Source organism: Salvia miltiorrhiza, chromosome 7 (assembly GCF_028751815.1).
Source record: "Salvia miltiorrhiza cultivar Shanhuang (shh) chromosome 7, IMPLAD_Smil_shh, whole genome shotgun sequence".
Classification (NCBI taxonomy): domain Eukaryota; kingdom Viridiplantae; phylum Streptophyta; class Magnoliopsida; order Lamiales; family Lamiaceae; genus Salvia; species Salvia miltiorrhiza.
The window spans coordinates 5,412,436-5,534,331 of record NC_080393.1 but is presented as its reverse complement, the minus strand read 5'-3'; the positions used below and the strand labels follow the sequence as shown (position 1 = coordinate 5,534,331).

Below are 121,896 nucleotides of genomic sequence, written 5' to 3'. Positions count from 1 at the left end.
AAAATCGAGAGAAGAAAATCAAACAGTTGAGTAATCACTGATAGATTCTTTCAACGTTAGAAATGATGTTTGTGTGAGTTTTTCCCTATCCCGGGGAGCATGTCATTTTCGAGTTAACGAAGAACTCAAACCGAGATATATATAGGACCTTATGATATGTATTAGAGTAAATAGGCCATGTGGCCTATAAACTAGCGTTGCCTCTGAGCTTCGCGAACGTCCATGACGTTTTCCATGTTTCTCAATTGAGAAAGTTCGTGTTTGATCCAAATAGTACTACTCGACATCTCATGTGCACTAGATAGATTACAAAACCAAATTAAAAGGAATGATAGGAGAGCATTTTAAACTGTAACACCCCGTACTTTTCCTATGTTGTGAGATAGTGTCTTAACACTATTGAGAGTACTGAGATGTCGAATTACGAGACTACTTTTTTTTTATGACCAAATAAGACTGATTGTCTTTTAAATAGAAATACGAGTGAATAAACCGACGATGGAATTAGAGTGATGAGATTTGAGAAATGAGTTGAGATAGAGATGCTGATTGAATTGAGCTGAGATTTTATTTTATTTCCAACTACCGGGAATAGAGATATCGGATACTGAGATATCAGAGATTGACTGTCCTATTAAGAAAATAGGAATAATGAGTTGGAAATAGAGTCGAGAAAGAAAGAGTGAGAACCTTGATGAAAATAGTCGGTTAGAGAGAGACGTTTAGTCTGTTTGTGTTTGCCGACTGCTTTGATGTGATGTTATGTGAAATTACATGACTGATTGATTATGTGATTTCTGTTACGTGTGTCATTATGACCAAATTATTGTGATTTTTATTTGAGACTTTAGCACTTGGAATTTTGATTAAGTTTCCAAAGCAAGTGCGGTTTATTTTTACCGAGAAATCGAATGATGCCGGTTTATGGAAATTTTTCCAAGCATAATATTTTTAAATTATTTTTCCTATGATGAGGAATATTATAATTGAGTGAGTGCACTAATATTAGTGCTATAATTATTTTATTTTGGTCACATGAATAATTATACTATGGTACTTTATTAATGAGTAATATTTCCATAGTTTTTGTGATTATTATTTAATCACCCTTCTCACATGATTTATTTTTAATTTCCCAAGTATGAGACTAATTACTAAAATTTACTAAGTGTAGAGATTGAGAGAGTAGAGATTTAGAGAGTAGAGATTAGAGAGAGTGTAGAGATTAGAGAGAGAGAGATCAAGGCATTAATTGCCAAATATTCTCAAGATCATCAAATCCTCTTTAAAGATCACAAATCTATCCTAAGATTTCCAAGATCAATTCATATCTTGCTAGAGAAATTCTCTCTCTCCTTCACTCCAAACTTTCGACCACCACCTCTCTCTCCTCTCTCTCACATTTCCACCATTGACAACCATTAACGAGACCTTGGGAGCTTCACAACATCACACCAAAATCACAAATCACCCTCTAAATCTTACACTAAACACTTCCACCTCCTTGAATTCAAGAAGATCTTTGGAGATTGACTTCAAGAATAGAGAGAGAAAGTTTGATATTTGGTGTAAACTTGGGTAAGTGATCTCCATATTCATAGACTAGACTTGTATGAGATTGTATGTGAGTATTCTTGAGAGTTTGAAGCAAGAAAATCACCCCCTTCATTTTTCTCTAAATTTTCGAAAATATGGGTCTCATACCCTTCAAAAAATTTTCTTTTTCTTTCCTTGAATTGGGGTGAGAAAAATGATCTATGATATGTTTGGTGATGATTGATGTGTGTTTTGAAAAGCTATGCTTTGAGATTCAAATTTTGAATGAGTTTAGTTTATCCAAAATTGGGAGATTTTGAGTCAATGAGATAATAGATAAATTGATGATGTAAATGAGTCTATGATGATGATTGATGGAGTAATTTGAGTATATGATGTCCATTGGAGTTTTGGTGTGAGTTAGTTTACTAAAATTAGGGATATGTGTATATATGCCCTTATATGTAAATTGATGGTTTTTATGTGAGATTAATTGGTTAAAAATGAAAGATATATGAATAGATTAAAGATTCATATGTGTTTATAAATTTCAAGGAGTTAGTTTAGTAAAAATTAGGACTTTTTGATCTATGTGTTATTTAAGTGATTTTGCTTAAAATATATGTTTTTAAGCATGATAGTAGTGTCTTTGCATGTTTGATTAAGTCTATTGTAGGCTAAATAAAATTTTGGATTAGTTTAGTTTGTATGAGTTTTGAGTTTTGTATGATGTGAGTTTGATGCTTGATAAAATGAGGTCAATTTGCTCTATGATCCTTATGAGAATTTTATCCATGTTTTGCTAAGAGTTTTAGGTTGATACATGGATTTTTATTAAAATATAGTTTTTATGATAAAAAGAGAATGAATATGTGAATAAGGAGTTATATGATGTAAATGATCATATTTGAGTAATTTTGAGCATGAGATTGAGAAGAGGATTAAATTGATGCGTTTGTAGAAACGTTTTCCTTGATATTTGAGTTTATGATGAAAAAGGAGATTTGAGATTGAGTATGATGAGTATTTTAATGTTTTTGAATGTTTTTGAGTGTTATATGTGTTTAAAATGAGCTTTGATTGGTTTTCTTTGAAGGAATGTTGAATTGAGCATTTAAGAGTTTGAGATGAGTTTTTGGTGATTTTTCGTAGGCTACTGACCTACTGTGATCGACGGGTTGTCGATGTCTAATGGCTTTGAAAATTTTACAGCATGTCCCTACATGAGTCTTGAGCATATCGGTAAAATTTCAAGTCATTTGGACTTGATTTACTATTTTTATAAAATTCAAAACCAAATCTGCACATTTCTACCGGAAATTTCAGAGAACAGGGGACAAAGTCATTCATTTCAGTAGCTTCCTGTGTGATCTAGCTTTCCAAATTTTTATGGTATCAACCGTACTGTATGGGCTAGATATCCACCAAATTTGAGCTCAGTTTGACAACGTTTACTAGTTTTCAAAAATCAATGTTTTCGATTGCTCAAAACTGCCGAATATGGTAGACCGTGGTAAAAACGCCATATCTCCCAAACCACTTGGAGTTTCTGACTCTACTTTTTTTTAAATGAAACTAGACTCAAATACCTTTATTTTGGTATGAGTCTGGAGTCCAGGAGATGTCGGAGTCAGAACGTGTTAAATTTTGAAGTTGAGTCAGTGGGAAAACAGAACATGATTTGTTGATGTTTGATTGTATTTTCTTATGTGCCTTATGTGTTTATGTTGCCTAAGTGTTTTAATGAGATTAGACGAGTCTTATATGAGAGATAAATCGAGACTTAGAACCATGATTTTCTTGAAACCTATCCTTGGACTTAAGGATTTGAAATGAGTGAAGAGTTTATGTAGAGTTGGTTAAGGAGATAGAATATAATATAGAGCATGAGTTGAGGCATGAGTTTTTGTCGTTGAGTTTCTAATCGGAATTCATTTTATGACATGAACCTTCGATGATGACGATGATCCCTGAAGACACGAGCAGAGCAAGGAAGTAAGTAACTCCACTTTGACGGGAGTTTTTGAGTAAGGTCTTCAGGTGGGCAATATTTTGAGTATACATATATTATCCGAGCTTTCTAAAATGATTTGATGATTAATGATGATGTTATGAGCTTATCAAATAATTTGAGATAAATGATGTTTGAGAACTGTTTGACTTGCCAAGTTTTGATGTTGAGCTTGTATGTTACCCTCTACTGATGAGATGAGACGAATTCGGGTCCTGGGCAGTTGATAGCTATCCTGCCAGGGCTAGTGTACACTGAGGTGACTGTGAGCCGTTGAGCGAATCGGCCGGTCACGGTACTTGAGAGGGAGGCCTACTTCTCAGTACCTTTGATGATGATGAGTTGTAGATGTGGTACATGCATGATGAGTACTTTGATAGCGCTATCGTTTATTTATGATGTTGATTATTAAAACTGCATGCACAGATTCATTTAATACTAACTTATTTATGTGTATTGCTGAGATGTGGCAAGCTTCAAACTTATAGCTCTAAGAGCGCCTTTCTTGTTTTTCGGCGTTTGCCCACTGAGTATTATGTACTCACGCCCTGCATGTATTTCTAAATGTGCAGACTAAACGAGGAGTGAGATTGGTCTGGTGCTGGCGGGGAAATGTTGGAGGATGTATTTACTTTATCGTATTTCCATTTTGACGATAAAGTCTTGATGATTGATATACTTAAATTTTCTTTTGAAGTTAAGCAATGTACTCACGGTTATATGTCTTCATACATATAATCGGTTCGCCTTTTGCTGCGATACTCTGCATATTATGATTCCTTATGAAAAATGAGCGATACCCGTTTTGTTTTTGTTCGTGAAATTCCTGATAATTAAAAAGTTATAACGACATTGACGATTTTACCCTTGGGTTCATTTATAAGGATTTCTTTAACACCTTTTGATGCGAGCTTCCGCTTGATGTTCGACCTATTCTTCTTATCTTTTATTCTTTTAAAAATAGTCGTATCGATACTCGTACCTCACTATCACTAGTGTCGGGTTTTCGGGCTGCGACATAAACATAAACCAATTTTAATAAAATATAAAAGCATGATCCACATCTCTAAAAATGGAGCTTCCTTGGTCCGATCCCTAGGCCCCTAGCATAGCTAAAACCAATCATTTGCAATAATCAAACAAATTCAAGCATAACTTTTTTTGAAAAATTACACTATGCACACGACACTATTTATTAAGTTAATGACATTAATTGGTATTTATCAAATGTTGAAATAATTTCTTATTTATATAAATGTGTATTAATAGTAATTTTTTGAACCATTGTGTACTAATAAACAGGCAAAGCTAATTATACATATTACCACAAAGTATGTACATAATTGGATATTTTTGTCAACTGCCATATTTCCAAAACTTAAGAAAATCCCTTTTAATTGAAATTATATTTTACATAATTATTCTGCACGGTAACTAATGAAGGAATAATAGCATTTCCAATTCAAATTTCAAGAATTCGTATGCATAATCCTTCCTTAATAATAAAATATTTTATTTTCATAAATTAAAATAACTCATTCCACTAATATTGACTCCACTAGCTAATAGAAGAAATACTGATATTCTACTCCATCGCCATTTTATTTTTAATCTATGTGGTTTATTTGGTTTTGTTTTTTTTTTTTCTGTGGTTTGTGTGGTATATATATAATTAATTGTTGTTTATGTGGTTCATTTTTTTCGTCTTTAATTTATTTAATTTCATTTTCGTTGTCATTAAAATCCCAACAATAACTAAATGTAATATTAATTTAATTTAGTTTTCAATATATTTGAATTTATTTATTAAGTTACATTAAATCTCAAATATTATAGTATTAAATTATACGCATAGCAAAATTACGTGAATTCAATGTTTAAACCAGAAACGAATACATCTTGAAATTGATAATAGATGTAATTAGAAAAGGATTAGGTCTCAGATAATTGAGAAAAATATAAAATTGTGCTCGAACATAGTTTGTGTTATGATTGCTTCAAAGCAGATAGATTCGAATTTTATAATGATTTCGTATTGAAGAAAAAGATAAAAATTAATTAAATCAAAGAGTTATATATATTAAGATGTGGAAAATGCAATGATTTCTTGCAAGTGTCTTAGTTTTGGAGGATTGAGAAAATTATTTAGCTCTGCTTAAACAGAGTTTGTATTTAGTTGATCAAAATTTGATTAAGCTCATAAGAATATTTGTTTTTTTGTTAAGAAAAAATGAAAGTAAGTTAGGCATGGTTACTTCTAATGCCAATTGTTTGATGCATGTCTATTGTTAATGTTGGCGACTATATGAGAATCAAAACAATTATTTATTTTCTAAACTAATTTTGTGGAAAATGAAAAAAGGAACACAAAATACTTCAAACTCAAATCTCAACTTCCAATTTGTAGAAGGGTAAATTAGTCATAAAAATTGAGAGTTGATAGTTGATAATTGATAATTGAATCGGTTCATAAAAAATTGAATTCGATTTAAATATTTATATAGATTAATTGCTAACGATATTAAAATAGAAAATGACTTGTGCTGTAGAATTCAATTTGATTACATTCATTATGTTTGTCAGGCCAAAAGTTAGATCATAAGCTGCGCATTAAACAAAGAAACCTAATTAATAATGTATAGATTTAATGCATATAAGTATTAATTGAGCTCTGCTTTAAAAGGACATAAATTTGAAATGTTAGGGCGCTTCATGCTTCCACTAAATTCAATGATATTGGACGTGCCCTATTTTCATTTTCTCTTTATTCCCATATTTAGTTTTTAAATTCGGTTAATTTAATTTCGATATTTGATGGCGCATACATAAAGAATCTTTTTACGATGAGAGGAACTCCCAATCGCACCACGCAAACTCCGCTAAACCGGAATAGATTTATATTTTTTTTCAATTGTTTGGAGATAATACGATAAAAACTCAAATCCCTTTCAATTAATGTATAACATTCTCAAAATTAAATCGATTTCTTAGTAACAATAAACATACTACAAATCGAAATGTAAGAATACTTTTTAAAATAATTGTATAATTTTTTAAAAATAAAATAAAAACAAAAATTACAAAAAATAGCTACAGTGTTTACAATACAGAAATCTTTTTTTATAAAAATAAATTTCATTTAACTAGTGTGTGGGCACAGTAGCGACATGGATTTATTTTTTCAAAAACCAGATATTTTTACGAATCACAACAGCGAAACACAAAAACTTTTATTTTCTACTATAAAAAAAATAACAATCGACAGAAAAGAAAATAAATGATTATTTGGTCCTGACTCCAACATAGCCAATGCCTCTTGTCTCCCTACTTTTTCCTTTCTTTAAATACTATTACTACTATTTTCTTTTTCTTCAAAAAACACCAAATAAATTTATCACTTCTCCTATCTTATTTAATTCCTTCCCCCAAAATTTCTAATTTCCTCACCAAATTACTTGAACAAAACACACAGCAAAATTTATATATGCTGTGCATAAATCCCCTCACAATAATGATATTATCACCTATCCTAACCACCACACAGAACACACATAACACACACATATAAAGCCAAAACCTCAATCAAGAACACACATAACACACACACATATAAAGCCAAAACCTCAATCAAGAACACACAATCTTCAGAAGAATTTTTGCTCTTTATCAGTAAAAATGCCACTAATTAAAGAAAAAAAAATCCATTAAAAAAAAAACTGTGTAGTATCATCAAACACAAGTAGCAAACTACAAATGAATTTTAGTGGGGGGGAAAAAATAAACTCAAAAGATTTCATTTCTTTACACTATCATTCAACCACTGCGCTGCGTTGCAATGTTGGTGGAGAAGAAGGCAATGGCAATACCTGCGTTGCTTGATTATGAATCTGCTCTCTCACTTTAAGAAACTTGACGAAAGACCCACAATTCCCATCTTCCAAAATCGAATCTTGCTGAAGATTCTGCCGAATAATTCTGGTCTGGGCCTCCTCGTGCAGCAGCCTCCGCAGCAGCTTATCCTCGGCATCCCTCAAGAACTTGAACTTGGGCGGCGGCGAGGAGCGCAGGCGGCCGAGCTCCGCCTCCGGGAGCGAGTCGAAGAGCGGGTTGATCCCGTGGTGGCTATAGCAATCCAAAGAGGCCGGAGATGGAGATGGAGACGACAATGGTGTGAGGAAAGGGGTGGCGCCGCCGACGACGTCGCTCAAGCTTCTTGTTCTGGACCCCTTTCTCGATCTCCCATCTTCCCACAATTCCAAATCTTCCTTGCTCTCCTCTTTGATTGTGAAGAGGAATCGCGGTGGGCCACAGAGGTTGTGCACCCTCATCAATTCTGCTTCGATCCCTTCCTCGCATTTCAGCCCTACCTCCTTCCCGCTTTCCAAATCTTCTATTTCTTGGTGGTTTCTTGCTGGGTTTGTCAGTTCTTGGCTGCTGCTGCTGCTGTTGCTGTTGCATGATTTGGGCTTTCTCCAACAGAAGAGGAGATTGAATTCTTGAATTTCTCTGCTGCTGCTACCGCTGCTGCTTGTGCTGTTGCTTTTTGCAAGCTTCTTCTTCCACCATAGGAGATAGTATAGCTCTGCTACAAGCCCCATTAAAATGCACCCAAACACGAAGCTCAAACCAATCCCTAAACCGCTAAAAGATCCCATTTTTAATTTGGTCGGAAAATTCTCAGTTTCCGGTTTCTGTCATTGGGATTTTCTGCTTCAATTTGACCAAAAACGCCACAAATTGAGAAGCCCAAATGGAAAAATTTCCAAACTTTCGTCCTAAAAATCTAGAAAATATACCTATGGCTATGGAGTTGGGAAATAACCATAATAAGAAGACGGCTGTGTTTGTGTGCAGGTGTAGCCCCCTTTTTCTTTAAATTGATTTATTATAGTTTGGTCTGAAAAAAAGAAGAGAGAAAGTAAAGAGTGAAATTACATTTGTACCCCCAGAGCTTGCATCTTCATCCACAGTTGCATGACATATAAAGGTAGCATTTGTAGAGATGTATTTGCCTGAGCGACACGCTACAGCGCAAAAGGGAATAGGAAAAAATACCTTTTAAACAATTCTACATATGATGAACTTAGAAAAGCAAGTGCCTAAAAAGCAAGGAAAATGGGAGCCTTTGATGCAAGAAAAAAGTGTCAAGTCATCATCGTCGTAGGAGAAACAAGTTCTTCAACCAAAAGAGCTAGCTAGGGACTAAGGGTTTGAGAGAGAAAAGAGAGAGAAGAGAGAGAGAGATGGATTAGGATGTGTGTGTGTGTGTGTGTGTGTGTGTGTGTGTGTGTGTAGTATAATGGTTGGAGGGGTCACAATCTTCTTGACTGGATACCTCACATGGGGTGGCAAAAGCCAAAAGCATGGATTAATGTATAGAGATACAAAACAAAAGCCTTCCAATGGGAGGAGAGAGAGAGAGAGAGAGTTGAGAGAGCTTCACTATCCCCACACCCATATAGAATAAATACAAATTTAAAAATATAGTATAATATATTTAAAATTGGAAGGCAGGTCTATACATACATGTATGCACGCTTTCACAAAATAGTAGCAAAGCTAGCTCACTTTGGAGATGGTCTCCCAGTGGAATAAGTATTTATGAGTTCAAATGTTTTATACTATTCAAATAGTATCACCAATTTCGTTGTTGGTACGTATATGTCACCTTTAATCTTCGGATTTATCCTTCTTATTTGATTTTCAGATAATTGCACATGATCGGCGATAGTTTGTTACTTACCTTTTCTGTATAGTTCACAAATATTACACATGATTAAGGTGTTTATTCTAGAACGGGGGGTAAGAGTTTACTCAAATTGCACAATGAGCTGTAAAATATTAAAAAAAAAGAATTACATAATTTTACTTTACATAATTGGACAGAGGGAGTATTTATAATTATAAATTTGTAACATTTGAATATTTAACAAATTATTTTTCGAATGTATGTTAAATTTTGTACACGACTAGTATAATTTTGGAGCTATCAGATGTTTGATTGCAATTTTTCTCATATAGTAGTAATGTTTTTTTAGAAACAAATATGGAGTAGTAATGTTTTAAAATAAATATATAGAATAAAGTATAAAAATTATATATTATAGTAAAATTGATAATAGTCAAATAAATCTGTTCATAACCATGACTTTACGTGCGAGTCATTAGCCAAATACTTTAATTTTAAATCCAACCGTACAAGAAAGATTAAAAATTTACAAATTTGGTCCAAGTTAAATAAATCTGAATTCAATAAACAAAGCAAAAGTCATCTTTAATCTATCAAAAGCTTGTACGATCTTTGCCTCAAAAAAAAAAAAAAAAAAGCTTGTGCAATCTGATGAAATGAAAGATAAATAAAAAAATTGAAAATATACAATGAAATGAATGACATATACAATTTGGTTCATCTGTATTTATACCAAGTCACATGCGTTTAGCGTTTACATGCGTGTGGAAGAAATATTATGTGTTGATTCTTTGCAAACTTTTATACGCTGATAAAGTGCACTGTGATGCAGTGTACAGAATTGGACTTTTATTGTTTATTATTATTCATAATATAAACTTGTATTTCACACAGATACACTCACATATGGTGTAGAATGTAGACTTACACGTGTATAGTATCAAATGGGATCCTCTGTCCCAAAATATAGTGTGTACCACATGTACCACTCTTCATTTCTTTATATTTTTAAATTATTTTTTATTCAATTTTAATTTATTATGTTTTTATATAATATATAGATAATTAACAAGGGTTCATTCATCCATTTAGGATTTATAATTATTTTTTTATATTTATTTGAATTAATAATAGATTATTTGGGTTCATTAATTCAAAGTTAGGGTATATAATTTTTTAAATTTTAATTTTTCAATGATAAATACTAATTATAGTTTATAATATAATAATAATTTTTATTTTTATAAAAAACAATTTATAAAACAAAGAAATGAAGAGTGGTACACGTGGTACACACAATATTCTGGGACAGAGGATCCCATCTGGTATAGTATAGAATATAAGCTAAATGAATCTATTCCGGTAGGGGGAGTTTTTATTGTTTGTTTGAGAGATACATGATACATTTGATTTGATGATATATAGGGGGTTTTGCATAAAAATTTGCACATTTTTTTTTTGATAATTTATGGATTTTATAAAATAGAATCTTTTTGCTTGGTAGGGGCTTACCCCCCCCCCCCCAGTCAATTTAAATTATTCCTGCTAGCAGATTGTAAAATAAAAAGTAGATATCATGCCTCTATAGAAACAGACTATTATACTTTTAACGTTTTTTTGTTTTTTGGTACGAATGATTAGAGTATATAATTTACCTATGACACCTTAATATCTTGTTTGGTATAAAATAATACTCCCTCCGTCCGCCAAGATTATGTAAAAATTACTATATTTGGCGTCCGCCAAGATTATGTCACTTTCCTTTTATGGCAATGGTCCCACCATCCTCTTTAATATTTTATCCTTACTAACATTCTTTATTTACAAAAAACCCAGTCAAAATTCAATCTCAACCACACATCTCATAAAGTGGTGGGACCCTTTCTCCACTACATCAAAATCATCACCAATTTTATTAAATCCCGTGCCCAAGCAATTTTACATAATTTTGGCGGACGGAGGTAGTACAAAACACATAGTTCTTTATACATTAAAAAGCTAAAAATATTATACTAATTTCACGAATTATGTATATCACCTGCGAAGGCGGTATACGTAATATAAATCTTAATTATAACTATTATTGAATTTATGTAATCTTAATATATTATACCAAAAAACATATTATATTTTAGAGATATTTTAATGCATTATACAAAAACATAATATTAAAATGACATATAGTTAAGTCATCACATTACAAGGAGGCCTGCATTGTTGTTTTGTTAATGTGTATGCGCCCATGGGAACCACCGAAAAGGAATCTTTGTGGGATACATTACAGCTCATTGCTCTTCAAAACAAAGACTCGTGCCTGTGTTTTCTTGGCGACTTCAACGCAGTGCGTGATTCGGGAGAAAGGGTAGGGAAAGGTGCTGTCTTTAATCAAGCAGATGCAAGGTCTTTTGACGCTTTTATTAGGCAAAGTAATCTGCTGGAAATCAGAACACAGGGAAGAAAGTTTACGTGGTATCAACCTGGTGGAGGATGCAAGAGCAAACTAGACAGATTTATGGTCAACGAGAAATGGATGCAGGAATGGCCAGACACAGTCGGAAGGGGGCTTCAGAGATCAGTGTCGGACCATTGTCCGATCTTCCTGACTACAAAAACCAAGAACTGGGGACCAAAACCTTTTAGGTTCCTTAATTCTTGGCTCTCCCACCCAGATTTTTGCGCGTTGGTAAGGAAATCTTGGGATGAAGCTAAGATTGAAGGATGGAGTTGCTTTGTGTTCAAAGAGAAATTGAAATTGGTGAAGAGTGCGTTGAAAGAGTGGAATATGAGGATTTATGGCAACATTGAGCACGGCTTGACAGATCTTAAGGATGAACTTCAGGAGCTGGACATTTTTGATGACACCTTTGGTCTTGAGGAGAGTGACACAATCAGGAGAAATGAATTACGAGCAAAGATTTTCCTTAAATCCAAAGAAAAATGTAGTCTTCTCCAACAAAAGGCGAAAATCAAATGGGTCAAGGAGGGCGATCTGAATACTAGTTTTTATCACAAAGCAATTGTTGGGAGAAGAAAGAAGAATGAAATTGCAGGGCTTGATGTTGGGGGTTGCTGGATCGAGGATCCAAAGATCATTAAGGAGAACGTCAAAACGTTCTTCGAGAATCACTTCAAGAAGACGCCGCGCGTCCTACCTATGATACCGGGAGATTTCACTGCTCGGAAAATTTCTGCAGCAAATAATGCGGAGCTGATCAAACCTTTTTCAGAATCAGAAATTAAAGAGGCGATTTGGAGCTGTGACGGTGACAAGAGCCCGGGACCGGATGGCTTTAACCTCAAGTTTTGGAAAGCGTCATGGGAGATTATCAAGAAAGATTTTTTAAAGGTGATGACTGAATTTCACTCCAATGGCAAAATCCCTCGGGGATGTAACTCTTCATTCATCGTTCTCATTCCTAAAAAAGAAGGAGCTTGCTCACTTGAGGAGTTTAGGCCTATTTCACTTATTTGTAGCCTCTACAAAGTCATTGCGAAGGTTTTGGCGAATAGGATGAAACAGGTCATGGATTCAGTTATTTCGGATAATCAGAGTGCCTTCATTGGCGGCCGATACATCCTAGATGGAGTGGTGGTTCTAAATGAAGCAATCGCGGAGGCTTCTAAGAAGAGAAAGGGGAGGATTATCTTCAAGGTGGATTTCGCGAAAGCCTATGACTCCGTTGAGTGGGATTTCTTGGATTTAATGCTTGAAAGAATGGATTTTGAGCCATTATGGAGGAAATGGATCCGAGGTTGTATCTCCTCGGCGACGACGAATATTTTGGTAAATGGATCTCCATCTGGTGAGGTGTGTTTAGAAAGAGGATTACGGCAGGGGGATCCGCTTTCCCCGTTTCTCTTTCTTGTTGCAGCGGAGGGGCTCCACTCTTTGATTACGAGAGCTGTTGAGAAGGAGCTGATTAAGCCGGTAAAGGTAGGAAATGATGACATTTCAATTCCGCACCTCCAATACGCTGATGACACGGTCTTCTTGATGGAGGATGATGAAAGAAATGCAGTGGCAGTTAAAATGATTCTCAGAGTGTTCCAGCTACTATCAGGGCTTGCCGTCAATTTCAAAAAATGTTGTCTCTTCGGAGTTGGGGTCGAGGAGGATACGATCGAGAGGATGGCGGCTGTTTTGGGCTGTGAGGTGGGCTCCTTACCTTTCAATTACCTCGGTATTAAAGTGGGCAGCAAGGGTAAAAAGGTTGCTGATTGGAAATACTTGGTTGAGAAGGTGAGAAAGAAAATCGATTCATGGAAAAATGGGAAGTTCTCTCTAGCGGGCCGTGTGACCTTGGTGAAGGCTGTGCTTCAATCCATACCGATTTATCAGCTCTCTTTTACCTGTTTACCAAAATCAATTGTGAGTTCTCTAAATGCTTTACTTGGTAATTTTCTGTGGGGAGGGGGTGCTAGTAAAAGTGCGATTGCTTGGGTGAAGTGGAAGGTGCTTTGTGCTTCAAAAGATGAAGGAGGCTTGGGGCTTAAAAATATTGAGTGGTTTAATCAGGCACTAGTCGTTAAATGGTTGTGGCGGTACCTTACTGGAAGGGACATGCTTTGGGCAAAAATTGTTAGGTCCATTTATGGTGAGGTTGAGTGGGGAGAGACAGGTATGGAAAACGCGGGGAAAGGTAGATTTAGAGATGGGTGGTGGCCGAAGATCGTTTCTGCGGCGGGAGGGGCGAGCAATTTTTGGTTTGTTCAAAATTTGAAGCCAAAGGTGGGGGATGGGAAGACCTTTAAATTCTCGACTCAGTGGTGGGTTGGTCAAAAGCCGTTGAAGTTTACTTTTCCTAGACTTTTTCAGTTGAGTGCGAATAAAGAAGCTGCAATCTGTGAAGTTGGGGAATGGACTGATACTGGATGGTGTTGGGATTTAAGGTGGAGAAGAGAGCTGTTTGAGAGAGAGAGGGAAGGAGTTTCGGAGCTGCTTAGCCTTGTTTCTGGTACTAATCTGTGTGCAGGTAACAAGGACGGATGGACATGGAATGGCGACACTGGGAGAGGCTTTACAACCAAGTCTGCTTATGAAGCTATTAAAGATCAAGCAAACGAGACTACGGAGGCGGTGGAGGAAACTGATACGAGTACGAAGGTGTGGAAGATCCCTATTCCAAACAAAGTCAAGCTTACCGCATGGAGAATTTTGAAGAACAGAATTCCGACGTGTGACAACCTCTTGAGAAGAAATGTGATGTTGTGTGAAGTCGAGGTGGGATGTAACGCCTGTTTCCATCGGCAGGAATCCACGAACCACGTGTTGATCCACTGTCCAAAGACCTCAAAGGTATGGGAAGCAATCTTTCAATGGCTCGGTGTTAGCATGGCGCAGCCATATGACGTGCCCTCGCACTTCCAGTTCTTTACTAGTTTGAGTGGCCGGAAAAGAAATAAGAAGCTCTTGATGGCTCTTTGGTGTTGTACTACTTGGCTTATTTGGAAAATGCGGAATGAGAGTAGATTTGAGAACAAAAGATGGGAGAGTGCAAACTTGTTTGGAGAAATCAAAGCTAGAGTGTGGAGTTGGGGTAGAATTTTTGGTTTTGTTAATGATGGAGTTGGGTTTCATAGGTGGATGTCGAATGATGAATCCCCGATGATTTTGTAATCTTCTTGGTACTACTGGTGCCTTATCGTTCTATAATATTTACTTTCCTTATCAAAAAAAAAAAAGTTAAGTCATCACATTCAAACATATCAAACCTTATCACATAATGCGTACCAAACAAGACCTTATAGTATTGTTTCGAATAAATATAGGGGCGGATCTTAGCCTTGCGCGGGATGGACAATCGCCCAAGCCCTGGAAAAATAAGATGTTTCAAAATATATAGATCCATTTAAATGTTATATTTATATAATTTTTGAAATCTTTTTAATTATATTTTATATTTTATGTTTTTTTTTCATTAATTATCGTTAATAGTTTTAATTGATGAAATTTTAATTTTGTATTTAAGTTATATGTGTTAATTGTTGACATACTAAGTTTCTCATATTTATATAAAATTACCGCTGCGATATTTCCTCTTTAAATTCTAGTATTATTATTTGGTTATTTTTATTTTTTTATATATTTATTAAGTAATTTGATAAAATAATATATAATCTAATCGTATATTTTTAATTTATTTCTATTTTTTTTTCTATTTTCTTCTCAACTTACAAATAAAAGGCCCCGAATAAATATAAAGGCTGTAGAGATCAAAGACGGCAACAATATAATTTTCATAAACGGAGCTAATCAGACAATTTTTTTCCGAAATAAGAATTGGATGCGAATTGAATAGCTGGGCCCCTTAATTAGTTACAATGGCCCAATCATGTTAAGAGAAGTCAGCCCAATTAGTTCAGTTCAATGGGCCTATCGGCTCTGCTCACATCGACCTATCAAATGTGAAAATTCAAATTTGTGTTTAGAGAAATATTATCTGCAAGAAAAAAAGCTTTATTTTGTTTTAAGTGTAAAATCTTAATGGCGATCAAGAAAAAAATGATAGTTTTTATCAAATATAAAGGAAATTAAAAAAATAAAATCTAATTTTCAACCTAAGTTACAATTCTTTTTAATACGTTCTCAAATCCTTTATATATAAAGAGTGAATTAACGCAGATAAATTGAACATGATGCATGTTATTGTAATGTAGAATCGAAGACCATGATTTTTATATAAAACATTAAATTAAAAATCATTACCAAGAAAACAAAATAATAGCACAAAAGTTCATCAAGAACTTAAGTTAATTAAGGGTGGTGGCACTAAGGCAACCAAGTAAGAACTTAAGTTTTTTGACCTGGGGGAGGGAGAGCGATGGGATTTGAACCCTAGACCGGACAGAAGTTCGCACCGATTGGTAAATCAAGTATATGGAGTATTTCGTCCCCTTTGGGATGGCCTAGTGGTTGGGGTGGTTGCCTGTTGTCCAAGAGGTCACAGGTTCGAATACTTTCGGCCACAATAATCACTAGGTGGGGTGTGTGTGGTTTGTATTATTTATAATGTAATTTCATCAAAAAAAAGTATATGGAGTATTTCTTATCACTTAAGGCAGCTAAATTAAGTTAAAGCTCACTTAGATGACTTTACTCTTAATTGTTGGTTAGTAAATCACAACATCCATATGATTAGCTTAGCACTAACTAATAATATGATATTTAAATAAAGTATTGTTAAAGAAGGTAATGGTTTTTTTTTTAAGAATTATAAGAAGTATCAATAATATCAATAATATGATATTTAAATACAAAGTAATAATATAACGCGGCAAATTTAATATTTTCGAGAGCGCACATTTTGATTTGTTTTTTAATTTGGATGGATATTCCCACCAAAATATGGATTAGATCCAAAAACAATTTAATAATTACAAGTAATGGTCAGAAATAAACATGAGATTATCTCACCCAATATTTCGTGAATAAAATTAACAGAGTCAAACGAAGTAAATTAAGCTCTAATTTCTCAAAAAAAAGTAAAATTGAAGGACTAATTTCTCAAAATTTGATTTGTCTTCTACTCGTCAAAATTCAAACTCCAAACACTGGAAAGGAATAAGCATAAAGTAGAAGGGTGTGATTGTAAATATGTTAAAGTAGAAAGACTTAAGTTGGACCCAAAAACTTACCAGCATATAAAAGGATTCGAAAAGAAAGTTGAAATTCCTCTTGCTTGGTCACTTTCTCTCTCTACATTTGGAATCTCTCTCTCTCTCCACAGCCCACCCTTTTTAGCTCTCCTCAACTCCTCCCGCTTCCGAACCCTAATTTTACCTGCAGCTTCTTCAGATCTTCTTCGCTCCAATCGTTTGTGCGAGCCATAAGCAAGCGAAGATGTCAGGCGCTGCGCTCGACATGACTCTCGACGATCTAATCAAGAACAACAAGAAGTCTGGCGCCGCCCGAGGCAGAGGCCGTGCCGCCGGTCCTGGCCCCGCGCGCCGCCCGACCAACCGTTTCGCGAATCGCGTGACTCCCTATTCCGCTCCCCAGGTCAGATCGCCTTCCCGATTTTAGTTTTCTCTTGAGTTAATTGTTCAATTTGTTGTTTTATTTTTCTTCGCCGACCTAATTATGATGTCTGTGGTTGGCGGCTGTTGCAAGTGGCTGACTTGATAGGATTTAATTATTGGATAGTTTTTTGGGCATGAGTAGCTTGTTATTTTGGGCATTCTTTTCTTATGTTTATACTTAAGAGTGGTGCTATAATAATTGACTGATAAAATCATGGATGTGGTGTAGGCTCCGGAGACGGCTTGGGGCCATGACATGTTCCCAGCTGGCGGTCGATCTTCCAGTATAGAGACGGGGACGAAGTTGTATATTTCCAATTTAGACTATGGGGTGTCGAATGAGGATATTAAGGTGTTTCTCTCATGGCCCGTTCTTTTTAAATGCCTTCTCTGCATATGTATCTTGATCAACTTTAAATATAAGATATTTTCTCATTTGATCTTTCCATGGTGGCGGGGTGGAATATTTATTGAAGATCTCTTAGCTTTAACCAACTCCTTTGGCTTGTTTCTTGCATCTTGCGGTAGTTTATAGATAGTTGGCAATGATAATGACAAAATGCACAAAATTGGTTCGAGTCATTATCTAATATATTTTATTTTGTTTTATGTGTAGAGAGAGGTGATCTGGTGTGTAATTAGTGATAGCAAACTGCATGATGATGGTAATAGAATTGTTAGTCATGAGGTTACTCAGTTAGGCATTTTAGATGAACACGTCAACACGGTGGAACTTGACATGATTGAGATACTGATGAAGGCATCCACAATTGTTTCTGAGTTGTATGTACTGTCGAAAGTTTCTTTACATTTGAACTCACAAGGAAATTTATTCAATGGTAGGAGTTGTTTTCGGAGGTTGGCGACCTGAAAAGATACGTCGTACACTACGATAGGAGTGGGCGATCGAAGGTAGCTAAGTTTTACCACTTCTTGCTTGTTCTGTAGTTTGTGTCTTTTTGTGGTTTAGGAATAATGCTTTTATACAGGGTACTGCTGAAGTAGTCTTCTCAAGACGACAAGATGCTATGGCTGCTATCAAGAGGTATAACAATGTTCAGCTTGATGGGAAACCAATGAAGCTAGAACTTGTTGGAACAAACATTACAACACCTGGTGCTGGTGCTGGAGGTTTTCCTTCTGCTGGTGCTTTTGTCGATTCAAATGTAGCTCCTCGAAGGTGTGTATCCTATTTCTGACTAGATACATGTTTTAGTAATTTTTTTCGTTTTCAGGTTACTTTCTTTAGTAAGGGTCTTATTTGCTCCTTTGAGCTTCTTGTGCAATAATCGATGCATCGTTTTGATTCTGTGGCATTTACATGAAGTAAATGAGGAACTCTGTTACAGCTGTTGCTAGTGAAATGCATTGTGTTTATTTGTTTTCCCATAAGTTGATATATTTTTTAAGGCTATATGTAAATTTTCCTCTTTGTAAGCTCTCTGAATTGCCATTTTGTAAGTCAGCATTTTGAGATCAAATATAAATTTCAGAATCAATAGGGTGTTTTTTCACTGTTTTAGTTGTTTCCAGTCTTTGTAGCTCTTGGAAATTGGATGAAGAAACCCATTCTGTAACTTGGACTAGCGTCAATCTTTTCTTGAGAATCAGTGTTATTTCTTTTGTTGCAATTGCTAGAATGAACTGAAAAGGAACGAGTTGAGACAACATTTGATGTGTTCAGTTATGTTTGAAAAATGACTTTATTAAGTTGCTGTTTTCTTTTAATAGGGTTTTAGGTATTCAGTTATCTTATGTAAGGTCTTGCTGCCTGCACCAGCATACTAAGAACTAATAGTAAGTGACGCTTCTGAAAATAAGGAAATAAAGCTTAGTCACGGATGTAGATAAGTTTCAGGAACTTTTGAAAATGTTGAATGAGCAAACTAGTCTGTTTGAAACTGGATATAGTTCCAGTACCTTTCTCTTATTCTGCATCAGCTTAGAAAGTAACCTTTGGAAATGAAAGATTGTAATTAATGAATAATACTCCATTATAAACTTAGTTGATTCTTTATCTAAAATTCTTGATATTTCCATATACAGCGGGCAAGGGAGAGGTGGTTTTGGTAGGCCACGAGGTGGAAGGGGTCGTGGATTTGGCAGAGGTCGTGGGCAGGGAAGTGGACAGGGAAGGGGCCGTGGTGAGAAGGTATCTGCCGAAGATCTTGATGCTGATCTAGAGAAGTACCATGCAGATGCAATGCAGACAAACTAATTGATCTTTTGGCATAATTGCTGGATTTACTTGCACCTGCCTGTTTGATACCCAAAGTTCAATGAAGTCTGTATGTCAACCTACATTAGCACTTTTAAAGAAGGCAGAGATCTCTAGTAGGGGCTGTGAGGGAACTTGTTTTATTTTACTGACTGTATCTTTTACCTGGATAAAGAGATACGTGTGTAATTCGCTTTTATATATCTCCTCGTAACTTAAAAGGAAAACAGCATGGACACCTTGCTGTTGTTCTCTACTGCTGCTCGTAGCATTGACCAGGACTTGTGGTGGAGGCTCAACCACATGCCTAGTAGTTGTACCATGAAGGAATCAGAGGTCATGGTGGAGCAGTTATCTTTACATTCCTCCTCTTGTGTTCAGGCTCCGGTGCTTCCATTGTCACTGTGTTTAGAGGTGTATGAGTTTGTGGGTTAAGATATCTGTGGTGCGCTTTCTGTTGGTTAATATGAATTTAGCATGGGTTTCATTTCAAGGAAATATGAATTTGTTGGTAATGATGTTTGTTAGAGAGGCGGTATCTGAAGTCTTTGTTGCTGCTCTCTTCTGGTAGAAGCAGGTGGATCCTGTTAAGGGTATGCAACTATTGCACAATATTGCTGCTGTCTTACCTTTTTATGGCGAATGCCAACAGGGAGCATAATCTCTATATATGAAGAACTGATGCTGCAAAATGAGATTTTGTTAACCCGACGTCCTGGCATTGCTTGTTGAAATTATTGATTGAAGTCTATAGGTTTCTTGATGCGCCATTAAAGAGGGTTTTGTTTATAGGCCAGTGTGATGCCGCAGGATGTTATTGTTTTTTTTTTTTTTTTTTTTTTTTTTTTTAGAGGGGGAATTAGCTGGTTCTTTTTGGGGGTGATTAAATATCCAATTTACAGGTATTGACTCCATTTTGAGTGAATCGTACCGATACATTCAACTATTTGTAGTTACGCCAGTTATAAAACGTCCAACGCGCTAACATCCATGAACTTAGAAATATAAATATTTAAAGTCGATGTTTCACGAAATCAACAGACGTCGTTTGCCTTCCGTTAGGGTAAGTTTGTTAATTTTGATGATGTCATTGCCCCACAGTTTAAATATTAGGATTAAGTATCAAATAATGCATGAGCTTTGATGCACTTCACAGTTCTAATCCAGATATTTAAGAAACTTTTCAACAATATCTATATCTTGCAAATATACTTTGCAAAATCATGTTAAAATTATAAGTTACACCAATAAGTACTCATGTTCTGAACAAAACGGCAACGGGAAAGTTGAAGCCTCAATACTATAATTGTAACTGCACAATCAATGCAAAACTCGCTGGAAAGATATTATTTATTTCTGGCACAAATCAAATCAAAGAGTCGATTAATCTATAATAATTACGCGTCAACTTGGTAGAGTTTGAATAAGATGCTCAACTGTTACACTACATATTGCACAACATACAATGCTATTTATACTCCTACCTTCTCCATATTCCCCATGTAAATTTCACGACTTGGCCACTAGGTATCTTGATCTATGATGGTTTCGATTTTGTCAGTCTTTCCCAGGTAGAGAACAACAATAGCAACACAGAATATAGGATAGCTCTTACACAAGAACGTACGAAGTTCCAACAAGAAGAGGGCCAGTACCATGGATAAAGTAGTCGAAAGAAGAAACTGATTATGTGCCGAGGATACCTCCCAATCTGCAAACAGCCGCACAAAATATTTAGAGATAGTGCAGACTTGACCTTCCCAGTCATGAAATCATGCAAACTACTACCAATTTTGTACAGCTAATAACATGGGTTAATTGTTTGTTCTCCTTTTAATTCAACATGGGTATTGTAGCTATCATATTGAACATGTCAAATATAGTGCCTTACAGGGAAAAGAAAGTCTAATGCATCCCACGCTGCATGACGAACATCTCTTGTCGGGTACATGGGACCACCAGGAGATGTGAAGCTATATAGGCATGTTTTTAATCTTGTACTTGTTGCTACTCTTATTTCTAGGCCTGTAAAAATTTTATAAAGATGTCTGAAAATCAAAGTGTATGAGAGAGAGAGAGAGAGAGAGAGAGAGAGAGAGGATTGGACAGTACCTTGAAGAACTTTTATATGAGATAAGTAATGAAGAAGGACCGGCTCTACCTTCAACTCCTGAAGCTGGCAACAGAATGAACAATAACAAATGAGATGATGATGATGTTAACAACACAAGATTGGAAATGGGAAATTTTGGGGATGATAATGAAGACAACCCATAAGAGTGAAACAATCAGACCCCTAGTATCTTGTGATTTTATAATGTACCTGATCAGCTAGTTCACTAACAAATATGTCTGGTGGACCACCGATTAAAAAAGCATTTGGAAAATCTGGAAAATGCTTCAATAATATTGCAAGTCGGTCATCTGCAAAGTCTCCAGTATTTCTTAGAAGTACAATCAAGTTGGAAGACTGGTATCTAATTTCAAAAAGAAAATCAATAAATAGATGGATTTACCTGTGTCGTAGAAAAATAGGAATCTTGAGAGAAGAAGAAATATGTCCCTCTGAGCCTGTCAAGAAAGTTTAACAGCAGAAGTTATTTACGAGATACTATCATTCCATGGGTAAGAAGATGAGATCATGGTTTGGGACTACAAGGAATTCCATGATAACAGATAAAATCAATGGTAGACCTGTGGGGAGATCTTCTTTAATCTCTCTGGACGGAAAGCAACTTCTTCGACGAGATACTACAAACATCAAAAGCAGGAAGAGCATTAGATCACACCACTACAGTATTATGAACCCAATGACATGTAATTAATTTTCTTGGCAAAACTCTCACAATGAAGAGACTGGAAAAGCGCCTTGCATTTGTTTGAACGTCGGTCCTGCATGTACAAAGAGTTCGAACTAAGAAAATTTTGACGATAGGTTGATACATAAACAGCACACTAACTTTTTAATGCACAAATAGAAACGATACATAATATCAGCTTTCGGTAATCAACACACCCACTTTTTCTCTGCTTAAGAAGCTTATGTTGGCAATTAATTCTCATACAAGTAAAGAGAAGGTTTGTACCAGAAGACATTTTTAGCACCTTGGACTAGAGCAGATGAGTAACGGAGTACGACATCAAGATTATCAAACCTAACCTCAAACATCTGCAAATTAGAAGCATATGTATAAAGATCGGTGAATTGAAAAATAGAAATGTTCGATCAAGCTAGATTCAACAAATAATTAGGAGATATAGAGATACTTATTACTAGAAAGCGACAATGAACCACAAATATTAGGCATGGCAACTAGTAATTCAGAAAGATAAGTACCATATGAATGGACACTACCTCTATCCGAATCTATATCTGATTTTCACTCGCATATGAATGAACTTCTAAAAAATACAAAACCTCACCCTAGCCTCACTGGGGGGAACCCAACACCGGATTTCCAGAGAACTCACGCCAACACAGTACACCCCAATGCATCTAAATCTAAATAATACAAAAAGGAAAGGACAAGCAAGAAATAAATACATACCCGCTTGTAGAACAAAAGACAAAATATATTAGATGCAAATGACTGGCTCCAGAGTTGTACTATGAGATCAATTATCGAATCTCCACTCCGTGGCACGCATACAAAATAGTCAGCGAGGACGTCGTAGAAGCAGTATGCACAACCATTTCTATCTTCTGCATCGTAGACTACATCTCCCTCATCAAAAATGATATCTGATCCGATCAACAGCAAATGAAAAGCATCATTAAACACCGCACATTATAAGCATTATCAGCCAACTAGGAAAGCATATTAAACCAAAGGAATTTGTAAAGGCCCATGTATATATCATCCTCTAATACACGACGCCTGTGTTTTTGGTAAACAGTCGCCGGGCCTGGTCACGACCCTAATCCATATAACCCATAGGATAGGGAAAAATGCACTTCGAAATTATATTATAGGCATAACTGGTATACTTCTAAAAGTTCTGCAATATTCTCCACGAAGAGTAATTCAAAATTTCCCTAGATCATAAGTTCTACTCCAAATCACTCTAACCAATGCATAAAGCTATAACCGAAGCTCAATCCGTTATGTTCCCACCTTAACTCTGCAAGGTTACCTATTCACCTAAAGAGAGCTACGTAGAAAAAAAAAATACTCAGATCAATTAGAAAATAACAAATGCGAAGTCATGGATATACCTTTAGCACGATCATCTACCTCCAAAGCTATGTCCGCGAACAACTCCTGCAACAAGTTTCGGCTCTGCGATGCCGAAGCTAAAGCCTGAAGAATAAGCACCACTTAATCATGATCGATCAATATATTCGATAGAAAAAATTCACTCGGTGTGTGTGTGTGTGCGCGAGGTGTGTGTGTGTGCGCGAGTGCGCCGTTTACATACGCGTTGGAGCTTCTTCTCAATTTGGAGAGCGACGGCACCGAGATAAGCAGCAGCGCGAGGAGTCAACACCGTCGACATTCTGATCGGACTCCTCGAACACAGATTCGTCGCCGATCATATGAAAAGTTCAACTGCTATCTCTCCTTCTCTCTCTCTCTACTAATACATATAGTTCATAAACTGATACACCGACGACGAGAAGATTTATGGAATGGAAACATTTGACGCGTGAGAGTTGGAGATTATCCAGAAAATGGGGTGAGTCAGCAATGATTTAATTCATATGCGTACACCTGTAAAGATATTGGCGTGCTATTATATTTATGGCCGATTTTTAAAAAATTTAATCTAATTCTGATTTATGGTAATTAATTGTAGAATACATCAATTCATTGTAGTTGATCGAAATTAAATGATAGTGGTATTTAATTTTGACTTTTAGCGCCGGTAGCATCCCTCAACCCATATAAAACTTAACTAGTTTCTAGATACATGTGAAATGTAATCAAATTGTTAATTCAGAAATGATAATAAAGTCAGCTTGTTTTACAAATTAATTTATTAGCAATTCTAAAAGGAATGGAATGGCCAAAACATCAATTTCACGTAAAAGATTGGAATTTTCTTTTGGCTTTAAAATACAACATGTGTATAACTTGGAATCAAAGCAAAACCAATACCAATAGCATGTGCAGATGTGCTTTATAATTAGCCAAAATAAAAATCCATCTTTTATAGTTGAGTGACATATAAGTAAAAAATTAGCACATTAACCACGTTTGGTAGGTGAGCATTGCTGCTACAATTCGCATCCACACACATAAAAGTGGAAGTCGACTTTACCGACAAGGCTAATCAATCCCAAGGAAACTAAAGCCAGCATTAGCAACAACAAAAACATGCCAAATTTACAGTCAGAATATTTAAATTTAGCCTTCTCAAATAGCACAGATGGGAGACAGTGCAAACCTAACATTAGCAGATCAATCAATAGGAACAGTCGATTTCTAGGTTTGTAGTCATATTCAGACTAGATTTTCGTCCCACTTTTACGACTTCTTTCTTGAATCTTGTTAAACAATATTCTCTACAGAATACATAAAGAAATGTGTAGCATAACAGAGTTCAAGCATCCAAAACTGATTCATAGAAGGATTTGGTTTGCAGTAATCACTAAGCAGTTCAGCAAACAGAAAATGAAGGATACGCAAATCAGATCTCACCAAATAAGTAATAGTGCTCCAGTTAAGCATTTGAAGCAAGAAATCAATATCTTCTCCTGATTAATAGAAGAGACATTTATTGAAAAATACACTCACTGATCAAGTTATTTCTACATGTATAATAAAACGAAAGCCGAGAAGAACTGTACACGCACAGGAAGGGGGGGAAGTTTGCCTAATCTAATAGAATACACACCCAAAAGACTTTTTTTCTTCTTCTCTTGCAACATTCGAAATGTCAAGATGATGTAATTATAGAAAGAAGCTCACCAGCCCATCAGCGTCCTCCTAACCTTGTCGACAATTTGATTTCTTACCTGTGTACTTGACAACTGAAAGCTGCAGTTTTCGTCTAGAAGGAATCTATATACCTCCCATTCACGTTCTGCAGCTGAATGCCTTCCAATTTCCGCCTATCAAGCCAGACACAGTTCTTGTTGATATCATATTAAACATCTTGCTTGTACAGCAAATATATAGACAGAAATGCATCTATACTCCTATAGAAACATTTAACTATCTACTTTTAGATCAACTTGATGTATGTAATAGTTACCAATACCATCCATCCTAGACAAAGTGTTAACAAAACATTCAGCAATATTAGCACTTACCAAAAACACGCAGATTCCAAGACTCTTTAGGGCAGAAGTAACATCATAGAAAACTCTTGGCCTTCCCCTTCCAGATAATTCTGTTGGATTAGCAACCAAAAGCTCGACGTCTGGCCCTCGATTTGTGATAAGAACACGCAGCGGGTGAAGCATTTCCAGCTTTAACCGAGAGCTGATCGCCTCTTGCTTTTCTGGATCCACTATCTTTTTCCCATCTTTATGCTGAATAAATAGGTCTAGTTCCCGGTGACTTTTATTTACAGGCAAAAAACGGCCATATGCTACCTATGAAAGTACCAAGAAGTGTCAGAAAATAAAACCTTAAAACACATTTTGTATGCAGCGCAGATGTCTGAATAACTAGCTATAATAGCTCATGGCACAAACCAAATGAGGAAATACAATTAGAGTGATCATAACATCATTTTTAGGCTGATAGTATTATTCTGCCAGTGCAAGTCCAGTTTTACTAAAAAAAATTACTAATTTAACTCCTAAGCTATCTAGCAGACGAAATTGAAAGACGATTGTGTCAACAATTGGAAACAAATTGATCAGTACACAGGACAGGTAGGAACCTGGATGCTGTAATCTTTCAATGTCCGCATGATATCATAAAGAAGGCCTTTGTGATCTACACAGTTAATCTGAAGTAAAGTGTGAGCAGGGCTCAGAGAATTGTCAGTATTTATGCTAGCCTTTTTCAACTCCTTGATATCCAAGCTCAGAGCCTGTGAACGAGATTCATTGTCGGATAGTGTGAATCTGAACAATTCTTCAGCAACAAGTGGAGACAGAGAAGAAACACACTGAAGGTTATCATACTGAGACCCTGCTAACTGAAGTTCACAACTAATACAAGATTCACCAAGAACAGTGTACAACCGCTCACATAATACGTCTTGCCTCTCTTTTGTATGTAAGAGCCCCCTGAACACTCACAGAAAAATACAACTGTGATTACTATCAACAGAAGACCCAATAGAATAACAATGATAAAAAACTAAGAAGCACATATGTTTATGGCAGAGGCATTATCAGTTGAAGTAGTACCAAATGTAGAAGAGACAACAGTGTTAAAACAGTAGAAACCATAGAGCAATTCAGAATGTAAGTGTAAAAAATATTTTGAACTTCGATATTCCTGCAATACCTAGATTTTGGCTCTGTAGAGAGAATTCAAGGGAATCAAATCCAAAGGACTTGTTTACATGGATTTATTAAACTTTATGTCGCATTTTCATTCTTTAGTATGTTTCGAATGAAATAAGCTAGCATCTAAAACAGGATGTACAAACTACAAAATATGAAGGCAACATAAGTGGTAGCATTATTAACTTTTTTTCTAATAAGTTTGAGCTTGCAAAATCAGACCCCTCACAACTTTCAAAAGAATAAACATCAACAAACAAACAAGTTAAAAAGATAAAAATAGATTACAGTTCATATAGTAATAAATGAAATAGCACCAGAGAGACTTAGCTTTAATTTGTTAACTAAGGAGAATTCTTAACATCAATATTATATTGTATGGCTATGAAGTTTCCTTATTGTGACTAGAAGCCATACCACACATGTATTATTTCAAATACAGATGCACCAAGGACAAAGAAAACCAATTGAAGTTCAGAAGATAAATAGATAACAGAACAGAAGAAGGGGGTCAAATCTAGGTATTCAACAATTGAAATTCCAATGAACCAGGAAAGAAATTAGAACATAATCTTCTTTTCAAAATTGACTATATTAAAATGCATAGCCACGGTGTTTTGTAATTTAGTTGAAAGGTTTGAAATTTAGGGTACTATATTACTAATAGATGATTTTACCCTCACATATGGTGAATGACTTACACCATTGTTCAAGTGGCAGAATAGTTCTACAAATAAATGAAACATAATGTGAGCATTCAAGAAGAGATAAGTGGGACTATAAACTACAATCTAATAAATCATACATTTTCTTACACAAAATCTTAAACCTTACAAGTTATCTGTTATGAAGAAGAGGTCAACAACACATCCATCTGGAGTTGTAGACACTTTCACTCTCTGAATTGTATGATTGAGCTCATCAAGAACACGAGTAACATCTAAGAAAATATCGCAAGTTTCATTATTCCAATATAAAAAGTTAAACTTAACAACATAATTAGAAGTGGAAATTCTTTATACCATTTAGCAATCCCTTCCGGTCAAGGCTACAAAACTTCAGCAAGTAAATGGGAGAAGAGGAACTGCGTGGCAATGGCTGGTACAAGTGGAATGATGGTACCAGGGGAGGGCAAATGGATAAAAGGCGCTCTTTCAAATTGCCCCACCTCACAACATGTGATCTGGAATGAGGAATCACCCATAATATTATGTAGCACCATATGCCATCAGTGGAAACATCTAGAGACCGCAACATGAGTAAATCAGTAACTAACCTCTAAAAATCAGTACAAATTCAGTTGCCTCAAGAATTCAGGAGCAAAGAAAAAAAATTAAGATGACGGAATCTAATTCCTTGGAAGAAAAACATGATTGGAAAGAAAGGGCGTAACCAGTAAACATAATTACTTCCTCAAGTGTTAAAATTACTACCCAAACATAATATAATTCCAAGATAATTAACATAAAGTCAAAATACGTGCAGCATTGAAGAAACAAGCTTCAGCCATCATGAAAACAAATTTCAGAATCTATTAAAATGCCTCCCATCTCAAGAACCATTCCGAGTCACATTCTACCGAACTGCAAAAATCAGTAAATTAGGCGGAAAGTTTTTAGCTTCGCATATTTCAGACGACAGTTTACACAGCAAAACCTTAGAAGTGCAAAAACCTTCATAATTCGGATGATATAGTATAGTTTAGCAGCATGATAAACCAAATGCATATTATTACTAAGGATCGAACATGACAACGAAGCATATTAGTCGCGGAAACGATATCCAGTTAGGTCAACGCATGTACCCATACTAAAACATGCCAAAGCAAATCGAAAAGGAAGGAAACAGATGAAATTGACCTCCTCTAGTCATATAGAGGTCGAATTCGAGAATAGCATGGCAAATGTCACAGCTCAAGCCAGTCTTGTCAGGACAATTCACCGTGATTACGTATGGCTCGTCGGCTTTCTTCCCCTTTTCGATCAATACGACGTCATCGCTGGTCATCCCCATCTCGCCTCGGCCCATGAAACAGGTTTTTCCAGAAATGGCGACCAAAAACCCCACTTCAGTGAAAGAGACCTCTCGAACAAGGTCTTAATCAAGAGAGAGAGAGAGAGAGAGAGCTGGTGGTTATGGTGGTTACAGACTCACAAGTGGCGGGAGAGGGATAGAGAGTCCTCTTCTGGAGTTTTCTTCCACTACCTTTTCTTTTCTTTTTGCTCTTTATAGAGATCATCAATGTTTTCTATAAAAAAAAAAAAAAAAAAAAAAAAAAAAAACATCAAGGTGCTTTCCTCATAAAATAAAATTGGGATCTGTAAAAATAAAAATAAATTAAGAGGCGAATAATGCATATTGCATAAGCTTGTTTGTTGGACTTGTTAACAAAGTGAGAGACAATAAGGTACTTTTTAGTTAATTACTTGCCAAATGAAAGTTCTAAATCATATTACAAATTATATTAACTTATTGTTGGATGAGTTTATGTCCATTATCCATTTTTGGCACGACCATATATATTATTCATAAAGTAGTGATAAGAAGTTCAAATTTTACATTATGGAGGGATGCCCCTCTTGATATAAATGATCACAAATTATCTTGTTAGTCCATGCTATGTAGAAGGCATGAGAATAATTTAATATATTCAATCAACCAAACAATTCATTATTCATTTGTGTAAGATATCACATACTCTACCTTTTAAAAAAAGCGTATCATTCTTTCAAAAAAAAAAGCATATCATACTTAGATATATTCAAAAAGACCTCATTGTTCACACAACACAACAACAACAACAGACAACTAACCAATCACTAACTACTAATCACGTGGTGAGTGCACACTACAAACTCATTACGGCTGATCAATTTTTTAACAAAAATTTCATTTGGCAAAAGACGAAGCCACGATGTTTCATGAAAATGGATTCTGGGCTCAAGCTACACAAGGGTATGAAGAAGAGAAAATGGGTTATAGATCTATTCTTTTACACAAAAAATTGTGTGAGATAACTTCACATATCAAAAGCCATAGTACAGCCTCAATTGCTCGGTGGCTCCCGGCCGAGATAGTTTTCCGAGTCTCGGACAAGTCTCCGGCACTCTTGAAGTGTACGAGTAAGAAGCAGATAAACAATAGGAACCTGAATCGAAATTAATATCGTCAAACCAACAATGCCCATTCTGTTACAAGTGTTGCATACTTCACTCATGGCATCATAAACCGAGAGTAGTTACAAGAATTTGAAATGAGGGCATAAGAGAAACTCAGGGAAATACTTTTTTCTTCTTCTGAAATACAGAAAACCAATCCAATGGATATTATCCATCCAACGCAATCCAGAAAATAAATTCCACACAGAAAAACGGATCAAAAATCACAGCTTCTTCTAGATAAAGATATTATAGCCAGCACCATAGTCCCACAAACTATTAACATTCTCTTGAGCAAAGCAAAGAGCTTGTATCATACTCCACTGCTACTCTAGAAGCATTTAATTTGCACGGCTTTTGAAGACATCGAGACCCATCTCAGTTGGGTCAGTTGCTTGCAGCTCAATCTGGATCCCGTCCAGCTCCCTCTTGAACCTGTCCTTCGAGCTTGCATAGATCATCTTGCTCCTAACTTTTGCAGTGTCGGGACACCTTATAGGCACAGAGAATACATACAAGACACAGTCACAAAAAGGCCATGTAAATAGACCTTCAAATGGAGATTCTTATGCTCAACAGAAAAGTAAATTACCAGGCGATGAAGAATATCCTGCTCTTTGGGACATTCTCTTCGGTGAAATAGTCAAAGTCATAAATTGCATATCTGCACTCATCGGCAGGAAGGCATGCAGTAAAGTCATCATAAGTTTCAACCGGTTCTCCAAGCTTCTCCACGATAACCTGCTTCTCTTCAATCTTGAAAACAATGAAACGGTGTGTTCGCTTAGTTTTCAACTCCATGAACTTCAGCTTGCACTCGTCGTGCACAGCAATTCCTGAAGCTGAATTGGCCTGTAAGCACAAAGGAAGTGAGATATTTGAAACAGTTAGAACATTGATATTTAGAGGGTTGCAAAACCCTTATCAGTGTTTACTCATCTCAATCAATATCATGGATCTCTGTGAGAGTGAGGGTGGAGCTTGCTGCAATGCTCTCCTTGAAATAACTTTCAAGAAATTATGTGTTTACAAACAATAGTGAGGATATATGTTAGAACATGAAACTACTGGAAGCATTAGGTCTCAATCAAAGCCAAAATCCACCGTGCAGACTTGCCAAGATGTAGTCATTTTAATTGACTTTTTCCATATGAAAAGAACAGAACAAACAGAGTAATTAAAATTAAAATATAGCGGAGGGTGAGGAATATTAACACACACACACACAGATGGGTGGAGTGACGGAGGAAGATCATTCCAAATTATCTATGCAAGAGAGGAAGGAAGGAAAAATCGTTTATGAAGAGAAGATACATTAGTTGATAAACTCAGGTCTGGTCCAACATATGTTTGAATGCCGTGTGAAAATGTTGCTTATAGAAAGAGATGAAATATTAGCTATAATTAGCTATATATATATTTTCTCCTATTCAGAGTTTCAGACTACATAGTAAAATAACTTTTATAACCAGGCCACTATGGAGAACTGGAGAACTTGAAGGCTAATACAACTAGTTCAATCAAGAGAACCCCAAAAGCGTTGTCAACACGAGTAATAGTTACAATGATAAGTTAAAAGAAATAAGGTGGGAAACACGTATGTGTTTACTACTATTGTTGTTATGCACCATCGATTATCAAACACCGTACAGAATAAATAGCAATTACCAAAGGATCCCTGATCTGAGGACATCACATATGTCATATAGGATCCGAAAGAGCTCAAACATGAACTTAAGGAGTTCGCGGATAATATCATAAAGATTTAAATATGCTAGGTAAAGGTGGCGAGAATTGTAGGAAAAAGTCCACGTTTGTTACTTTGCAAAATTAGCTATAATTCAGCTCAACGACTCACCAATAATCATTGTCAAAATACAAATTATCAACTTAAATAACAACTAACTTAACCATATCACAAATACATAAATATAATTCCCCCCCAAATAAATAAAGGCACGACCATTATTCATTAGCCACAAATAACCAAATCTCAGCGATCATCAAACAGCCAATCAGCTAGAAAAAAATAAATTAAACGCAAAATATGTCACAGTTTTACGATCTAATATGCTACCATTACCCGTAAGCCAATATAAGATTGGCGCAAAAAGATATCTAACAAAAGCAAAGTTAAAACCAAATCATATAATGTAACACCAAATCAGATCTAAGGATCCAGACGAGAAAAACGGGGGAAAAGAATAGGAAAAATAAAAACCAAATCAAAATTCAGCTGCCAGCTGAACTACAGTTCTGAAATTCGACATCCCCATCCTTAAAAATCGGAACTAAACACCGAAAATCATTGAGATCGCACCCGCAAAACAGACAAAAAAAAGTACATTAAAAGGATATTATTGTAAAAGGATGGAAGCAGATAAATCATTACCATGGTAGCGAGGGATGATCGGAGAAGATCGAGAGATTTTGAGGCGAAATTTAGAGAGAGAAATTCTAGGGCTGCGAAAAAAAAGGAGTCGATGGAGATGAGAGAGATGAGACCAGAAATGACTATGTTCACAGACAACAAAATTCCACAGAAAAGAAAATAAATTATTATTTGCTTTTTGGTGAGCGGAATAATGTGAATTGTCGAGACTACCCTTCATACGCGTCGTTCAATCTAATCTAGTCGCGTTCGATAATTAAAAGTTGGATTTAAATTTCAAATTATAGTAATTAAAGTATTAATTTCCAATCTTTTCAAATTAAAGTAAATAAAAACTTTTTCTTGAGAGGAAAGTAAAAAAAAAAACTTGTGTTATTAGTTCTTACTTATCATAATTATAATTATAATTATAATTTTTTTAAATTATAAAGCCGAACTGACGAATTACCCTTCAACATAACACGAGTAGTTGATTGGAAATGATGATTTTGTTCCTACATTCGTAGAGTTGAAATTACTATAATACCTCTAGTTTAGAAGTGCTTATAAATAGAATAGAAATAAAATTCATTGTAAAAGCAGGCAATGTTTTAATACTAACGAAACTGTAGCAATTTCACTCTTACGCAATTCAAATCTACAAGTTTTTGTTCTTCGACTCAATTATTTTCTCCTTCTTTTTTTCTACATTTTTGGTTTTCATTTATGCTTTAGCTTATTATCATACTTACAACCCAATTGCAAATTTATTCATATGCTTTTCAATGTTATTGGTGGACTAATTATCGTTTTATGATTTAGTTTATTGCTTAGGTTAATTGAGATTATTATCGTTGATTTTATGTAATTAAATTAGGATTAATTGCATATAATATCACGAACTTTGCCCAAAATTCATTTTTCCCACAATCTTTAAATTTTTCATTTTTTATCAAATATTTTGATATTTGTTCAATTTCCCCACGATTTTTTTCCCGGTGACTTGAAAAATGGCATAGCAGTGACATGGATTTAATTTTACACATAACACTGACGTGAAATATATATGAATTTTAAATTACAATATAATAATAATAATAATAATAATAATAATAATAATAATAATAATAATAATAATAATAATAATAATAATAATAATAATAATAAAACCCTAATTTCTTTTAATTTATCATTTCTTTCAGGAAAAAGGAAATCAAATATTGCTTTTGGCGTTAGAAAAAAACGATTGCTTTCCTTTCCACCGCCTCTGTCGAAGGGTTCTTCTCCAGACCAAAATTCGATTGATGGCGCCGATTGTTTCCAGCCTTCGTGTTTCCAGTCTTCCAGAGTGCGCCGATTGCTGGCGCCGGTGCTTCGCCCATTGGTGGCGCTGATTGATGGTCGGTGCTTCGCCGGCCAATATGCTGATTGCTGGCCGATTGAAGAAGAAGAAGAGGGACGCTGTTTTTTTTTTGGTTTGTTTGTTTGATATGGACGATGCTTTTAATTTAAAAACTAGGGTTTTAATGTTTACACTGAACACAACGTTTCATTTACTGGAATGGCGTGTGCCGGCGAACCACATCAGCGCTACGTCGATTCCGATTTGAGGGGGAAAAATCGTGGGGAAATTGAACAAATGTCAAAGTATTTGATAAAAAATGGAATTTTAAAAAATCATGGAAAAAATGAATTTCGAGCAAAGTTCGTGATATTATATGCAATTAATCCATTAAATTACTATTTTCTAATAAATTATTTTATTTTCACTATAGTTAACTGAATGAGAAGTATCACACACAACATGTATTTAAAATTTATTATTTTTTATGTCTAACACTAATAAATAAGTACCTTGTTTAGTTTTTCTTAGGAGCTACAATTTGAGTTGACTTACTACGTTAGTATTAATAATACGGGGGGTTAATTGCCGGAAAAACCATATACTTTTTCAAAATTTGGTTTTTTCCCATGACAAAAAAAACCTGAACAGAAATCCATAAATTGAACAACTTATTGCATATTTCCCCCGCGTCCGTTTTCCGGCGATCTCCGATGGAGGTCCGATCCAACGTGGCTGCCACCTAACCATAATTTTCCACCTCACCCTAACACCTAATGTTCCACCTCACCTCAACCCAAAACCCTCACAGCAGCCCTAAGCATCGAAAATTCTCCAACTTCTTGCCACGGCCTCGGCGAATTTGAGGATGTGCTTGGTGATCCCGCAGGTGAGGCCGCGGAAGAGGGTCTCCGGAATGGTGGGGTGGGCCGGGAAGACGGAATCCAAGAGATTCCGCTCGGCCGGAAACTGGTCCTTGGCGAAGGTGGTGAATTCGGATGAGATCGGAGGTGATGTTGGCGTCGTCGGCGGTGTATTCCTCCAGCAGCACCTTCAATTCCCCCTCCAAATACGACATGGTGCGCTGCACCACGCTGCCGGCGCGGTTGATCGTGTAGGCGTACTTGTAATCGGATGCCAAATTGGCCAGCGAATTCGACAACGACGTCACGCGATCCACGGCGTCCAGGAACCACGCCGCGTCTTCCTCTCTCAGGCGCCTCCATTTCACGTGGCTCTCCATCGAATCGTAGCCGTCCATTTTCTCCTCCACGAGCATCAGGAATTTCTCCATGACGATGGGCGCGGCGTCGCCGCCCGACTCCAGCGACGAGATGTAGCGGTCAAAAAATCATGAAACGACGTCGTTTAATTGCCGGCGATGACACGCTGGAATTCCGATTGCCACCTCGGATTCAATTTCGCCGGAAAACGGACGCGGGGGAAATATGCAATAAGTTGTTCAATTTATGGATTTATGTTCAGGTTTTTTTTGTCATGGGAAAAAACCAAATTTTGAAAAAGTATATGGTTTTTCCGGCAATTAACCCTAATACGGGTGACTTTTCAGGTGTAACTAGTAAATTCATTCGTGCGATGCACGATGAACATCGAAATTAATTGACATATTTAAATAAATAAATATTAATATTAAATAGAACTAAAATGTAAATAAATGCAAAATATATTTCAATAAATAAATAAAAATTTCATATACTTAACATAAATAAAAAAATTGTAAAAGTAATAGAGAGAGTATATTTTAAATTTTGAAATTTTCATAATTTATTTGTTTTAATTTCATTTTTGATGATTATTATACCATATTTTAGAAAAAAAAAATTAATAAAAGAGAAGAGAGAAAAAAAATTGGTGGAAGAAAAGAGAGGGAAAAAAAGGAGGAAAGAAATGGAGGAAAAAACTACTCTTTTATATATTGTATAGATTATTGTTTCTTTAGTTTCAATTTGTTAAGTTGTATTGGAGATTTGGTTAAATCAAATCAAATATTCCTTCTGTAGTTTGAAATTGGCAAATTTGTTTGTTAGATGTATTTTTATGGACAACACTATTATTGTCTCATAGCAGCGGCTAATTAATTTGATATTAGATAAGAAAATTCAAACCTAACCCACCCCAAAAAATAAATCTAACCGAACCCTTCGGTTTGATTGGGTTGAAATCTTCAAATCACAGTTTCTATTTGATTTCAGGTTGAACCGAAAAAAATCAGGTTTCAATTTGAACCAAAACTAATTTTCTAATACAGTACATATTTATGATTGGGATAATGGTTTGTAAATTACCAAACTTTGGCCAAAGTCTAATTTTGCACACCACAAAAAGTTTATGTCGATAAATTACTTTAATTTAATTGTGATCAAAATTGGTTTATCTCCAAATTAACAATGATGTGACCACATGTGCCTAAAATTCGACAACTATAACAGCATTAATTTGAGGTAAATTGATTTCGATTTAATTTTCTTTTAGCAAAATCAGCTTTAGTTTGAAGGAAACATTTTTGGTTTTATCTATTATTATCATTTGGCGACTCCTAAAAACATTTAAAAAAATAAATAAATTAGAGAACAAAAGGGCCAAAAGAATATTCAAATCTATATATAGGCTTAAAGATAAGTTAGGGATTAACCGATAGACAAAGCCTTCACAATTAACTCCCAAATACATAAAAAGGAGCATACGAAAACATAATAGTAATTGAAATCAATGGTTAATGAGTTTAAGGCCTTTCTTTCCTCGGGGCCGAGGCAGCCCCAACCGGCGCTCTTTGTCGAAAGATTTATTACAATAATGAAAATGACGTTGTTTTCATTAAAATTATGTTATTTACGCCATTTTTTTATTAAGTCTTCTTTGATTTTGACCTAATATGATCTTATTGTAAAAACTGAAAGTTCATGTATTGTTATTCAAATTTTAAAGATTATGTGACAAACCAAAATTCACCCATACTTAGTAGTTTTAGCAATAATTAACCCTTTAAGAAGTTAGGGTTGATTACTAAATAATTTACTAAGTTTGACTGAATTTTTATTGTTTAGAAGTATCTTTATATATATAAAAAGCAAAGTAAATGTAATTTAATTCAATTAGAAGGATATAATTGGAAATTGAGTAAAAAATTTATAAATCAATTTAGCAAAAAATCGCTAATTTCATTTCCAACAAAACCGCATGTTCCTCTAAAAAAAACCGCATCATTATTTTTTTCTTTCTTAATGATATAACTAACTCTTTTTATAAATCACAAAATTTTGTAAATCAATTGGAAGTGATTATTATTTTTATTTAATTAAAATACAAGTTTTTTTTAATCAAATTGTGTTTTTAGGGCCACCATTTTTTTAATAACAAAATTGATTATTATATCTAAATAAACTCAACAAATTTAATATTAGCAATACTAATATAATTGACTGTTTTAAAAAATAATGTTAAATAATTAAACTTTTATTTTTATGATGATCAAAAAGATGACGTGAATACCACAATTGATTAAGATCCAACAGAGAATAAGTATTTAGATGTTGTTTAGTGTGAAATTAAGTAGAAAAACTGATAATAAAGAGTACTATATATTTTAGTTTTGTACCGGGAAATCCCTAAAGCAAAAATTATAAGAATTTAATTTTTATTTGCAAAGGTTTAAAATTGAGGTAGAATATGCAAAATAAGTATAAATTCAATATTTATTTTACAATGGACCATTTTAATGCACCACTGATTTGTTCAGAATTATTTTTATTAAATAAAATATTTTAATTTTTCTAATGCATGTGTTTTAAATCAGAATAATTATTTTGATGTGTATTAAAACAAGTTTCAATATTTTGTGATTATTGATATTAAAAAACCACAAAATCTTGGGTACACCTGGGTGTACCGTACAGCCGGGTCGACCCGTATTTATAATAGTATTATTTATATGGGTTGGGTCAGGATATGGATTCAAATCAGGGTATGGGTCAAAATTTTAGTGAAGGTATAACCCGGTTGTACGGTACACCCGGGTGTACCCAAGATCACCTCTTAAAAAACTATCTAGATTTATCTCACTAATTTTTTTGAATCTATATATGTTTGTATATTCTTATTTGTTATTATTATAAATTTATAAATATTAATTAAAAAATTAAAGAAAGCTATATATTTTTAGTGGACGTTAAATCGAGTAACTGTTGTATACTTTTGGTGGACGAACGTAGTATAGTTTTATATAAATTACATGCTTATATTAGAAAATTGGATCACTTTGCAGAGACTAATTTTGTATCAAATTTTAATTTTATTAATTTAAATTAGTAATAATAAAATATACGCGCATCATACACAAATTTAAACTATAATCACTGCGGGAGGTACACTAGTTTTATAAATTATCAGAGTGGTGGAAAGTCATTTCAATTCGTGTTATTTGGAACTTATGGATTTATTGATACGAGTTGGAGTTCAAAAATATGTAGAATTATTGTGAGGACTTAATCAAGATGATTAAAATTAGATTCTATAAGTTTTGAACTTCAAATTTACATGACAGTATCACTTGCTTTATTTTGAAAGATTGAATTTATAATCCATCACTTCGTCTTGGTTGTAATGATTTTTGTTGTTGGTTTTGTTTTCAATGAACTTTGTATAATTATTTGTGAATTGCATCTTTCGTGTGTGATTGAATTTATAATCCAAATAAATTTGCCAATCAAGAAATGATGTAACTTTTTTTTAACATACTGGCATAAAATCGGAAGAGTGCTTAAATGTAGAGTGAAAACAAAAATCACCACATTATTTTGTTGTTTCTCGATGACAATCAACAAAAATGTTTTATTATTTTGCAATTTTTTTTATAAAACATGCATGAAATCATAATCGTGTCGAAATTAGTGATTTTTTTTTAGCAACTACAAATAAATTAACATATTTAACTTTGTTATTTAAACAAACTAGTGTATCTCCCGCGCTATGCGCGGTGATTGTCATCTTAGATTTGCATAAATTGTTTATATATTTATATTTTCTTCTTCCACAAAAAATTGTCATAGAAAGAGATGATACAAATTTTAATAAAATTTGTTAGTGTATTGTGAATGAATAAATGATCATATTTAAAAAGAAGTGTAAATAATTATAATTAATTATATTGTGAGTAAAGAAAAAGATTCATCAAATCCATCACCTGATGCAAACTTTCCAAATTTATAATGAGACTAATTTTTGTCAACGTCCTTAAATAACAAAAATAGGCTATTTTTGTGGGCGTAGAGATATTAATTATAACGTAAAAAAAAATTAATTTTAATATCAAATTTATTATTTGTAAATTGATCAAATAGTTTAATATAATCAATGTAATTTATGCAAAAATATAATATTTGATTAAAAATAAGGTCTGCATTTTATATAATAAAGAAAGAAATAACAAATAAAACTAAAATAACATCTGAATTTTTGAAATAACATACATTAGTAAATATATATATATATATATATATATATATATATATTAAGTATGTTAGATATAAATAAATTTTAATGCATAAAATTATCTATATTTTAATGCATAAATTTTAATATTTTAAGTATTTTAAAAAACTAAAATATTATCATTAAGAAAAATAAATTTTAAGAAGCATAAAATTATCTACTTCATTTCATGCATGAATGGAAACTTTCTTTTGATACAGCATGCTAAAATGCGGTTCCAAATTTTAGGGAAAATATATCTATTCAAAATATAAATTATTTAATATGTTAAAGTATAATTATTATTATTATAATTTGTTCATCTTAAATTTTTTTTTTCCATATTATATATCAAATTAAAGATAATTTCATGACTTTTCCATCAAGATGTATAATTCATACTTTTATGTAAAATATAATTGAATGAAAATAGAAAAGATGTGATTTATCTATAAAATGAGATTAAAAAGGAAGAATACTAATTGTATGATTAAACATTTGGGCAGTTTTTTTTTCCAATTAAATTTCCGGCAGTTAGGACTTAGGAGTGGATGATGCAATTTTTCTCAATTCCAAAATTACCCTTCAAATTAAATTTATTGACATTTACTTTGCTTTTTATATATATAAAGATTATGTATACGTGGAGTGTAGGACCCCAAAATGCATTAGCAAGACATTTTCTTTTGTTATCACAACGTGCCACTAACTAATAGAACTTCCTTTCAAGCTGTAAATGAAAGCTCAAAAAGGCTTTAATCCCTTTTTCAATGATTTTAATAAAAAGGTATGAGCCAAAACTTTTAAAAAAATGGACGGCCATATGTTTTTCTATGTACGATCATCTGAGGAGTCGAGATTTCAATATAAATAAAAGTATCAAATTTCAATAATATTATACATATGACATTTGTAATATATTACAGGATGCATGTTAGAATTCAAATTTGGGCATACTCCAATTGAAAAAAAAAAGGTGTATATATTGATGAGTCAATTATTATATGAAATAAACAATTGAAGAGATCCAATCCCATGTCCGAGTACAGATAGGAAATCACATCATCTCCAAAATTAAGTCCACAATTTTGGATACAAGAAATAAAAAATCACCACACATAAAAAACTGATATAGGCTGAGAATAAGCCTCAGCTCAACTTCTCATTCAAGTTAGAGAACTAACCATTTGCCAAAGGTTCTGTAGTTGCCCAAAGTCCAGAGAGAGGGAGAGAGAGGATGTGGTCATCATCATGTGAAAGAGAGGATCAAACAAAAAGCTTAAGATAAATTGCTGTTTTTTTCTACCAAAACAAAGGAATTTGTCCATCACAAAATATGTATCTCTAGCATTCCTAACAAATATAACCTTCAATGTCATTACATCAACAATAACTTAAAGAAAACTCCAACAGAAAATTCTTTTCCATTAAACAGGAAAAGAACCAAATAGCAACATCTCTAGTAAAAGAACCCAAGAACCTTTCCTCCAACATTTTTCCTACGAGCCTCTTCGTGATCCATGATTCCAGCCGATGTTGTCAGCACGATATAACCAAACTGCAATCAACATCTCACATATTTTAGTGTATAACACATCATATTCTAGTATTCTACAGCTGATCAGTGTATTATAGACAATCCTAACAACTAGTTAGGATTCTATGGAAAACATTTTCAAACGAAGCTAACACAGATTCTGTGGAAAACATATTCAAATAAAACTAGTATGGATTCTATGGCAATCATATTCAAATGAAGCTAGTTAGGATTATATGGCAAATATACTCAAACGAAGCTAGTAGGAAGGATACTATGGCAATCATATTCAAACGGACAAATATAGGCTTTGAGATTATATTTCAACCTGTCTTGAGGGAAGAAGTCTTGCAGTCCATGGCTCAATTTCCTTGACGCCAACATCAAAACGAGGACTAATAACACCGCATTTGTTAAGTCTTCCGTTCAGTTCAACCACGATTTTGCCAGATCTGTGGTCATCGACAAACTCAAATTCCCCAATGTACCCTGTTAAGCCAATTCACATGAGAAACTACTTGTGGAAGAGACACTGAGACGAAAAAACTGGCATTTAAATACAGGAGGAACAAACCGTGCTTTTGCATAACCAGAAGAAACTTGACAATCACTTTCGACGAAGGCCTGATCATGACCTGCCTTTTCCCCCTCTTCTCAGCATTATACATGCTCTTCAAGGCATCATTCAAGACACTGACTCTCACCATCTTGCAGTGCAAGCTGATTGAAAACAGATTTATGTATCAAATACTAATATTTTATGCAACTCAGTAAGATTAACTCCATAAACTATCTACCTAGTTCAGTACTTAAAGGTGAATTTGATAAAGTGTGTTGAAAAACAAAAATGCAACATAAAAAGCAATATCATAATGTAGACTAAAACTTACAGCCTAAAGAATAATTAAAGGTACAACATGAATCAACATAAAAAGCAATATCACAGTAACGAGTTAATATGCTACCATTACCAATAAGCTAATGGAGTATAAGATTGGCGCAAAAAGATACAGTCTAAGAAAAGCAAACTTAAAACCAAATCATATAATGTAACACCAAAACAGATCTAAGGATTCAGACGAGAAAAGCGGGGAAAAAAAACAGGAAAAAGAAAAACCAAATCAAAATTCAGCTGCCAGCTGAACTACAGTTCTGAAATTCGACGTCCCCATCCTTAAAAATCGGAACTAAACACCGAAAATCGTTGTGATCGCACCCGCAAAACAGACAAAAAAAAGTACATAAAAAAGAATATTATTGTAAAAGACAGGAAGCAGAACTCCGATTGTTTCAGTTACTTTATCCCCAAATATGCAGGCAAAACTCCGATTGTTTCAATGCAAGATTAATGAAGTAAAGAAACAAAAAACGATGGCAGGAACGCTGTCAAACGAATCCGTCGTAGAAACTTGAACAATTTACCTGCAGACTAGGCGATGGCGGCGGCGTAAGGGAGCGGAGACGCGATACACTAGTTCAGTTTCGAAATTTTATTTTTCATAGCCAATAGTTGGGCCTTCAATATTAGAAACTAAAGTATTTTTTAACTAAATCGCAAATTAAGCCCATTACATGAAAAGCCCAAATAGTTTTTTTAGAATAAAAGCCCAATTAGTTAGAATTACTGAACCTATTTAATTTTTGGATTTAAATGATGTTGTAATATTGAGCCTGGTAATGCAATTTTTTAGAATGATGGGAATGAATAAATCAAAGAATTGATAAATGTGCTTGGATTCTGTTAAAAACATAAATAAATATGCACTTATTTGACAATTCAGGAGGTTTGATAAACAGTTAAATCTTATAACAAAATTTTAATTATAATGAGTAAAATATACAATTTTTCTAATTGAATATATGCATATTATTCCTAGAAAGATATTGTCACATTATACTTTTCTTTATTTCGGGGAAGAAAATTAATTATATTTACTAAAAATTCTAAAATCTGATTTTGAATTTCTCAACTTTCGAGAAAGAATAATTGTGACGAAACGAAAAAAGCCAGATCTAAGTTGGGAAAATTAAAAAATTTATTCTCTGTTGCACTTCGACTATTATTTGATGGTTCGAGAAATAGTGGACATTATATAATGCCAAGAATAAAATATATGTATTTGAATGTCGGTAGTTGTAATAAGCAAATTAATTATCCACGTTTATATTATCCATAAGTAAAGATAATTACTTATTATATGTATTTGAATGTCGGTTAATTATCCAAAGTAAAGATAATTATTATATTTGAGATGTATTTGGTAGGCCTTGGCAAGATAAAGCTAGTTAATTTTAAATAGGAGGGCCATTGCATAAGATAAAGATTATCAGTCGTAACAATTGTAATCTCATTGATTAAATTGTAAAATTATATTTATATCCTCTCCTTTGCCACGCGTGTCCAGTTCGTTTGCCTATTCTCATTATGTTATTTTCTTGTATTTGATGGAATTACCTTAATGAAGAAAGCACGTGGATAAAATTTGATTTCTGCTCATTTTAATTTGATTTCGATGGAATTTGTAGCAATGGCGCCGTGTATTTTGAAAAAACGAAGAGGGATAGTTGCCCTTCTGAATTTGAATACAATCGTGTGTGTGTGTGTGTGTTTTTTAATTTCAAAAAGGGTAAAGTTGAAAAATCCAAATTTTAAAAGAGTACCGTAGATCTAAGATACTTTTAAACTCACCAATTTGGAGAGTTTAATAATATAACATAAACTGAGATTTTACGGCGTACCAATGCTCAACCTCAGGCCCCAATATCAAATAATTTTTGCTACCAAACACGTGGTGGACGACAGATTAATAAACAAACCAGCCTTAACTAGCCTATCAAACACATGTCTTATAAAAAATACTAGCATTTGAACTCAATGCAATGCACTGAAACTTTTTTATATTTATATAAAATTGATATCAATTCAATTATTATATTTATAAATATAATAAAAAATTAATTCTAATTAAACATATTTGAATTTAATATTGAAAAAATATAAAAAAAAAATAAAGAATAATTCACAATAATAAAAATTGACATTATAAAATAATACTAAGTTAAAAATTTGACATGTAACTTGTATTTATTTTTTAAATATAAAAATAGATTGCATTGAATATAACAATTTGGAGATATAGTACTTTACTTTTAAAGGGGAACAAAATTTTTCTAGGCTTAAATAAGATGAAATTTTGGGATGAACTCCTACTAAATTCGATAATAAACTACTCCATCCGTCCCACTGTATGTGAGACTCTTTCTATTTTGGGCGTCCCACTGTAAGTGAGACTCTTTCCTTTTTGGTAATTTTTTTTCATTTAAACATCTTTTCACTTTTTCACCTACACACAAGATACACTTTTCTTAATTTTCGTGCCAAAAAAAAAGGTCTCACTTACAGTGGGACGGAGGGAGTAATTAAATTTGATACCAGTATTGGATTCAGTTTACCTGTAAAGTTGTAATCCTGTACCCTTGTATATATTTCAAGTCGGATAAAATTAACATCAATTGGAAATTAATTTAACGGAAAATGAAACAAATTCTATGATACAATTCAGTATTGAGTCTTGATGTGAGAAACATTTCACATCTTATGTATTTTAAGAGTGCTTAAAATATTAGTGTGAAAACAAAAATCACCACATTATTTTGTTGTTCCCCGATGACAACAAAAATGTTTTATTATTTTGCATTTTTTTCATAAAACATGTATGAAATCGTAATTGTGTCGAAATTAGTGATTTTTTTAGCAATTAACCCTACAGATAAATTAATATATTTAACTTAATTTGTTCACTAATTAAGTTATGTATATACGTGGGGTGTAGGACCCCAAAATGCATTAACAAGACCTTAATTTTCTTTTGTTATCAGAACGTGCCACTAACTAATAGAACTCCCTTTCAAGCTGTAAATGAAAGCTCAAAAGGTTTTGTTCCTTTTTTCAATGATTTTAATAAAAAAGCATGAGCCAAAATTTTGGAAAATTGGATGGACATTTGTTTTTCTATATACAATCATCCGAGGAGTCAAGATTTCAATATAAATAACAGTATCAAATATCAATAATGTTATAAAGTGTTAATTGTCTATAAATACACCAATTATATTCAAATTTTGATTGTTAATTAAATCTATATTTTTGTCAAAAAAAAAATACATATATATATTTTTTAAATTTGATTTGAGCCCAAAGTTTGTTAGCTAATAACTTGACTGTTTAGAGTCTGATGGACAATCTAAAAGCACTGTTCGAAAGCTCTTGATGTTATCTTTATAATGTTACTTATATTGTTGGGTTTTGATCATCGAAAGTGATCGAAAATGACATAGAAGTTGATGTCATGAAACTCTATATTTTTTCCTTTTTCTGACCACTTTCGGTGAACAAAACCCAAAAATATTATTATTAAAAAGATAACGTTAAGAACTTTTCAACGGTACCTTGAGATTGTCCACCAAATTCCAAACAATTAAGTTATTGGCTAGCAAACTTTTGAAACTCAAGTCAAATTTTGAATAATTAAAAATTCTTGTATTTTTTGACAAAAAAATAAATCTGACTAAAAAAACTAAAATTTGTGTGCAATTGATGTATCTATAGGCAATTAAATCTATTATATATATGACATTTATAATATGTTGCACGATATACGTTAAAATTCAAATATGGGCATACTCCGATTGATATCACAAATGCTTTCGATATTACAAATGGTGTACGTATTGATAAGTCAATTATATGAAATAAACAATTGAAGAGATCCAATCCCATGTTTGAGTACAGATAGGTAGAGCATTACATCATATCATCTCCAAAAATAAGTCCACAATTCTGGATACAAGAAATCAAAAATCACCAAACACACACACACACACACAAAAAACTGATAAAGGCTGAGAAGAAGCCTCAGCCCAGCTTCTCATTCAAGTTAGAGAACTAACCATTTGCCAAAGGTTGTGTAGTTGCCCAAAGTCCAGAGAGAGAAACAAAGGGAGTTAGAGATCTAGAGAGAGGATGTGGTCATCATCCTCTCTCAAACCTTCTACTCAACTGCATTTGCTGCCTCCATTTTTGGGAAAGCATTGAGATTGAAGAAAGAATGGATCAAGAGAAAGAGTAATGGAGGTTTCATTTGGTGCAATGAAAAAAATGTGTTTAGCTTGAAAGGCAGTGGTGGAATAAGTTGGTGCTTTGGTGGGAAGGGGATCTTCTCAGCATATGCCTTCAACCATTAACTTTATTCCATTTTTTTCTACTTCCCTTTTGGTTTTTATATTCTTATTTTTTGTTTGATTAATGTTCTCTTATTTTGGAGGTTTGCATCTAGTCCACTGGAAATAAGTCAAATTGAGCTCCAGAGATAAGACATGTTCCAGAGAATCATAAATAAATCTGAGAAAAATAATTAAGTTAATTAGACCAATGATTTTTTTTAGATAATAATTTGACCAGTGAATTAAATCAACGTCAAACAGTGCACTAAAAAATAATACTAGTAGTAATTATGTACCTGAGACTCGTCCGCTCCTGCATATCTTTATTTCTTTTGTCAATAGACAATAGTTTGCTTTTCCGATAGTGTTTTATGATGTGATCTAAAATTCGCTGTCTCAAGTCAATGCAATTGTTTGCACAATTCATCTGATAATGCTTGAATATTTTGTTGGAATTTAGGTAGAGAATGTTGAAATTAATATATATTTTTGATCGATCTCTGATGGTGATGTAACTTTTCATTGAGCGTGTTGGAAAAGGCAGGTGATGAAGAAAGTGATTGTCAAGTTTCTTTGGCTTCCCTATACACATAATACATAGTATTTTCGTTTTGAATCGGGTTGGGGATATATACATTGGTGAATTTGATGAGCATAGAATGAAAGAGTTAACTTGATGCTGGTGTCAAGTAAATCCACTGTCCCCATCAAGACAGGTAGAAATATATAAGACTATTAATTTGATCTGTTTCAAATTGTGGGGGTTGTTTATTTGATGGCGTTTGGAAATAGGATTTGGTAGTGATATTGATTGCAGTTTGGTTACAACGTCTGGTGGAATCATGGATCATCAAGAGGCTACTACCAAAAATATTTCTCGTTTACTGGAAGAGGATCCTTTTGTTTCTAATGTTTGAGTTAATTGGAAAAAACATGCTTCAAACTTTGGTGCACGATCTAATGAAATAGTTGCACAATTTTGTTATGAAAAAAATTCTTGGTTTTGACCTGGAAAACTCCTAAATTGGTCTAGCTCTACTTTGTTTTGCCTTATTTTTCACTCTCACTACCCAAAACCAAAATTTATTTCACCATATTATTACAAAAATATTGAAAAATTGTTTACAAATTAGATTGACGTCTAAATACACAAATTTTAGGTTTATTTTGATTTTTATACGAATTTTTAAAACTTGTCAAAAAATACATAAATTTTATGACTTTAACAATTTTACCATTATTTCAAATTAATGAACAACGTCGTACAAGATCGACTAATAAAATATCGTCCTTGTTTCACGACACTAGGTGAAATAAACTAGATTTTTCAAGTTAAATATTGATATTTCTAGTTATAGCAGTGTATGGTATATTTAAATTAAAAAAGAATGATGCAATTAATCATTGATACACACTACAATAATAATAGTTTTCATATTAAAAGTGATTTTTTTAGAGGATATAAAAAGTGATTTTGAGCGAGAATTTTTTTTATATTATTCATTATCAATTTTCTTACTCTATTATACACAAATCAAGACTCGAATAGTATCGCATCACTAAATTTGTAACTACCAAATTAAATAAAATCTTACCAGTCTAACCAGATCATTATTTGGAATGAAAGTCATGTCTAACGTTAGGGAAGTTGGAATGATTATTTAACTAATAATAATAATAATAATAATAATAATAATAATAATGAAGACTCCGATTGGATGATGACCATTTCTGACTGCTGTACCTATATCAGTGTGTAGATGAATTCTCCAATTTCCGTTATTCCGACTTGGACACCAGGCTCTAGCTGTGGTACATCATCCAAGCATAGTATTGATCTTGTTATTTTTATTTTTGAAACACGTTCTCTCCATCATCATCATCATCATTACGGGATTTACAAAAATAATATATATTAGACGATTTCAAACACTTTCTTTTTAAAATAACACATACGGCCCATGAGGCCTAGCTCAAGTGGCAAAGCTGAGGCACTCAAAAACTCTTCTTCAATTCCGCCTGCTACGGGTAGTTTTTCCACTTTTGTGTGGGTAGTGTTCCGCCTGCGTGCTGTTATTTTCCCTTGTGTAGTGTAGAGGTCCTGCATGCATGGGAGTTGCTGATTTGTTTATATATTAGATTAGATGTCTCTTATAATCCAAAAAAAAAATTACACACGCGCGCACACACATACACATATATATATATTTGAAAATTTAAACATTTCATTATTAATATTACCCAAAAATCTGATACGGCCCCTCACTACACTTTATTTTTTATTTTTATTTTTGTAATTTTCAACTATTGCTATACTTACATTAATAGGAAGTATAGTTTTCTACATAAAGCTATATATGTACACTTGCCATTTTCTCAAAAATAGTAACCGACAAATAGCAAGATGATTTTCGACCGGCGTCTCCAACGTCAATTACCTGAAAATATTAAATATGAGATAAACATATATTTAATATGAAATATCATAAAATAATTATTCAAAATAATAAAATGATAACACATACAATGATAACATTCATAACAATTATTCGCATAGTAACATACCAAGACTCTAATGTCCTGAATCCATTATGTGGCCCTGATGATTATGATTGCAACTTTAACTTTAACATTTAAATTACATTGTGGTATACCAAAGATTGTGATGTTTTGGACCCATTATACGTAGCCCTAATGATACATAATTCATTACCCATATGGTTAATGCATAATATTAAAATTAATAACAATTAACCATAACATTAGAGTTGAGTAATTTTAATAAAAATAAAAATAAAATTCATGTATAGAAATAAAATTTATTGAAAACTTAGTACTCCCTTCGTCCGCTAAGAGTATGTCACAATTGTCATTTTGGGCGTTCGCAAAGAGTATGTTACTTTTATTTTTAGGAAACGGTCTCACATCTTTTTCTTATCATTCATCCTTACAAATACCCCTTATTTACAAAAAAAATTCACATCTTATTCAATTTCAACCACTCATTTCATACAATGGTGGGACCCTTTATCCACTACATAAAAATCACAAACCATTTTAGCAAATTATGTGCCCAACCAAAATGACATACTCTTGGCGGACGTAGAGAGTTATATAGTATTCCCTCCGTCCGCCAAGATTATGTAAAAATTACTATATCGGACATCCGTCAAGATTATGTCACTCTTCTTTTAAGGTAATGGTCCCACCATCCTCTTTAATATTTTATCCTTACTAACACTCTTTATTTACAAAAAATTCACCTTAAATTCAATCTCAATCACACATCTCAGTGGGACCTTTTCTTCACTATATCAAAATCATCATCAATTTTATTAAGTCTTGTGGCGAAGCAATTTTACATAATCTTGGCGGACGGAGGGATTATAATTAACAAAAAAAAAAATAAATGAATAATACTAAAAAGCAATGAAACCAATAAAAACCAAACGCGTAGTGCTGTCAATTACCAGAGCCGTGCGCTCGCAGGCAGCCGATTGGTTTTGGTGTTTGTAATTTGGAAAATGTAAAAGCGTTTGTATTATAATACTATAATCTGGTACAGATATTATTAGATTACTCTCTAAGTGCACTCCAAACAAGATGCGCATATTAGCAACCATCGGACGGCGAACCTGTCAACTACTGTCTGTCTCCCAACTGGTTCTCTCTCTCTCTCTCTCTCTCTAGAATTATTAATCGCAAAAGCTGCCTGTCTCTACAATATTGACCTATCGTATTGATTTTGATTTGTATACAATATACGTATTTCCAAGTATTCATCTCCCTCCCTCCCCCTCTCTCTCTCTCTCGTTCGCTCTCTCTCTCTGTCTCTGTGTTTGTGTGATGATCTAATTTGATGCAGATCTGCGAGTAATTTGTGATCGGAACCTACTTGAGACCTGAGACTGAGCAGAGAGAAGCTGATTTTGGGGTATTCGTGAGGTTTGCAATCGATTAGTCAATGGCCGCACCACCGGCGAGGGCGAGGGCGGATTATGATTACCTCATCAAGCTTCTCCTCATCGGCGACAGCGGTGAGTCTCGTTTCTATAGCCTGTGTTTCTTTTTTGTCCGCCTCAACATTCCGCGTTTGGAGTTTTTGATGTTTTCAGTACTAGTGCGTTGATTCAAATGTTTGTTTTGGAAAATTCGTCTTCTTTTGCTGCGGATCTGGAGGTGGATGATGGTATTGTTTGAAATGAATTTTATTATGTGGCTGGCCTCTTGATTTATGAGTTGTCGCGGAAAATATATCGGGAAATAGCTTGAAAGATTTTTTCATTTTATAATAAAAGTGCTGAAGTGGTGTTATCCTGGGTTATTTGTTTGTGTGCTGAGGCCTTAAAAGTTTGAATAATTGTTAGTTACAACATTCATGAGTTCAACACCGTCTCCTGATGCTGGTGGCCTTCATACTGTTTTTGGTGTTAGCATATTGATTTAGATGGAATTCATTGAAGGTGCTTTTGTGGGGACATTGTTTCGTTTTTGCATTCTCGCCTAACTGCTTTAAACAGAGTGTTACAGAAAAGCTTTGTTCTGACTAACTAATGTTGAGATAAATTGCTGGATGAAACTTCAAATTTTCGTTCTTGGAATTTTCTCTGAGAAGTAAACCACTTTAGTTTGGGGCACTATGATTTATTCACCCAATCTCTATGCGTGTGAGTAGAGATCAGATAACATGAATGAAGTGCTTAATGGTTGTACACTGCTTCCTTCGGATTTAACTGAAGTCCTTGAATGTTATTGAAGATAGGTAGTATATTCGTTCTTTAAGGTAAAACCATGATGCAATGTTCCATATGTAGGTCTGTTGCCACTGCTTGGAACAAGTGTGGAATTTTGATCATATTCTTTTAAGCAGTTAGTATCAGACAGTTGCATGCTCTGTTATTTTCAATTATCCTTAAATATGTAAATTATTTTACTTATGTTTCCTCTAGGAATGTGTTGTTAGGGCCTTCCAGTGCCTTAGGTTCTCTGCCTTTTTTGCTTATCCTTAACTGCTAAATTGAACTTGTAACTTCAGTTTTCTTTTGTTTCAGAACTAAATCACATTTTCCGTGTTTTTTGCTCTGAAACACAAAAATGTAACTGAAGCATATTATAATGTTACTGATGAAGTGACAAAACATGTCTAGAAATTTTTCTATTTTTCATCTTACCCTTGTGCTTCCTGACCTGCAGGTGTGGGTAAGAGTTGTCTTCTTTTGCGATTCTCTGATGGTTCCTTCACAACTAGCTTCATCACCACCATTGGGTAAGATTTTTATTGTGAAACGTAACTATGGATAAATGAATTGTCCTCTTGACTTAATGTGCGGCCGTTTTTGTAGAATTGATTTTAAGATAAGAACCGTTGAGCTTGATGGAAAGCGGATCAAGCTTCAAATTTGGGACACAGCTGGACAAGAGCGATTCCGCACTATCACCACAGGTGCAATTGGATTTTCTTAACCCAAAACTAGCTCACTTCTTTTTGTTCTACTCGAAGAACAGTTAATTTATTGATATATTTCCTTATAACCTTGGGGGCTTGTGCTGGTATGGTTTTTGAGGTGATATTGTATTACAAGATATTGAGAAGGCTGTGAAAAATGATCAGCCTCCTTATCTAAATTATCTGTCAATTTTATGTTTTCTTTTATATGTGCCAACAATCTACTTACTCAATTTTCTTGATACTAGCAGAAAGAACGTACATTGTACGTGTAATTAATGTTATTTTATTTGATAATATATTTTAAAAAATCTATTAACTCATTACTTTAAATAATTTATTGGATGAGTATATTTATTTATAAGCCTTATCAATAGCTATAGATATATATCACATAGATTTAGTGTAATATCTAATGAATTAATATATATTCTTATAAGTATATAATATGTAAAATAATTTTAAATTAAAATATATAATATATAATAGGGGTAAAATAGGCAATCCATAAGTTGTGTCATAGGCTGCCTCAGGCTCTTTTTCTATTAGTATAGATTAAGATATGAAAGACAAGTTGAGCTACCAGTTGTACTTCTGTTTGCTTCCATTCTTCTTTAAGATGAACCAGGAGGACTTAATTCTGTCTGCTTTGCATAATGTAAGAGAGTTCGGGTTGGGGTAATATAAAGAATCAAAAGAAGACATGTATTCTTGTATGGGGATTTCTCAATCCATAATTGTATACTCATCTGGTTATCAATCGCATATGTATTTGCATATTTACAGTCATCTTGCTCGGATATTCAGTTTTTGTGTTTTTGTGCCCTCAGCTTATTATCGTGGTGCCATGGGAATATTGCTGGTTTATGATGTTACAGATGAATCGTCTTTTAACAGTAAGGTTTCGTTCTTTCCATCATTCCTTTTTTTCTTAATCTCTGTATTACTGTTAAAAATTGCTCTTATCTTACAGATATTAGGAACTGGATTAGAAACATTGAACAGCACGCTTCTGACAATGTCAACAAGATATTGGTAGGAAACAAAGCTGACATGGATGAAAGCAAAAGGGTAATTCTCCTTCATGCAATTTCATCTTTTTGTGTTACAACTAGATCATTCCGATTAGGAGTACTGGGAAAAAGAAAAAAGTGTGGTTTAGATTGCCTTTCCCTTACTGGTGCATTCACTTTTCCAATCTTACAGAGTTAGTAGTTACTCAAGGCCTACAAGTTTAAACTGTTCTGGCTTACAAGTTAATAGGAAAGGGACTTGACTCTAGAAATTGAACTTAAAATCATCCTTCCATTAGTAAAAGACTGGTTTGTTTTCTAGTGACTGTAGATAATATATATATTAATATATATACTGAGTATATTTTTTAGTAATTGACTTTTTGCTGTGCAAATGAATTAGGCTGTTCCAACCTCCAAGGGCCAAGCACTCGCTGATGAGTATGGCATCAAATTCTTCGAAACTGTGAGTACTTATCTATTTCCTATAAGGAGAGAGGAACAAACTTCACATTTATCTGAGGAAATACTATTTGCTGCAGAGTGCAAAAACAAATCTTAATGTGGAAGAAGTTTTCTTCTCAATAGCCAGGGATATAAAGCAAAGGCTTTCCGATACAGACACGAAAGCAGAGGTTAGCACATCTCCCAGTCTGTATCCTTTCGTTGTTGACCCGAGTATGTCGTGTTTTTCACCTAACCTTGTCTTGATTGCAGCCGACTACCATCAAAATCAATCAACCTGACGGATCTGCTGGAGGCGGGCAACTTGCATCGAAGTCGGCATGCTGTGGTTCTTGAACGAACAGAAGACGTCAAGAGCAATGACACTTAAAAGTCAGTGTCACGCCGTGAGAAGAAGAACGAAAAAGGGGGAGAAAAAGAAAAGACTATTGTGGTGAATATTTGTGGAATTTTCGCTTCTGGAAATGGGTCTAGTGTGGTAATGATATAGGTTCTTGTTGATTTGAGACACAGGAATTTGCGTCTTCCTATCGCTATTAAGTTTAACGCACGTATTCTACTTTCAAATCTCCACGCAGATTCAATATTTTAATGTGCGATGTGCAAACTTCAGTTCTGAAACTACTTGTTCAAAAAGTGCTATTTGTGACTTGTCAGGGAAATCGTCGTTTGATTTATGTACATTCATTCACTTATTTGCATCTCCTTAGTAATGGACAATTACATCCACAACCATTTTACTTCAGGAAAACAAAAAGTATATTGTTAAGAGGATTCGTTCAAAAAGTGAAATTTTTTCTTGTAAAATTAAAGGAATTGGTTAGTTCCATGGTAATGGGGAAGGATGAATATGCAGAAAGCTCACTCCATTTTTTGCACCCATTTTGGTGCTCTCTTTGACAGGAATGTTAAAATATTCTTAACTTTGCATTTTGGAGAACATTATTTTCGGTATAAATGGTTGGTGTTGAAAATCTTTTGGTGCTCAAGCCACACAAAATGGTGCTATGCATTGGGGATGTTCTAAAGAGTTTGAGCAATGACTCGTACTATATTGTACTAAGGTACTATAATCTTGTACACATTTTTATTTTCTATATCAAATACCAAATTTGGGAGCACAGTGTGGGATTTGTTGGATCGTGAAAACATATTGAGAAGGGACTATAAATTCACAAATCTGGGGCTCTCGAGCATCTGTGGCTTGAATATACATAAATCTCAACTTAGCAAATGCATGTACAGTACTTGGCCTCCACATAAAATGAGCCACTATACCAGCCTACTTTCAAGACCAGGCTGCCTTTATGAAAACTACTCTCTCAGTCATATGTTTAGCTCTTCCTTCCCATATATACGCTGAAGTTCGCGGGTTGCTGCTTGGAATGATTCTATAATAATGAAAACACAAAGCGATAAGCAACGATAAAACTTTCAGTTGGGAGGTAGCACGTGCGAGTTTCAATACCTTTCCAAGTGCGGAAGGCCTTTTGATTTATAGGAGAGCCAGTCACAGTCTGGATTGCATCGAATAGCATACTCTCTGGGGTGCTTCTCAACTCCTGAACTATCTGATAGATGGTCTTGCCATTCTCGAAGTATATGTGGTTGTTTGGGTGCTTCGTCTTGCAACCAGCATGCCGCTCAAACTCATATGCATTAAGTGCCTTATGAAGAAGAAAATATTTAGTTAACATTGTAATGACAAAATATATACGCACGGACACACACACACACACCTTAGAGTAGTTGCAGGACTGACAGCCACAAAGATAGCCAGAACCTTTGATGATTCCACGAAGCTCCTTATTTACAAGAAGAGTACTTTCTGATAAGCCACTAAAAAGAGCCAACGAGGTTAGTGAATTGGGAAGAAAGTACCTCTCTTGAGACGGAAACGTATCTCACTGGCACCCCATCAAGCATGCCAGTTGCTATCAAACTCCTCACATTGGAAGGGAAGCTGTTTGGAGCCTCTTTCCTAGCAGGCTTCGACTCCGACTTACTCTTAGGTGTAGAATCAACTTTGGTTTTAGGGGTTTGAGTGGGTCTAAGATCGACATTGCCATTTAGCACATCCAACTCCTTTTTGCTAGGAGGTTCGGACATTTGAGCTGAAGATTGTTCGTACAATAAGCTATAGCTGCTGAGTGGCCTAGGAGAAGCTTCCATGACAGGTTCATCTTGAAAGCCGCCAAAGGATATACTGTTATTTTCTGCTTTATTGTACGAGTGAGTCATTGAAATGGTACCATCAAGACCTTTCCCGAAAGCAGATTCCATAGATCTATTATTTGCTTCACCGATATCATACGAATGACCCATCAATGTGACGCTTCCACCCTCCTTACCATAAGGTTGTCCCATGGACATGAAGGTGTTTTCATTTCCACTGTGGTATGTCTGCTCCATGGATATCCCTATGCTGTTTTCAATAGATGCATGCAACCCGTTATCAGGGTCTTTAACCTGATTAACTTTGACTTTTCTAAGTCCACCATAACTTACTCCCGTTTCCGGATCCTCCATAGCATAAGAAATCGATAAGCCAACTGATGGATCATCCTCAAACTGTTCACTAGCGATCTTTTTCCTTGCATTTGAGCCATCTATCCCAGAAATGGGCATATTTCTCTCACCAAGATTCACGGGCGTAGTTGTTTCAGATCCAAATAGCCGATCCATAAATTGGCTTGGCACTGACGGCACTGACGGAAATCCAGATGAACTGTCCCATGCAAGAGAGCTGGGAATTGCAGATTCCAACTTGCCACTTGAAGCTTCAACAGCCTGCTTTTTGCTAGGAAATAAATCTGGCTCAGCAAAATCCAAGAACCATTGGCGGGCACGCTTAGACTCCAGTCTGGACGAGTTATCAAAAACTGCATCTCCATCGGTTACATGAGCGCCCCCCTTTGGCATCCAAAATCCTTTGTCCTGGATAGACAACAAACAGAATCAAGTACATCTCAATCATCACATTCACGTCAAACGATTGCACCAAACTAGAACGGCATGAATCAAGGTCAGGGAGGCGTTATCCTCAACATGTAACATACGGCCAAAACAGATGTTGTAAGCATCCAAGTTTCCATTTTAACACCCCAACTTTAAAGCTTACACATTATTACCTTAGAAAATTAGATGATATTAAACCTACTATATTGCATTCATTGCAGGGTCGACATGAAAATAGAAATGTTCACTAACATGATTGAGTATTTCTATATTGCTTCAGATTATCTCTCAATGCACATGATTGAGTATTTCTATCCTCATTATTAGAATTTCTCCAATCCTAAGCAAAATTAGCTCAAATGATGGAATTTATCAAGGGTCTTGCATCTTCCAAAGTTCTAATCCATCTTAGTAATCAATGGATTAGCATAAAATATTATTTTTATCTATCTCGGCTAATCTTCAAAAGTAAACACCCCTAAATGTATTAAAAAATTACAACCTTTTTCACTTACAATGTACTAAAAGCATGCTATGCAACAACCCAACTTCCAACAGCCCCTAAACTCTCAGTACCAAAAATAAATTAATATGAAAAATATGATAGCGCAACCCTTGGTTAGATAAATCAAGAAAATTGAAACAACAGCAGGAACTTCAACAGGAAAAAAAGGAGGAAAAGAAAACCCTTACCATTTAGTCGCTTCAACTTGGCTAAATGTTAAGTCCCTGCAATTGGAAAACTTTAATACAAAATACTAATTTATCAAACATTTACTGAATAAAATCAATAAAAACAAAAACTGGGATTCTGTCATGGATCAGAAATTTTCAGATTCAACTCTATCCCTAGGATCGTCAAATACAAAAATAAAAATTCAACAGGCGATAGAGCACACCTGGGAATACAGTCTCTTTTGAATGCCTCCGATGAACTTTTCCGACGACGATTTTAATTAATTTAAGTAAAAAGAATTTTAGGGTTTTATTTGTTTATTTGTTTGTTTCTGGTGGAAAGTGCGTGATGATATGCTGCCTGAGGCACACTTGATTTTTGCTCTCCCACGGATATATTCAGCTATGACCGGGACTACGGTAAGGTTACGCATCCCACCGTTCGATCAATCTCGTGGTCAACTTCTATATTTGACCGGGTAGATCGAATTGCCCGATTTTTTTTTATTTATTTATTTTAGAATGAATTACCCTATTTTTATTCCCTCTATGTGAGTTTTGAACTTCAACAAAGTCAACAACCTATGACTTACATGTTCTAAAAACGAGATTTTATTCAAATAATATCTTTATTTTATTGTTATTCAATTACATGTTTTCTAATTCAAACGCAAGTGAGATCACTGAGATGAGAGATTAAACCAAACTTGAACTTATTAAGTTGATTTGTATTTGTTTAGATGCCCTACCTAAAAGTTTATCTTTGATATTTCCCTTTTATATGTATTATAACAAAATAGAGGCACAATTTTCTCTTAATAAATAAAACTATATTATTATATTTACCTCCAAATTATTTATAAGTGTATTTTTTGTCACACACACATTATAATTTTTTATTTTTTTTAGATTAAAAATTGTGTACTATTATTAATCGTGAATGTAGAAGATCAATTCATACCCAAAACCTCATAAATGTGCAGCTTAGAGCATGTCATACCCAACAATGTGCAGCTTAGTGCATGTCATACCCAAAAATGTGCAAGCTTAGAGCATTTCATACCCAAAAATGTGCAGCTAAGAGCATACATTATACACAAAGATCAATTCCAAGCATCAGAAAGCAATTCAAAGTCTCAATTCTAACAGCTCAAATCCTCTCTAAATATTGGCCATGAATCCTTTCTTTTCCTATTACTTGTTTATGGTAAAAACCAGCATATATTGATATTAAACAACTGAGATAAACTAACAACATATGTAACTGTAGAAGCCAAAAAGTTTAAACAAATTTTCATTCCACATTGCCATGGAACTTATTCAGAAACACAAGAATGAATTTCTTACTAATTCTTCCCCTTCCCACCCTCCTACTTCTTCTATCTACTCACCTTCAACCTCACCTCTCTATATTCAAGATTTCTATCATCTTCTTCACCAACATTACCTCCCACAGAAATACTTACACAGCTTATCCCTCACAACGGAGCCCGTTTTGTCGACTGCTTCGCAGATTTCCGTCGCGTATCCCGCATCGTGCACGAGATCCGAGGGCAGCTCCATCAAATCCTCATCCTTCTCCATGTCTATGATGATGTTGTGAAGAATGCAGCACACGAGTATCAACCTCGGCAGCCTGTGCTTATCCGGCCTCCACAGATCGCCTTTTATCATCTTCCAAACTTCCTTCAGCCTCGCTAGCGCCTTATGTGCGACAACGTGAGTTGCAAGAAGGCGCTCGTTGAAGTCCAGCTTCGTCTCGTGGAGCCGGCTCCCTTGATATGGAGTGAGGAGCCACGGTAGCAAGGGATAGCCCGTGTCGCCTATTATGTACTCCCTTAACTCCATTTTGTCCGAGACGAGCATCTTGGGCCCGTTGAGCATCTCGCCTCTCTGGCATTGCCTGAAGAGGCTCGAGCTCTGGAGAACCGAGGAGTCGTTCATCTTTCCGGGCCATCCGGCATTGATGTTCAGGAACTTGAGATCAGGGTCGACAACGGCCTGCAGGATCATGCTGTGTTTCCCCCTGCAGTCGAGCCAGCAGTCCGCCTCCGGGTCAGAGGAGGTGAGCAGCATTGTTATGTGAGTTGTGTCGATGGCGCCACAGCAGTTTGGAAGCCCTCTGATTTTCTCAAACTTGCACTTTATCTTGGACAGTTCCTCCTCCGTGGAGGGCCAGCGGAGGTGGTGAATCCCTTTGTCTTCAATGGCCTCCACAAAGCGCCAGGTTGCTTGAGAGACGGTTGAATGATGGGCCCCGAAGGAGTCCCCGATGGAGATGAGAGAATTTCCGGAGCCAAGCCTTGTTAGTGCCAAGGCCACCTGGTCATCCAGTGACATAGGCTTGCCATTTGAGAAGGTGAAATGTGTTTTAGACATCATGTGCTCCTTCACTAATGAGCATATGTAGTTGAATGTTTTTCTCGACATCGCGAAACTCAATTTGAAGGGATCCAATGCCCGCGAAGTCGATGGATTGCCTGTAGACTCACAAATAAGATTCAATGTGAGAAAATCTGCTAAATGAAGCAATATCAAGAAGAAAGTGAAAAATGATTAGGTGCAGAGAAAGGTTAGAACAAGTTTAGCATTTCCATATATAGAAGTATCACCATGAAGTATGAATAGCCCCTCCAAACTAAATAACAAGCATCTTTTTAAAGCACTTCACTCTATTTATTCCAATGAAGCAAAAATTCGGGATACAGATTCAGGAAACGCAAGCGTATATTACTCGCTACAAAAATCTGAACACTTAGGTAATCGCAGGAAGAAGAAAAACATTAATTTAACGGAACTTTATCTCGAGATCTTTAAAAGAACACTATTTTCTCAGTTTTTTTCTAGCAATAAATTGAGAATTACTCATTGCCTTTATTGTTTTAACTTGTCTATAGGTGTAGGATTTGACTCCACTGAAAGAATTACTCTCTTCGATGAGACCTCATTCCGCACGATATTGCACGGTGTAAAAATGAGACCACAATAAGCTATACATTTCTAACAAAGCAGAGGAGACAGATATCCAATATAGCAAGGCTTCAATCTAATCCAAGCTTTTACTCACAAATTCTGTGCCATATGTTATCTCTTGTAGATGCCAACAAAAATATTCAGTCGATGCAAATATTTATAAAACAACTCAGTAATTACTTTGACATAACTCCATTTAAAAATATTGCAAACCTGTTGCAGTCTAGCCTTTGAAATAAAATGGATACAATAGAAAAGAAGGAATGTTGCAAAGAAACGGAACCAACAGACCGCAAAACTAAAAAGATCTATTAAAATTTATGTTTCTATCCATGAAATGACAGTTCATATCAAGGAATGTCTCATTGATAAAATCACAAGTACGTCCAGTTTTTTTCTCCACTATATAATTCTTTCCTCGAACATATGAATATAAATCTCACAAATGTATCCCGTTAATATTTTAGTAGTTTGAGCTGCTCGTTGTTCGAAACATATGCTCACATAGGTTAACCAGGACCAAGCAGCAAGAATCCATCAGACTGCTAGTATCAGTATGTCCAAGTATTATTCAAATTCAAAGGACTGAAAATCTCCCATCAAATGTAAGGCACTAGATCGTCATCTAAGAGGTTTATTCGAAGGTCTTTGTATTGTAGAAGCAACAATATAACTGTTTTATTTACTTCAACTTCTATAACGTGAGTCAAAATAGACTTAGATTATTCAATACATATTTTGAAGGACTTTTGGAAGTGACAAACACTGCAACAACCTTCCTGTGGAGATGTTTGAAAAATAACCTAAAATATCAAACAAGGAACGTCTTTAAGACAAAAACGGCCCAAATATCGTACATGTCAAATAGAATTCACTAGTATCAGCATATCCTAGAAACTTGTAGAGCGAGGAATTGACTCGAATGTTTACTCAGCATTAAAAGATTGGATCATGCACACAGCTTAATTAAACAGATGAAAATGCAGTTTCTCTATCAGAAAAGCTAACATTTTAATCCTACAGGTAAAATGAGAAATGATGATTTTGCATTTCCATCAGAAAACATGAGACACAGAAATCCTCTCAATTCTGTTTCACCGAAAATGGAAATTGAAGAATTCTCTTTTAAAGAGCCACCAGATATTTCCCAAATTTTCTCACCGAATTCGCAAATGCATCAAACAAATAAATAATTTCACATCTCATGAGAATTAAAAGCACGGATATCCCAATGATTATTTTTATTCATCTTCAATCAAAGAACTTGACACACATTCTACCAACAACACAAATTCACTTCTCGTGTGACTGTTGCATTTCAGAGTAGAACAACCTTTCACCATATTTCCTACTATCACTAGGAAAATAAACACAATCTTTTTGGTGTGATCCAAAATTTAGAACCAAAAAAAGAGAGTAAAATTAGGGATCCTACTTGAACATATCAATCTGCAACAGACAAACTGTCAAGAACAACATCAAGAAGCTCAAAACAAGGAATTCAATATATGAAACACTCCCACCAAAACTCAAGGTGATCAATATCATAAAGATTCAAACTTTAAACATCAATAAAAGAAAACACAAAATGAACAACTGAGAAATTAACTAATAAAACAAAAAAGAAACATTACCCGCAATTTTCTTGCACAAAATATCCCACCATTCACCAAAACCCTCTCGAGAAGAAGACCCAGAAGAAGCCAAAGATTTATTATCTTCATCTTGATTCTCAACTCTCCTCTTCTTTCTACCTCTCAAAGGCGCCATCACTCTATATTAGCAAAACCCAATTCAGTCAATACCTAAAATACCCCGCTAATTCGAGAAACAACAGCCAAGAATTCAAGGAAAACTCTGTTAGAATTCAAAAAAAAACCGGCACCCATTTGTGATAAAACCAAGATTGAATGCCACGGACATCAAATGATCATGAACAAGTCATAAAAGCAAAGAACATGCAACTACAAAAGAGCATAAGCATCTCTCTCTCTCTACATATATATATGTATGCAGTTATAGGATATTAGCTGCAGGGTGTTTTTGTAGCATGCAAATTGGAAACAGTGTGATAGAGAAGCAGAGGCGCAGGTGCTTTGCAGGGAAAGCTTTGAGAAAATTGAATAAAGACATGATTTTTGGGGTTAGCGCGGAGTTTTAAGACAATGTGCAAGGACAAAATGACATACATGGACACTGCTTGAGGCTGTAAACGCCTACTTATTTACTTACATGGGTTGTGAGCCGAGAGAGACAGAGAGAGGAGAGAGAGAGGGTAGCTCGCTATGATTGTTAGGAGTATAATATATCGGCCTAACTATATTTCAATTTCATGAACAAATAAAATAAGAGAACTTTTTTCTTTTTCATTTTTTATGTTTTGACTTAACCAAGGGATAAGATGATGATGATGATTGTCACGAAGAAAATTGAAAAATATTAATAAATGGTATTATGTCAAAAAAATAGATTAAAAAATAATCCTATACATATTGAGTTATTACAAATACTATCTACTCGTCTAATAATAAATACGATGAATCATTCACGTCCTAATAAATCAGATATTTCAATAAAATAGAAAGAAAAATCTTACCTTTATTTGGTGTAGAATTCTTGTCTGCATGCGGCGTAGTGATCTCATTTATTTATTTAAATAAATAAAACAGAAAGAAAAAATCACATTTATTCTAATACATCAGTTTATCAAATATTATTTTGTTTTCATTTTTCACATAGTTTATTGATAAAACAACAAGAGTCAAATATTTTACTGATGATAATTAAATTAGCCTCATACGAGTACAGATTTGCTGAATGTTGAGTACTATCACATACCGACTTGATTTGTTTATTATAAAAAATAGAAAAGGTTTAAATTGGTTTTAATTTAAGAAATGGAAGAAGATGAAGTTACTCTAGATTGTATTGATTTGACATAAACCGAATTGACTGAGCTTGAAATCGAAATGGGTGACTGAAATGTTTTCTTAGATAAAGAGAATGACTGAAATGTTTGATTTCGAATTTTCGGTTAGTTTTTGCTCACTCGTACCATTATCACATTTGGTTTTTTGAAATTTTCTTATGGAAAACATATTATATAGTAAATTTAGGTATATAATCAATTATTACAAACTCATCTAATATAATTTTTTTTAAAACAACTCATCTAATATAATTACTATGATTGTAGTGTGGTTAATGGCGTAATCCACGAGGGCAAAATGTTAAATTTGAATTCATCGTGATACAATTTTTAAATTATTTATTAATCAAATCAAAATAATACACTAATTACTATTTTGATTTGATTAATAATTGTATTATTTTGATTTGATTAATAAATAATTTAAAAATTGTATCATGATGAACTATTAATCGTTCACGTCCTAATAGATTAACTATTTCAATGACAAAGAAAAAAAAATCACATAATTACTATTTTGATTTGATTAATAATTGTATTATTTTGATTTGATTGATAAATAATTTAAAAATTGTATCATGATGAACTATTAATCGTTCACGTCCTAATAGATTAACTATTTCAATGACAGAAAAAAAAATCACATTTATTATAATACGTCAATTTACCTATATTATTATATAATTTATTGACGAAACGACAAGAGTTAAATCATTTAAATATTTTATTAGAATCTTCACCTTCATATAATAATAATTACTTTCACAACCTAAGAGCATCTCTAACGGAGGTTGCATTGATGATGCTTCCCTCAAAGTTATTATTGTGGAGTTTTATGTTGAGGATGAAGTTAGTGGACATATGATAGGTGGTACCGTGGTAGCACCACCTCTAAAATCGATAGAGAAAGAGTATGAAATTATATTTTTTATTTTATTTTTGTTTCATTTCAAATGTATCAGTTTTGTAATTAGTATTACCCATTTTTTTTATGCTTTTTTCCTTTCCTTTTCATTACATTTGTTTCACTTTTTATTTTTCTTACATTTTGTTTTCAAATACACAATTACGTTTTTTTTTTTAAATAGAGATGCACCATTGGAGATGGTCTTATTATGGAGACGTTGAATTTGTGCAATCCTCTGAGGCTACTTTATTATCTAAAAGTGGAGATTTTATAAAATATTTGAAAGATTATTTTGACTCCTGTCGTTTCGCCAATAAGTTATATATGTGACAAATAGGAAAACTGGAAATTTACAGTAAATGCAAATTTTTTTTTCTCTTTCATTAAATTTTTGTTGACATCATCGCAAACGCATCATATATTCTCCTTTTCTTACTTTCACCCCCAATAATATCTACTCATACCCAATTCACTCAATATTCATTCACAGTTAATTCAAATTTCACATTTATTCTTTATAACAATAGAAAATAAAAAATATATATATATTTTATAAATATTACTCACATAACAAATTAGTCATAAAAAATTATTTAAAACAAATGTAACAAAAACAAATTATATTTTCCAATATTTTGAATTGCCAAAAGTACACAAATAAAAAGCAGAACATAAAAAAGGAATGAGTAATACTGTAATATTAACACATTTGGATAAAAAAGAAAAAAAAATGAAAAGGAACGGAAATGATATTGGTTGAAAAAACTAAAAATAGGTGAAAAGTAAAAAAAAAAATAGAAAGAAAAATTAAATGAAAAAAGAAGACAAACTAATTAAAAAAGAAGCAGAACAAAAGAAATTATTTAAAATAAAATGTTATTATGTGTTTGAAAACAAAATGTAATAAAACAAAAATTATACAAAACAAAACATAGCAAAATAGAAAACAAAACAAAAGAAGAAGAAGAAGAAGGCAATACTACTAATTTCAAAAAAATAAAATAAAAAATTATAATTTCGGACACTTTCTCTACCAATTTCAAAAGTGGTGCTACCACCTCTTCTCTAACTACATCCTTAATATTCTCTCCCTCCTTATAAATGACACGGGTTTTAATAAGATAGTTGAATGTATTGTAAGTACGGATCCCACTTTATTATGAATGGAAATCTTACCAAAAATAGACTGTATATATTTTATGAGAACAGACGAAAATGACAAATTAGATATGAGGACGGAGGGAGTATATATAAAACTTCACAATGATTTTATTAAAATTAAGAATATTGAAATTTCTATATAACGTAAGATAATAGTTTTATTAAAAAAAGATACTAGTAAAAACAAAAAGTATTCATTAATGTAAAAAATAAAAAAAATAATTACACTTACTATTTTACCATTTATTTTATTTCATTTGATTTTTTTACATCAAAAAATTCAAATAACATTTACTCACTATTTTTACTATCTTTACCCTACAACAATCTCTGCCTATGCGCTGCCTTTTCGTCGCTATCTCCTGTCTCATACTAATTATGAATCACCACTTTTTCATCGTCGTCTCCACCTTTGCGCTGCTCTCTTCTCACCATCTTTGCCCTCTATTCGTATCAGTTGTTAATCGCCATCGTCTCCCATATCGTACAAGCTGTGAATCACCTCCATCTCTTTGCCGCCTTCGCCCTCAGCTCGACTCATACTAGGTGTGGTTTGTTGTTGTCTCATCTCTTTGCCGTCGCTTGCGTCAAATACCACGCATGCAGGTGTAGCCCAGCCCACATGCATGGCTTGATTGTGGATAATAGCATAAAACCAATCATTCCCAAAAACATTGTGGCTTCACTGTGAATAATATAGTCTAAAATTCCCATTCACAATCAAGTCATAATATTGGTTGTAAATGATAAAAGCTATCATTCACAGTCAAGAGTATTTAGAGTTGTGAATGAGTTGCGAAGAATGAGAGGTTTTAGGCTATCATTCACAATTAAGCTGACCCTTATTATTTCATCATTTACAACTAACCTATATTCACAACTAACTTACAGGAAACAACATTGCTAGTAGTTGCCACTGCTAAGAACTAAGATAAAATAGATGTAAGGGCAATTATGTAATCTTATACAAAGATTAGTTATTTTTATGTTTTTTTTTAATCTTTGTGCATGGTTACTTTAAATTTTGTGCACTATATAAGAATGGATAGTGTCATATATTGATTTTTATTAAAATATTTGAAAGGTGACACGAGTTTTAATATTATAGTTAAGTGTATCGTGAGTGAATAAATGAACTCATCTTATGAGTTATTAATAGTTTAACAATTATTAATTGTAAAAAATAGTGGATCATATGTAATAGAATAAGTAAATTAAATAAGTGAATTTATTGAGTGTACTATACTACTATGTGTTGATATATTGTGAGATAATGTCAATAAATAGAATATAACTATTTTATGTGAACGTTTCAAAATCACTACAAGAAAACTGGTCGAACACCGACGGAAATCACCGACGGACTATTTTCCGTCGGTAGATACCGACGGATCCCCGACGGACCGTCATCCGGCAACATCGTCGGAGCCGGCATCTATTTCCGATGAAAATACCGACGGACTACCGACGGAATCACTACCGACGGACAATATCCGTCGGTAAATTCGGTATTTTCGATTTTAATAATTATTTTTATTTTTTACCGACGGAATACCGACGGAATCCCTACCGACGGATTAAACTCCGTCGGAAATTTGGATAATTTCGAATTTATTAATTATTTTTATTTTTACCGACGGATTACCGACGGAATATTCCGTCGGTAATTTCAATAAATATTATTATTTGTATTTTTATTGTTTTTTTTTATTTTTTTATTTATTTTTTTATTTTAAATTATTTTTAAAATTAGTACCGACGGATAAAGTCCGTCGGTAAATTATTTTTTTATTATTTGATTTTTTTTTATTTTTTATTTTTTTATTATTTATTATTTAATTTTTTTAAAAATTATTTTAAATTAATTTTCTATATTATTATTATTTTTAAATTATTGAAAATATTTTAAAATTGATAGTTATTTTTAGCAATAATATTTTCTCTTTTTAATAAACGATAATATTAATTTTTTTTATTATCTTAAATTCGATCATATATTTACCGTCATTTTTTCGCCGGCACCACAAGTCTTAGATATCATCTCGACATATTCTAAGGTTATGAATAAATGATATTGTATATTGAAATAGAGTTTAAATGAATTAATAGGTGTTAGTTATATCAATAATACGCGTATTCTCTACTGGCGACCACTCGAAAGAAACTTCAAGGTTAAGCGTGCTTGACTCAGAGCACTAGTAAGATGGGTGACCCACTGGGAAGTTGGCCAAATCATATGCAATTAAGTTCAAAATACATTAAAAATACGAAATACTTGTAGAATACGAAGATAGGTTGATAAAAAAAAATTAAAATTAAAATTTAAAAATTAAAAATAATTTACCGACGGAATTTACCGTCGGTAATCCGTCGGTAAACGCGCCACCTACCACGGCCAACGCCGGCGCCGGAGACTTACCGACGGCGACGTCCGTCGGTAATCCGTCGGTATCCACCGACGGACAGAAAAAATCCGTCGGTAAATCATTTACCGACGAGCGTTTTCACGACGGGTGAAATCCGTCGGTAATCCGTCGGTATCTCCATTTACCGACGGAATTTTGATTCTTACCGACGGAATATTCCGTCGGTGTTCGGCCAGATTCTGGTTGTGAATAGAAAATTAGAATTACTATTACAGAACGAATGGAGTATAATTTTTTTAGAATAAAGTAGAATCAATAAACTATTATTCAACGAATTACAGTTATTCTTTATCCATTAAATATAAGAGTTACAATGAATCGTTCAAGATTGATCAATTTTCTATAAAATACATAAAAAATGAAATATATCACATTTACTGGAAGACGCCGGTTATCCAATTGTATTTTTTTTTAACAAATTTTACTGTCAAAACGATGACATCTTCACGTTTTTCAAATGTAAACGATCAGGGTTATTTTACCTTCTGAATATTTTAATTTCGTAAAACATACTTTGTTAAAACATTCAGTTCAGTTATATATAATCCACATATGAACATGATTATATATTTGGCGCGTATTATTACATTTTCAACTTGACCCGATATTTTTATATTTCCTTCTCTTATAGTATAAATTAATTTAGTGTTTTTTTTTTTTTTTGAGAATGAAATTAGTTTAGTGTTATTACTCATCTTTTGTATCAGGATTTAATGATCACAAAATATTCGGATTTTATTATATTTTCATTGAACCTACATTTTCAAGAGGCCCGTCATCTAAAAAAAAAGAGGCCTGTAATTGAAGGTGCCATACAAGAGTTATCCAGTTGAAGGCCCATATATTGACCTCATTAGGCCCAATAACTATAGTGTACCACAGTATCAGGCCCACAAAATCAATATTTTTCTTTTTTGTCTTTTTCATTATTTGGATATAACTTTATTTATAAGAACCTAATTTAGTTATACTAGAGCATCTCCAATGCATGGCGCTAAGGGGTAGGGTTAATTGGTGGTCCCCATCTTAGCGTCACTTAGAGCATCTCCAATGCATGGTGTTTTAGGGGGTGTCTTAGATGGTGGTCCCCACCTAAGACACACCCCTCTCCAATACATTGAGTCTTAGAGAGTGTCTTAGATCCTTTTCCACAAAATACATATATCTACACTTCTATTTTTAAATTCTCAATTTCATTAAAATTAAAATTAAACATTACAATAATTGAAATAAAATTAAGACATAATTAAACAATTACATAATTTTAATAATAAAAAAATTTACAATAATTAAAATTAACAATAAATATTACTACTTTAAATACAATACAATGAATTAAATAACAATAATTAAAAATTGGGTTAAAAATTAAAAAGAATTAAAAAAGTAAAATCAATTTTACCCACCCACCCACCGCCCCATTCCACCCCACCCCACTCTTTCTTCTTCTTCTTCTTCCCCCATCTCTCCCCAGACTCTCCTCTGTAAAGTTTTCGTTTTTTTTTTTAATTCTTCTTCCCCCATCTCTCATCTCTTCTTGTAAATTTTTTTTTTCGCGCGTCTCTCACACGCGACCATCCTTTCTCTTCTTCGCCCCGGGTCGCCCACTCGACACGGCCTCGCACCTGGCCGACACTCCAACGCTGCTCGCCTCCCAGCGCCCCGGATCGACACTCCCTTCGACCCCCCGATTGGAGATGCTCTTATCTCCAATGCATTGACGCTATAATCTTTATTTAATCACATTTATATCCTTCTATTTTAAAATTTAATATTTCGTTAAAACTAAAATTTCAATGTTACATTAATTTAAATAAAATAAAATAAAATAATTAAAATAAAATTACAATAAAAAAATCTCCCCACAAGACTGCAATGGCCCAATTTCATAATTTAAAAAAAAATATTATTTTTTATTTTTTTAATTTTCACACATGATTAACACGCGCCCTTCTCATTCCAAATTGGTGCTCGACACTAAGAATCATGCCACGCTCGAGCCACGCCGGCCCTCCAACGCTCCCTACCCCCAAAACGCCAGCTCAAGCTGGCGCTATATGCATAGCGCTGGAGGTGCTCTTACAATCTTGGGAAGGTTACCTTATATGTCATTGGCTTAAACAAGTAAAAAAATTATATTTCATCCGTCCACGAAAATTATGACATTTTTTTTTTGAGTGTCTATCTATACTCTACATTTTTTTTATCATTGCAAATATTGTCTATTTAAAAAAAAAACATCTTTAATTCAATCTCAACCACTCATTTCAAATAAAGCATGATGACCCTTTCTCAACTTTTAGTGAATACGAGTTTTAATAAAATGTGTGATGAACAAAATAAGTACTATATATTATTCATTTATACATTTATCTTCCTAACTTTTATTCTTTTACGATGTGTTTACTTTGGTTGTAAAATTTTCATTGGAAAATGATGGATAAGGTAAGATGAGAAAATATTATATTTTTCTCATTTTTATTATATGTTTACTAAAGATGAGAAAATGCTGGAAAATATTTTCACACGACTACTCAAAAATAATACTTTTTATTCAATATTAAAGAGAAAATGAGTGAAAATAAATTGTCCGAAAAGTGAAAAATGAATACTATTACCATGTCGAAAAATGAAAAATGGATATAACGAAAAGTGAAAACTTAATTATATGATGAATAAAAAGGTCATTGTAAATTTTTTTGCAATCAATCATTATTTTACTGTCACACTTTGCAATTTGAAATGTAGAAAATAGATAACATATAGTATATCTTATAATGATGATGATACTTTTTATTTGGTCTTCTTTTATTCCTTAAAGAAAACTAACCCAACAAAGTTGTAATCTTTATATCCCCTCATGCTTCTTCTCTTTGTCAACAACTTTTTGTTTCAATGTGAAGCCCATACATAGTCAACATCTAAGGTCTCACCACTTCACATTTCATATTATTTTTACTACAACAAAGTTGCGATATTATTTTAGGAAAACCATACGCCGCTTCGAACCCCTCATTAAATTCATGTTACAAAAAGCTTATACAAAGTGACAAATTTTTTTAATCTCCCCACGCATAAAAGTCAAAAAGTGGCATCGAAATTTTGTCCCAAAATCCACCAACTATCAAAACTAAGCACATGGAAATGCAAACTCCAAAATGTGTAAGGGACAAGAATTCATCCACCGCCTTCGATTTCAATTATTTATTGCGAATTTGTATATGCAAATCTTCACTTTTGTTTTCCTTTTCCCCTCTTTCCACTTTTCCGATGTTGTACAATAGACTCGGTAAATGAGAGACTATCCTATGTTCCACCAACTCTAAACGTTAAATATGGTAATTATAGCTAGACTTTCGGGGTTTATTTTTTTTAAATAAAATTAATAATTAAAAAATTAAATTAAAAAAAGTAATAATCATTAACACAATTATGATGTCATTTAAGTTACAAAAAGTACCTTTTTTAAACTGACTTTCAAGTTTATACAAAATAACTTCAAAAACATAAGACGGATAAAAGTTTACAAGGCGAAGTAGGTTTCAATATCAACATGAAAAATAAAACCTTTAGAATCTAAACATGATCATATGCAAAAATTAACTATATTTTTTATTCATAAAAACCGTGATTCAACTCTAAACATGTCAATCACATGTAAAATAATTCAACTTGATAATAAAAAAGTCTCTCATGGCCCAATTATTATTACAGCGTTCTCTACCATAGAATTCGGCCTTCGGGGTCAACCCGGCGGCTTCTATGAGGAAGGCGGCGCAAAGGAGGCTCGAGGGTTTGTTAAGGAAGGCAGCAAGGGGCCGGCGAAGGGGGGAAAACAAAAGGCAAGGGAATGAAAGGCCGCTTTGCGTTGGATGCTCTTTACCCTCCCCACAATGATGGCTCTGTTGTCTTGGGGAGACTTGTGAAAATAAAATCATATTTTTCTATCTTTTAATATTTAATAATATATTTATAAAATTACAAAAATTCCTCTCTCTTTTTTTTTTTTGAAAAATTCCGACCTTCTCCGCCCCTATAAATCATACATTTACAAGTACGACATATGATATATGGTCATTGTAGGTATATATATTAATCACAAGCATTTTTTTTGTAATATATATTTTCTTTAATGTAATTGAAAGCTGTAATCGCTATTTTTGACTAGCACGAGACAATATTCATTCTCTTTTCATGTTTAGTATACAAATTAGACATGAAACGTGAATCTCATTTGAAATGACGAAATCAAGTGTGATGATATCAATCAAACCTATAAAAATGTTGTGGGAATATGTATGTTGTGAAAGGTGGCTTCGAATTTGGCTGCATTGTCGATTCCTCTGGCGGTTGATTCCTCTGGAAGATGATTTCTCTGGCGTCATTCCTCTGGAGTCATTTCTCTGCTCTGGAAACTTTTCCACGCTGGTCAGAGGAATAGCATGAGTTGTGCAGATGAAGTATTATAAGTCGCGTTTCTTATTTACTTCATGTATTACGTTTCTGTTGAAGCGGTGTCGTTTCTAGCTCAATGTTAAGTGAGTTAGTTAGGGTTATAAATTCGATCTTTCATAGTTAGTGATGCACTGTAACAAGAAAGAAAGGAGTGTAGTTGGTGTGAGTGCTGTGTAATCTTCTTGAGTTGCATTTCTCAAGATTTCCGATCACGTTCTGTAATTTCGGCGAGCTCTCAAATCTGTCAATAAAATTTCTCTTCACCCTCCGTGGACGTAGGTCGTTAGTGGCTGAACCACGTAAATCTTCTTTTTCGTCGCATTCTGTTATTCTCTGTTTTGATCTTACAATGTATAATTTTGTTTGTATATAAAATGATTCGTGTACTTGCATAATTAACGAAATGGTAGCGACTAACTGATTACTTAAGTTGAAAATTTAATGAGTTTGTTGGATCAGTAATATATTCAATATTGAGTTCCTAAATTAATGTCAGGTACTATTAGAATTAAATATACTTAAGACCAACATTAATTTGCTTTTCATGTTTTGCAGTCCAACTTTTAGAAATTTCATCGAGCAAAACTAACCAATTACGCGTAAATTAGATAATGAGTTTGTTGGATCCGTAATATATTCAATATTAGATTTATTAATTAATGTAACGTATTACTTATTAGAATTAAATCTAAGTAGGACCAATATCAATTTGCTTTTTCATTTTTCGTGTCCAACTTTTAGAAATTTCGTCGCCATTTAGTCTTCATAAGAAGCCGTATGGGAACAAAACATATTTCAGATCTTTAATAAATATTTAAAGTTTTTCTTCCCTTAAATTATTTTTTGAGATGCTCCCATAATTTCTTTTTAAAGAAGAACAGTCTTGTTAGAGTTAATCGTAAATAAAAATGCCTGAAAATGAAAATTAAACGACTTCAAAATATTTTCAATGATAATATTGCATCACGTTATTATTTCACAAAGTCGTCCTGTTGCATTTCCATTTTCGGACATTCTCGATCTCATAGCGGTCCTATAATAATTTTTGCAATGCATAAAATAACATCGATAAAATTCACAGGAGATAATAAAGATACAAATGTAAATTATACTTGAACTAAATTAAATATTCAAATAAATACAAATCAATATTCTACAAAATATAGGCGGTATTGGTAAGACTTGAATCAATAACTTTTTGAAAGAGAAAATCTTTGGAGTATCAACTTTGCATCTTAGACTAAACTTCCACGGTTCAAGCAGGTTGCATTTTACTTTCAACTACTCCCTCTGTCCCACTCCAATAGGCTCAATTTCCTTTTTGGGTTGTCCCACTCCAATAGGCTCAGTTTCCTTTTTGGGTAAAAAAGTTGTACTTAATTGGTGTGGACCACACCACTTTACTACCATTTTCCTACTAAAAAGTAAGTTTTCTTAATCTCCGTGCCCAAAAGAAGTGAGCCTATTGGAGTGGGACGGAGGGAGTATTATTCATAGAGTTAAACTCCTCTACACACGCACCGCACGCTGCTCTGGGTTAGATGCCCGAAATTCTACCTAAATTTAACTCATTTAGTTTTGTATGTATAAATTGTTACTTTTATTTTGAATGCATTGTCACGGTTTTGTTTGTAATAATTATTTTTTTTATATAACATATGATAGATTAATATTTGAGTCGAATTTCGATTTGATTCTAATTCAATCCGCACGCATATTGTGGCGGAGCGCACAACAACATTTGTGTTATTCATATACAATGTATAGATCGAATAAAAAACATTAATTATTTATATATACTCATCAATATATAACACTAGTAAAATATTAAATACGTGTAAGTTAATGTCAATTTGTCTCTTCATGCTACATTTGCACCGCACGCCGCACGTGTAGGAACCATATTTTGATATACGGTTCATGTGCCCACGATCCATTTCGGATATCTAACAAGTACATACAAAAACCATAATCCTACAAGGTAGTAAAAGAAGTATACCTGCGAAACGAGAAGTGATCGACTCCAGAGTTGATCTTCCGAATTGTTCCCACGGCAAGATTCGACGTTGGATGGCAACGATCTTCGAATCCTATCTCAACTCCAATGAACAAACACTCCCAATCTCTTTCTTTCTCAATTTCTCTCTTTCTCAAAATTATGTCAAAAATGCTACGTGATTGTTCATTCTTAAGAATGATATCACATATTATTCTTAACTTTTACTTTTGATTAAAATAGCAAAAGATAAGAATAATAGCAATTATTATGTTTGCCATTTTACTTTTGATTAAAATAGCAAAAGATAATAATAATAGCAATTATTATGTTTGCCATTTTACTTTTTATTAAAATAGCAAAAGATAATAATAATAGCAATTATTAATGAGAAAGAATCTAGAGATAATGAATTGTTTGTCCACTTGAGATTTAAGCCTTAATTTGGGCCAATCGGGGATCTACTAGCTCGAATAAAGTTTGGCCTCCCAGTGCTCGATTTTTCTTATTCAGCCCAGAATATAAATCGAGACACTAGTATTAATTTATTCCACTAGAAAATTAATACTGAATTACCTCTTTATTCTTTAGGTGAGTCGGGGCTAGTATTAGACTTAATTAATCTCCGTGTTTAAGATATCGAATATCCATTAATTAATTAATTCTTCTGACGGTCAATTAATTAATTAATTAGTCGTTTAATTATAAAACGACATCTCGAGTGCTACCACTTAAACTTATTATCGTATCGGAACTAATTCCACCTGCAGGGTTTAATACGATAAACTTATTAAGTTCCTCGAGAGGATATTATCATCCTGTTATTAGCAGGACACGGATCCTTATTGCAATATAATCGCATGTCAAATAATAATTGCTATCACCCAAAGTATCGAGTATATTGAGCTTCAAGAGAACTCTCACCCATGATAAATCAAAGCAATAGTCAATCTATTATTCACACCGATTAATCCAACTAAGGTTAAGACTATTTAAGTCGCCGAGATCTTGATTCTTAATTAGTCAGAATATAAGAATTCATCTCACTGTGATCCTGTTCAATACACGAAGGTACTAGCATAAATAAATAGCCAAGACAAACTATTTATCCATTTATGCTACAATCTAAACCAGCAACTCGTCCATAGTTGCCTCGATTGTGAACTCAATTTATATCTCAACTTTTTCCAATTATATGATCTTCTGTGATCTACAACACACCATATAATCTATAGTATGAGATAAATTGGACTATAATAGGATTATGCAATAACAATAATTCAGATAGGAAAATAGTAGTGAATAAGGTATCAATATATACAAGCATAAAAGTGTTGCTTTAAGTATATAACCCTTCAATTCTCCCACTTATACTAAAGCAAACTTTTAGTATACAACGTGACTAATAAACTGATAATATCCTAGCTATCCACTCACTTGTAAATCTCTATTACAAATTCTCCCACTTATACTAAAGTTTAGTTTAGTATCGGGAGGTCACGAACTCCAAGGTTTTCAACATGCTTGTTGAACACCGCACCAGGAAGACTCTTCGTGAAAGGATCAGCAAGATTATCAACTCCCGCAATATGTAGTAATGCAACATCACCATGCTTGACCACTGACCGAATGTAATGATACTTGCCATCAATGTGTTTCATGGATTGATGACATCTTGAATCCTTGCTATTCGCAATAGCAGCCTCGTTATCACAATAAATTGTGATGCACTTCGGCAAACTAGGAATCACATCAATCTCAGTTAGGAAGTTCCTGAGCCATACAGCCTCTTTAGCAGCTTCACAAGCAGCTACATACTCGGCTTCCATGGTGGATAGTGAATTGCATTTCTGCTTTACACTTCTCCACACAATGGCTCCACCTCCAAACATAAACACATAGCCAGTAGTAGACCGCCTCTTGTCCTTATCACCTTGATAATCGGCGTCTACATACCCTACTGGTGTCAGATCATGAGACTGGTAAACTAGCGCATACTCCTTAGTCCGTTTAAGATACTTGAGTATGTGCTTTACAGCAGTCCAATGAGCTTGACCTGGATTCGCTTGATATCTAGCCACAATGCCAACGGCAAAATAGATATCAGGCCTGGTACACTGCATCGCATACATGAGACTTCCTACAGCCGAAGCATAAGGAACTGTCTTCATGCTCGCTATTTGCTCAGGTGTTGTGGGACACAAAGCTTTAGATAGCGGAACACCATGTCTGAAAGGTAGAAAACCTTTCTTAGCATTCTGCATGCTGAACCGTGCCAAAACAGTGTCAATGTAGGATGCTTGAGACAAACTCAACATTCTCTTAGATCGGTCACGACCAATCTTTATTCCGAGAATATATGCTGCCTCTCCCAGATCCTTCATTTCAAACTGTTGGGATAACCAATCCTTAATGCCAGACAATACATTCACATTATCACTAATGAGAAGTATGTCATCCACATAGAGTATAAGGAAAACCAAACTCCCATCGATACAGACCCTATAAACGCAGCTATCGTTGACACACTGCTCAAAACCATAAGTTTTGACCACGTCATCAAAACGTTTATTCCAGGATCGTGAAGCTTGCTTAAGTCCATAAATAGACTTCTTAAGCTTCCAAACTAGATGCTCTTCACCTTTCTTGATGAACCCTTCTGGTTGTAGCATATAGATATCTCTATCTTCTTCAAGATACCCATTCAAGAATGCGGTCTTGACATCCATTTGCCACACCTCAAGGTTCATATGGGCTGCCATGGACAAGAGAAATCGGATAGACTTAAGCATGGCTACTGGCGAAAAAGTTTCCTCAAAATCGATACCAGGTCGTTGAGTATAACCTTTCGCCACCAGTCTCGCTTTGAAGGCTGTAACCTTCCCATCCGGTCCTCTCTTGCGTTTGTATACCCATTTGCTACCAATGGCCTTTCGACCCTCAGGTAGTAAACATTTCTCGTATACATCCATGGCAGTTATGGATTCAAATTCTGAAACCATACATGCCACCCACTCAAGAGCATCCGGATCTGCTAGTGCTTCGGAGTAAGTCCAGGGATCTTCTTCGATAAGTCCATCGTCAATTGAATCTTTAGATTTATTGACAAATGCATATCGACTGGGCAGTTTGCCCTTTGATTCCCTCTCACTTCGACGTGGCACTATTTCAGATTCGGTATCGACATTCTGTGCCTTTTCTGATGAGACTTGCGGTACTACATCTTGCACAATTGGCTGAATTGGCTGACTTGTCGTGCCAATTTCTTTGACCTCTCCGAATATAATTTTACTCTTACTTTTATGGTTATTTATGTAGTCCTCTTCCAAGAATCTTGCGTTAGTGCTAATAACGACTTTTTGATCTTTAGGACAATAAAAATAACCCCCTTTCGTTCCTCTAGGATATCCTATAAACAACTTTACTTCAGTTCTAGAGCTCAACTTATCGGCATCCTTGTTCAGCACGTGTGCTGGACTGCCCCAAACCCGGATGTGGTTAAGAGAAGGCTTGCGCCCTGACCACAGCTCGGACGGGGTCTTAGCAACCGACTTAGAAGGCACTAAGTTTAGAATGTAACCAGCTGTTTCTAAGGCATATCCCCAAAACGAAATGGGTAAAGTAGCAAAACTCATCATCGATCTAACCATCTCAAGAAGAGTTCTATTTCTTCTCTCTGCCACACCATTCTGTTGGGGTGTACCCGGTGTAGTCAACTGAGATGTAATCCCAGATTCTAACAAGTATGCTCTAAACTCGTTACTGAGGTATTCGCCACCGCGGTCAGATCGCAATGACTTGATACTTTTACCTTGTCGCTTTTCTACTTCCGCCTTGAATATTTGAAACTTGTCAAAGCATTCAGACTTGTAGCGCAACAAGTAAATGTACCCGTACCTTGAGTAATCATCAATGAAAGTGACAAAGTACTCGTACCCTCCACGAGCTTGAGTGGACATAGGTCCGCACAAGTCAGAATGAACCAGTTCCAACACTTCTTTGGCCCTATACCCCTTGGCCTTGAAAGGCCGAGTCGTCATCTTTCCTTCTAGGCAGGATTCGCAGACTGGGATTGGTTCTACTTGAAGAGACTCCAAGATACCATCGGAAACCAGTCTTTGGATCCTCCTTAGATTGATGTGACCCAATCGTAGGTGCCAAAGAAGAGTTTGGTTCTCTAGAGAAGAAGCTTTTCTCTTCTTTTGGTTTGTAGTCAAAGTAAAAGCAGATGAAGAATAATCAAATGGACATGTAAAAGTATAAAGAGAATCAGCTGCACTTCTAAATAAAACTTGACCATCTTTAATGAATACTGCACTGTCTTCTAAAAGAACAGAATATCCATACTTTCGTAATTGAATGGTAGAAATCAAGTTTTTCCGAAAACCCGGAACATAGAGTACATCTCTTAAAACCAAAACATGTTCATCAATTAATAAATTCACATCTCCAATTGAAACAACGGGTAAGCTTGCTTCATTTCCCATGGAGAGTGCTAGCTCGTTTTTACTAAGCTCCCTTGTCCGCAGGAACCCCTGCAAGGTGTAACAAACATGGTCAGTTGCACCCGAGTCTACAACCCATTGATGGGAAGATCTCGAAACTGAATATGTTTCCGTTACTAGAGCAATAGAAATACCTTGAGCTTTCTTCATCAAGGGACAGTCGGATTTCCAATGTCCTACTTGTTGACACTTGAAGCATTTCCCTTTCCCCTTTGGCTTGCCAATGCCTCCGGTCGGGCCTAGCTTCTTCTTGCTCCCACCTTTTTCTTGGCCTTTCTTGCCATGGGCCCCTTTCTTCTTCCTACCTTTCGGTGGAAAACTGGGTCCTGTGGCAGTGGCCAAAGCCTGTGGACTCTTTCCCATGACCCCCTCGGCCGCTACCAACTCATTAAGCAGTTCATTTAGAGTGAACTTTTTCTTGCCCATTACGGCATTGAGTCGGAAGTTTTCGTAGGATTTGGGCAGAGTGTGGAGAACCATGTCTACCTTAATGGCATCCTTGATTCCTCCACCGAGCACGTCCAGCTCATTGAAATGATTAATCATTCCAAGCACGTGCTCGCGCACAGACGAACCTTCCGTCATCTTTGAAGACATGAGTTTCCTCATGAGTTCAAAACGGACTGATCGGTCTGATTCCCCAAAGAGCTCCTCGAGGTTCCTTATAATTGCAGCCGCAGTCTCCAACGACTGATGTTGCAGCTGCAACGCAGAAGACATAGTGGTCATAATATAAGCTTTCGCCATATTATTCGCCCTATGCCACCGCTTATGGGCCTCCCTTTGCTCTTCGGAAGACCGAGTAGTAAGGTTCGCGGGAGCAGGAGTAGTAAGCACAAACTTATACTCCTCCGCGTCTAGGACAAATCCCAGATTGCGCTTCCATTCCGAAAAATTCGGACCAGTAAGCGGCTTAGCAGATAAAACATTCAAAAGCGGGGTAATAGTCATATCTGAAATATTAAACAAACAAATGCAAATAAGAAAACACGTTATTGCATAAAGATTCGTAGCAATAATATTGTAACCTTTTGATAAAACAATATTATTGAAACCTCCGTTAGCCCAATCGAATTACACGCAAGCCACGTTCGTGTGGACGTTTACGCGCTCTTCGTTTGACCAGACACCCAGTCTTTGGTCTCATTCCATTTTCAACTTATCCTTATGAAAAAATGGGACCAATAAACGGACCTTGTCTAGACCACGCAATTTCAAGAAGGGACTCCGTTGGGGAGTTGTACTTGAAATAAACGCCTAAGCTATGACCACAGTTTAGTCAACTTTATGACTATCTTTTATTTTAACCCCTTCTAGAATAATCCATGAAAGACTAACCCGTGCAAGCCACGTTCGTGTGGACGTTTACACAAGAAGCTCCCACTATTCTCAAGGTTAAAATAATTAATTTTAATCCTTTCCAGAATAATACGCAGAAATTAATACATGCAAGTCACGATCGTGTGAACGTTTACATGCAAAACTCCCACTTATTCACAAGATTAAAATATTTTTAATTTAGAAGTTTAACCGACAAAAGCTGCAAATTAATAACGAATGCAAGCCACGTTCGTGTGGACGTTTACACCAATTATTAATTTACTTTGTCTTAAACCAACTGTGGAGGTCTATATCAATTTTATTTTAAAAAATTGAATTATCCGCTTAGTCTTTTACTTCAAAAGGTTTACAGGTTAAATCACGTTGACACGGAAAACCTAAGCATACAGTTCTAGAACACATGTAATAAAACATGCTCGCTTGAAATTCTAAAACATGCTTAGAGAAAACGTGATAACACCTAGCATGATATACTATGCGCATTTAAAACCACATAGAAAAAAAAATCATGCTATTAAAACACCTTAACGGTGATTAAATTCCACGACATAAAAGAAACCCGACAAAAAAAAAATTGTCGTCTTATCGTGGAAACCTGGAACCTGTTCTTCCCTGCCTATTTTATTACAAATGAATAAAATAAGGGAAATTAAATTCTAATCTATTACATAATAGATTTCTTCGTCTTTTGGCAAGTCTCGTCGTCCGCGAAACACTCCATCCATTAAGTAGCCCAAATTAAATAAAAGATCCCAAATTAATTAAATCAAAGAGGCTCAAATTAATTAAATAAAAGAGCCCAAATTAATAAGCTCAAATTAATTTAATTAAATAGGCCCAACTTAATTTAATTAAATAGGTCCAATATATTTAATTTAAGAGGCCCAAAAGAGAGCCCAATGGAATCAAATCATGGAAGTCCAAAAGATAGGCCCAAAATGCCCTTCTTCATCGTTGCAACTGCTGCTGAGCTGTCGTCCAGCCCACGCCGCGCCTCCAGCCACGGTAGCAAGCGCCCGGCGCCGCACGCCCTCGCGCCCAGCAGCACCGCGCGCCCTGGCCTCACGCACAGCAGGCGCCGCGCGCGCAGAGGCCGCCTTGAATCTCCAACTCGTAACGACGCCGGTCAAGACAAGGGCGACGCCGGAGCAGCAACACCGTGGCAATTTCAGATCCTTGCCACGAGCTCAACTATCCGCCACCAGGCGTTTCACAGCCGCCGAGCAGACGGTAGTTGCCGGAGCAACAGCCGTCCTCGACGCTGATGAATAGCGTCGCTGTGGTTGACTGATTCGGCGCCTAACAGCCGCGATTTTGAGTTCCAGTCGGTCTGTTCACGCAACCAGCGATGGCGCCCGCCGGAGGCACGGCGGCGCCGGCTGGATTCCGGCACCGGGCTCCCGCTGGTCGCCCGGAATTTCTGAACAGGAGATGTGTTTCTCCATTTTGCATTCTATCACCCTCTGTTCTTGATTTCTATTGTTCTCCAATAGATAAACCAACAAAGAAAAAAAATACAAATGGAAATCCTAATCTAATCACGCATAGCTTGTTGTGATTTTAAGATTACAGGCCAAGATCGACAAATCAAATAAATGATCCACGATAAGACGACGAACAATATACAAAACCTGCATATTGATATAGCAAAGTTCTACCAAGATCTAATGGTTTTACTACTCATTAATCCGATAGAGCCGAAATGTCCGGACCTTGGCTCTGATACCAATTGTAGGAACCATATTTTGATATACGGTTCATGTGCCCACGATCCATTTCGGATATCTAACAAGTACATACAAAAACCATAATCCTACAAGGTAGTAAAAGAAGTATACCTGCGAAACGAGAAGTGATCGACTCCAGAGTTGATCTTCCGAATTGTTCCCACGGCAAGATTCGACGTTGGATGGCAACGATCTTCGAATCCTATCTCAACTCCAATGAACAAACACTCCCAATCTCTTTCTTTCTCAATTTCTCTCTTTCTCAAAATTATGTCAAAAATGCTACGTGATTGTTCATTCTTAAGAATGATATCACATATTATTCTTAACTTTTACTTTTGATTAAAATAGCAAAAGATAAGAATAATAGCAATTATTATGTTTGCCATTTTACTTTTGATTAAAATAGCAAAAGATAATAATAATAGCAATTATTATGTTTGCCATTTTACTTTTTATTAAAATAGCAAAAGATAATAATAATAGCAATTATTAATGAGAAAGAATCTAGAGATAATGAATTGTTTGTCCACTTGAGATTTAAGCCTTAATTTGGGCCAATCGGGGATCTACTAGCTCGAATAAAGTTTGGCCTCCCAGTGCTCGATTTTTCTTATTCAGCCCAGAATATAAATCGAGACACTAGTATTAATTTATTCCACTAGAAAATTAATACTGAATTACCTCTTTATTCTTTAGGTGAGTCGGGGCTAGTATTAGACTTAATTAATCTCCGTGTTTAAGATATCGAATATCCATTAATTAATTAATTCTTCTGACGGTCAATTAATTAATTAATTAGTCGTTTAATTATAAAACGACATCTCGAGTGCTACCACTTAAACTTATTATCGTATCGGAACTAATTCCACCTGCAGGGTTTAATACGATAAACTTATTAAGTTCCTCGAGAGGATATTATCATCCTGTTATTAGCAGGACACGGATCCTTATTGCAATATAATCGCATGTCAAATAATAATTGCTATCACCCAAAGTATCGAGTATATTGAGCTTCAAGAGAACTCTCACCCATGATAAATCAAAGCAATAGTCAATCTATTATTCACACCGATTAATCCAACTAAGGTTAAGACTATTTAAGTCGCCGAGATCTTGATTCTTAATTAGTCAGAATATAAGAATTCATCTCACTGTGATCCTGTTCAATACACGAAGGTACTAGCATAAATAAATAGCCAAGACAAACTATTTATCCATTTATGCTACAATCTAAACCAGCAACTCGTCCATAGTTGCCTCGATTGTGAACTCAATTTATATCTCAACTTTTTCCAATTATATGATCTTCTGTGATCTACAACACACCATATAATCTATAGTATGAGATAAATTGGACTATAATAGGATTATGCAATAACAATAATTCAGATAGGAAAATAGTAGTGAATAAGGTATCAATATATACAAGCATAAAAGTGTTGCTTTAAGTATATAACCCTTCAGCACGGTCGTCGCTTTGCGAAGGTGTAGCTTCATTTTGAAGTTACACTGAAACTATACAGCATTTTTACTCAGTTACCTATCTTCTTTTTGGCTTTATCCAAGCCAAATATACGATGGTCGGTGATTCATTTGATCAGCATTTACCATGTGTATAAGCATAATTAATTAACTTGAAACATTAATTAATAAAGTAATAAATATTAACAAACAAAGCACTAGACTAACAATTAATAATGAGTTAAAGTGTCCCCTTGGGATGACCTAGTGGTTGGGGTGGTTGCCTGTTGTCCAAGAGGTCACAGGTTCGAGTACTCTCGGCCACAATAACCACTAGGTGGGGTGTGTGTGTGTGGTTTGTATTATTTGTAATGTAATTTCATAAAAAAAAATGAGTCAAAGTTGTGTGCGTGTGTTGGGTGTGTGTGTGTGGTTTGTATTATTTGTAATGTAATTTCATAAAAAAAAATGAGTCAAAGTTGTGTGCGTGTGTTGGTTAAGCGGTAATGGTTAATGCCCAAGGCCATTTAATTGTGTTGGTTAAGCGGTAATGGTTAATGCCCAAGGCCATTTAATACTGTTAGTTTATAAATTAAAAAAAAAAATGCGTCAGAGTTTGGCAGTAGGAATTATATGAATAGCCATATTTTTGCGGCGAAGTTATTGCAAAGGGGCAAAATGGAAAGTACCCATTTTCAAAGACAAAAACAAAAATGTACCCACCCTTTACCAAACATATAAAATCTACCCATTTAAGACAATAGTACCCCTATGCACATTCTAGTGTATTGCTCGCCACAAACAATCGAGCATGTCGAGTGTGTCGAGCAATATACCCTTTCACCTTTGAACAAATGATTCTCTATAATTCATTATAATTATTAATGCTTTTTAAACAGTTTTAACAATTAATCAGGCCCAACATGCTTCCGTACAACTTCTAAATAATTCTGAATATAAATCAACAGTATACCTCTCGTCGACTGGTCACCTTCAGGAGCTTTTATCGCGTTTTACGGACTTCTTGCCTCCTCGGCCTTCGTCCAACCACGCACTCGCAAGTGATGGTTGCAACCTTCTTCCCTCACTGTGTTTCGGCTTTCGCCGAATGGTCACCTTTAGGAATCAATTTCCCTCCTTCACTGTGCTTCGACGTTAAATACTTTTGTTGATAAATATAAAGAAAATATTTTTACTAAACCGGAAGATTTGAGCTAAAAACAAAGCGTTTATAGAGGAATTATATAATAATTAATTTATTTCATAAAATACTCCTCAAGGGAGGAGACAAACTTGTTTAGCTACTCATAGTAGCTAATACTTGTGTACATAAAAATAAAAAGAAACTAAAACTAAAACGAAAAAACTTTGAAAACAAAACTTAAAAATTACAAAGATAATTTTCTAGAGAGAAGATGTGTGTTGTGTGAAATGGGTGTGAATTTTCGATGATCTTCTTCTCTCCAGCCCTTGTGTTTATATAGAGGTTTGATCCCCTCTATAATTGCTCGGTTGGTGGCCTCGGATCCCATCCTTGTGGCCAGCTCGCTTGAATATGACATCCACCTTCTTTTGTCGGCCTTGATTGCCGACACTTGTTAGTGGCATCACATGGTGCTGGACCCTTGCTTTATCGTCTTGTGATAATGCTGGTAGGGGCCGGCTGCTTTTCTTTCCACTCACTTTTGTCCTGGAGCTTTTGGTGAGCGGTCCTCCTGTTCTTCCACCCACTTTTGTCGTTTCTTTTGTGGGTGCGATCCTTGCTGTGAATCACATGATTCACTTAGCTTTGTCGGCCACCTTACTTTTTTGGTGCCCGCGGTGTCCTTCCCTTTGGCGTCTGATGCTTGTCGTGTTCATCAGACCGGAACCTTCTTTTGTCTGGCTTTGGAAAGAATCCTTTGCCAAATTCCGGCTCCTTCTGCGATGAGCATTGATCGCAGATCTTGTCACTCCAATGGCCCAGATGAGCCATATTGCAAAATTTGCGACGAGTCTCCTGGCTCCCCGCAATCTTGTTCTTCCAAATCATTTGCCGTTTCTTCTCGAAGGATTCCTCGGCAAAAGGAGTTGTTGTTCCTGTCATGGTATTAACTAGGAACGTTCCCAGATCCGAGCTTTGATAGAACTTGAATCTGGACTTCATTTTGTCCATCTCTGTGAGACAGACCCATAGACCCCATGCTCGTCTTGTGGAGATTAGATCCTCCGTAAATGTCGAGACGATTGCGGCCTGGAATTCGGGAACTTTGATCCTGTTAAGGGCTCCCGTATCAGGTCTCCGAAGCTTAATGAAATGGAAAGCTTCACGGATTCCTTTTCCGACTGGCTCTGGTGCTGCACTAAAACAGTACAATTCCAGAACATCTCCCCTTTTGAGGGACTCGTTGTTCTCCCAGGTGTCGAACACCGTTTTCTGGATCCATTTGGGTAGACCCTTGATTTCGGTGAAGGCTGGGGCAGTGGTATAAACTGAGGCCAAAGCCCCAAACTCATACCATTCCTTGACATCGTTTGGATTGGCTCCTGGAGTCGTCCAAACTCTTGGATATTTTCCGGCAACATCAACCCGGCAATTTCCCGGATTAATGCCCTTTCTGGTGAGAAGTTTCTCCCATCTGTCCTGGTACATCTGCCAAGAAGGAGAAATTTCAATAAAATCAGTATCAACCTTAACTTGGCCTGTCATGGGCCTAAGATTGATCTCTCCCTCTTTTACCCCAGAGGTGGAGGGTTGACATGTTGATTCAGGGTGTGACCCCTTAACAACATCTTTTCCTCGAGAGTCTGGTTGTGAAACCGTTGTCTCAGGACTTGTGCTAGGGGTACTTGAATCCCCTGCTACAGGTAATCCGCCCTGTACGGAAAGCATTGCTTTAGCCCGATTTTCACGGACAGCGCGCAAGAGCGGCTTGTTGGTTGCTTCCTGAAGATGGAACATCTTCATGAAACAGACATCGATTTGGCTAGATACTTTGGCTTCGTCAGCCGCTTGTATCTTTCCTGCTTGTTTGGTATGTAGCACACACTTGTGCCACTCTTGTTGTAGCAGCTCAAGACTTTCAAAGAGCTGCCCCTGTATTGCCTCGATGGCCTCCACTTCAGGGAGCTCCATCCCTTGTAAGGAAATCTGCAAGAACATTCTGATCAGATTTTAAAATGACAATATCATAATCATAATATTGGCATTCTGCTTGCCATCTAATTAATCTAGCCTTTCCAGGTTTAGATTCAATCTTTTTAGTTAAGAAAGCTTTAACGTTAGTGTTATCTACTTTCAAAATAAATTTCTTAGCAAGTAAGAAAAGCGGCCATTTTTTAAACGCCTTTCGAACTGCAAAGAATTCCTTCTCGTTGATGTGCCACCGCACAGCTTCGTCGTTGGAGAAAAGACCGCTACAATATCTGCAAGGTTCTTCTCCAAAAGGGGTGATCTTTGTGAGCACTGCTGCCCACCATGAATCACTTGCGTCAGTGTAGAGGACCAGATCATCCTCGTCTTGTGGTATCGAAAGTTTCGGGAGATTTTTGCAAATCTCTTTCAACTTCTTTATACCCTCTCGATGTTCCTCCTTCCATATGAATGGAACATCTTTCTTCAGTAGTGGACTGAAGACCTTTCTGTGTTCTGCAAGGTTTCTGATAAACATCCCTGCAAAATTGACCACTCCGAGAAAACTTTGGAGCTGCTTCTTTTCCTTGAGATCCTCCGGAAAATTCTGGACTTTTTCCACAATATGATTTTGTAGAATGATTCCAGATTCATCAATCTCAATCCCCAGAAACTCCATCTTTTGGGTGGCTATGACTGCCTTCTTTTCAGACAGCACAAGTCCTTCTTGTTGGCAAACATCCGCAAAGATCTCCAGATGCTTGACATGTTCATGAATGTTTTTTGATGCAATGAGAATGTCATCAATATAAACAAACATAAACGAAGAATAATCTTTGAAGAGATTATCCATCTTCCTTTGGAATATCTGAGGTGCGTTGGCTAACCCCATTGGCATGACATTCCAGACATAATGTCCTTGTGGAGTTGAGAAGGCTGTGAACTTCTTACTCCCTTCCTCCATGCGAATCTGGTAGAAGCCTGATTTGCAATCGAACTTTGAGAATACCTTTGCACTTCTGATGCAATTGATGAGGTGTTCTCTACTTGGGATGTAGTATCCGTCAAACTCAAGAATATCATTAATCCCTTTATAATTAATGACTAATCTTGGCTTTCCTCGCTTGATCTCCCCATGATTTCTCACCAGAAATCCAGGACTACTGTAGGGTGATCTTCCATCTTCGATCAGCTTTAAATCAAGGTGTTCCCTGATTATACTCATCATATCCTGTTGATCTTGAGGGTTCATCAGGATAGGTTTGAACCTCACGAACTCATGCTCCTTTCCAGTTTTAACTTTCAAGGTTGCCCTGAGCTGGTTCTTGTCCCACCATGCCAAAGGATCCTCGTGGTAACACTTCTGGATTCTCCTTTTGACGTCGGCAATGGACACCTTTTCTTCTTCCTTGATTTCTTTGTGTGATATCAAGGAGACTTTGAGGATTTGAATTTCTTCCTCGGAGAGATCTGGGAATCCCTCAGTTCTGCATTTGAGCAAAACTTCTCCAAATCTCCTTTGATCCTTCATTTGAGGTCTCCGGAGTCTGCCATCATCACCACGCTTGTTGCGGAAGTTGATTGGCATCGATCGATGAAAGGCTCCATTAAGCCTTTGCACAATGATTTTGTGATCACAATTGGTTGTGAACACTAGCCTCCTGGCTTCATTGTCCTGTATGTACCTCTTGAAACTTTGCAGAAAATTATTTCCGAATAATATATCTGCTCCGGTATCATGGAAATAAATTGGTGGAGTCTTGACCTTGTACCAAGGTGTCTGTCCTGCTCCGCCGATCAATATTTCCGTTTGTTTTACTCCTTTTGATAGAAGCAAAATCTTTTTGGAGAAATCCCTTCCTGCAATTCGAGGTAGATCTTCTTCCACTTCTGCTGGAAAGACTCCTCGTTTTGCTGTACAGATTCCTGCTCCTGAGTCCACATAAGCAGCAAAATATTCTGCTTTGAATTTCTCGTATAACATCCCTACAGAGATGTATATTGAGAATGGACTTGTCATTAGATCATCAATCTTTGACGCCCGATTGTGATCTCCATTCCTCCTGATTTCCATGACCATGGTTTATATTTGTCAAGGAAATCTCGTCCTAAGATCAGGACATCTGCTTCTTGTCCGGCTTGGCCTTCTGTCTGGATTTCAAAACCGCCAACCTCCAGAATTCCGATGTATCGGTTGTCTCCTGGGTTTGCCAAATAATACAACGAGCTACAAGGAAATTTGTTTTCCTTGTTAGTTGTATCAAATCTTGTGGAAACCTGTCTCCATCCTTCGGGACATTTAAGCTTGACTTTCATGTCCGGAACTGGGGTTTCCTGAATCGCCCTTCTCTCATATGATTGAGAGAAACTTCTTGTAATAGGCCCTGAAGTTAGCCTATTTCCTTGGAATGATAGCCTTGGTGCTCCTAGTCTGAGACTTTGGGTATGGCTAAGCACCGTCTTGTCTCCAATATCGATGTCGATTTCTCCGATCTGAGGAATCTCCACTCGGTTTGGTTTGACTGCCTTGGCTACCTCCTTGAATATTTCTGGGATTTCAATGAACTCTTTTCCCAAAAATAATTCTGTGTGATGGGAATTTGATAAGGCATACGAGACTTGATAAGTCAATGAGTATGGCCTATTCCCTTCTGTCATAAGCTCCTTCTTTTTGTAGTCCTGATAGAGGGTCAGGGCTCGGCTGAAGGATGAATCCTGTAGATTATAAGCGATCTGTGGATAGAACTCGGTTATAATCCTCTTGGCATAGAGATTGCCCGAAAAGGCTCCCAGAACTGATGCTCTAGTATCCCTGATTCTTTTGTCGCAAAGTGCGACATCAATTGGTTGGTCTGTCCCTGGGGAGAGGGATGATTTGATTACCAACTGAATTGCTCCAATATGAATCCATTTCATCGTGCTTGCGACTTCTGGCTTCATTTTCTTAAGATCCTGCCTAATATCTTCAGCAGGAACCAGCTGGATCTCCACCTGATTACTTGTAATCTCCATTGGAAGCGCCATTTCTCGGTTTGTGACACCAAAATAGACATGATGCTTCCTCTTGGATGGAATCAAGCTATTAAAAACTCGATTCAATCTCCCATTGGAAAACCCTTGGTACGTTTGTACCTCTCCAGTTTCCCTATTGAGTTTCTTCACGAGCTTCTTCACCACTTCTTCCTGTGGAATCAGAAAATGGCTAGTGAATCCATTCTGATCCTCTTTCTGGGTGTGGTGAACTTCGAGCTCTTCTTTAGTCTGACTCGTCTCCGGTTGATCCATCGGTCATTTCCGAATCTTCAGAACTAAAGACTTCTTCCTGCTCATATATACTCTCATCAGAGGATATATTTTCGAACTGATACACGGGTATCAATTCTTGATGGTAGATGGCATCTTCGATATCCGGTATGGATTCGAATCTCAACATCTTGTTCTTGTTGTCTGGGCAATTGGTAGAAATATGCCCCTTTGCACCGCACGTCCAGCAGTTGCAATCTTTAAAACTTTCATTTGTTTTGGCTTGAGTACGCCTAAAAGTTTTTCTCGCCGGGGTTCTCTTTTGAGAAGAGAATCGGTTTCTTGATGGTCCGCTCCGTTGGCCTGATTTGTAGGAGCGCGCCTTCTGTCTGGTCCACATAGTCCTTGGCTTCCAAGAACTTCTTCTGGACTTTCTTTCATAGGGTTGGTACCTATGTTTCTTTCGGCTCCTCTTTTGATACAGCAACTCAGCACCAATCTCTGTTGGAAGATCAATGTTGTCGCACATCAATGGGGATTTCTTGTTGAGTCTCCTCAATCTCTTGAGATTCCTTTGGTCCGCTGCCTTCTGACACCACTCAGATAGCTTCTTGTGAACATAAGACATCCTTCTTGAAGCACTGTCAAGTGGATATCCTCCTGGCGAAACATACTCATTGATGAGCATCTCCCTCCAAGGACTTGGAAACTTTGGGAAGAAGAGGTCCATAGCCTTCTGATCTTCCACCTCCCCCATATGGACATATAGGGTGTATAGACGCAGAAATTCATCGAGAGCTTTGGGTTCTAGCACCATCAATCTTAGATTGTAAAGTGCCTGTTGATATTTCTTGCGCTTCTCCTCTGCTGATCCTTCGAAAAAAACCCATTCCCAAGAAATGGATTTTAATCTGTTTAGTAGTTTCTTTGATGACGTCATATAATGACGTACCACTAAACAATTCTTCCCTGGTCATAACTTCAAGTTTTTCCCAGTATTGTTTTGCCATGCCCGCCAAGCTAGCTTCGAAGACTCTGGCAAATTCTTTTTTGTCGTAATCAATTGTGGCAATCACGACTTTCAATGATGAAGCCCATTCGTCGATGAGACCCTCCCATTCTTTGAAACTGGCTTCGTCGAGGTTGAGAATCAATCCATATGGATGGATCGGTTCAAGTGTGACCTTTCCTACAGGAGTGTCCTGCATCTGAGGCCTCCGTCTTCTTGTTCGTTGGAACTGGCTTGCATCGTCTTGGGCTGACCCCTTTTTTGACGATTCTTCTTCTTGAGGCTCAGTTTTGGGAACCTCATCTCCTTGATTCATCTTTAGATCCACCATATTGAGGTTAGCAAAAGATTCTGCCAACTCCTGTAGATCTTCTAATCCGATTCTGTCAAGGCTATTCATGATATTTGCCTTTCATGATTCGGATTTGTCCTTCGGCTGCAACTCTTTGGGTGTTGCATCAAATATGGATAGATTCGTCGGGTCTTTGGACCATTGATTCCGAATTTTTCCGGAACATGGTTTTCGCCTTTCGATCTCCTCCAATCTTTTTTGGATATCACTTAAGAGGGTGAGTATTTCCTCTTGTTTGAGTGATATTTTGCTCATCTCCATCGGTAGCTCATATAGCTTGTTGCCATAATACTCCACCGTTTTTTGAATCTCCCGTAGGTTGACATTTTCGGAAGAATCTGGCTCGATCTTATGGTAGCTTGGATAAGCTCCTCCTGCCTTGTTTTTTGGTTCCATCAATCGTGGGACTGATGGGCCTCGTCTCTGGTTCGTTCGATCGCCGTTCTGGTGGCGGCGAGTCCCATGAGATTCTCATGGTAGAATTGTATACTCGTGATAATGTCACGAATGATCTCGATATCTTCTCCTCGTCGTAAGTTGGTAACGAGGGCTCGATTATTCCAGTTGAGTCCGTCAATTAGACGGGTGGTTTCACTCTCCACATGTTGTAGAGAATTCCTGTATGGTACACATCTCGGACACTCGTCCGGATCCATATTTTTCAGTGGAGTCTCCTCCCACATAGGTTAATTATAAAATAAATTAAAAATAATATAATTCCTCTATAAAAACCCGCTCTGATACCATTTTATACAAGGATCTTTTAAACTGTTTTTTGCTTAATAGTACGTGGCGTTGTCTCACAGTCCAGACCCAGATTACCAGGTAATCTATCGGGCACGAGGAAAGTTTCCAGCCGATATACCATTCAAGCTTCATTTTAAATGCATATAATGAAATAAAGAGAATTCTTGGAAAAAGCAAAACAAAGGGTGGAAATAGCTAAAGGGCAAAATTGTCTAAAGTGGGTATATTTTATATGTTTTAAAATAGGTGGGTACATTTTAGGTTTTGTTTATGAAAAGGGGTATTTTCAACCATTAACCCTATTGCAAACCTCAAGTTTTCTTGGTATAGGCTTGAAATTTAGTTGAAATATTATTGAAATTTCTGACATTTGAAAAATATCCAACGCCTAAAATTACACGTTATACGCTGGTGTACTTTGATTAATTTGAATATGTGAAAAAGATGAAGTATACACAAAGGACTTTTTCGTACTAAATACTCCCTCCGTCCGCCAAAAATAGACTACTTTGGTTGGGCACGAGATTTAATAAAATTGTTGATGATTTTGATGTAGTGGAGAAAGGGTCCCACCACTTTATGAGATGTGTGGTTGAGATTGAATTTGGGGTGGTTTTTTTTGTAAGTAAAGAGTGTTTGTAAGGATAAAAGAATAAAGTGGGTGGTGGGACCATTTCCATAAAAGGAAAGTGATCTACTCTTTGCGGACGCCCAATATAATAAAAATGGTTTGGCGGAGGGAGGGAGTACTCCCTCCGTCCCACTGTAAGTGAGACTCTTTCTATTTTGGGTGTCCCACCATAAGTGAGACTCTTTCCCTTTTTGGTAAAAGTTTTACTCTTTAAACACCTTTTCACTTTTTCACCTACACACAAAATACACTTTTCTTAATTTCCGTGCCCAAAAAAAAGGTCTCACTTAGCTTGGGACGGAGGGAGTATATCATCAGTTCCGTTATTAGAACTTCGGAAACCATACACGGATATTAATATTTCTTCGAGTGTAATTAATGATGAAGCATGGCCTTGTCTTCTTCCACTCTTACTTTTCATTGTCAAATAACTGGAAACTTTTAAGGGTTAAATCCTTTTTCATAAAAGGAGTAGTGGAGTATTAATTAGAGATGAAAAGGAAAAAAAGAAGGAAACCATGTGATGCTACTGTGTGCAAGTCAGAAACAGAATAACCACAGCTGTTACTTTATCAGATTATCTCCCAGTACAGTAAAACATGCAAACACAAACCTGCGATTAAAACAAACAAAAAAAGAAAAAGAAAAAAAATCCCTAATTGTACAAACTAAATACTCACCGTCACCGATCCGCATTGTACGAACTGCATCGTTTCAGCCTCGGCAGTTCCTCTTTCTTTGTCTCCACTATGCTTCCGCTGAAGTATTCCTTCTCCTCTAGCTTCACCCTTCCTCCGCCACCGCCGCCGCGCGGCACCCTCATTCTGTACTGCGATATCACCTGCCCGGCCCCACAGTCCTTGAACGACAAGGAACCGCAGGAGATCAACTGCATCAGAACCGACGACTTGGTCGCCCTCTGAATCTGCTGCCCGGAGGTTGACTCCTTGTTGACTATTTCCGGCTGCAGCAGCATCGGCCGTCCATCCGCCTTCAGCAGCGTCTCCAGCGTCTCGGGGCTCGAATCGGACGGCGGCGGGGAGATCTCGATCTCGATCTCGTCTCGCTGCGGCTCCTTGCTCTTCTCCTCCACTATTTCTGGCCGCGGCCGGCGCCTCCTCCGCCGCGCGTCGTCCGTCTGGGTGGAGGCGTCGGCGGCGGACCGGAACGAGGGCTCCGCCTTGTACACGCTGTACTCGTACTCGATGGAGCTGCAGGACTGGTTCCGCCGCCGTCTGTCGGACGGCGGCCGGGGATAGACTGCATCCGCCGCCGCGGTTTGATTCTCCGGCGGCGGCGGAGGAGGCGGAGGCAACTGAAACGAATTTTCTAGAAGCTCGGAGCCTTTGAGAACATATTCGTGGCCGCGAGCCGGGTAGATGAAATCGTTCTCGGTTAAATCGTGCCACACGAATCCATTTCTGTAGCTCCTGAAATCATTTATCTCTCTCCAAAATTAGAATCACAAATTCAACTCACGATTAATCATAACCTCCAAAAATTAGACATTCACCTCTTGCACGACCAGGAATACATCGCCGCCATGCCCTTGCCGCGAAGAACATTCAACCGACCGATCACATCTGTTCCAACAAATTAAGAATTTCATTTCATTCACAATAACACACATTAAATCTCAGCGTAAGATGATAGATGGCACACCTCTGAGAAAGAGGCCGTGGGCAGAGGAGGATAGAGGGACCTCCATGAAATGGGGGTGCTCAAGCTGGCCATTTCTGGAGAGATAATAAACGACGGGGACCGATCTGCCATCGGATTTGGGCGATTCAGTCCAGACCTTGGTCCGTTCGGGACTGACTTGTCGGTGCCATGATTTAGTGAGCTGAAGATCTGTCATTCTTCCTGAAACCGCCATGATTATCGATCAGAGTATGCGATGGGGATATACATATGAGGGCAGTGGAAGGAGTCAAATGAAGTCCATATTTTGGAATTTTATGGGGTGTGAAAAGGAGGCAAGCTGGCTTGGTGTGGAGGGGAAATTTCAAAAATGGATGCGCGAGACAACAGCTACCTAACAAACAATTACTCATGTGATACTATATATCCTTCCTACTTTCAGTTTTGGATTTCGCTACACTTTTTCGACTCTCATAATACTATCACTCCAAATATCAAATTCACCACTGTGTTTTCCATTTTCAGTTCCAAAACATTGAAAATACTATTAAGTACTTGTTCAATTGGATTGGATGGTACATTGGTACTAGCTTTTACACAACGATCCAAATAAAATACTCCTAGCAGATATCAAAAAGCAATTGAGCCTTTTATATTGAAATTGTATTTACTTTTGAGAATTAACTTTAGCAGATAAAATTAATAAGTCTAATTTGTTATAACAAATTAGACTTACTAAATTATCCTAAAACATATTACCTTTAACATGTCAACTTATTTAACTATATATAACCCACCACTTAATCCTCAATTTTTTTGGGTGGTGTGGTCAGTTATCACGCTAGTCTCATACACTTTATCCTTATTATTTACTAAAGTACTCATAAAATGAATTTTTTAAACCACTTACGATATGTTTGACCACTTCTATTAAAATTTTATACTTTTGAAAATATTTTCAGTGGTAAATCATCGATGTACTTTGAGTATGCCGATATTTAAATTACATACTAAATGAAAGCTGATAGGCGAAAGCCGTTGGTGTTTCATCAGTGTTACTGTTCACTGAAAGAATATATAAATTGTTGTCAATCATAATTATCTTCATAGTGAATCTTGATGTAATCGTCATAAAAAAGAGCTTGAAATCTTGATGGTTGAATTGAACGTAGTCGTCCAATCTGAATATATATTGAAATATCCCTAATTTTTATAAAAAGAGGTTAAAGATTGAAATCACAAATTGTTGGGATGTCGTCATTAGAGGGGCAAGAGACAACAAAAAAGAAAATCCCCTTTTTTTTCATTACCAAATCACGAATTTGGAAAAAGTCGCATCGTTTGAGGAACAGGTTTCATGTCAAATTGGATCTTAAAAAAAAGATTTCATGTCAAATTGCGTATTAATTAACATAAATAAAGCTGCACATATATTTTATAATATTTTGCATGAAAAGAGTCATTAGGTATAGAGAATATTCATCTTGTACGTGTGAACTGTGAAGACAATGATACTCCCCGTGGAAGCAATGTTTTTCAAACAAAACTGAATATATAATAAAAACAATAATTCTAAAATCAATTAGTATAACTTAAAACCCATGCAATTATTTTATCTGTGTTATTCTTACATACGATTATCTCTAATTCACTCTTTAAAATAATAATATATCGTTTTGTTGGACGTTTAAATTTCGTAACCAGAAGTTTGCAACATTTACGAATGCTTAATTGGAGTTTATAGAATTAGGAAATGATGGTGGATATATATACAGTTCCTAGTACTAGTGTCCCTAAGAGAAATCCTTTATTATTATTATTTTATATATAATAAGAATTCATTAATTGATGGAAACGTTAACAATGCTTCTAGATAGCGTTTTGAGTCAAAATAAGAGTACAACTTAATTTCGCTTCCTCTATAAAAAGTAAAAGAAAAAAATGAACTTTATTAGCCAAAATATTAGTACTATTTCTCAGGGACGGAGCCAGGAATTTAGTTCGGGGGGCTGAACTTGTACGGGGGTTCGAGGGCGGTAGCCCCCGAGAAATTTTTTTTGGGCATTCAGTATATTTAAGGTATTTTTTTTATTAAAATACGAGCATAATACTAATAATAACGAACAATATTTTCATTGATTATATAGTTTCAATATATCACAAAACTTTTTTTGGAAATTCCGTATATTTAAGACATTTTTTATTAAAAGGCAAGCATAATAATAATAATAACAAACAACATGTCCATAGATTATATATTTTCTATATATTACAAATTAGTTTCAATACATTATAATTTTTTTTAGCATTTCATACATATTAGGCATTTTTTTATTAAAAGACAAGTATAATAGTAATAATAACAAACAATATTTCATAGATCATATAGTTTTAAAAAACAAAATTATCCTTAAATTAAGTATATATGAGAGAATATAATAACCAAATACTCTTTTATAAAACAAAATTATTTTATAATAGGTATAAATATATATATATATATATATATATATATAGGGAGAGGTTCAGGAAAGAACCATAAATAAAAAAAGAACGGAGAACTATTTTCAGCCATTCGATCATCAAGATCTACGGTGGATACATCATCTTGTTGGATGAATGCAGATTCTGGGTTCGAATCCTGAAGGGAGCAATTTTTTTATTTTTTTGAGTGCATTAATTTTAACAGGGAATGCATTAATTTTTACAGTGAATGCATTAGATTTGATGGTTCTCCCGTTCTCACAAATAATATAGTTCTCTCTAGAACCACACTCTATATATATATATATATATATATATATATATATATATATATATATATATATAAACTCAAAATTTGGGAGGGGGCTCTAGCCCCCTGGCTCCGTCCCTGCTATTTCTTATTAATTAATTTGAATGTCATTTTGGTTGACTCTCGGAAAATTCATCAAAAAGAAACTTTAACCAAATGCCCCTAAATTTTTATACCCATCATTATAGATTTTTCATTATCTTATTAAATAAACTAATTAAATACTTATCCCGTAATATTAATTAACATCATGTGTATAATTAATAATGTCTTTCACTTGGAATAAATATATTAAGATAACCATTTAGACCTAGACTTATAATGATACAGTTCTACATAATATACTCATATTTATTTTGTAATAGTAATAAATTAACGATAGAATTAATATTCTCTCAATCCCAATTTTTAGTATCTATTTAAGAATGACACAAATTTTCGTAAAGTGATCGAGTGTGTGTTGCGAGTGAAATAAGAGTCTCGTATTTATGAGAGTGTTAAAGTGGAGTAAAATTTCACATATTTTACTATAAATAGAAATGAAAATATGAGTACTAAAAATTGAGAATATATAAGTAAATGGCCGTTATTTGTCAGCAAAATTCAAATTAAAGCAGCATTTGATATTCGGCATAAATTTCAGAAATGGTCAAATAGTTGACTCTGTACACTCTCGGTCTCACCTAACTTTGACATTTGCAAGACAGCCCGATAATTGCGTTTGTACGCTTTAATTGTGTGTATATATAATTATAAACATTAGAAAACAGAAATGGAAAAAAGAAAAAATAGGGGCAGGGGGTTCGTAGTGGGCCCCGTAACAATACCCGCATTTGACCGGGCTACTGTGGGCCCATCCCTACCATCCATGACCATCCATTAGCTCCGATCAATCAAACATAACCGATTAGTTTCCAAATTTACGTTCACACAAGTATTGGACACAAACTAAAAATTTGGAAAATACCATTTTATAGCCAAACATTTCAACTTTTTAAATATTATAGTACTACAAACTTTGCATCTAATCTGGCTCCACAATTTTATTTTATTTTCAAATTTCAAAGATAAGCTAAAATTTTTATTTTATCAAATTCAATTTTCTGTAAATCTAAGTCAATCCCTATCTCTCAAAAATATTTCCATATCAGAAAATGTCTTTCATAGTTTGATTTGAAGTGTTCGTCCAGACAAATTTCAGAAATAGACAAAAACTGTAAAGATAGCATCTATGTTAGCAAAGATAGCATCCGAGAAAAACATCAATTGAGAGAATCGCTATGTAATACGATTATAACTTTATAAAATAAAATAAAATATCGCAAACAAATTTTTATTACATAATAAAAATTTATTATTGATAATAGATAGTTTAAAATAAAGTAAAAAGAAAAAATATGACAAGTTGAGTTGAGGTTTCTAATGAGAGTATATTAATATTTCATTAAAGAAGCAAGTAAATTGGATTAGATGAGTGTCACCAGACTCACCACAGTGGATAGTCTAACAATTGGCATTGAAGAGTTGCTTGAAGACCCTCAAAAACACATTTGATGAAAGACCATCTTTCTTTCTTTACATCATCCTATAAAACTCGTTGAAAGTTAAATCCTCAAAATTGAAACCTTGTTAATTAGCGAAATATGAGAGGTAGTAAATCTTCTTTGTCAAAGTCCAAAAATAATGGAGTAAAAACTGAGAATCTTGAGAAAGTGAATATGGCCTCATTTGTAAGGAGCTTATATTTGCAACCTACGTAAAAAAGTTATCCTTTTCAAGAACCAAAATTCATGGAATTGCATAAGCTTATAGAGGGAGATGAAAATTGAAGCAACAAAAGTAGTTTTGACAAATTTTATGATGAGAAACAATAAAAATCTCACCAGTCAGCTCAGAAAGGATGTAAATATGGCTGAGGACTGCCGACTGCAGTCAAACAATTCTATTCATCTCATTTTTATGGGGGCTACTATTATTTAATACTCCAGTGTAAATTAAAATAGGGGTATTAAGGATATAATAATACATCTTCTATTATTTTATTAGTATTATGTTAAACGAGAGACTACAGTAAACAAATTGGGAGTTATGTTTAGAATCAGCCTTTCCATATAAGCGTCATATTGGAAATGTAATATAAGTCCAGTACAGTCAACAGGCCCAATGCGAATTGGATTTGCAGTCCAATATTTTGGTTTCAGTATTTGTGGGCTTGTTGTTGCCCACACATATATGATAAATATTTTTTACGAGCGTTTCATCCATACAAATACAATACATGGATCTTGATTTTATTTTTTTTAGGCCGATAAATGCTTAAAATGCTTAGGATATTATTATAACTAAAAAGTGTTGGTAAATATTCTTTATATACTTCATTCAATTAATTAATATAATTACAAATTTGATATGGGACTTTAAATATCACAATTGAAAACAAAATACCTTAAAAGAAGAAAGATCACCTAATAATACGACCATCAGCCTAATGATATGAATCATATGATACGAGTATACGACCATCAAGAAAACCCCTAAATTCTCTTGCAAAAGTTGTTGTTGTTTTATTTTTATTTTTTTATAAGCTACTCCAGCAAAAATTACTCGAGTTTGTTGCCTCGACCTACTTCGATCAGTTAGGAATTCTTCTTTCCATTTTCATATAAGACAAAACTGGCCATAATCACTGTCCACCATTATTAAATTGAGGTTTAATATAAAAAGAAAAGAGAAAAAAGACCTTTGAAAGCACAAGAATGCAGACTAGAGGCCCGAGACTCGAAAAAGAGCTCGTCAAACAGGAAACAAAGCAAAAAAGGAAAAACGCAGGACAGCCTAAAGCTTTAGCGCTCTAAAAACCCATTTTCAAAAAAACACCTAATAATAAATAAAATCGTCCATCTCCATTGCCTTCGACCAACGGCCTTTGGCGATATTATTCATAACACGCAAACTAGCACTTCTGCTATGATCAATGACAAAGTCCCTCGGCTTCTGACCCATTTCCTCCGCATTTCTGAGGCGACTTTTTATGCAATCTTCCTGAGACTGTGGAACGCGCGGACGCTCCATACCCTTTGGAGGACGTCCCCGTCGCTTAGGCGGTGATTGATCAACAAGCATTTGCATTCCTTGGCTAACCTGCGCCTCTAACCGACTGATACGACTATCAATATCTTCTGGAGCAGGAGTGTGCGAGTCTTTGCTTAGCCCACCCAAAGCACCATCCAGTTTTTTAGCCAGCTGACCAACTAACTCTCCAGCTTGCTCAAATTTTTGAGCTTCATCCAAATCAGCAACAACCGTAACAATCTCAGTCGGATCCCCAGCCGGCGTCTCCATCTCAATATCCTCGTCTACCTCGTCCTCACTACCAGTTGGCTTATCAAGCTCCTGATCAACCGAAACCAACACCGATGCCTCCGGCTCGTATAACGCTATCTCCTCAGAGCATAATCACTGTCCACCATGTCATGCATAAAAGAAAACAAAAGAAAAAACACATTGCAAATTGTAGACACACACACGTGACATATAGAGAAAAGCTCTATTGAAAATGGACAAATATGATGAGAAATGAGGATAAATTTGACATATATAGAGAAAAGATAGTATTAAAAATGGATAAATATGATCGATGAGAAATGAGGATAAATCTGAAGAGTTAGATATTCAAATTTTATTATTAATAATTTATTTAAATTTATCGTGTAAATAAAAACAATGAAGTCAATATAAATTTACGAATAATCCAATAGAAATCTACGAATGAGTTGCTTACAACGCACAAATATCCATTTAAACTTGGGTTCGAATATTGGAGGGGACTAAAAATAAGAATGAATATGAGCCTAACGTTGGTTTTAATTTAGTCAAATTCATCGTGTAAAAGAAAAATAATGAATAAATCAGTATAAATCTATGAATCAACCGTTTGAAATGCATAAATAGTCGTTTAAACCTGAGTTCGAATATCGAAGGTGGCAAAAATTTCACCATATTAACTTAGTACGCTATACGTATAATACAAGCAATTTATTCGTAGATTTATATTGACTTATTCGTTATTCTCATTTATCATGAAAACAATTATTCTCACTATAATCTAACTATATATATATATATCGATTAACTTGAAACTTTTCTCTATAGTAGCAAAAAAAATGTATATTTACTGATATTCAACAGTGAGATTCCATCGTTTATATAAAAAGTGAGAGCTTTAGAGTTCAATTTTTACTGTCCTTATTTCTTCAGTTAAAATAATCAACTAAAAACTAATTTGTATTATTGATCTTTTTTTTATATATAAGTACAAAATACTTCTTTTAAAGGAAAATTAATATAATTACACAAAATTTGAATATATGCATATAATTTTTTAGTTATGTTTGATCATCCATATAAAATATGACTCCTATCGTTTAGCTCGAAAAGGATATCGTACTAAGATAAGAATTACACACATTTATACGCGTGTATTTTCTATGTTCACTATCATGGTATGTATGTTGTATGCACATGTATAAAGCACATGCTACATATATATTGTGTAATTTATACACACTCTTGTAAATATTTGTGTAATTATGATTTATATTACATAGAGATATATAATATGCTATCTTGATGTAGTATCCTACCTAATTGGGATAAAGAATTATTAGAGAGTTACTAGTGCCATTAAAATGTATGCTATGTGGAATTTGCTTATTGACCACTATTCCATATTTTATTGGAAACATTATTATTAACATGACTACTTATCACACATACACATTGATGATAAGACATGCATGGTGACACATCAATTCACCAGCTTGATAATAGTTATAACAGAACTTATGAAAAATCAATTAATGGTTACTGAAAGGGCTACAAAATGCTAATTTTTGCCCAATTCTAATAATTGTCAGCCTTTTTATCGTTCTGAATATTTCGTTTGCATCAGAATTCACACCGTAATTAATTAACATCTGTATCATGCATCTAAAAATCTTATAAAACTTCATAACAAAACTTAAAAATGTGCAAGGTATTTATATCTTTTTTCAGATTTGGATTGATGTAATTCATTTTAATTTAAATCTTTGATACATTAATCGTTATGGATGTATACTTGTCCAAAAACTAAAAAGTTATTACAAGTGGAAAAGAAAAAAATAATATTTTCTTGTTAGGTTGCTTCTGGTCGTTCCTAAGTTCAAATATAGTACTTAAATTAATTTTCTTCTAGAATAAATAATTTATTTACAATAAGTAATTTTTTAACTGTATATAGTTTAATTTAATGTGATGGGATTCGTTTGATCATGTTTGCCATTCTTGTCACTCCATAAAAGCACATGCATGTCGTAAATCAAGCTCAATATTTAGAAAAAAAAAAAAAATTGTACTTACATAATATGCCCAAATTGCCCTCAAATGATTTTGAGAACGACAAGTTTGTCCTGATTGTGTTTCCCCCCATACCCACGTTTTTGGAAATAATTTCCACCGTTCATTAAAAGCATCATGTATACCATAATGATTGTAAGAATAAAAGCAATTTCTTCTTTCTTCCAAATTCCAATTAGGGCCGTAAATGAACCAAGTCACCCGCGAATTATTCGGGGCTCGACTTGAAAAAAGTTTGTTCGGAATTCGTTCGTTTTCTAAACGAGTCGAATTCGAGCCCGAATTCGAATTCGAGCCTGTACATGTTCGGCTCGTGAGCTCGTGAACATGTTCGGTTTGTACCTTCACGAGCCTATTCGCGAATAGGTTCGCGAATAGGAGCACAAATATGTTTGCGAATAGGCTCGCGAATATGTTCATTAAGCAATAATTTTATATATTTTATTTGTTAAATATTTTCCAAATAATAAAAATAATTCTAATAATTAAAAAAATAGTTTGCTACTAACTTGACAAATTATCTATTTGTTAAAAATAAATTATAAATTATGACTTATAAATAGTTTAGAAATATATGAATAAATATATATTTTTATTTTAATAAAACCTTAATATATAAATAATTCGAACCGAGCTCGAATTCGAGCCTGAATTTGAAATCGAGCTTGAAATTCGAACCGAGCTCGAGCTCGAGATAAACAAATAATTAACGAGCCGAATTTGAACCAAACTTGAGCTTAGTATTATACAGACGAGCTGAGCTCGAGCTCATTTTTAGGCTCGAATTCGAGCTCGAGCCGAACCAAATCTTAACGAACCGAGCCCGAGCCTAAAGGTATTCGACTCGGCTCGCTTCGTATACAGCTCTACTTCCAATTCGTGTTTGAACGATTTGGATAGATCAATAATTCCACCATATATCGAGATGGATTTCTTTCATGGGCGGCTCATGAGATAGATATATATATTTTTTTTTTGATGAAATTACATTATAAATAATACAAACCACACACACACCCCACCTAGTAGTTATTGTGGCCGAGAGTATTCGAACCTGTGACCTCTTGGACAACAGGCAACCACCCCAACCACTAGGCCATCCCAAGGGGACGAGATAGATATATTTTAATAGAACGGTTCATGAGCTGGTTCATTTTACTTTTAGTTCTACAAATGTAATGATTTGAAAGTCGAGTTTTGCTTCTTAGCTTCTTGAGTTAATGATATTTCATTTTTTCTCTCTAAAAAAAATAATTTTCACTATCGAGGTAAGATAAGTTTTAATTTAAGCTAGCTAACAATATAGAGCTAATGAAGGTTTTAAGATCCAACATTATATGTATAGGCCTTAAGATCCAATTCAAGTTTGAGGAATCTCCTCTACCTCACATTCCAGAACATTTTCTGATTTTGTTCAGTTCCACACTTGGGTTTTGTTCCTGCTATGTTAGAAAAGATATTTCACAATAATATTATATAGTATTTTTAATAAGTAAATGGATTTTGAGTCTTGTCTGCCTTGATGTTGAGTATTATTAGGGTTTATAATTTTCAATTAAAATTTATTAACCTTTAATTATGATTGAGTTAGGATGAATATCCTCAGAGCACTCCCAGCAGAAATCCCAAAATTATGCTCCTATATTCTTCCCTAAAGCTTCCCTATTTAATTTTAGGATCTCGATTTTATAAATGCATACACCAGATCTCCTATTTTCTACATAAAAATAATAATTATGTGTGGGCCCTACTAATTATAAGCTTAAAATAAATTTAGGGTGGGTGTAAATTTAAGATTGAATTTAGGTAGGTGTAAATTTTTTTGTGGGCCCCATCCAATTTAGGGGATCTGCTGAATGCATTTTTTATCTCATTTTCAATTATTTTAGCCTAAATTTAGAGTTAGTGATGCATTTAGGTGATCTGCTGGGAGTGCTCTCAGCATCCGTATGCAGGGCGTGCCTCATACTATTTTAGTGCATGATACACAAACAGTCTTTTACCTATTTAATTAAATAGTACTATCTCATAAAGATATGCAAGTGGTATGATCAAATTGATCAATTTTTCTGGACACAATTAAATCACTATGTCTTTTATCCATTATTGGAAATTAAATTGTTAACTAAAATTAATATCACTGTCTTTTACTCATTGGTGGGAATTAATGCTCGACATAGAAAAATACCATTTTAAATATGAGGTGGCAATTCGGTGTCTCATGCATGCTTGTGTGCTTTGTAGTAATTATGAGGGTTTTAATTAATGAAAATTAATTAATATAAATAAGGGACAAAACGCTACGTACGTAAATGAATTATGTAATCACTTTTCTTACTAACAATTTGTTAGCCCTACCAAAGAATTACACTTGCCTAGATTTTGTCCACAAAGCCTTTAGAACAAAACCACATATATACTATACCCCACGTATATGTCTCTATCTCATCTTCACATTATTTTAATGAAAATTCATGTACGAATATAAAAATATTAATTCAAGTGGGAGTGGTGATGAAATGGTGGCTTCCACCTCATTTTTGTTCCATCTTTTTGGTGACCCTTTCAAATCCCACTTTCACCACAACCACAACCCCTAAAGCAAGGAGCCACCATAATTAGTTTTATCTTCTCAATTAGCTAGGATATATGTGTGTGTGCTAAATATCTTCGATTAGGACATATTTTCTATGTGTGTGTATATCGTACATTATTGTTGAGTAGATATTAAAAAATGCATATGCTTTAATTGGGATAGAGTTTAAGAGAATGATTGGGGAACGTGCATGATAAGTAGTGATTCACTTGAAAAATTGCCTCTTCAAGAGGTTAATTATATTCTTGCCACAATTATAAAAACATTCAAAATATAGTCACTTTTTTGTGTAAATATACAAATTTGATGTTAATTAATGAAAATACATATAGTAAATATATTGATAGTGATTATTTTTTTTATCTTAATCATATATATCAATTTGATTTGGTCTAAAAAACGATAGCAAAATGTCTTTTTTTTTCCTTTTTAAGTTACCTTTTATGAAGATTGAATTGTCAGAAGAAGGAGAAGAGAAATAAATCTCAAATGCAAGCAATTAATTTAAGAAAAACCTAATATTGTTAAGTCATATAGAGGGAAAACTAACAAGATGATGCAATAGCCCACTACTTTTAATTTTTTATTAGATTGATATATAGTGGTATCATTTTCAAACAAATAATAGTATATAATTACATTTGAGAGGATGCCAATAAACTGGTGGCGCCCCCATGCCATAACAACTGTGAAAGCCTTTAAGATAACACCACTTTATATAGTTTGGTTTCAACGCCTCATTTGATGGCTGGGTTAAAGCCATATTAAAGATAAAAAGAATATTCCACCAGTAATAATTGCAAAATGAATTAATAAAAAAGAATATTCCTCACAGAATAACTTATATCTCTTGATTTGTCATTTATATATCTTCAATGGGTACAGCTGATTTTTTTTTCTTTCTTTTTTTCAGGTGACAAGTGAATTTCTTTTATATTCTTTTCATACATATACATATACATATACTCTTTCTGTCTCATTAATTAAATCGGTCTTATAGTAGTATTTCTTTTCAGAAATATCGATCCCACAATATATATAGTTGATCACTTGCTTTATTTGAATTGTCTTAAAACCTTCTTTTACTAAAACAACATACACATGGAGCAATATATGAATAAGAGTACAATAAAATAATTACTATTTAAATTATATTTTCTAAGAAATATTAAATATATTTTCTTAGTTTATGTGATAATTAAAAGGGGACTATTTCTAATGGGATCGATGGAGGCTATATAATTATGGGTACCTATGAACACACACGCACACAAAAAAGAAGCTAAAACAATTTCTTGAAATGGAGTATATTATTGGTTGACGAAATATATACCGAGGAGAATGTTTTATATTTTTTTTATTATTTTTTGCACAATAAAGGAAAATTCCAGCATATTTCTATCTTTAGCAAATTAGAATTTTCCATGACTGCGACGTGAATAATACATGAAAAAGAAAAATAGACACAATTCCACCAATCACTTATAACCTAGCTAATGTGGAAAATATAAACTTTATCCGTCTCACGAATCTTGACACATATTCCTTTTTAAGTCGTTCCACGAATCTTGACACATTTATAAATAAAGTAATAATTAGTCCCAAAAATAAGGGGTCTTAATTACGTGCATTCTCTTTCCTACTTTATCACTTTTATACTTTATTACCTACACACTTAAAACACTAATCCACAATTTTTTAATTCCCGTACTGAAACCAAACGTGTCAAGATTTATGGGACGGAGGGACCATAATTAGGAGTCAAGACTACAAAATCCAAGTTAATTTTGGAGATATTTATCTTTTAATTATGCTGTCGCAAGTGCTGGGCAGGTGCTGGCTGCCCGTAGTCGTTGCATTTATCATTTTGTGTCATAATTCTATTTTGAGTGGTTAGAAATAATATTCACAAAACATATAGTACAAACATATTTATTTTTTTATATTGAAAAATGAATCTTCATAAATAGATTTGAAATTAATTTCAATCATTTTCAATGACAATTTTGTAAATTAAAGAAATATCAATATCAAAATCTATTGCTCTAAAAAAAATCATAATCTATGCAAAACTTAAAATCAACTACCTCTTGTGATTTATCATTCACAATATACATACAGAATCTGTTGGAAATTGGTTGTGAGTAACCAATGTTTGATAATTTTTCGAGTACCGAAAACATTTAATTTAGCATAATTAAATGGGACATGATCGATCTACGTTCCGAGTAGATGATCGTAGTATATTTATTTACTCAAAACCGATTTCCGGTGAGTGAGAAATAATTGTTTAAAGTTGGGTACTTGAAACATTGAGCTGTGGGGAAAGATAAGCATTAAATAAGATTTAATGCTTATCCCACATCGGAATGTGGATCACATTTATTGCACAGCCCACACGCGCGCGCCGCCGCCGCCGCCCGCCTGGCCCGGCCCCGTCGCCCGACGCCCGGCCCCGGCCCCGGCCCCGACGCCCGTCGCCCGGCCCCCGGCACCCGGCCCCGGTCCCGTCCCGTCCCTGTCACCCGACGCGCGGCCGTGGACTTGGATCTTGGCAATTGGTCTTTGGGCTGGCCTTTGGGCCTACCCTAGGCCCACATCGACCCTTATCTTTTTGGACCAACGAAAACTTGGTTCGAAGGGGACGAGGCCCAACTTGGTTGGGCCTACGCGCATGCACACGAAGCCCACTAGGGCTTGGCCCGGGAGGACCCTTGGTCTCCCAGGAAGCTTCCCACGTACTGTTACATTGTAACTGCTGTCGGAGGAGTCATGGCAGATTCAAACAGCAGGGCTGTTACTTCTGTTGCTGCTAACTCCCGACACCATTTGAATACCATCAATGGTATTAACTCCGCAGGCTCCCCCTATTGATGTGGACTGTGCCTATATATAGGACAGCCTCCATGCATCATTTTACACCTGAAAATCATCACAAGCAACATCACTCTGATACTCTGCATACTGCATCTGTTGAGTTCTGTTCTCGCCTCGTTCCAGTTCGTCGGAGCTCGTTGGTCTGCGGTGCTGCTACCTACGAGACGAAGCCGTTTCATCTTTGGGGACGACACGCCAAACCGAGAGCACTACCGGGGCGTATCTCGTCTTGCGGACAGAGGACCCTCCTCGACTTGGCTGCCTTTCCTGGTTTATTAGATTGTAATTTCAATACAGTTTTTCCCTTGTATTCTCATCTCCTACATTTCTGTGTTACATTGTACTACGCCCGCGAGCTTATATTCCAACAGAATCCCGTAGAAACATATATTATCTCCCCCTGCCTCTTTTATGTCATTACTCTATATATATTCTTGGGCCCTATAAGAAGAATATTACTATTGTTTTCTCCTATTTTTTATTTGTGAAAATAATTCCTTTATATCTTATTTTCCGGCCAGAATATTCAACTTCGTCTCTAAGGAAATGAAAGATTGGCCCTTTTTGGATTCTTCTTAGCTAATTAACCAATATTTCTTTTTTCGAGTCCACCACCACAATCGGCATCACGACATCATTGACGTAAATGAAATGGATAATAATAATAATAATAATAATAATAATAATAATAATAATAATAATAATAATAATAATAATAATAATAATAATAAATTTCACCTTTTATTCCACTGTTTTAGACTCTCTTTTTTTTTTTTTTGAAAATATCATAAACTAAAGTTGATTACAAAAAATACTCATCGTTTCTTTTTATTTTTATTTGTGTCTCAAAATAAATTAATCTGGCACTAACGGGCCGACACCTAATAAAAAATCTCAAATATCAGTCGACACTTGCGTATATTTTTTATTAACAGAAATCGATCGGCATTTAGTCCAAAAAGAAATAGTAACATATATTATTATAATCTTTACCACAAGGCTTGAATAGATTACTTTGTAAGGAAGTGCTGTGAAAAATGGGAGGGCTATGTATCAAAGTTACTCATCAACATATCAGCCTAATTATAAAAATTCAAGATAGTTAAAAAAGTAAAGCAAGATAAAAAATGAAAAAAGGTAAACGCACTTTATAATGGGCTTGCATCATATAGCCACATTCTCCTATCAATCATAAAATTTTAATTGCAAACCACATGTATGGTGCTGATCCCTTCTTCCATCACATTCAAATCTCTCATTAACTTACTCAATTCAAACCCACTACCACACGCTGAGATGCCCAGTATATATACACACATAATCACCCCTCACACCATCTCAATTCTCCACCCCCACACACACACACAAAGATATCAAGAAGATGAAAATGGAGAAAGAAGAAGTGAGAAAAGGGCCATGGACTGAACAAGAAGATACTCAGCTTGTTTTCTACGTGAACTTATTTGGTGATCGCCGATGGGATTTCGTTGCAAAAGTTTCAGGTTTGAAGGTTGGCGGGAGACACAATATATAGGTAGGCCTGTTTAGGGCAACGGCCATCGTCCCCAAAAAAAAAAACAGAAAAACAAGAAAAATAATTTAACAAAAGAGTTCAAATTATTTCTTTTGTTATAGGTTTGAAACGAACCGGCAAGAGCTGCAGGCTGCGGTGGGTTAACTACCTTCACCCGGGCCTCAAACGAGGCAAAATGACTCCCAACGAGGAGCGTCTCGTCGTCGAGCTTCAATCCAAATGGGGAAATAGGTCAATATATATAATACTACTTGTTTCATTCTTCTTTTAATTTAATTTGCCCTAATTAACCTTGGTTTCTTCCATGTTTGATTTGATCGAATGTAGGTGGTCGAGGATTGCCCGGAAACTGCCCGGCCGCACGGACAACGAGATCAAGAACTACTGGAGGACCCACATGAGGAAGAAGGCTCAAGAGAGCAAGAAGAAGAAAGCCTCTTCTTCTTCCTCGTCGTCTTCGACTACCTCTTCTTCTTCGTCTTCATCTTCATCTTCCAACTCCTCCTCCTCGTCCGCCCCCAACAGCCCTAGGCCGGGGGACTCTGCCCCGGCCAAGGGGAAGCCAGCGGGGGCCGAGGGGGAGCGGAGTTTTTACGACACCGGTGGGGTGGAACTAGCCGCAACTGCTGCGAGTTTGGTGGTGGAAGAAGGGAGCAAGGTTTACTCCATGGATGATCTATGGAAAGAATTCGAGTTTCCGGAGGAGAACTGCGCGCTCACCGCACAGACAGTGGCCTCTCCCATATGGGATTACTGCCCAAATGACTCCTTGTGGTGTATGAGTGAAGAAGAAAGCAAGATGTTGATGATGCAGCAGCAGCAGCAGCCTGTGGGTGATCATCACTTTCAATCTTTCCCTTTTTGCAATTATATGATTGGCTAACTAGAAAACAAGTTTTAATTTTACATGATATGATGATAAAGAAGAGAGGAGAATTTGTTGATACAAGTAAGTAGGTGTCATAAGGGAATGGGGGTTGTAATTAGCTCTCCTTGTATATTTTGATTTAGGCTACTTTTCTAATGTGTTTCTTCAGCATTTTCTGTTTAAAGTCAGTGTAATCAAATCATGCATCTAATGTGTGAACGCTATAAACAAGTTTGTTTCATGCTCAATCATGGTAGCTAGGTTTTTGCCTTCATATAAAATATATCTGTCAAATCAATTTAGTATATATAGATAGGCTTCTTTCTTTAATTAAATTCAAACTTTATCTAAGTCTACTTCCAGATTAGGTTACCACAACATATATAGGACAATAGATGAAAAGTGTTTTAATTACTATAATTTAGCCAAGGTAAGGTGATCATATTTTTGTGTAACAATGTAGAAACCATAGCATAAACAAAAATAGCATTCAAGAATTAAAGTATGATCTACACGAATGTCAATGTTTTAAATCAATTATCGGTGTGTTCCCTAGTAAGAGTGTAAAGTAATGGGGACAATTTTTAAAAAAAAAAAAATTTGGGGTGCTTTGCGGTAACTTTAGGAAAGTGGGGTGGTATTCATCCATAGCCTTTTCAATTTATACAAAAGATATATGTGGGACCATTTACTAAAAATGCTAAAGTAGTGCTTATTTTAAGTTTTCCCCCATACATACTGGTGATCCACGTCGCTCCAACAATTATCACTCAGATATAATAATCTGAGTTGATTGAGCTTTCCATTGTGGAAATTAAATCTTATAAACTAAGTCATCAGATATTGTTATATAATGTCTCTAATTGTAACAATTTTATCCAAAAGTATGCATTAGGATTACTTTCAATAGTCATACAATAACATGAAACATGGTGGTTGTCCTAAATTCTCACACGGGATACTATATAATCAAATATAATTTGCACAAGAGCAATTATAATAATATAAATATTAAACGAGAAAAATGACATTATTCAACAAGTATTTCATATAGTTTTTTTTTTTTTTAAATACACTGCCATTTCAAGAAAAGCAAAATCCCAAACATCCGATAGTAAAAATTGAAATAAAAATAGAAAAATCCTACTACATGACACTCCGCATGCAACATCAACATTCAAATTGATCTAATGTGTGCATGTGTTGGCCAAACGGTAAGGGGTTAATGTTTAAGGTCAAAGTTCTTGGGTTCGAGTTCCCTATGATGCGATCTTTTAATTTCTTTATCTAATACTATTAATTTATATAAAAAAAAAACATTCAAATTCTAATCAATAGAGAGAGAACAAAAGGCCAAAAAATATTGTTTGAGATATTAATAAAAGAATTAAACCTGGAATTTTACTGCCAATATATATATATATATATATATATATATATATATATATATATATATATATAGGGTTGGGATCTATGAAAAAGTAACTATGTTTCGTTCTAAATAAGTCAATAAATTTACCGAATAAATCACGCGACCGCACGAATAGTTATTTTACTGAATAAACACGTACATTTTTCGTTCATGCGCTCGCGTGATTTATTCAGTAAATGTATTGAGTTATTCAGCCTTCGTTGTTTCCTTCTACATTTAGCATTCTTTATTGATCCATCCCCTATATATATATATATATATATTCTTTCTACGAACTTCTTCGTGATCCATGATTTTAACAGCCGTAGTCAGCACAGTGTAGCCAAACTGCAAATATATAAAAGCGTTGTAGTTCCACTGTTTTGACTTTTGATATATAAAAGCGTTGTAGTCCATGGCTCAATCTTTTTCACACCAACATCGAACCGAGGGCTGATAACGCTACATTTAATTGTTTAACTTACCATTCAATTCCACCGCAATTATGCCCACCAAAAAAAAAATAATACTAATCTACCACAATTATTAATTTGTTTAACATGTGAGGGCATAATAGTCAAAAGTGACTATTATTTTCATATTTTTATTTATATAGATAAAATTTCCTTTTATTATACGAGAAATTAATGCTAGAATTGAATATTATCTCTTTCATTTAACGAGATCAAACTCATCATTAATAATATCATTTTTATATATATAACCACGCACGTGTGCATGTAATTTAAATGAGATCAAAATAAAATAAAACATGTGTACGCTTAACACTCTGTTAGGCTGGTCATGAGTCATTTGTCCTATAACTTGTCTTCGATGATGCCAAGAATAGTTATTTATAAGATCATCGAGGGGTATTGAGGTGGTGCTGTGGTTGAATCTATTTTTCTTCATCATTTTCATTCACAATTTTATTGGAGATTCGTTAATGAGTTCAAACTACAAGTTTGAGTAAATTACATATATGCCATTTGTTTTCCTTATTTTTTCCTCTAACTTGGATTTGTATTCCCTTAAGCCGATATATGTGACACAAGTTTATGTAATTAATGCATATTTGGCATAGATGGAAGCAGCCTTAACAAAACCCCACGACATAATTTCAAAACATTTGATGACATTACATAATTAAAACACAGCAAATTAAAAGACATACAAAATGAGATGAAATACCCACAGCCCTTACCTTCCCTCTCTCAAAATTAGTGGAGAGCGACATTCAATTCAACCACACATATAAATGAAATTACAACTAACTAAACATAGTGTTTAGTAATCTGCGACAGGCAGCTGGTCATGGTCACTCTGGTTGATGAAGAGGACCTCGTAAACAAGAGCCGCAATTCCGGCGCCGACGAAGGGGCCCACCCAGTACACCCAGTGGCTGCTCCACGTCCAGCTCACCACGGCTGGGCCGAACGACACGGCGGGGTTCATGGAGGCGCCGTCGAATGCGCCGCCGGCCAAGATGTTGGCGCCAACTATGAAACCAATGGCGATAGGCGCAATTGTGCCAATGTCGCCTCTCTTTGGATCTACTGCAGTCGCATACACAGTGTAAACCAACCCAAACGTCATCACTATTTCAAACACCACTGCATTCCACACTGTAACTCCCGATGAAACTGCAAATGCTGACGTTTCCTGCAAAAAAAAAATTGTGTGAGAAAACAAGAATTCAATTTGACTTATAATTGAATTGTAGTATGTTGTTAAACCTTTTTGTGTTTATAAGGGTCAATCGCCTATTAGTGCAAGATCGATCCTTCACTTATTTAGAAATCTTACCACCCTATTTAAAACATTGAAATTATGTGATCACTTTTTAATAATGTGATGATGAAATAAGTTAATTAATTACCAATCCACCGGTGGCGAATTTGAGAAGTAAGCATGCAACGACGGATCCGAGCAGCTGAGCGATCCAATACAGAATGCTCTTAAACAAAGTGATGTGACCGCCAACGAAGGCGCCGAAGGTGACGGCCGGGTTGACGTGGCCGCCGGAGATGTTGGCGCCCACGGAGACTGCCACGAAGAGGGCAAAGGCGTGGGCGATGGCGGCAGCGATGAGGCCGGAAGGCGTGCTGGCGCCACCGTCTGTGAGCTTAGCGAATGCCATGCCGGAGCCTTCTCCGGCGAAGACGAAGATGAGCATGGAGAAGAACTCCGCCGCCGCGGCTTTGAGGGCGTCGGGCTTGCTCGCCTCGGCCGGCGATCCCACGGCGATTTTTGCAAGTGGCATTTTTCACTGATTTTGTTTAGTTGAGAAGTGTAGTGTGTTATTTTGTTGATGTCGTAGGTTTGCTCTAGAATGGCTCTATTTATACTTCCATGTTACTTGGAAGGGTGGGGTGGGGTGGGGTGGGGTGGGGAGGGGGTGCCTCCAATTCGTTGTGATGACGACACGTGGCATTTTGGATTAGGCTGTCCAATTATAACTCATAATTCGATGATTGTGGGGATCAAAATAGCCGACCATGAGTTGGTAATATAATTTGGTCCACAAATGATTTTGAATAAAAATTTGGTATTTTGATTGAGCCGACCATTTGTTGTTGTGAAAGGGACGTGCTATGTTACATAACTTACATTAGGGCTGCGAGAGTAGGTTTTTTTTACATATTTTGGTTTATTATTATTGATAGGTGTTCACTTGATTATATTATTATTTTATTTATATGACATCAGAAATGTATATTTGTGTACATCTTAAAAGTAAAATATGAGATACAACATGCAAATGTAACACGAACAAAGTAATCATGCATGTCCTATACCGAACTTAAAATTTAATTTGCAATTGAATACTCCCAACTGCAGCCGAAACTGTACTCTATTTTTCTATATAGCTTGTTAATTTTTATCATATTATAATAGTCTTTATTAATTGACTTGTACTTTTCAATACTTATTAAATAATACATACTTCCTCTGTCGCGCTTTACTTAACCTAATTTTTTTAGACACGATATTTAAGAGAGTGAAATTATAATATAAAAAAAATGGGTAAAGATGTGTGTAGATTCATATTTATTGTAAGTGAAAATTTATTACCTAAAAAGAAAACAGACTAAGTAGAATGAGACAATTCAAAAAAAAAATGCTAGTCAAGTGGGATAGAGGGAATATTGTGTTGCGGAGGCTTAATTAGTTCAAGCACCAAAGTCTTTATTTTTTAAAAAGTCATTAGTTCAAGTTCTATCGAGCTAGGGTGTGTAGTTTGTATGTTGTTTGGATATTTGGTTTAGTTTATATTGACTTGATTATTATTTAATTAATTTATTAATATAATATACAATTTTATGATATATTACACCGATCACCGGTGAAGATGCTTTTTTTTTTTTTTTATGTATACGTGTATCAATATCCCTACAGAAACAGTGCTCCAAATAAATAAATAAAACTTGTTCATGGGTTGATCCATTTGTAACTATAACGTAATCGTATTTATTGACTAGGAGTTTATGTTCATAAACAATTTGAATCGAGTCAAAAAAGTGAGTGAATGAAAGGCATAATATAAGTGAAAAACAGTTAACGTTGATTTAAATCGGAATTAAATAATCTATATAAGCTGAAAGACCATCCAAAACAATTAATTTCGCCTATAATTAATTTATTTGTGTTAAACCAACAAAACTAATATGCTTGTGCCTATGGGCCACAGCGTATGAACTAATCAACCCTCTCTCTCGTTTCTAATGAAGCCTTGGCCCATTAATGAGTTATTCTGATTTTAAATTCCAAATTGGCCCACGGCGTATGGATTATAGTTCAATTTTCACAACTTATCAAATTTATCTAATCTTTTTCAATGTATATCAATTTTATCATCAAAACTCTTCAATATCGACTGGAGCATGATGTGGTGTGACGTAGGATGATGTGTTATTTTGCCACATGCACACCTGATTTTTTGACACGTCGTCCTCTGATGCGCTATATCATGATCTAATTGTTAGAGATGAGCTTTGATGATAAAATTGATTTAAAGTAAAGAGATTTGGACACATTTAATAAATTTTAAAAAATGAAATGAAGAACTGATAAAATAAATAAAGATTGTGATAAATTTCATAATTAACTTATGTCATTACTACGAAGGAGACTTTTTTTTTTATGGATAAAAGATTATCATAATAGAAACATGGTTCGTGGTTGTATCTAAAAGGAAGGGTCATAGTAAAACAAAGCGTCATTGTATCTACAAATAAGCACTATTTTGAGTGAAAAATCAATCATGGTTGTCCATTTAGTCAAGATCTTTAGACTAAAGGTTTCGAGTTCATAGAGAATTGGGATTGTTTCTACCTAAATACATATAAATACTCTTATGTGGAGTAATATTTTATCATATCTTTTTCTTTTTATGTAATTATTATATTGAATATGATAAGATGGATATTCAATATTTATATTAAAGATAGAAAAACCGGTGAACTTAATGCTTGGATCATATGTTTTTGTTTTCATTTAATTTACACAACAATGAGGTAGGGGAATAGCAACTTTTGTCTCACCAAACCAATCATATCCCCAATCTCAATCCAATCTTTTGTCGGGACGAACTAATCATACTCGAGTCTCATTACCTCTCATCGGATTCTTCATCTTTTACGATATTCAATTTTCTTATCAACTCCAATCATTTTACTTAATGGGCCACGCTATTTAATTAATTTTTCGGTGATGCCTTATATTTAGTATACAAGAATTTTATTCTCCCTTTAGAGCGTCACAAAATGATTTAGTGAGAGACATCATTAAATATATTTACATCAATTACAAAATAGTATTGACCCATTTATCTTAATTATTTCATCTACACCTAATTGTGCCCAGTAACTCTTTCCGAAACTACATGGCCGTGATTCCATTTGTTATTATTGAATTATCAAAATGCTTAAATGTTAGTAGTACTTTCGTAGATTTTATTTTATTTTTTTATTCATTTGGCTAAGATGTTATATAAATAAACCAAAGAGAAATTCATGAAGTAGTTGCCAAAATCAAGATGATATTGTCGCAGAAGTCCCGATCTTTGTTTCGAAGATAAAAATTGAAATTTGGATAAATGTAGACGATAAAAAAAAAATCTTAAAATGCTCCATAAATTTGGAGTAGCAATTTTCTGAAGTTTTTAGAACTAAAGATACTGTCCCATTCCAATGATATTACATAAAAGGGAGAAACAAAAATTACTATGGAAGATTCTGATTTCTGATACTGTTTAACGGAATATATGCCATTATAGCAATAAGCTTTTTGTCCCTAAAAATCTACTATTCTGATAACAAAGAGAAAAGGGAGGGTAAAAAAAATGTTGTTTTCGAACAGAAAAACTAAAATTGGTGTTTGACCACAATTTTGCCGTTCTTTCTTCAACTTTGCCGCCATGTACCTACTCACATTACACACCAAAATTTTATAGTCAAAATCCACCATTATGAGAAACACAACAAACAATAATACTCTTATTCTTATGAATAAAATCATGACTATTTGACATTGTTTGTGGTTTTTCTATTGCCATTGAGTGCTAATTTCAAATTATTTTGTTCTAGTTGTTGGAGATATCGTGTCTAAGATCTCACTAAAAATAGGGGTCTCATTGAAGCGCTCTCATATATATATATATATATATATATAGGGGCGCGCTCCAGTGAGACCCCTTATTTTTTATGTAACATGAGGACAACGAATATGACATATAATACTAACGAACAAGATGTATATACTGATGAAAAACAAAATTTAAAAATTTGGTAATGAACAAGACATATATACTGATGAACAATGCAGTATATACTGATGAATAACATGAGTGGAGTTATTAGTGGAATAACTATTTCATATTATATGTGTATGGAGTTATGTGGACTTTACTACTACAAAATGATAACTATTTTGTAGACGCACTAAAAAGGAAATTATGGCAAAATTTACGTGAACGGAAGGAGTATTATTTTTAGGGATGTTAGTCTATAAATACACGAAGTTTGGAGGCTTTCTAAAATTGTACACGATTTATTTTTTTCTGAATAAAAATACACAATCTTTCAATTTTGTACGTGATTTTAAATTTCCCCCAAATCAAAGATTAATTGGCAGTAGGGGATTCCAATGTGATTAAATTGATGATGGCAAAAAATTAAACTAAATTGAAACACATCAAAACATCATCGTTAAAACTTAAATATGAGTTTAAAATCCATAAGAAACGGCTTAAGGTGCCATCGACTAGTGCAACAATGATCTTGAACAATGCCCTTTTCCTCCCATAAATATGTTGTCAAGATATAAATTCTTTCTCGATCATGCTAGCTCTTGAAATCTGGACACCAATTTGAATGTGTATCCTGTTTTGAACTCGTCATGGATTATTCTTAATCTGCCCTAATTCCCGTAAATTAAATAATTTATGGATTTGAAACTTATATTTAGTTATTAAAGATGATGTTTGGTGTATACGCCATGCAAAAAATCCTTAGAGAAGGTTAAATTTTGGTTTAGAACTTAATTAAGTGCCTATTAGAAGCTCTTATTAGCGTAGGTTGTACGGTTTCCGCTTTTAGACTGCACATTTTTAATAAATAGATGTCTAATCCCAACTTTTGTTGATGATGAACAAGAGTAGATAAATCAAGAATCCTATGGTTATATATCAATATATATGGATCGGGTGCACCTAAAAAGCCATCATTAATTTCCATTCTCATTGTTTCTCGTTAATCGGATTCATATCCATACTATGAAAGTATGAATTACATTTCAGACACTTACTTTTTGTCCAACTTTCGTAAATTATCAACTTTTGTTATGTCATTTTGTTGAGCCCAAGTTTTTTTAGACCCGTAATTTTGGATGTTTTGTAAATATAGGACAAATTTTCAAAAATTCGGCATAAATAAGATAAATTGAGCCCAAAAAATCAATTTGTCCTACAATTGCAAGGCCAAAATTTTTGTCCTACATTTGCAAAATGACCAAAATTACGGGCCTAAAAAAATGAGAGAGAAGATAGATTTTTTTTTTCAATTTTTAATCTTTAAATAAATATAACTTTTACAATTCAAATAAAATATTTACATAAAAATATGTCAAATTAAAACTCTTATTGCGATCTCTAATTTGATATGCATATTACATATTTTATAATTAGTTGAATTTTACAATTTTAGAAAGAAATAAAATAAAATAATTAAAAGATAAAAAAATTTAAAAATATAGTTTATAAATAAACTTTGAATTTTATTATAACTCCAAATTTCCCACTCAAATTGAAATCTTGTCTTTTTAAGGGTTATTTTATTTCCTTTTTTCTTCCCCCATATTTTATTTCTTGTGTGGCAAAAAACTTAATATCTTGCCACTCCAAAATAGCCACTCAAAATATTTAATATGCATATCAAATTGTCCCCAATGGGACACCAAGCGGCACGACCTCCCGTGTGTGAATAGTGAGGTCTCGGGTTCAAACCCAACTGCTCCCCCTCCCCAACTCCCCCAAGTTAAAAAAAAATATATATGCATATCAAATTAAAGATCACAATAAGAGCTTTAATTTGATTATATTTTATGTAAATATTTGATTTGAAATATAAAAGTTATATTTATTTAAAGATTAAAATTTTAAAAAAATTGTTTCTTCTCTTTCTTTTTTTTAGGACTGTAACTTTGGTCATTTTACAAATGTAGGGCAAAATTTTTTGGACTTGCAATTGTAGGACAAATTGATTTTTCGGGCTCAATTTGTCCTACTTATGCTCAATTTTTAAAAATTTGTCCTGCAATTGCAAGACCTAAAAAATTTGTCCTACATTTGTAAAACAGTCAAAGTTATGGACCTAAAAAAACTTTGGGCTCCATTTTGTTTTCAAGTTTTCGGCGTGCTCTCAACTTTCTTAATTAACCCAGCCAGCATATTCAAAATGAACTTCTTCACATTAACCATATTAAATTTTTCCAGTTATATATGCCGTCAAATTTACAGCTTTTAGGTATAAAATTTATATAAATACGCATGAGAGACGTTTATGATAACGAGATGCATTACAATTTACAACTTCAAACTCCCAAACTAAAACGTGAAAGTGATATAAATTTGAAATCTAAAATCAAAATTTTACTTTAATCATCTCTAATCATCTTGATGAAGTCAAATTCTCACTTTGTGATCATAATTCATAATCAGGTATCATTTGTGGAACTACTTGAGGAGTTTAGGATATAATAATGAGTCAGCATGGCGCGTGTGATACTTAATTAGGGTGACCTAATGGTAAATGCTGTCAAAGCACAAACGTACACATGAGTGTTGAGTTTGAGTAGTAAACATTTGCATAAAAAGAAAGTTAAAAGTACGTAATAACTACTCATTTACTCATTAATATTAAAATAATATATTAAAATTAGTTAATATGATTAAAATACTATTTGGCACACGATTTATACAAACATATAAAATAATGTATTTTTATACATATAAAAATTTGTTTGTTTAATCGTGTAGCAATTCAAAATGAATGATGACAACAACAACGACGACACTTGTCTGTGTATAAGAGAGGAGCGCCGATATATAACAACAACGCACGAGGAAGGAGGGATTTGCGGCGGCAATGGTGGAGGAGAGATTCGCGAGGAGGCACGAGGAAGGAGGAGTAATGACAAGATAGACTTGGCGAGAGAGAGAGAGAGAGAGAGAGAGAGAGAGAGAGAGAGAGAGAGAGAGAGATGGTGGTTGGGCATGCGTGGGGATGGGTAGAGTTAGTTTTAAAATTTGATTTATTGTCGTATAAATACACCAATTATTAGTTGCAATAATTTTACCATGTTTTACAATTCGGTAAAATGAAATTTGATTTGGCAATTTATAGGAACATTATAATCTATATAAAAAAGTAACAAAAAAAATTCTGTCGAATACTTTGATTTGGCAATTCGGTAAAAAAAATTTGATGGGTAGACTTGAAATTTGATTTGGCAATTCGGTAAATACACTAATTTTGTCGAATACTTTGATTTTAACATGAACTTTAAAAAAGTAACAAAAAAAATTACACGAAGTAATTGGTTCATAAAGTATTTTTTGTTTATAAACTTCATATTCTGAACTTGTAATTTTTTATTGTTATAATGCTCATCTCAGTTTCTTAAAGGGTTAAACCTGTAAGATTTTGTTAGTTCTCTAAAGAAAAGTTGGATGTTGAAATACCATTTGTTTTGTCATTTTTAATTAGGATTAAATTTTATATGCACACAATTTTATTTAAAAGATTATTTTCATAATTAGTCATCACTTCAAATGTTTTGATGATCTCTACTCTTATATCGCAAACGCATCACTATAATTCACTAAAGAAAACGGATCAACATAGTCCTATGTGTTTCCATTAAATTAAAAGTGAAAAATAAAAAAACAGAAGAGAAACAAACACAGTTTATTTGTTGAGTGAGGTTGAGGCATGTGCTCCCTACTAACGGTAATTGTCCACAGCCGCATGTGCCACTCGACACGGCCTACGCCAAGAGGCGTACGCGCGCAGTCAGCATAGTAGAGCTCAACCTCTAGCTAATTAAAGCGTAGCGATTCGTCCACGTGTCGCTTCACCAGTAACTCCCACATGACCGACTGCTTCTTAACATGTGCCGCCGCGCAGCACGACAACATTGTTTATGCCCTCGATTAATTAATCTATTCGCACTTCCGGTTTAATTACGTTGTAATTGTAGGCGTATTACTATTTTCTTAATTATTGGATTACGACGGGCTTTGCTAATTATGTAGCTTCCCTCTCTTTGCTAATAAAGCGAACTTTGAGATAATGTATTTTAAAGGAATTTGGAGCAACAGTTTGTTTACCTGAAAAGTTTCTTTAATGGAGTATGTTTTTCCAAAAAGTTTCTTTATCAGTATAATTTACGACTTCTTCAACCTCCACCCCAAATGGAAAAGAAAAAATAAGACTTTTATTTTCTTTAATACTCCCTCCGTCCACAGAATAAGTTCCTCTTTGGGAACGACACGAGTTTTAAGGAAAAATGGTAAATTGTATTGATAGTGGAGAAAAATATGTTATAATTAGTATTGAGAGTGGTGAAAAGATGAAAAAATGTTATAATTAGTATTGGGAGTGCTGAAAAAGTGAAAAGTAAGAATAAATAAAGTATTATTAGTGGTGGGGTAGTTGTCCAAAAATAGAAAGAAAGAAAGAGGAACTTATTTAGGAGACGTCCCAAAAAGGAAAAAAAAAATGAACTTATTTCAGGGACGGAGGGAGTATAAATTTTGTGATTTTTTCTATCTAATTGATTACTCCCTCCGTCCTCATAAAAAGTATCCAATTTGTCATTTTCGTCCGTCTTTATAAAATATATCCAATTTATTTTTGGTACGTTTTTCACTCACAATATAGTGAGACCCTTATTTCACTCACAACACATTCAACTATTTTATTAAAATCCGTGTAATTTAGAAATGAATACTTTTTATAAGGACGAAGAGAGCATTTCGTAATTAAACTATATACTTTAAGCCTTTTATTTTTTTTTATTTGGACTCCTAAGCTGTGCCGAAAAAAAAAACATGTCAAGTTACGTAAACAATTATGGCTCAAAGTTCATCATTATTAAAAAAAATGTTCATCATGTTCAAAATTAAAAAGAAAAATTGAAAATTTAATGGATTGGTTCGATTAACATCCCTAACAACTTGCTCTTTCTTCCCCCATCCCACGGTCCCGCCAAAAAATACAGAACAATGAAAGTGAATATTTGAGGCTTTTGTGTGAAAAAGATAGATAATAAGTCAAAACACGGTTCTGGTAATAATGATAGTGCATTAAAAAAGCGCATGATTAGGTCGACCGGTAAAGTCGTTACTCGTTAGCTGCTTTAAGGAGGGGAAAAGGGCTAAGCGGTCTCCGCTTTTATCGACCGTTGCTTCGGTGCAATAAAAAAGATCATTCATAAAGAAATATTACTACAATTTAACATTTTCCAAATGGGATAAAATTAGCCTACGCCCCTATATACTATAAACCCTACATTATGTGGATTAATGCATTATTAATTTATTATACTGTAGGTGGTTGTGGTTTCTCCAATCTAACGCTGCAGAATCTTAGGTAGTTTGTTTATTTGTTACATATATTTGTTTATTTTTGCTTGCGATAGAGTAAGATACACTTATCTTGGGTCAATTTGTAATGCATGTTA

At 34.8% G+C, this 121,896-nt stretch overlaps 12 protein-coding genes and 1 long non-coding RNA gene across 20 annotated transcripts; 4 read left to right on the top strand and 9 right to left on the bottom strand.

Annotated features, from left to right (window-relative positions):
- The first annotated feature begins 797 nt into the window (after positions 1 to 797).
- Positions 798 to 4,436, top strand: LOC130991955 (uncharacterized). The gene is made up of 3 exons (XR_009091209.1): positions 798 to 1,578; positions 3,513 to 3,576; positions 4,120 to 4,436. It is a non-coding gene; the product is annotated as an uncharacterized LOC130991955 (long non-coding RNA).
- Positions 4,437 to 7,232: 2,796 nt separating this feature from the next.
- On the bottom strand, positions 7,233 to 9,014 carry LOC130991884 (uncharacterized). The gene has a single exon (XM_057916329.1). The coding sequence runs from the start codon at positions 8,200 to 8,202 to the stop codon at positions 7,357 to 7,359; it is 846 nt and encodes a 281-aa protein (XP_057772312.1). The 5' UTR covers positions 8,203 to 9,014; the 3' UTR covers positions 7,233 to 7,356.
- Positions 9,015 to 16,880: 7,866 nt separating this feature from the next.
- On the top strand, positions 16,881 to 19,729 carry LOC130991891 (THO complex subunit 4A). Its single transcript, XM_057916339.1, has 5 exons — positions 16,881 to 17,235; positions 17,485 to 17,607; positions 18,099 to 18,167; positions 18,245 to 18,435; positions 19,302 to 19,729. The coding sequence occupies exons 1-5, from the start codon at positions 17,077 to 17,079 to the stop codon at positions 19,471 to 19,473; spliced, it is 714 nt and encodes a 237-aa protein (XP_057772322.1). The 5' UTR covers positions 16,881 to 17,076; the 3' UTR covers positions 19,474 to 19,729.
- A 1,076-nt stretch (positions 19,730 to 20,805) lies between these two features.
- Positions 20,806 to 25,204, bottom strand: LOC130991866 (uncharacterized). Of its 2 annotated transcripts, XM_057916286.1 has the most exons (12): positions 25,116 to 25,204; positions 23,893 to 24,185; positions 23,690 to 23,774; positions 23,022 to 23,215; positions 22,560 to 22,642; positions 22,320 to 22,365; positions 22,168 to 22,224; positions 21,990 to 22,044; positions 21,797 to 21,897; positions 21,586 to 21,649; positions 21,365 to 21,498; positions 20,806 to 21,184 (listed from the first exon to the last, which is right to left on the bottom strand). In XM_057916286.1, the coding sequence occupies exons 2-12, from the start codon at positions 23,968 to 23,970 to the stop codon at positions 21,011 to 21,013; spliced, it is 1,071 nt and encodes a 356-aa protein (XP_057772269.1). In that variant the 5' UTR covers positions 23,971 to 24,185; positions 25,116 to 25,204; the 3' UTR covers positions 20,806 to 21,010. The 2 variants fall into 2 exon arrangements, with proteins under 2 accessions (XP_057772269.1, XP_057772270.1); XM_057916287.1 differs by lacking the exon at positions 25,116 to 25,204 and having other exon boundaries at positions 23,893 to 24,647.
- Positions 25,145 to 29,107, bottom strand: LOC130991849 (ACT domain-containing protein ACR9). The gene is made up of 6 exons (XM_057916264.1): positions 28,741 to 29,107; positions 27,904 to 28,122; positions 27,716 to 27,821; positions 26,308 to 26,659; positions 25,730 to 26,014; positions 25,145 to 25,528 (listed from the first exon to the last, which is right to left on the bottom strand). The coding sequence occupies exons 1-6, from the start codon at positions 28,907 to 28,909 to the stop codon at positions 25,382 to 25,384; spliced, it is 1,278 nt and encodes a 425-aa protein (XP_057772247.1). The 5' UTR covers positions 28,910 to 29,107; the 3' UTR covers positions 25,145 to 25,381.
- Positions 29,108 to 30,143: 1,036 nt separating this feature from the next.
- LOC130991923 (actin-depolymerizing factor 1-like) lies at positions 30,144 to 32,653 on the bottom strand. Its single transcript, XM_057916378.1, has 3 exons — positions 32,432 to 32,653; positions 30,632 to 30,891; positions 30,144 to 30,531 (listed from the first exon to the last, which is right to left on the bottom strand). The coding sequence occupies exons 1-3, from the start codon at positions 32,432 to 32,434 to the stop codon at positions 30,381 to 30,383; spliced, it is 414 nt and encodes a 137-aa protein (XP_057772361.1). The 5' UTR covers positions 32,435 to 32,653; the 3' UTR covers positions 30,144 to 30,380.
- Positions 32,654 to 40,521: 7,868 nt separating this feature from the next.
- LOC130991927 (40S ribosomal protein S15a) lies at positions 40,522 to 45,929 on the bottom strand. Of its 3 annotated transcripts, none has more exons than XM_057916383.1 (4): positions 45,727 to 45,929; positions 41,351 to 41,496; positions 41,105 to 41,265; positions 40,522 to 40,797 (listed from the first exon to the last, which is right to left on the bottom strand). In XM_057916383.1, exons 2-4 carry the CDS (start codon positions 41,481 to 41,483, stop codon positions 40,699 to 40,701), a joined length of 393 nt encoding a protein of 130 aa, XP_057772366.1. In that variant the 5' UTR covers positions 41,484 to 41,496; positions 45,727 to 45,929; the 3' UTR covers positions 40,522 to 40,698. The 3 variants fall into 3 exon arrangements, with proteins under 3 accessions (XP_057772366.1, XP_057772365.1, XP_057772367.1); XM_057916382.1 differs by lacking the exon at positions 45,727 to 45,929 and adding an exon at positions 42,199 to 42,345; XM_057916384.1 differs by lacking the exon at positions 45,727 to 45,929 and adding an exon at positions 42,075 to 42,203.
- Positions 45,930 to 49,475: 3,546 nt separating this feature from the next.
- LOC130991895 (ras-related protein RABE1c) lies at positions 49,476 to 53,585 on the top strand. 3 transcript variants are annotated; one of them, XM_057916346.1, is made up of 9 exons: positions 49,476 to 49,646; positions 49,865 to 50,036; positions 51,193 to 51,265; positions 51,342 to 51,442; positions 52,276 to 52,341; positions 52,419 to 52,516; positions 52,862 to 52,924; positions 53,001 to 53,093; positions 53,176 to 53,585. In XM_057916346.1, exons 2-9 carry the CDS (start codon positions 49,964 to 49,966, stop codon positions 53,257 to 53,259), a joined length of 651 nt encoding a protein of 216 aa, XP_057772329.1. In that variant the 5' UTR covers positions 49,476 to 49,646; positions 49,865 to 49,963; the 3' UTR covers positions 53,260 to 53,585. The 3 variants fall into 3 exon arrangements, with proteins under 3 accessions (XP_057772329.1, XP_057772328.1, XP_057772327.1); XM_057916345.1 differs by having other exon boundaries at positions 49,486 to 49,662; XM_057916344.1 differs by having other exon boundaries at positions 49,605 to 49,774.
- Positions 53,586 to 54,054: 469 nt separating this feature from the next.
- LOC130991841 (uncharacterized) lies at positions 54,055 to 56,921 on the bottom strand. Of its 2 annotated transcripts, none has more exons than XM_057916255.1 (6): positions 56,781 to 56,921; positions 56,575 to 56,624; positions 54,805 to 55,860; positions 54,663 to 54,728; positions 54,392 to 54,590; positions 54,055 to 54,314 (listed from the first exon to the last, which is right to left on the bottom strand). In XM_057916255.1, exons 2-6 carry the CDS (start codon positions 56,575 to 56,577, stop codon positions 54,250 to 54,252), a joined length of 1,389 nt encoding a protein of 462 aa, XP_057772238.1. In that variant the 5' UTR covers positions 56,578 to 56,624; positions 56,781 to 56,921; the 3' UTR covers positions 54,055 to 54,249. The 2 variants fall into 2 exon arrangements, with proteins under 2 accessions (XP_057772238.1, XP_057772237.1); XM_057916254.1 differs by having other exon boundaries at positions 56,575 to 56,610.
- Positions 56,922 to 57,729: 808 nt separating this feature from the next.
- LOC130991859 (protein ALP1-like) lies at positions 57,730 to 61,846 on the bottom strand. Its single transcript, XM_057916275.1, has 3 exons — positions 61,762 to 61,846; positions 61,164 to 61,303; positions 57,730 to 59,036 (listed from the first exon to the last, which is right to left on the bottom strand). Exons 2-3 carry the CDS (start codon positions 61,297 to 61,299, stop codon positions 58,000 to 58,002), a joined length of 1,173 nt encoding a protein of 390 aa, XP_057772258.1. The 5' UTR covers positions 61,300 to 61,303; positions 61,762 to 61,846; the 3' UTR covers positions 57,730 to 57,999.
- Positions 61,847 to 92,083: 30,237 nt separating this feature from the next.
- LOC130991871 (protein SOSEKI 5-like) lies at positions 92,084 to 93,566 on the bottom strand. The gene is made up of 3 exons (XM_057916307.1): positions 93,197 to 93,566; positions 93,048 to 93,117; positions 92,084 to 92,964 (listed from the first exon to the last, which is right to left on the bottom strand). The coding sequence occupies exons 1-3, from the start codon at positions 93,408 to 93,410 to the stop codon at positions 92,217 to 92,219; spliced, it is 1,032 nt and encodes a 343-aa protein (XP_057772290.1). The 5' UTR covers positions 93,411 to 93,566; the 3' UTR covers positions 92,084 to 92,216.
- A 14,483-nt stretch (positions 93,567 to 108,049) lies between these two features.
- Positions 108,050 to 109,489, top strand: LOC130991886 (transcription factor MYB59-like). Of its 2 annotated transcripts, none has more exons than XM_057916331.1 (3): positions 108,050 to 108,341; positions 108,475 to 108,604; positions 108,701 to 109,489. In XM_057916331.1, the coding sequence occupies exons 1-3, from the start codon at positions 108,221 to 108,223 to the stop codon at positions 109,254 to 109,256; spliced, it is 807 nt and encodes a 268-aa protein (XP_057772314.1). In that variant the 5' UTR covers positions 108,050 to 108,220; the 3' UTR covers positions 109,257 to 109,489. The 2 variants fall into 2 exon arrangements, with proteins under 2 accessions (XP_057772314.1, XP_057772316.1); XM_057916333.1 differs by having other exon boundaries at positions 108,050 to 108,373.
- A 2,259-nt stretch (positions 109,490 to 111,748) lies between these two features.
- On the bottom strand, positions 111,749 to 112,968 carry LOC130991888 (aquaporin TIP1-2-like). The gene is made up of 2 exons (XM_057916336.1): positions 112,532 to 112,968; positions 111,749 to 112,314 (listed from the first exon to the last, which is right to left on the bottom strand). Exons 1-2 carry the CDS (start codon positions 112,913 to 112,915, stop codon positions 111,940 to 111,942), a joined length of 759 nt encoding a protein of 252 aa, XP_057772319.1. The 5' UTR covers positions 112,916 to 112,968; the 3' UTR covers positions 111,749 to 111,939.
- Between the last annotated feature and the right edge of the window lie 8,928 nt (positions 112,969 to 121,896).

Coding starts and splice junctions, on each gene's coding strand:
- LOC130991884 (XM_057916329.1), bottom strand. CDS start 8,202: ATGGGATCTTTTAGCGGTTTAGGGATTGGTTTGAGCTTCGTGTTTGGG.
- LOC130991891 (XM_057916339.1), top strand. CDS start 17,077: ATGTCAGGCGCTGCGCTCGACATGACTCTCGACGATCTAATCAAGAAC. Junction 17,236..17,484: donor CTCCCTATTCCGCTCCCCAG/GTCAGATCGCCT, acceptor GATGTGGTGTAG/GCTCCGGAGACGGCTTGGGG. Junction 17,608..18,098: donor TGTCGAATGAGGATATTAAG/GTGTTTCTCTCA, acceptor ATTCAATGGTAG/GAGTTGTTTTCGGAGGTTGG.
- LOC130991866 (XM_057916286.1), bottom strand. CDS start 23,970: ATGTCGACGGTGTTGACTCCTCGCGCTGCTGCTTATCTCGGTGCCGTC. Junction 23,775..23,892: donor TTGAGAAGAAGCTCCAACGC/GTATGTAAACGG, acceptor CTTATTCTTCAG/GCTTTAGCTTCGGCATCGCA. Junction 21,185..21,364: donor CATTAGACTTTCTTTTCCCT/GTAAGGCACTAT, acceptor GGCTGTTTGCAG/ATTGGGAGGTATCCTCGGCA.
- LOC130991849 (XM_057916264.1), bottom strand. CDS start 28,909: ATGGGCCGAGGCGAGATGGGGATGACCAGCGATGACGTCGTATTGATC. Junction 26,015..26,307: donor TGAAAGATTACAGCATCCAG/GTTCCTACCTGT, acceptor GTACTTTCATAG/GTAGCATATGGCCGTTTTTT. Junction 25,529..25,729: donor TTGGAATCTGCGTGTTTTTG/GTAAGTGCTAAT, acceptor CTGGCTTGATAG/GCGGAAATTGGAAGGCATTC.
- LOC130991923 (XM_057916378.1), bottom strand. Junction 30,532..30,631: donor AGGATATTCTTCATCGCCTG/GTAATTTACTTT, acceptor TGTGCCTATAAG/GTGTCCCGACACTGCAAAAG.
- LOC130991927 (XM_057916383.1), bottom strand. CDS start 41,483: ATGGTGAGAGTCAGTGTCTTGAATGATGCCTTGAAGAGCATGTATAAT. Junction 41,266..41,350: donor TCTGGTTATGCAAAAGCACG/GTTTGTTCCTCC, acceptor TTGGCTTAACAG/GGTACATTGGGGAATTTGAG. Junction 40,798..41,104: donor GACTTCTTCCCTCAAGACAG/GTTGAAATATAA, acceptor TGTTGATTGCAG/TTTGGTTATATCGTGCTGAC.
- LOC130991895 (XM_057916346.1), top strand. CDS start 49,964: ATGGCCGCACCACCGGCGAGGGCGAGGGCGGATTATGATTACCTCATC. Junction 50,037..51,192: donor TCTCCTCATCGGCGACAGCG/GTGAGTCTCGTT, acceptor CCTGACCTGCAG/GTGTGGGTAAGAGTTGTCTT. Junction 52,517..52,861: donor ACATGGATGAAAGCAAAAGG/GTAATTCTCCTT, acceptor CAAATGAATTAG/GCTGTTCCAACCTCCAAGGG.
- LOC130991841 (XM_057916255.1), bottom strand. Junction 54,729..54,804: donor ACGTTTCCGTCTCAAGAGAG/GTACTTTCTTCC, acceptor CTTGTAAATAAG/GAGCTTCGTGGAATCATCAA. Junction 54,315..54,391: donor GGCCTTCCGCACTTGGAAAG/GTATTGAAACTC, acceptor TCATTATTATAG/AATCATTCCAAGCAGCAACC.
- LOC130991859 (XM_057916275.1), bottom strand. CDS start 61,299: ATGGCGCCTTTGAGAGGTAGAAAGAAGAGGAGAGTTGAGAATCAAGAT. Junction 59,037..61,163: donor TTTGTGCAAGAAAATTGCGG/GTAATGTTTCTT, acceptor GTGAGTCTACAG/GCAATCCATCGACTTCGCGG.
- LOC130991871 (XM_057916307.1), bottom strand. CDS start 93,410: ATGGCGGTTTCAGGAAGAATGACAGATCTTCAGCTCACTAAATCATGG. Junction 93,118..93,196: donor CCACGGCCTCTTTCTCAGAG/GTGTGCCATCTA, acceptor TTGTTGGAACAG/ATGTGATCGGTCGGTTGAAT. Junction 92,965..93,047: donor TATTCCTGGTCGTGCAAGAG/GTGAATGTCTAA, acceptor AAATGATTTCAG/GAGCTACAGAAATGGATTCG.
- LOC130991886 (XM_057916331.1), top strand. CDS start 108,221: ATGAAAATGGAGAAAGAAGAAGTGAGAAAAGGGCCATGGACTGAACAA. Junction 108,342..108,474: donor TTTCGTTGCAAAAGTTTCAG/GTTTGAAGGTTG, acceptor CTTTTGTTATAG/GTTTGAAACGAACCGGCAAG. Junction 108,605..108,700: donor CAATCCAAATGGGGAAATAG/GTCAATATATAT, acceptor GATCGAATGTAG/GTGGTCGAGGATTGCCCGGA.
- LOC130991888 (XM_057916336.1), bottom strand. CDS start 112,915: ATGCCACTTGCAAAAATCGCCGTGGGATCGCCGGCCGAGGCGAGCAAG. Junction 112,315..112,531: donor AATTCGCCACCGGTGGATTG/GTAATTAATTAA, acceptor TTTTTTTTGCAG/GAAACGTCAGCATTTGCAGT.